General features: G+C 65.2%; 7 protein-coding genes and 1 long non-coding RNA gene across 13 annotated transcripts in view; 5 read left to right on the top strand and 3 right to left on the bottom strand.

Annotated features, from left to right (window-relative positions):
- NCAN (neurocan) overlaps positions 1-3048 on the bottom strand; it is an 11516-nt gene extending 8468 nt beyond the window's left edge. The window contains 1 exon segment of the mRNA XM_090027360.1: positions 2910-3048. The gene's annotated coding sequence lies outside the window, so the exon portion shown is untranslated.
- Positions 3049-16843: 13795 nt separating this feature from the next.
- On the top strand, positions 16844-18260 carry NR2C2AP (nuclear receptor 2C2 associated protein). Of its 2 annotated transcripts, XM_090027131.1 has the most exons (6): positions 16844-16936; positions 17040-17130; positions 17215-17320; positions 17534-17602; positions 17813-17894; positions 18000-18260. In XM_090027131.1, the coding sequence occupies exons 1-6, from the start codon at positions 16896-16898 to the stop codon at positions 18070-18072; spliced, it is 462 nt and encodes a 153-aa protein (XP_089883257.1). In that variant the 5' UTR covers positions 16844-16895; the 3' UTR covers positions 18073-18260. The 2 variants fall into 2 exon arrangements, with proteins under 2 accessions (XP_089883257.1, XP_089883258.1); XM_090027132.1 differs by having other exon boundaries at positions 17813-18260.
- Positions 18261-19845: 1585 nt separating this feature from the next.
- Positions 19846-26559, bottom strand: RFXANK (regulatory factor X associated ankyrin containing protein). 4 transcript variants are annotated; one of them, XM_090027126.1, is made up of 10 exons: positions 25899-26559; positions 25277-25501; positions 24767-24838; positions 24157-24237; positions 23967-24032; positions 23315-23415; positions 21859-21984; positions 21046-21112; positions 20650-20730; positions 19846-20193 (listed from the first exon to the last, which is right to left on the bottom strand). In XM_090027126.1, exons 1-10 carry the CDS (start codon positions 26416-26418, stop codon positions 20135-20137), a joined length of 1398 nt encoding a protein of 465 aa, XP_089883252.1. In that variant the 5' UTR covers positions 26419-26559; the 3' UTR covers positions 19846-20134. The 4 variants fall into 4 exon arrangements, with proteins under 4 accessions (XP_089883252.1, XP_089883253.1, XP_089883255.1 ...); XM_090027127.1 differs by having other exon boundaries at positions 24767-24835; XM_090027129.1 differs by having other exon boundaries at positions 25940-26072.
- Positions 26560-27376: 817 nt separating this feature from the next.
- On the top strand, positions 27377-32994 carry BORCS8 (BLOC-1 related complex subunit 8). Its single transcript, XM_090027133.1, has 4 exons — positions 27377-27550; positions 28541-28653; positions 31891-31955; positions 32712-32994. Exons 1-4 carry the CDS (start codon positions 27514-27516, stop codon positions 32821-32823), a joined length of 327 nt encoding a protein of 108 aa, XP_089883259.1. The 5' UTR covers positions 27377-27513; the 3' UTR covers positions 32824-32994.
- Positions 32995-33467: 473 nt separating this feature from the next.
- On the bottom strand, positions 33468-40679 carry TMEM221 (transmembrane protein 221). Its single transcript, XM_090027130.1, has 3 exons — positions 40338-40679; positions 35630-35715; positions 33468-35352 (listed from the first exon to the last, which is right to left on the bottom strand). The coding sequence occupies exons 1-3, from the start codon at positions 40619-40621 to the stop codon at positions 34835-34837; spliced, it is 888 nt and encodes a 295-aa protein (XP_089883256.1). The 5' UTR covers positions 40622-40679; the 3' UTR covers positions 33468-34834.
- Positions 40680-45527: 4848 nt separating this feature from the next.
- Positions 45528-62432, top strand: MEF2B (myocyte enhancer factor 2B). 2 transcript variants are annotated; one of them, XM_090027293.1, is made up of 9 exons: positions 45528-45582; positions 56512-56574; positions 57565-57768; positions 57946-58074; positions 58221-58401; positions 60007-60152; positions 60506-60617; positions 60804-60912; positions 61656-62432. In XM_090027293.1, the coding sequence occupies exons 2-9, from the start codon at positions 56521-56523 to the stop codon at positions 61966-61968; spliced, it is 1248 nt and encodes a 415-aa protein (XP_089883419.1). In that variant the 5' UTR covers positions 45528-45582; positions 56512-56520; the 3' UTR covers positions 61969-62432. The 2 variants fall into 2 exon arrangements, with proteins under 2 accessions (XP_089883419.1, XP_089883420.1); XM_090027294.1 differs by lacking the exon at positions 45528-45582 and adding an exon at positions 55809-55939.
- Positions 62433-65728: 3296 nt separating this feature from the next.
- Positions 65729-116365, top strand: LOC149853078 (uncharacterized). The gene is made up of 4 exons (XR_016439159.1): positions 65729-65807; positions 71529-71590; positions 91287-91821; positions 115800-116365. It is a non-coding gene; the product is annotated as an uncharacterized LOC149853078 (long non-coding RNA).
- Positions 116366-122281: 5916 nt separating this feature from the next.
- TMEM161A (transmembrane protein 161A) lies at positions 122282-131100 on the top strand. Its single transcript, XM_090027725.1, has 12 exons — positions 122282-124317; positions 124627-124730; positions 124992-125072; positions 125492-125589; positions 125888-126044; positions 127298-127449; positions 127956-128016; positions 128117-128260; positions 128721-128834; positions 129266-129440; positions 129685-129781; positions 130242-131100. The coding sequence occupies exons 1-12, from the start codon at positions 123934-123936 to the stop codon at positions 130526-130528; spliced, it is 1854 nt and encodes a 617-aa protein (XP_089883851.1). The 5' UTR covers positions 122282-123933; the 3' UTR covers positions 130529-131100.
- The last annotated feature ends 1336 nt before the right edge of the window (positions 131101-132436 follow it).

Genomic DNA, 132436 nt, shown 5'->3' with positions numbered 1-132436 from the left:
GCGCCCAGGGCCATTCCCACAGCAGCCCCCGGGGTGGAAGCGCGCACAAAGGAGCCCTCACAGCCCTGCAAGGAGGCTCTCCAACACCGGGCGAAGACCCCACTAGGAAGCTCCTGCTGGAGCAAAAGGAGAGGAGGAGTGAAGAGCGCAAGGCTTTAGGCAGCAGACAAGAGGCTCTAGGCACGGGTCTAGCCGAGGGCGATGTAGAGCCGGGGGGGCAGGGAATAAAGGTCCTAGAGATGGCTCTGCCACGGGGTGGCCTGGGCCAGGGCCCGGCCAACTTCGCGCTGCGCCTTCGGCGGAGCAGCCCCCTTGCTTGTGGCCTCCTCCCCACCCCGCACCCCAGCAGCCCGAGCCCGCAAGGCGGGGGCATGCTGCTGCTGGCAGGGGCAACTCCCCGCGGGGGGCAGCTCCAGTTCCCGCCGGGTCCTACTCGACCCCCCTGGGGAAGCTCGGTGGGCTGCCTTTCATGCGGCGGGGGGGGCACGTGGCTCTCTCGCCAGACTCGCAGCTACTGTGTGCGCGCAGGCAGGAGACAGCTTGCTCCCTGAGCCGGCTGTGGGGCAACCCCATGCCGTGCCCCCACGGGCCCTGTGCTGCAGCCACCCGGGGGGCAGCGGGATGGGGGCCATAGGCAGGGGCAGGCCCTGGGGTCAGCCCGTTCACCCAGACACCCGGGAGCAGCGGGCAGGTCACTGCTGGCGCCTTCCCCTTTGCCACCGCCGTGCCCCGGCGGTGGAATAATAATTCAGCCTGGCAGCGACCGTGGATGGAGCTGGGATCAAGAGCCGCCTCGTTATCCACAGCCAGCGGGTGCAGCAGCTAAAAGGAGCGCAGGGGAAGCGAGGCCCACAGCAGGCTGGCCGTGCCCCTTCCTCTCTGCAGGGCGGCGAGGTCCCCGCAGGGCAGGGCCTGGGGAAGCCCGGCGCCGGAGCCCGGTGCCAGAGACGTGAGGCCCTGGGGTCACAGACAATATTTCACTCCCCCTGCCGCTCCTGGCAATTAGGCAGACATTCGTAGGCTGGTGTTTGGCACCCGCCGCATAAATACATGCCATTATTGTCACTATTTGGGGAAGGCAGCACCGTGCTGCTAAACACCCCCCCCCCCCCGCTGGGCAGCCCCTGCCCAGAGCTGGCCCCCGCCGCAGCCCTGGAGGCCCACGGACCCCGGGGTGCAGCACCAAGTCTATCGAGGGATCCCACAAAGCCGCCCCGCGTGGCCCCCCAGCACTTCCATCTCTGTCGCTGGCTGCCACTTCATGCATAATTCATCCCTCTCATGCATATGCAAAGCTCGGGTTGGTGATTAGCTGCAAATGCAATATAGCTTAATTCCTCATGGGCGATGGGAGGTTGCCATGCTCCTGGGAGGTTTCCCGGTTCTTCCCCTTTCCCACCCCCCCTGACTTCTGTCCTGACCCCAGGCTGGCCCGGCCCGGGCAGGAGGCCGGCTCCTAGTTGGGCCTAGCGCCAGCACCGGAGCTGGGGGCCAGGCAGGCTCCTGTCCCCGGGGAGAAGCGCCACACTTCCCGCACCAGGCCAGAAGCCTGGGGTGCTTCCAGCCCCCGTAACAGCAGGAGCGGGCAGCACCGGCTGGGGAGCCCTGGCTCGACACCATCCTGCCCCGCAGAGCCCCTGCCCCTCCGCTGCCCAGCGTCTCGGGGAGCTGGGGACCAGGAATAGGCTGGAGGGGGTAGTTCAGCTTCCCAAGGTCTGGCAGGGGCACACGTCTGCCCCGGCTGTAGGAACCAGTCACGGGGGGCTGGCTGAATGATGTCCCCCAGAGGCGGGGGGAGCCGGGCCCCTGCTGCGGGCTGGCGCGCGTGACCAGGCACTCACTTCACGGGGAGGACGTGCAGGGTCCCATTCAGGCCGCTCAGCCTAGCGGGTCCCACGGGTTGGACCCTCCCCAAGGGCCTTCCACGCGCTTCTCAGCCCACGGAGCAAGGGGTGAGGGGCAGCTGGGCAGCTTGTCACAGCCCTGCTGGCGCCGCAGTCCCCTTGGCTCGGCAGCCGCTGTGCACCGAAGGGGCCGGGCCGGGCCTGGGGACACTGCCCCCTCCTCACCCGCCCCACGGGGTGGCCTTGACCCAGCCCCTGCCTTGGCTGCGTGGGCCAGGCAGGCGGTGGTGCTGGGTCCGCAGCGCCCGGCGCGGGACAGGCTGCCAACACAGGGAGAGACAAGGTGACCCGTGGGCCGGCCGTGGCCGGGCTGTCACCACTGCGGACAGGGCGCTCTCGGGCGGGGACGATGGCCTGGCAGGCAGAGCCAGGCCGGGCCCAGGGAGGCGGGGGCGGGGGCGGGCGCGGCGCGGCTGGAAGGAGGCGGAGGGCTGAGCCCGAGCCCGGGGCCTGGGCGGCCGGGAGCTGGGGCCGAGGGGCGCGACCCCCACCCCGCAGGGGCGCGCCGGGAGCTGCCCTCGCCCTGCCCTGGCCCCGGGGCCGCCGGGCAGACGGGGGGCACGTGCTCGCCCACGGCCCGGCCCGCCCGCTCCGCGGAGCGTCCCCCGCGCCAGCCGCCGCCGCCGGGAGCCGAGCCCGAGCAGCCGCGTCGTGCGGCACCGCCGCCCCCGGCCGCCGCCCGCGCGCCCGCAACAAAGAGTCGTGCGGGCCGCGCTGCCCTGCCCTGCCCTGCCCTGCCCCACCGGCCGGCCCGCGGCGCCCCGGCACACGCCTCTGCTCACACGCGCCCGTGCACACGCACACGCGCGGCTCCGGGCCCGGGCAGGGACAAAGCCGGGGCCGCTCCCTCGAGCCCCGCGGCGCCCGCCCCCGCCCCCGCCCCGGCCGGCCTCCCTCCGTCCCTCCCGGCGGCGCGACCCCCGCCGCCCGCCCCGCCCGGGGCCCGAGCCGTCGGGGGCGGACAAAGGCGGGCGCGGGGCGCGGGGCGCGGGGCGCGGCACCTACCTGCCGCCCGCCTCAGCGCCGGGCGCGGGGCATCGCGGGAGCAGGAGCCGTCAGCGCCGGCCGGGCAGCGCCGGCATCTCGGCTTTAAAGGGGGCGGCCGGAGGGTCGGGGCTGCCCCCGGCGGGGGGGCGGGTAGCGGGGCGCGGGGGGGCCGCGCCAATCCCGGCGCATCCCCGGCTGCCGCTGGGAACAAAAGGGGCACGAAGCCGAGCCCGGCCCCGCTTCAGCGCGGCCCCCCCGCAGCCACGGCCGCCCCCGCAGCTTGGCGGGCGGGCACCGCGCCCGCACCTGCCCGCAGCCCAGCCGGAGCCGCGGATGCTCCCGCCCGGCGCAGCCACCGCGCTCTGCCGGGGAGGGGGCCGCGGCGCGCATGCGCCCTGCTCCAGCCCCCCGCCCCCGGCAGGGGGTCGGAGCCTTCCCCCTCCGCAGCCCCGGGGAAGGTGCGGCGAGGGATGCCAGGAGCTGCTGCAGGGCAGTCCCTGCTTCCCTTGGGCTGGGCCGCACCCGGTTTCTTGCTGCCCCCGGGGCCTTTGCAGCCCTCCACACGCACTGCGCGCACCCCGCCGGGTGCGGGCGCCTCCCCGCAGCCAGGCGTCATCTCTAGGGGGGCAGGGAAGGATGCGGGGAGAGGAGACCAGCCAAGGCCAGGCTCTGCGGTTCAGGATGGGGCAGCTGACAGCCGGGCAGTGGAGTGACTTGCCCAGGGTCACGGGGGAGATGGTGGCAGAGGCCAGACGGCCATGGCTGGGCTTGGAGGGCTGGAGACCCGGGGAGGTGATGCCGGTGTGTGGGAGGCACTGGCAGGGCTGCAGTGGGAGACACAAAACAAGACCTGGTGGGAAGGGCGATGCGGCCGAGCTCCTGGCACGGCCCCTGCCTTGCCCTGGCCCGGGCGCGGCCCCTGGCACCCTGCAGCACAGGCCTGCATCCCGCTCCTCGGAGCACCCCGGGGCCGACGAGCCCGGGGCAGCGAGCGCCAGGCCTGGGGCCCCCTTCCCTGCCCGTGGGACGCGGTCACTCGGCCTGGCCCTGCCTGGCAGGGCAGGGTTGGCCGCTGAAGGTTAGCCCCCGCCGGGCCCCGAGCTGCTTTGCGGGAGCGTGTGTGAAAGCAGCCTTTGGAGGACAGACCCCGGGCGCCTCGTGGGAAGATCCTGTGGAGATCAATGGGGTGGTTAACCCCAGGGGCCAGCCCCAGGGGAGCAGCCCCGCAGCCCCATGGATGTGAATAGAGAATGGGGCCTTTCTGCGGCCGCTTGGCACCATCCTATACATCCCGCGCAGGCCATTCACGCCTATAGGACGGCCGCGGAAACCCGGGGAAAGGCCTCATTTCCTATTCCACTGTATAGGACGGCTCCATAGGACTTCCTGCCCTTTGTGAGCGGCTGTCACGGGGCGGATGCGACTCAAGCACAGAGCTGCCTCTGTTCCCCTCCATCCCCCGGCGCAGCTGGAAGGGGCTGCTCCCCAGAGGTGCCCAGGCATGGGGGTCTTGACTCCCCGTCCCCCCGCACCAGCCACCCACCTCCCAGCCCTCCCAGAGTCCTCCGTCTCAGCCCCTGCTCCCCTGCTCATCGCTGCACCCCCACACCCACCCCTCAGGCTGCAGACATAGCTCCAAGCCCCACCACATCCCTTGCCCCCACTACTAGACTGCACTGGGCTAGCGGGACCCGGGGAGTCCTGGCCCTTAGGCCCCAGCTGTAAGCCAACCCACCCGTGGGGCAGAAGCAGGGCAGATGGCTGTTCCCCCATGGCTCCAGGATCCATCAGGGGTCTTGGGTGTGAAACAAGGGAGCTGACGCGCTTGGAGCACAGGGCATCCTCCCTGGCAGGAGCCAGGCCCCCCGGACCTGTGGCCTGGCAGCTTCCCTGGCGGAGCCAGGACGGTCTCCCACAGCTGCTCCATGCAGAGCCCCTGCCCTGAGCTGTCACATCCCCGGGGTGGCATGGACCCTGGTGGTCCCCTAGGCCCCATGCCAGGGTCATTCCTCAGTTTCTCTCAACCCTTCAGTTGGACACTTATGAAATCTCTTGAAGAGAATGGAGCTGCAAGAAGGGGTGGGGGCCTGGCGGAGGCTGGGCCAGCCCCTACATGACTGGGGGGCAGCTGGAGACATGCCAGCCTTTACCTGACCCCGGAGCAGAGCCCTGCCTGCCCATCCTGGAGCCAGAGCCCAGCTCCTGCCTCTGACATTTCAAGGGCTTTGCGGAAGGGGAAATTGCCTCTCCATTGACAGCGGTGCTTTCTCTTGGCTCCAGCCGGGGAACAGGGAGGGCAGAGGCAGGCAGGAGAGGTCATCTCTCCGGGTGCGAAGTCTGACTTGCCGCTGGAGCACCCCGACAGGCAGTGGGACGCGGGGAGAGGCAGGCAGACGGACGGGAGGAAGCCTCCTGCTCCTGGCTCCTTCCCTCCTCACCAGCTGTGCGAGTGCTGCGCTCTCCTTTGTTCTTGGCTCTCTGCTCAAACCCGTTCCTTCCCCTCCTCTCTCTTCTGCTCGGGGCCGGATGCAAAGCAGCAGCTGCGAGCTGGGTTCAGAGCCGCCCGGCGCATCGCGCCCCGGCGTGGGGGATCACACCAGAGCCAGGCCCTGGCCGAGAGCCGAGTGCTGGGCGTGTGGGGCCTGTGCTGCTCTTCGACCTCGGGTTGGGGGGGTGTTTCAGTGCAGAAATTGCTTCAGGGAATTACAGCCCCTTGCCCAGCTGGGGCCAGGGAAGGCGGAGAGAGCTGCCCAAGTGGGAATGCTGCTCACGCTGCCCTTAGCAGCCGCAGAGGAAAGTCAGGAGAAACGAGCCATGCCTGTGGGGTGCTGCTGGAGGATCCGCCGTGGCTGGGCAGGCGGGCCCTGTTATGCTGAGTCTCCGGCTCAGGTCTCCACGGCTGGGCACATGGGCCTAGCTCTCCCTGGCAGCTCCTGGGGGTCTGCTGGAGGAGGAAGGAGGGATGCACACACAGGTTTGCATGCCCACACCCTTGTGCAGATGTAGCAGTGACCCTGCCCTGGCCCGTGCTGGCCGTCGTGCGCTAAGCCCGGTGTCCACACGCAGGCCGGAGCTGGGGGCCTTGTCAGGCAGGACAAGGATTCGCCAGAGGCTGAATGGGTGCGTGCGCGGCGGGTGCTGCTCCTGCCCAGGGGACAGGCAGCTCCGGGGGCCCCCTCACACCCACCCTGCCTGTTGCCAGCTCCTGGACAGCCCAGGAGCGACTCGGACTTGGGGCCGTTGGCCTACTGCCCGCAGATTCATCAGCCTACGGCACCCAGCTGACCCCCGCCCCGGACGCTTCCTTAACAAGCACACGTACGCACCTTAATGACCCTGCTCGGGCAGCATCCCCAGCCCACCCCTGGGCCTGCCCTTCTCCCTAATTGCCTCCTTGCCTGCCCCGCGGCCCTTGCTCCCGCCGTATTGCTGCCAGCCGCGGCAGAGACCGGGAGCGTCTGAACATCGCTAATGAGAGGGTGCATTTGAGAAGTGATTAAGCGCCATGGGGGGAGGGAAGGAGCTGCCTCCCGGGCCAGGCAGCCACTGCGCTGGAGGAGTTTATGGGGAGCAATCAACAATCAAGCGATTAATAAAGGCAGAAAGCTGCTCGGCTGGGGTGCGGAGCGCAGTGCCGGCGCGGCTGCTGACGTCCGCTGCAGCAGGTCGGGGGACCAGGCCGAGCCACAATGCTCCGGCCACCCCGGGCTCCCAGCAGGGACGGGCCGCAGTGGGACCCCCGCACGCCGCCCACTAGGATCCCAAAGCGGCGGCTTGCGCTGCCCGCCGGCGGACGGAGGAGGTGGAGGCAAGGAGGCGTGCTGGGCCCCGCGGTCATGGCCATCGCCGCTGGCTGCAGCTGGAAGGCAGCGTTGGGCCTGCAGGCAGAGGCGGGCTCAGCAGCCGCGTGCTGGCTTAGCTGGAGGCCTGGCTGCCTGCAGGCCCATGGGCTACGATGCCTGGCCTGGGACGGCCGCGGGGGCCCAGGGCCCCCTCCTCCCCTGCGTCCCAGGCCAGCCCCATCCCCTCTGCTCCTGCCAGGGCACCCAGCCCCAGCCCCAGCCGTTCCTGGGGGAGCACGCCCGTCCATCAGCCCCCACCCCCGTGGCCGCGCGGCGCACAATGGCTAATCTGCCCGGGGCCATTTGTCTTCATGAGCACGGCCCCGCAGTGAGTTATCTGCGCTCTCCTCTCCAGCCAAGATAAATGTCAGAACAGACACCGGCTTTCATGGCTTACGGATGAGGATATAATAGACCCCCGCAGGCCCCCCCGCAGCTGCTGCGCAACCGGAGGGGAAGCCAGCCGCCCGTGGGAGCCAGGGCCGGGCAGCCCGTGGTAAGCGCTGCTTGTGGGGGGCTACGGGCCCGCGGGGAGCTGCTTCTCCCGCGCTGGGGCCTGGGCCTTGCGGTGACGGTGTGGAAGCCGCAGCCAAAGGCAGAAATGGTCTCCTTTGTGGCGGCAGCTGCGGCGCACGGCTCGGAGCCCGCCGGCGGCCAGCCGTGCTGCACCCAGATCCCCCGCAGCCCAGCTTCCCTGAGCGGCTGCACATGGGCCGGGGGACCCAGTCCCAGCTGTGCGGGAGGGGACCCCCCTGCCCCCTGCCCACTTGGGCTTTGCGCCCCCAGTCCTGCCGACCACGTCGCTGCCGTCTCTGGGGGCCCTCGGGGCGGGTCCGCTCCGCTGGGCAGGGGTCAGCAGCTCCTGGAAGCTGCTCCCCATAATATCACCCCACCCAAAAATACCCCGGAGGCCACCAGGCTTATTAAGCACCCGGCTCCCCACAGGGCATTCCTGGTAAGGGAAGCTACTAAATACCCGCCCTCCCTGTGCGGGGATAGCAGCCACCTGCCGCAGGGCCACGGCCCGCTCCCCCCGAGCCTGGCTCTGCTGCGCCCAGCCCCGGGCCCCGGCGGGGGCGTGCGGGAGGGTCCCGGCAGCCTGGGCAGAGCTGGCTGTGCAGCAGCCGGAGCCAGAGGCCGACGGGAGCAGAGGCGGGACCGGCTGGAAACCGTCCGTTTCCCTGGCATCCAGCCGCAGGGTTGCCGTGGCGACCCCCCCCCGCCCCGCCACGGCTCCCCGCCAGGATGCGGCTCCTTGGGCCGCGGCCCGGGGCAGCGCGTGCCGGAGGCCTGGGGCACCCCGCTGAGCTGCTCGGCCCCGACGGGTTGTTTCGCGGGGGCAGTGGGCAGCGCATGGCACCCCGAGGTCACTGGCCTGAATTTGCCCGTCAAGGGCCAGCTCTGCAGAGGCCGGAGGGCTCCGGGAGCCGCTGGGATCCTGCTCCCGTCCCGGTAGCTGGAAGGAGCCTCAGGGCAGGCGCCGGGGCCCGGGAGAGCCCAGGCCCGGCTCCTGCTCCACTGCAGACCTGGAGACCCCCGCACCGGGTCCAGCTTCCCTGCCGCAGGCGGCCGGCGAGGCCGCTCCCGCCCCGGGCGCACAGGCCTGGGCTCAGCGGGGCGCCCGCGCCGGCGGGGAGAGCCTTGGGGGGCACGAGGCAGAAAGAAGGGGGTGGGGGCAAGCGCGCGGCACCCCGGCACGGCCAGCGCACAGCAGACACCGGGCCAGCCCCCGGTGCAGCACGCGGCCCCGCCCCGGCGCTTGCTATTCCGCTCACGCGCGGCTGCTCAGGATCCCGGGCCAGGAGCACTGCCACATTCATGCGGGGCCGCGCTTATTCATGAGGCCTCCGCCACGCAGCTGGGGCCGCCGGCGCCCCCCGTCCCCCTCCCCAGCACGCAGGAAATGCCGGCGTGGGGGTGAGAGCCCACCTGCCCCGGGGCGGGGGGCACACAGGGCCCCTTGTGGGAGCCCGGGCCCGGGCCGCGGAGCCTGATCTTTCCCCCAGGAAGGCCCCCGGTGGCGGGGGCTGTAGAAACCATGCCCCCTGCCCCCAGCAGCAGGCACCCACGGGAGCACGGCGGAGCCAGGCGGGGGTGCGTCTCTCTCCCCCCTGCGCGGCTCGGGAGGGTCCATCGCGCGGGCCGTCCCTGCCCGGCATCGCTGCCAAGTCCGAGCGGCTCCGGCGCCGCCGTGCCAGCGGCTCTGCTCGGGGCCCGCCAGCGCGCAGCTGCCTCCCGGGGGTCTCGCTGGCCCGCAGCCATGGCCTCCTGGGGGCTCGCAACCCAGCCCGCCTGGCCCCAGCCCAGCCCGGCTCCGTGCCCCGGGGAGAGGGCTCGCGCCGGCGGGTCCGGCACGGCCCGGGTGCACGCGGTGCAGGCGGCCAGGGGCCGGCTCCCCCCCGTCCGCTGGTCCAGGGCCACCCGCCTCCCCGGCAGCAGGTCCAGCACCAGGAGCGGGGGGGGGGGGGTCTGCCCACAGCAGCCCCGCGCTCCTGCAGAGCCTGTCCTTGCTGCTGGCTCTCAGCCCCGGGCTCACGGCGCTGCGGGAAGAGCCCGCCCGGGAGGCCGCGTGCAGGCACCTGGTTTAATTTGCAATAGAATTGGAGGGGGGAGGGGGCAGGATGGGGGAGGGGCCCCCAGCCAGCTGCAGCCAAGGACGGGGGGGGCTCTGGCTTCGGGGGGAGCAGGAAGACACGTGGCGCCGAGCCGGACAGGCCGCGTACGGCCGCTGGGTGCAGGCTGGCTCCCTGGCAGCGCTGCCCCGCGGGGCAGAGGCAGCTGTGCTGCCCCCAACCCTTGGGGGGGCAGAGCCCTGCCCCCCATGCCAGGCCGCTCTGGGCCTGGGCTGCCCCCCGGCAAGGACGCCCATGGGAGAGCACGGAGGAGCACTGGATCCGCTTTGGTCTCCATGGCAACCCCCTCTTTGGGTTTTCTGGCAAAGCCCACACCTCTGGGTGCCCCAGGGGCTGGGGTCTTCACAGACCCCTGAGCCCAGCCTGGGTGCGCTGGGTGCAAGCCCCTACCCCAGAGCAGGCTTGCAGCAGTGTCATGGGCCCCCTACAGCCAGCGGGGGATTCTCCTTATTCAGGCCAGTGGTTTTGGGAGGAAGGGCCACGAGGTGCAGAGGCCAGGGGGTGTCTGCTGAAATGCCCTGATGGGTCACATCCCTCAGCCAGCGATGGTGCTCGGGCATGAGGCCACCTCCGTCCTCCCCTGACTGCTGGCCTGTCTCCAGTGCCCCCAGCCCCACGGCCAAGGGCTCGGTGCTGGGTGCAGCTGGGTGCAAGGGCTCTGAGCAGACAGCCCGTGTCCGAGGGGCTTCTGGCCTGGGCCCCCACTTCCCGAGCCTTACCCAAGTCGCGCTCTGCTCCACCCCTGAAGATGCTCTGGGCTGGAGCTGCTAAGACAGGGGTTTCGCCAGGGCTGAGCCTGCAGCAGGGTGGTGTAGATGCCCGGAGCCAGGGAAACATGGGTGCAGGGAGGCGAACGGCCTGGCCCCAGGCAGCTTTTGGGAGCGGTCTCTGGGCCATGCGCAGGGCCAGGTGCAGCTTGTGGCTGCGGTGCCAAGCCCACGGCCAGGCTGGAGGGGCCTGGGCGCAGCTTTTGGTGGCACAGGCAGGTCACGGCTGCAGCAGCTGCAGTGAGAGCCACATGCAGACCCCTGAGGACTGCCATGAGCTGCTCTCACCTGCCCCTGCTGCCACGGCTCCTACCTGGGGCATCCTGTGTGCCCCCCCGCCTTGCCTGGCAGACCTCGGGGGGCTGCAGCAAGCCATGGGGTCCGGCACGGCCCGGGTGCACGCGGTGCAGGCGGCCAGGGGCCGGCTCCCCCCCGTCCGCTGGTCCAGGGCCACCCGCCTCCCCGGCAGCAGGTCCAGCACCAGGAGCGGGGGGGGGGGGGGTCTGCCCACAGCAGCCCCGCGCTCCTGCAGAGCCTTTCCTTGCTGCTGGCTCTCAGCCCCGGGCTCACGGCGCTGCGGGAAGAGCCCGCCCGGGAGGCCGCGTGCAGGCACCTGGTTTAATTTGCAATAGAATTGGAGGGGGGAGGGGGCAGGATGGGGGAGGGGCCCCAGCCAGCTGCAGCCCAAGGACGGGGGGGGCTCTGGCTTCGGGGGGAGCAGGAAGACACGTGGCGCCGAGCCGGACAGGCCGCGTACGGCCGCTGGGTGCAGGCTGGCTCCCTGGCAGCGCTGCCCCGCGGGGCAGAGGCAGCTGTGCTGCCCCCAACCCTTGGGGGGGCAGAGCCCTGCCCCCCATGCCAGGCCGCTCTGGGCCTGGGCTGCCCCCCGGCAAGGACGCCCATGGGAGAGCACGGAGGAGCACTGGATCCGCTTTGGTCTCCATGGCAACCCCCTCTTTGGGTTTTCTGGCAAAGCCCACACCTCTGGGTGCCCCAGGGGCTGGGGTCTTCACAGACCCCTGAGCCCAGCCTGGGTGCGCTGGGTGCAAGCCCCTACCCCAGAGCAGGCTTGCAGCAGTGTCATGGGCCCCCTACAGCCAGCGGGGGATTCTCCTTATTCAGGCCAGTGGTTTTGGGAGGAAGGGCCACGAGGTGCAGAGGCCAGGGGGTGTCTGCTGAAATGCCCTGATGGGTCACATCCCTCAGCCAGCGATGGTGCTCGGGCATGAGGCCACCTCCGTCCTCCCCTGACTGCTGGCCTGTCTCCAGTGCCCCCAGCCCCACGGCCAAGGGCTCGGTGCTGGGTGCAGCTGGGTGCAAGGGCTCTGAGCAGACAGCCCGTGTCCGAGGGGCTTCTGGCCTGGGCCCCCACTTCCCGAGCCTTACCCAAGGCGCGCTCTGCTCCACCCCTGAAGATGCTCTGGGCTGGAGCTGCTAAGACAGGGGTTTCGCCGGGGCTGAGCCTGCAGCAGGGTGGTGTAGAGGCCCGGAGCCAGGGAAACATGGGTGCAGGGAGGCGAACGGCCTGGCCCCAGGCAGCTTTTGGGAGCGGTCTCTGGGCCATGCGCAGGGCCAGGTGCAGCTTGTGGCTGCAGTGCCAAGCCCATGGCCAGGCTGGAGGGGCCTGGGCGCAGCTTTTGGTGGCACAGGCAGGTCACGGCTGCAGCAGCTGCAGTGAGAGCCACATGCAGACCCCTGAGGACTGCCATGAGCTGCTCTCACCTGCCCCTGCTGCCACGGCTCCTACCTGGGGCATCCTGTGTGCCCCCCCGCCTTGCCTGGCAGACCTCGGGGGGCTGCAGCAAGCCATGGGGAGGGGGCCTCTGCCTCCCTGTCCCCGCCTGAACCAGCAGCGCTGGGTTGTGGCCTCAGCAGCACGCTTCTAATAAGATAATTATAATGATATCCTTTAATCTGTCTCTTTCCAGAGGGAGATATTAGTCCCTGCTCCGGAGAGCTCCTTCCCGGCGTGGAGCGTGGCTGGCGAGATGCCGCCGCATTATTATTATTATCATCATCCTGTTTGGCCAACAGCATGAATTACGGAGCCTGGCTCCGCAGGGGCCCGGGGATGGCAGGTCAGTAGCGGGGGAGGAGGGGGCAAACCTGCCCCTGCTGTGCTCCAGGAGGGGCCCGTGCCCCAGGCCCTGCCTGCCAGCGCCCGGGGGAAGGCGCTCTGGGGCCCCTGCAAGGAGACGCCACCAGCCCTGGCTGCAGGAAGGGGGGAGCGGAGGCAGCCATGTCTCAGGAAGACTGGAGCCCCTCTAAGCATCGCCACCCCACCACCGGAGGGGCCGGCCTGCCCTGGCCAAGGTGGGCTTCTGGCTCGGGCACCGATGGGTCACTGCTGCTACTCCAGGGAGATGCAGCAGCCTCGGGAAATGACCTCTGTCTCCAGGGGCTGCCTCGGGATGGCATCCGAGCTGTGGGAGCCAGGCAGCACGTCGAGGTGTGCAAGGGGGCAAGAGCAAGGCGAGGTTGCCCGCCCCAATGTTTTGGGCTGCAGGATGCAGTCGGCTCCAACCCAGCCACCCTGCCAAGGAGCTGGGGGAGACGCCGGATGAGCTGACGGGCTCCTAGTGTCCGGAGATGGGGGGTCCCGGCCCCAAAACTGGGCTCCCAGCCTGCGCGGCTGCAGAGGGTCAATACAGGGTCCCTCAAACCTGTTCCCCAGGCTACGCCGGCTCTTGCAGCCACAGTCCTGCTGGAGCCGTCCTTGGAGCTCGGCCAGGCGACACAGTCAGGAAGGAGCCCAAAGAAAGGCAGCAGGAAGGTGCAGGACCCCTGCCCAGCCGGGCCCTGCTTGGGGTGCAAGATTGCTCCGCTCCACCCGGGAATCGCCTCTGCTTCGGGGTAGAAAGGGACACCCCAGAGAGGGCAGGGCTGGCTTCCCATCCCCACCCCCTGGAACGAGGATGGTATGATAGAGCCAAGGGGCCTGGGGCTGCCTGCGAGCAGGGAGCTCAGGCTCAGGCCAGGCCGCTCCTGGGGGAATGAGTCCAGCTGGAGACGCCCGGGTCAGGGGCCCTGGGCCCTGCTGGGTGACCGCTCTACCTGGACAAGGCCAGGCCAGGCCAGTTCTGGCCTCTTGCCTGCATCCACCCCTGCTGCCATGGCTGGATGCTCCTCCCAGGCCCGCGAGGAGAGGGGCAGGCGTGCGGAGCTGCCTTGCAAACAGGCAGGGCCCTGTGCCGGCCCGCCTGGGGGGCAGCTGGGCACTGAGCGGCCTCTGTGCTGCGCGGACCCCCTCCCCGGCGCGGAAGCGGCCGTCAGTGGCTGCGGCTGATGAAGTGGCAGGGGCACAACACGGGCTCGTTGTTTGCCAGCGGCCCCCGCGCCAGCCGGGACTGCTCAGCAAAAGGCGCACGGGGCCCGGAGTGCACAAAAGCCCCCGGCGCTCGCTTCCTGTGCAAGCTGCCGCATCAATAGTCACCCTCAGCCGCTCCGGGCTGCCAAGGACTGCCCCCCGGGCCAGCGACGGAGCCACCGCTGCTGGGGGGAGCGAGCAAGATGCCTCCCCAGGCCCGCAGGTGGCCTGAGACCCAGGTGCTGCGCCCCTGCCAGCACCCCACAGGATTCACCCCGCTGCACGGCTGGGCTTGATAACAGGATGCAGAAGCCGAACCCCGATCGGGCGGGTGCCAGAGCCCCCCAGGCAGTCCCACTGCAGGATCAGGGCCTGGGCCCCCAGCCAGCTCCTCCGAAGCACCAGGCTTTCTATCGGCAGCTTTAGAAAGCGCTAACGACCCCCCAGGGGTGCCCAGTGCAGGGCTGGAGCCGGGCCTGGAGTCTCGGCCACAGGGACCCATGTTAGGAGACGGCCGCCTTCGGAGCTGTTCTCCCACTGGCACCGCGGCAGATGCCCCCGTGCCCTGCTCCACGCGGCACCTCCCCTGCCTGGCAGCAGCCCAGGGGTCGCTGCTCACTGCCCTCTCCCCAGGGTGCCGTACAGCCTGGCAGCTCTGGTCTGACCCAGCTCCATCCTGCCTGGGCGATGGGGAGGGACTCACCACCCAGCCCCAGGGACAGAGCTGCAAACGCTGGGAGGTGCCAAGGCAATGCCTGGGCAATGCAGGGCACAGAGGAGCCCTCCTGCCACGCTGCGCCATCACTGCTGGCGCTCTGCCGGGTCAGATCAGCCCCGATGCCTTCCCGCAGTAGTACCCCGCTGGCACGGGTGGAGCAGCGCCTCAGCTGACCACCATGGCAGCTCGCCCGGATCCCCCCCCACCCCGACATCTCTGCTCGCCGCGCTGCCAAACCACCTGCAACAAAGCAGCGTCCCCCCGCCCCCCACTCCCCGCCCAGGGCTGTTTGTCGCCGCTTGTCAGCTCCTCCCCGGCGCATCAGGTGTCAGCTTCTTCCCTCCGTCTCTTTTTATGAGTCCTTTTATTCCCCTCCCTGCTCCTGCTCAGCTCTGCCTCTGCCAGTCCCAGCTCCAGGTGCCAGCCTGGGAGACGTCTATTCATCGCAACCGTGCGGAATAACAGACAATTTGCCTGAAAAGGCTTCCAGGAGAAAGCTGCGGCAGGCAGGGAGGGGGTGGCGCTCCATGAGCACCTCCCCCCCCGCAGCTCCAGCACTTCCAGGAAGCCAGGGACTGGGGGAAGAGCCCACGAAGCCCTGCCACCCCGGAGGGGCAAGTGCATCTGCCAGGGCCAGCCCTGCCATTCCCATCCCTCCTCCCCGGCAGCGAAGCGAGGGGAGATTTTGGTAGAAGGCACCAGTGGGAGGACGCGCAGGCCCATACCCCGATGTGCCACCAGCCCGGCTGCAATTAAAGGATCTTCTGTTTTTGACCCAGTTTCCAAGGCAGAATGGAGGAGCATCACGGCAGCTACACCAGCCCTGGCCGGGGGACGGCCCCCCCGGCCAGGTCTCGGCCCCCAGCTGAGACAGCCTTGGTGCAGCTCCTTCCCTGAGCGGCCTCCAGCCCTGGCCCGTCCCGGCGGGGTCCTGGCTGCGCTGGCGGCGCAGGGAGCTCAGGCCTGGGTGCTGGCTGGGCCTTGGCTGGTGGGACGCAGCCTGCAGCGAAGGGGCTCTTGGGAGCCTGCAGCCCGATGGAGCCGGGCATGCTCTGCGCACCGTCGTCTCCGAGGAGCCTGGGGGCCGAGCTGGGGCACGATGCTCCAGCCACCGGGAGCTGAGCAGGGCCCCCTCCAAGCCAGTTTCCGATCAGGCGCAGCCCTGTGGGCCAAACCGGATGGCAGGGAGAGGGCTCCTAGCTGCCCCCTGCAAACCTCATTCACCCCGGGAAGGGACCGGGGGCCACGCTTGGTGCAGCACTGCTGCCCTGTGTGACCTTGGGGAGGCCCTTGGCTCCCCTGCTCCTGCCTCCAAGGCAGCGAGAGGCCGTTTCTCTGCCAGCGCCGGCAGGACCCTCTCTGGGCGCTGGGCTCAGTCCCCACCTCGCGCTTTGCCTTCTGCAGGGACCACAACCAGGCCCCAGACAGACGAGGCCTCAATTGCCATCGTATTAAGAGCTGGCTCGGAAAGGGGAGCGGGCGGGCAGCTCTCCGGGCTTGTCAGCAGAAAGTGCTCTGACAAAACGCATATCAAACGCAGCTTAATTAGCCGGCTCAGGCTCCCCTCCCCCCACCCCTGCTCCAAGCTGCGCCATGGATAAATAGCCCTGAAAAGTTGCTAATTGAACAGATTTCCAGCATGATTGCCGGCATGGCTGCAGCCGGGCCCTCATTACCATGCACACGCTGCGCGGCAGCAGGGATGGGGCGCAGGGATGAGTCACCGGGGAGAAGGCCGCGGAGCCGTCCCTGGTGCAGGTGCACACGTCTCCGAGGGGGGCAGGGAGCTGCGAACAGTGCCCTGGGGCACGTAAGAGCTGGGGAGCAGGGCCCCGGGGCACTGTGGGGGCTGCTGGCCCCTGCACCCCCTGGGAGAGGAGCCCGCCCTGTGCTACGGCTCCTCTCTGCTTCCCGGCGCAGCTGTAGGGCAGAGCAGCCCTTGGGGGGCCAGGCAGCCGGATCGTGCCCTTACCCCGGCCCCCTGCCCAGGCCGTGGGGGCGCGCTGGGCCCAGGCCCGGCCCCTCCGCCGCCTGCCTGGCGGAGCTCGTTCTACCTAGTAAACTTGATGGCTGCTTCCGCCTCCTCAGCGGGTGTTTTTCTCCTTGCTCCGACGCTCAGCTCCTTCCCGGCCCGCAGCTCTCCCGTGCTGGGCGCCTTCACACGCGCGCCTGGTCCGCCGGCACCCTGCGGCCCACACCTCCACGCCGTTTCCACTGGGTGCAATTTCCCGCTTGATGTCGAGGGCAAATCTGCCCCCAGGTGCCGTGTGCTGCGGGGCTGGCGGGGTAACAGCCCCTGGCACGGGGTACGCGGGCGGGCCGTTCCCCGAGCCCGGGGCCGGGGGCACCGGCCAGGCCGGGAGGCCTCGGGCTGCAGACACCCCGCGGCTTCAGGCCGGCTCTTTGCCCCGGCTGCCCGGGCGCGGCGAGCAGGTGCGCGGGGGCGAGGGAGGTGCCCGGCGCTGGCGGCCTGGCCGCTTGGGGCGGGGCGCAGCCAGGGCGGCCGGCGGAGTTTTGCCCGCTCCACTGCGGCCTCCCCGCCCAGCGCCGGGGCCTGCTCGGGCTCGGGCTCGGGCCCGGCGGCGGCACCGTGGGAAAAAGCCGCGCGCCGCTCCCACGCTCCCGCCGGCGCGGGCGCAGCGCCCCCGCGTGGGCGCAGCCGGCTCCGCAGCGCGGGGGCGGGACCAAGCGCGGCCCCGCCCCCGCGGCCGCGCACTTCCGGGCCGGCGCCGGCGCCATGTCTGAGGCGCCCCTGGTGTGCGGCGGGACCGCGAGCAGGTGAGCGCGGGGGCGGGGGCGGGGGCGGGGGAGGGGGAGGGGCGCCCGCGCCCCGGTCCTTGCTGCCAGCCCCGCGCCGGCCGGCCGGCTGTCCGTCCCGCAGGGTGAGCTCCGTGCTGCACCGCGACGCGAAGCAGTTCGGGAAGAAGCACCTGTTCGACGGGCGCGAGGAGACGTGCTGGGCCTCGGACCAGGTGAGCCCCGCCCCGCCCCGCCCCGCCCCGCGCGGAGCCGGCCGGCCGGCCGCCCCCGCGCACACGGCTCGTCTCCGCTTCCAGGGCCCCTCGCAGTGGGCGGCGCTGGAGTTCCCGCAGACCGTGCGCCTCTCCCGGCTCCAGCTCCAGTTCCAGGCCGGCTTCGCCTCTCGGCTCTGCACGCTGGAAGGTGAGGGCTGCCGCCGCCGGAGCCCGGGCCCTGCATGAGTCCAGCCTGGCCCGGGGTGTAGATGTCTGTCCCCTCTTCCTGCTCGCCGGGTGCGAGCGCCACGCGTCCGAGGGGGCAGGGGCAGCCGCTGCCTTCCTCCGCACCGGCGGGGGCGGGGAGCTGGGCTCGGGCGGCCCCCGCGCAGACGTCCCCTTGCCTCCTCTTGGCATCCAGGCTGCAGGAAGGGTGAGGAGCTGGCGAAGATCCTGGATTTCTACCCCGATGACGTCCACGCCTTGCAGATATCCTTCTGGTCTCGCTGGGGCTGTGCGGGCCCTGTCCCCTGCCCCCAGCCAAACTCTAACGGGGGGAAAATCACAGGGAGGGGCATGGACAGGGCTGTTTTTACCTCCTTCCGTGGTGGCAAAGGAGGGTGGGAGCACCCTTCCCTGGGCAGTGGCTGCATCTGTGCACCCCTCTGTCCCCATTTCTTCCTTAACTGCTCTGCCTACAGCTTCCCGGTGCAGGGAGCCACATTGGACAGGCTGAGAATCACCTTTGCCAGGAGCACGGACTTCTTCGGGAGGATCGTCGTGTATCACCTCGGCGTGCTGGGGGAGAAGCTATAATGTGGGGAAGGGGTCGCGCCGGGTGGGTCTCTCTTACATACTGTTGTGTTTCCAGTTCATTTCGGCCCCAGCGACCCGCCTGGCACAACAGCTTGGAGCAGACCGGGGATGCTCAGCCAGCGCATCTCCCCAAGGAGAGACTGATCAGGGAGGGGGTGCAGGACCTGCTGCACCCCAGCGGGCTAGGGGCACGGGGAGCACCCCGCCATCCCTGGATCCCAGCCTAATGCGGGCCCTTGCTGGTCAAGCTGTGAATTAGGGCATACGCAGTGGAGGCCCCTGCCAGACGCAGCGCCTGTTAACGGTGGAATAAACGCACGTGGCTGCTCTGAGCTCAGGCAAGCGAGAGGTTTTGCGACTAAAAGAATGAGATGCTTTATTTTGAAACTGCTCTCCCTGCCCCTTGCTGAGTGAAGCCTGAGGCCTGCCTTGGACCCAGCTGGTTCTTCCCACTCACCTTTCTGCAGCTGGCTAAGGGTGCTGAGCTCAGGAGCACCAGGTGACCCTGGGCTGGGTTGGGTGGTGGGTTCGATCCTGCCTCTGTTCTGCCGTGAGCTTCCTGGCCTGGTGCCTGGCTGAGCCGAGCCCTGGCTGCTGCTGCCATCCGTCCGGCTCAGGACCCTCTGGTGAAGCCCCCTGGGATTTGCCTGCTCTGGAGAGCCTAGGTCCGTGCTTGGCTACCCAGCCCATCCCTGCCAGGCTCTGGCGCAAGCTGAGCCCTCTGCCTATGTCTGCAGCACCTGAGCTCAGTAGCACGGCCAAAGCAGACCTGCACATTCACCGTGCGAGTGTTGTGGGAAATACAACAGCCCCTGAGTTCACGGCTCTGGAGCCAAAGGCATCTCGGTGCTTTAAGTCCAAGTTGCCCCCTGCGGCTGCTGGCGGACTGGCTGCCTTGGACCCACCGCAAGGGGGAGATCCACTATTCCGGGTTTATCCCATGCTGGGATGACACCCCGTCTCGGCTCCCCCAAGGAAGCCAGGCAGTGTGAGATGCAGGGGCCAGGAACCAGCCGGGCTTGCATCCCTTGGCTGCTGGGGGTTTGGAGCACACAGGTTTGCATGCATGATAGCTGCAGTGGGGCTTGGTCCGGTCCCAGTGCAGATGGTGGGTGCTGGGGCAGGGGCAAGTGCTGGGGGGGGAGGGGTGCTGCAGGGCAACTAGCCCTTTTAAGGTGGGGCCAGCCCCACCTGTTTGGGACACTGATCAACTGGGAGCCAGGGTTCAGATGAAGGCAGCAGGCAGCTCTGGGGTAAGCTCTCACAGGAGCCTGGTCAGAGATGCTTTCTAGGCAGGCAAGGGAGCTTGCTGGACTCCAGGCTGGCAGCTGAGGGGCAGCACAGGATGGATGCGCTGACCTTGCTAGGTTGAAGCAGGAGCTCTGAGCCCCTGGCACGTAGGGTCCAGAGCCCCGGTGCAGGCGCATGCTCCAGTGTATTAGCCCACTAGTGCTGCAGGCACAAGTAGGAGCCGAGCTAGGCTGGCATACTGTGGCCGAAGTGCAGGCTCCCAGGGCAAGGGCTGGGAGCCCTGACTCTGGAGGTGGCCAGAACGCCTTCCTCAGCCACCCTCTGGAAACCTGCCTCACCTCTGTGGCAGTCTTGGTCACGGGCCCCCTTGGCAGGCCCAAGCAGGGGCCTGGCTGTCTGCAAGGTTCTCAGCGGGACTGTGGAACTGCTGTACGAGCTGGTCTCCTGCCGGTGGGGTGGAACCAGGGCACGTGGCTGCGGTCAAGGATGGGACAGGCGTAGCCCCAGCGCAGAGACTGTTCTCGGTCAATGCAGTAGGAGCAACTCTGGGGCTGCTCTAACTTGCTTCTGGGGCTGAACTGGCTCCTAACCTGTGATCTTCCCAAACAAGCCCCAGAGCATGGCTGACGGGAGCCCCCGAGACAGCATGAGGAGATGGGGCCAGGCCAGACTGCTGGAGGATTTACTTCCAAAATGCAACATTAGCACAGGCAGACGGTGTGCCCTGAGCAGGTGAGGGCCCTGCTTGGGGCAGGGGCACAACAGCTAGGGCTGGGGCTGGGTGCCAGTGCAGCTCCTGCCAGACTCCTGAGAGTGTCGATGTGTTCGGCCTCACCAGGGACCTCCCAGCCTTGCATCTGAAACACTTGTCTGCTGCAGGGATCCAGCACAGTTGGCCCCGTCCGATGCACCTGCAGCCCCTTGGAAAGGCGAAGCCAAGGCCTCCGAGTCCTGGTCACTCCAGGCCCTTGTTCTGAAAGAGCTTGAGGATGTGGCTTTCAATCACCTGTTGCACTGATGGGGGCAGAAAGGAAAGACAAGGCAATAAGTCCCAGGAGGGCTTAGCGGGCCAGAAGGCAGCATGTGCTTGCTCCCTAACCCAGCCAGGACAGGCAGAGCCCTGATGGAGTAAAAAGAGCTTCAGCTGCTTCGTGTCTACACTCCTGCAGCGGAAGCTAAACCCGGGGCAGGCGGGCCTGGAACAAGACGACCGTGGTTCAGCCTCCCCCTAACACGGTGCAGCGTTTCATCTGTCTACTCCTTGTGGTCTCTAGCAGCTCTGTGGGGGGTTGGAGTTATTCCTGCTCCATCCTATGGCCCCTACCCACCCCCCAGCCCTCACTGGCTACTGGCTGCCTCTGTTCTGCTTAAAGACGTCTCTGGGAAGTCCCAGGTTAGGGCAGCTGGGAGTGTAGGGGTAGGAGCCTGCTGGGAACTCCTGGCCCCGTCCCTGCGCGGCAGGATACTTGCCCTTCTTGTGTCCCAGGGCGACAGCCAGGTCCATAGGGGTGTAGCCAGAGTCAGCCTCTGTGGTCAGATCTGCTCCACGAGCTGCAGGTAGATGGGCGCACAGGTTCAGGGACCGCCCTCTCGCCTGCACTGATGCCCTGTCCCAGGCTTGGGAGCAGCACATGGTACCCCAGGGGCTCTGCTCGCCCCGCCCCATGCTAGGCAATGGAGCCCACCCAGTACTTGATGCCTGCGACAAGCTGGGGCTCCAGGAGCTCTAGCTTTGTCCTGTCACCCGCTGCTGCCCCAGGAAAGAAAGTCACCACCCTCCCCAAGCCAACTCAGCGCCTTCCCCAGGTCAGACCCACCAGACCCAATCTGCCCCGGCAACCCGCGGCACAAGCAGCGTCTCGTTACCTAGCAAAGCCTCCACGCACTTGACGTGGTTGCCGCGCACCGCGTACAGCAGGGGGGTGCCACCGTTCTGCAAGGGAACACAAGGCAGCTGTCAGCCCCGTGTTCCCCCGCCCCAAACACCTGTGCACCCAGGGGGCCAAGGGCAAGCTTTGCTGGGGCTTCCTGGCAGTTTACTTGGGGCGCTGGCTGCCTGGGTGGCTCAGCTGGGCCTGGCACAGTGAACCTGCAAGGGGACGACAGGCGTGATCACAGGAGGCCACGCTCTGCTGCGCCTGGTCACGCCAAGGAGGGCTGTTCCCTCCTGCCCGCGGGGCAAGGGCTGGGGCTCATCAGGCTTTCCCTTGGCTCTGTCTGTCCAGGCTGCTTGAGGCTCCACAGCCAATTTCAGGGCTTGGAGGGATTTTCGTCTATGAGGCAACAGGGCATTTTTAGTTCCTGGTTCACTTGCTCAGGGTCTGTAGATCACTGCAAGGTCAAGCTCTCTGCAGGCAGCCCCCGGGCTCGCAGGGCCACTTTGTCCTGGGGAGCAAAGAGGGATGTTAACCTGCTTCTTAGAGATCCATCTCCGCCAGGTCAACCACCTGGCCCCTGCAGCAGCCACCAGACTCTGCTACGTGCACTGCTCTTCCTTCTCTGCACGCACAGACCAGCGGCCTTGTGCAGGCCTGCCCTCTCCTTCCTGAATTTGCTGGATTACACCCAGGAAGCAGCTGCTGGATTATTTTTAAAGACGGGTTTTTTAGAGATGTGTTTAGCAGCAGCTGCCGCTGGAGCCCAGGCCGCCTGTTCCACAGCCGGGGCCGTAGCAGTTACCCAGTCGTAGATGTTGATGTCAACGTTCCTCTCCAGCAGCATGATCACGATGTCGGTGTATCCCCCTGTGCTGGCCAGCGACAGCGCGCTCTCCCGCTCCTTGCCCAGGATGTGGGGGTCGGCGCCCTGGGGATGGCACAGGGCCTCAGCCAGCAGGTCACGGGGAGGCAGCTCCCTGCAGCCCTGTGGCTCACTGTTTAAGCTGATTACAACAGAGGCTTGCGGGAACTAATCAGAGGAAAGACTCCAGCCTGCCCCACGCACACACACCAGGTTGCCCTGTTCATTGCCCTGCCAGGCTCAGGACCATTGTTCTGCCTCCAGCCCTATGCAGAGCTCAGGCAGGAAGCTCCAGGCACTGGACCCGTCCCCACAGGGTAGAGGCTTTTTGTCCGCCTCACTTACCCAGCCCTTCCCTCCCAGCCTGAAGCATGTCCTTAGCATCCCTTATTGATGCACTACGCTTCATAACCTCGGCCTCTCCCTTGTCCTTATTGACATAGGCAGCTGTTTTGCTTCTACCTGCTGCCCTCATTTCACCCGTGAGCCAGGCTGGGCTGTTCCACAGCTCCTATTCCTTGGCTTTTTAGCCATATAATCAAACTCTTCCTAAAGAGCTCCCAACTTCCTGCAGCTCTCAGAACCCTAGACCCACAGGGCCTGAGGCCTCTGGGCCAGCAGTTCCCCATGGAAGGAGGCCCCAACAGCAAGGAGCTGTGCCAGGATGCCAGAACCGCATCCCAACAGCGGGCACGTTTGAGGGCCCCAAGGCGCAGCATGAGGCCAGTGCGGCTCAGAGTTCATTACTGGGACAATGCCTTCGCAGCGCACTGAGGGGGGATTACGCAGCCCCGCGATAAGCCTGATCTCAAATTACCAACAAGCAGCTATTTAATTACAAACAGCTCTTTCTGGCCATAAGATAAGGTTCTTAGTGGTCTTGACTTCACCCATGGGCTCTGTGACTGGGAGAATGGCTCAACGCTAGCCCCTAGACCATTTCCTTTGGGGAATTGCGCTTCCATTTTGCTCTGCTCAAAGAAGCCAGTGGCTAAAGCCACTGGCAAGCTCTGGGGGCTGTGGACACCCCTGCCCTGGAGACCTGCAGGCAATCTATTGTTGGGTGGAGGGGGAGAAAAGAGATCTCCAACCCTGTAGGATAGACACAAGGGGCATGCCAGCATTTGGGGACTTGCTGGTGGGGAGGGGACATCCCCAGGACAGGGGCTAATTCAGAACCTCGCTCCAAGGGCAGCAGCTAGCGAGGGAGGTGCTTTCCTTCCAGGACAGGGCAGGCCCCGCCAGCCCAGAGCTGATGAGCCACGTGGGAGGACGCCCTGCACTTGGTTCCCTGGGCGGTCCAGCCAGTCCAGCACTGCAGGTTCAGCTCTGGCAAGGGGGGCAGAGGTCCCAGGCAGGCACCCAGCAAATGCTCACGCTGACACCATCCACTCACCCATTCCAGCAGGTGACGGACAGTCTCAATCTCCCCGAAGGCAGAGGCCCAGATTAGCGGGGTGAAACCTCTTTCATCAGGTTTGTTCACCAGGTTCTTGCCTGTGCAGAAAAAAAAAGCCCCGCGTGAATGAGCCACTCCCAGCACCTGCACTTACATAGCCCCATTTCACAGGTGGGGAAGCCATGGCCCAGGCAGCCACATGACTCTCACCCAGGGCACGGGGAGTTCCTGACTCTCAGCCTGGGCCCCAGCCCTGTGTGCTCCTCTACAGGATGATTCAGATCCCAAGGGACATCTCCCCACTCCCCAAGAGGGAGGCACTCTTCAGCTGCACCCTGCATATCCATCTGCCGTGCCTTGAGGCAGTGGCTCAGGGCAAAGTCCGGGGGAAGGACAAAGCAGGTGAGATGTACAGGAAGGAAACTGGGGAAGAAAAATCCAAAGCAGGAAGACTACAGGAGCCTGGTTCTTCCAAGAGTGCATGCTACGAAGTACCCCTGTGGTCTAGAGCTGGGCCCAGCTCCAGGGATCCCGGCTCCCCCACCCCACAGCTCTCACCCAGAGGTGGGACTGCCTGCTCGGGAGGCAGTGGTGGGGGTGGCTGGGCAGTGTGGGAAAGGCAGTGCTTGTGGGAAGGGGTGGCACTCACCTCTTTGGAAATGCTCCTTCAGCTGGCCGAGCTCCCCCTGTGCCGCCAGCTGATGGATGGACAGAGCTGGGTGGGAAAGGGGACAGTGGGTTAGGACAGTGGCAGGCGGCCGCATGTGGCATGGGGCACACAGCCTTCCCCACAGGCACCATCCATGCCAGCCACCACACCCCCAGGCCCTGTTACTCACTGTCGAGTGTGGCCGGCAGGGCAGAGACCTCATTGCCTCTCTGCCAGTTGGTCAGAGTGGTTAAATGTTTCAAAGAAGAGCCTGCTTGGTTGGAGGGAAGGAGAATTAAAGCACGACTATGTCAGTGGGAACATCCTGGAGAGCAGAAGCTGGGCTGGTCTGGGCTGGGGTAGATGGGCAGGGGCAGGAGATAATGCACTGAATGAACCCAAGCACAATGCTACCCCCTCCTGCCATGGGGAGGAACCAGCCCTATGCACTGAGCTTTAACCTATAATCATCAAGAGCAGCCTCTGGCATTCATCCGCTCAACCTGAGATGCTCCGGGCCCCTTTTCCCCTGATGGGCGGAAGCAAGCTACAGCTACTGCTGGAGCCTCCAGCTCTAGCACAGCACCCCAAAGCCCTGGCCCCAGACCAGGGTACCCAAACCTCTGCCCCTCCAAGCTCCCTGCTGCTGTACAGGGCCCTGCCTGTCATGGGTGCCTCTTGCCTGCCTCATCTCGCTCCATGCTCGACAGTGCAGGGATGTAAGGGCGCAGGCTCCCCGCAGTGCATATCCCACCAGAAGCTACGCTGGGGCCACCACTTTGAAGCCCAGACATACTGACCATCAAAGGCTGAGGCCTCGCTGCCTCGCTGCTGGCTCGCCGGGATCACGGAGGGCGTCAGGGACGAACCTGCTTTGTTTGAAGAAGTGAGCAATGACGTATCCCGGACGAAGATTCCCGGATGATGAGATCGGACCACAACTGTCCCAAACCTAGGCTTGCGTTCTGCCCAGGGATGAGATACCAGCCTTGGGGTCCTGCCCTACCAACCACCCCCTTCTGCTACCCTGCAGACGAGGGGATGCAGGGGCTGCTGGGGCATGTACATAGCCGTGGCTGGGGTGGCAGCTCCGATGCACTCGGCCATGGGAGAGCTAGGGGTGGGTTTATAGCTCAGAGCAGCCTCCTGCCTCACAGTCCCCAGAACCCGCAGGAGGCAGGTGGCAATAACAACATGCCCCTGGGGTACGAGTCCAGCCCCTCTGCCCCGTGCCTTCTGGGCTCTTGGGGGGCCTCTCAGCCACAGCGAACCCAAACTCCCCGCCACATCCCTCCTGGCCAGTTGCTCACCGTTGTGATCAGGGGGGTCCTGGCTGAAGCACAGTGTCACATCCTCCTGCTTGCAGGGATACAGACGCGGAAACACCATGGCCGACTCGTCATCCTCCTGGGCCACAGCCTCGGCCAACTCCTCCACCTCCCAGTCCTCTTCGCATTCGCGCTTCAGGCTTTGGCACCCGCTGGAGCCCTGTGCAGAGGGGCTGGGCGCCGTCCGTCTGCCCTCCATGGGTGCAACTGCAGGTTAACAGGAAAGTCATCAACCAGATGCCTGGCACGGACACCAATCTGTGCGCACACCTCTGCCAGGGAATGGCAGGATGCACATGCCTGCTGGTTAGCTCACGGAGGAGCTGGACAGCACCTTGCAGCGCAAGGGTGGATCTATTCCTGGGGGTGCACGGGGCAGGGCTCCCCATCACCAGGCCCACCCTGAGGGCTGGGGCACAGCATTTTTTTTGCAAAAGCTGGAGGTTTTCCCGCGCTGCACGGGAGACTCGTGACTTCCTTGGTGCCATGCAGAGTTTCCCGCATGGGGTGGGCATGCGCAGCTCTGCTCCCCCCTCACGTCTGCCCTCACCCCTCGCCCCAGCCGCTCCCGCCCGTCTGCGGGGTGATTCTCCCCTGCACCCACCACCGCCGCTTCCCCGCCCTCGCCCCAAAACTGAAACCAACTTGTCGTCCTGCAAGGCAGTGGCCAGGGGTGGCGCCAGCCCGGCCCAGCCCTGCGCGGGGGTCCCGTCGGGGCGCTGCCCAGGCCCGGCTGCTGCTGACGCGGGGGGCCGGGCCAGGCAGCCGGAGCCGGAGCCGGAGCGTGGGAAAGGCGCGGCTCCAGACCCCGCCCGCCCGCCCGCCCCGGGGCTGTGCCGAGCCTGGCGGGGCCACCAGGCGCTCGGCTCCTGCCCAGGCAGGCGGGCGGGGCCAGGCACGGCTATTGTGGAGAAGGCCAGACATGGGAGCAAGGGGGCAGGAGCAGCCAGGAAAGGCTGGCCGGATCCCTGGGACATGCAGGGCAGAGGGGCCGCGGCAGGAAGCAGGGAGACGCAGGCTGGTGACTTTCCAGTGAACCTGCAGAGGCAGATATGCTCGACTCCCAGTGAGACCCCGGCTGGCGACTCTCCTTCCAGTGAACGTGCAGATGCAGATGCAAACATAGATGCAAATGCAGATGTGCTGGATTCCCAGTGAGAGACTGGTTGGTGACTTTCCAGTGAACCTGCAGATACAGATGCAGACGTGATGCAGAGGCAAATGCAGATGCACTGGATTCCCAATGAGACACTGGTTTGTGACTTTCCCTCCAGTGAACCTGCAGATGCAGATGCGCTGGACTCCCTTGGTGCCACCTGCGTTGAAATGCAGCTGCTACTGCCATCGGTTGGTGTTAAGCTCTGGGTGGAGCAGGAAACCAAGGGGGTACAAGGGCACCCCTAGATCCATCCCTGTGCCCACCGCAGAGCCGGCCCAGTGTCTTCCCACAGGCGGCTCAGGGCAGGGGGCCCCCATCTCGCAGGCCCAAGGGTCATCCCCAGCCCTCCAGTGCTGCCAAACAAAGCCGAGCGCCACCAGGCCCTGTGTGGCAGCCACTGCCGCGACGGTTCCCCACGGCCCGCGTTGCAAGGAGGCTGAAATGCTGCCTTGTTCCCAGGTCATTTTCCACAACGTGTCTTTACTCATTGAAAGGTCAGGTCATTAGCAATGGGTGAAATACGGCAGCAGGAATCAAGGCCCAGCTTCAGCCTCACGTCTCTGGAGGCCCGGAGCCCTCAGACGGCAGGCACGCAGCGCGTATCTCTGCACCACGGAGACCCCGGGGCCGCGCCCGCGCAGGATGCAACCAGGGACATAGCGGGCACGGGGTTTCTTTGGAAGAGCTCGACGTTTGCCCGCCCTGCGCAGGAGACTCGTGACTTTCTCGGTGCTGTCACAAGTTTCATGGTGCTGAGGGGCGGCTTTGTTCTTTCCCGGAGAAGGGGGCTGTGCCTCCACTGCGGCCCCCTCCCCAGCTCCAGGACAGCCGACAACGGGGAGAGCGAGGAGGCGGCATCCCCGGGCCCAGGCCGAGGCGCTCAGCAGCTGGGGATGGGGGCACAAAAGGCGGCGGAACGCGAGCGGCGGGACGCGGTTTCCGGAGCGGGGGACTGCTTGGAGCGCTGCACCAAGGCGCCGGAAGCGGCGGCGGGAGGACTTCCGGTCTGGAGCCGGCGTCCGTCTGGCGCCGTCCGGGTTGGTCCGGGGCGGCGGCCGCCATGGAGGAGCCCGAGATGCAGCTCAAAGTGAAGAAAGGTATCGGGGCGCCGCGCCCGGGGCGGGGGAACAGCTTCCGGGTCGGGGTGTCACACTCCCAAGGGTCCGGGTCGGAGGTCAAGGGGGTGTCACACTCCCAGGGGTCGGGGTCAAGAGGTGTCACGCTCCCAGGGGTCACGGGGTGTCTGCCCCCGGGGGTTCGACTCCACGCCCCAGCACAGTCTGCCCCGTGGGCACATGCACACGGTCGGTTCAGCAAAGCTTGGCACTTCCATATGGTGCCGATGCTGCAGCGATGCAGCTGCTACAGCAGTTGAGCTCTCACCAGCGAAATGGGAGCTGGACAACAAAACCACTTCCCTTTTTAAAGGGCCCGGCGAAAACACTTGAATTTCATTACCAAAAGAAAGTGGGCGGCTTGCTTCCAGCTGCGCTGACGACTCGTCGCTTGTAGAAGAACGCTGGAAAAAGTGCCCAGCGCTTATATTTGCATTTGAAACCCAGGAGGAATCCACAGCTGCTGCGGAAGGGCTGCTCCTGGCAGCTGCCTCCGGTCTCTGTGCTGCACGGCACCGTTAGGGAAAAGGGGAAGTGAGGGGGCGCAGGGCTTTTCCAGCTCTCGGGGGAAAGATGAACTGCTCGCAGGCTGCTGGGGCTCGTGCGTCCTCTGTGCGTGGTGCCGGGCGTACCGGCTGGGCTCTGCGCACGGCACGTGTCAGTGAGCGAGGCTGCTGCTAGTCTGCGTGGCAGCCAGCCTGCGGGTCACAGCCAGCCTTGCTGTGCCAGGAGCTGCGGAGGCACATAGTGAGAGCTTCCAGTCCAGAGGGGAAGGGACCTGCTTGGGGCCAGCCAGTATGCCCAGAGCATGGAGAAAACCCTGGAGCTGTCGCAGCCTGGGCACAGGAGAGCTTGGAGGCAGACATCTCCGTGTGCTCTGCTTGTGCTGTGACGCGGCAGCAGGAGGGCTAGTGATTTCAGAAGCCAGGGACTCTGCCTGTGTCCCATAACCAGCTGCTGCCTTCCCCTTAGTTACAGACAAGTTCACCGAGAGCATGTACATCCTGGCCAACGAGCCGTCGGTCGCGCTCTACCGGCTGCAGGAGCACGTGAGGCGGTCGCTGCCTGAGCTGGCCCAGCACAAGGTGAGTCACGCTCTGAGCTGGCAGCCCTGGGCTGGAGGGAGTAGAAAATAGCAGCCTGCAGCTGTGTGCTTGCCCTGGCCGGCTGCACACGGAGAGCACATGCTTCGGTGCCAGCCCTGCCGCCCCCCTCCCCACCAGTCAGAGCTCAGTAGGGGCACTGCTACAGGAGTAGCTTCCTGCCTCAGGCCTATGCTAATGCCCTGTCAGGCCCCATTTCTTACCTTTACTTCATAACCTGGGCATCCAAATGAACCGGAGTTGTGGCACTTTATTAGTCAATTATTTATTGACTTCTCCCAGGCACGCTCGAGCATGTGTCCATGTGGGGAGGGCTGCAGAGATTCCCGTGCCACACTTGCAGGCCTGGCTGGGGTGTGCTGCTGGGAGTGGGGAAACACTCGTAGTGTTGTTCCTGAGCTGTTGCTCACTTTGATTTAATCCACATAGCTCCTGTTGCAGGGAACGTGCCCTGAGCAACAGGGAATGGAGCAAACCATCTGGCCAGCCTGCAGAAGGAAGAGATCGGCTGCCATTGCTGAGGGGGCATAGGCAGGCCAATGGGGAGGACCGCAGCATGAGAGCCAGGTGCAAGGTGGTGTTAGACTGTGGGCCCATCAAGGCAGGGATGCCTCCAAGTCTTGGGTCCCTGGTTTTCTCCCCCTTCCCTGCAGAGCTGGGATGCCTCTCTAGACTCAGCTTGGGCCATGTTCCTGGGTCCTGGTCTCAAGGCCTTGGACTAGAGTAGCTGGTGTTTCTTACCTCCTCTTGACCCGACAGCCAGTGGGGTCAGGCAGCCAAAGCCCCCACCACTGGTCCCTCTCCATGCTAAAGTTGCAGCTGTAGGTGTTGGCACGCAGCATGGACACGTCTGAGCTCAGCCTTGTGGTGTGTCCTGGCAGCCTGACACTGGGGTCACCTCAGACAAGCCATGTGGGGTCCTGAGAGGATCCAGGACAACAGGTAGCCACAGGTGTGTCCCACCCTCCTCAGCTACAGCATATGTCTGCAGTAGTCCTTAGCCTGGACTGCACTTTGCTGGTGTCAGCAGCTCCAGGATGGTGAACCTGGGTCCCAGTCTGTTACCAGCAATCCCATGGGATGGATGGTGGTTTTCCTCACCTGGCTGGATGCTGATGTGCATCTTCATAATGCCCCTGGCTTCCAAGGTGCTGCCAGTAAACCAGGAGTACCTGAGAGCAGAGCAGAGCAGAGCAGGCACCGCAGGCTGAGTCTGTGCTGCATCTGGTCTCTAGAGTAGTTCCCAGGTTTCCTCCCAGCTGTCAGTGATGGAGCAAAGAAGGGGGAAGATGGAGAAAAGAGGATTCATTGCATTGGGGCAGCGACAGCTACACAGACACCTACTGTGACCTGTCGCTGCACCACCTCAGCTTGGCTCGACTCCTGTCCCTGGGGTTCAACAGGGAACAGTTTCTAATAAGCCACACAGTGTCATGTCTGCCATAGTCGCAGGTGCCCCAGCTGCCTGGGATCCATTCCCTGTGAGTCGGGTGTAAGCTGTGTTTAAACTCTTCCCTGCTGACCTACGGATTCGAGGTGCTGAGCATTCCTGCTGGCTCCCCCTAACAAGGTCTCTGCTGGCAGACAGAGCAGAAGAGCCAGTCTCATGCTCACTTTAGTACTCAGTTCTCAAGCGGCTGTTTGAAATGAAGAAGGGCTCAGCCGTCATCACTGCTGGCACCTTTAACAAGATCTGGATGGGTTCTGTCAGCTGCTTTGTCAGGGCCCATCGGCTCCGTGCAGGCCTCACCAGTTTGCACGGGCTGAGGGTGTCAAACCGGTTGTTCTTCAGGCACCCGCTGTCAGGGGTGATTTAGCTCAAATCTGCCTCTGCCTCATGACTTTGCTTCTTGTTACTTCTTAGAAGACTTAAAGCAAAGGGAGCTTTTGCAAGTGCCACGCCTGTGGTGGGAAGGACACTAGATGTCAAGGAATCAGCTTCCCAGTCTAGTGAGGCATGTTCGTAGCAACAGCACTGGGGCTTGGGGGGATGGATCAAAGGAAGTTTTGCTGCAGTGGTGGCCTGAGGTCATTGGTCCATGACAGGACAACCTTTTGTGTCCTCTCAAGAGCTGACTGCCTAGCACCTTAAGCTTTGCTGCGGCACCAGCTCTGGGTGGGGACCCAGGAATAGTCTCCCAAGGAAAGTGTTAGTAGCCCCATTACTTGGACAATTTAAAACTCAAGTGGCCACGATGCAAAGAAACGTGCTGCAAGGGAAAATGTGGCACAGGCTTGGGGCAGATTAGGAAGAGGTAATCCGCTTTCCCTCCCTGTCTGTGGAGATGTGGGCTTAGACATTCCCAGAGGCTTTAAAGATAGGGATAAAGCGGTGTGGGGAAGGCTGGTGCAGGGAGAAGGTGACCTCTGTGCCAGCACAACAAGCAACTTCTCTGATTGATTAAAATCATCTTAATACCTTCCTGCATCTCCAACTCTCCAGGCAGACTTAACACTTAACTCCTTGCTGATAAGATATGGGTGACGTGGGGCCAGGTGCTCCCCGGTGCCAGCACTGGGCTGCTAAGCCCTGCTCCTGCCTTTTCCCTGATCTCACAGGAGCCCAGGACTCCTCATTAATTTGCTGCCGCGCTCCCGTAATTCATTGTTAGCACTTGGCTATATCATTAGCTAGCTTTAGTGATTAACTGCATCTGAGGAGCTGTCCTGGGAGTTCTGAGAGAGGGCATTGAGAAGAGATTAAGAAGTCCGGAGCGGGGGGTAGGGGGGGGAAGACAGGCTCCTATTCCTAATGAAGGGCATGAAAGCCCCAGGAAGCATTGAGAGTGCTGGAAACAGGCATCACAACCTGGCCCCAGACACAAGCAATGTGTGAAACAAGCGGAGACCAAAGGCAGGCTGCTCAGCTTGGCCACCCCTCTGCTGGATCTGCTCTCCCCCCAGCCCCATTTCACTCTGTCCTCCCTGCTGAGCAGAGGGTCAGTACTGAGCCCCTGGGTCAGGGTAGGTGAAGGCCGCTTGCTTCAGGGCAAGGCACACAAATGACTCATTGTGGCCACAGCTGCCCTGGACTTGGGTTGAGCACATCTCCCCGCTGGACCGGCAGCGCTGTCCCTAGGTGTCATGTACGTGTGCACAGAGGACCTGGGAGTGAGCTGTCTGGGTCACGGGGAAGGCGTTTGCCTGGCTAGCAGACACCAGCCCTATTGCTTTTGTGACACAAGGTTCATTCTGCTTTCTCTGTGATTTGCCTTGCAGTCAGACATGCAGAGCTGGGAGGAGCAGAGCCAAGGGGCCATCTACACTGTGGAATACGCCTGCAGGTACCTGACAGGGCTGGCAAGACTTTGGAGACCGCACTTCTCTGGGCAACAGCCCTGCCTTGCGTAAGCAGGAGGAGCTGGTCAAGGCTGAGGCCGAGTCTCTAGCTCAGCCTCCCCAACTCAGGTTGCTGGTGTCTTCACAACTTCAGCACGTGGGTGCTCAAACCCCGCTGACCGACCATGGCTCAGCTCTGTGCTGAGTGTACCCTCCTGGCTGCTAGCAACAGGAATCCTTGTGGGTTACTCCTGAATTGATGAGTAACCTGTTAGGGACGGGTAGGGGAACCAGGCATGTCTCTGTTGAGCCAAGAGCTCCAAAAAAGACACCTCTGCATGCTCCCAGATGGCACAGGCCAACATTGCCATGGGCAACACAAAGCCAAAGCCATTCTCACCAGTGTAGAATGAGCATCGGCACTACAGAAATGGGGCTGGAGGCAGTGTCTGCTTCCTTCAGACTGATGTAGGTGCAAGAGAGGGGTGAGTCAAGCCCCAACTGGCACTAACTGGCCTCACCTCAATAGAGAGAGGAGGGTCAGGAGGGTACTGTCAGCACTGACTGCCTTCAATGCAGCATGGGCCTGTTGGTCCCTCCCAGCAAACCCACCCACTCACTAGCACTGGAAGGTTCAAAGTGCCGCATGAAGCTGGAGCTTCTTGTGAACTATGCCCTCACCTGGGAGCACGTGTTTTCTACTGCAGTGCTGCCCCAAAGCTCTTAACCGTCTCCTCTCCCTCCTGCCCCATCTGTTGCAGTGCCATAAAGAACATGACTGACAGCAGCGTGTACTTCAAGAGCATTGATGGGCTGCTCAAGCAGGCTATCGCCATGAAGGATCAGCTGAACGCAGCGCAGGGCCGCAGGTAGCGCAGAGCACCTGACCCCGAGGCTGCTGACCGCCTGCCCGAGTCTCAACAACATCTGTTTTGCCAGCCAGAGGCTTCTGCGACTATCACGTTGCTGCATGCAAACGGGCTGAGCGGTTCTGGCAGTAACATGACCTCCTGCTAGTATTTAATAGAACGAGTGGCTCATGCAGCAGGGAAGCTGAGATTCTGTTTACTTGGCAAAGAAAACAGCCTGTTTACAAAGGGTTCACTGCAGCATAACACAGCCCCTTGGGACTAAAAAAGGGGGTTGTTTTGCTGGCTGGTAGCATTCCTTCGTGGACGCGCGCTCCATGATGTTGGCATCCTGTACTAACAGTGTTGCTGGGTCGAAGGGAAGAGATGCAGGGTCAAGGGCTGGATTGGGGGCTTGTCACTTGGCGCTTGCGTAGCTGTCGGGTGGGGGGTTGATTGTGGAGCTGGAAGATTTGCTCTGATTGCAGCCTGAACAAAGCTACTAAAGTGTCTGGCACTGGCTGGTCTGAGTCTGGTGTGTTCATTCCCCCAGGTCCTCAAAAGCACAGCTGGCTCCTGGCTGCCCTCGCCACCTTCCTGCTGGCTTTGACTGTCCCGTCCCTGCTTCAGAGCTAAGGCTGGCAGTGCCAGGGGCTGGGCAGGAGGATGGTTGTGGCTGTGGGCTCCCTTGCTTTGCTATGCTGCTGGTTTGCCAGCAGCTGCCCCTCACCTAAACCCCAAGGATTGTTTCCAGCTCTCACATTTCACAGGGAACGTGGCCCTGGAGCTTGTGGTGCCCCCGTCCCTGGGGGCCTGGCTGGCTGACACACCTGCTAGCAAAGGGGGCAGGCCACATCTCTATCTCCATGGGCCGCGCTTGACCTCCGTCACACCCATGCCCTGGTTTAGCAGCAGCGTTGGAAGAAGTCTGGTATGTTTTGCCCGTTCTCCAAGTGCTGATGTCCAAATCGCCTGGTGGGCTGTTTTCTTTGAGCTCTGCTGCCCCACATGCCACAAGTCCTCCTGCCAGCTCCTGACTGCAGACAAGCCTGGCTTTCCTCTGCCTGCAGCTCAGGTCGGTGCTCTCTGGAGCTACTGGTGAGACATCCCCGCCTTCCGCTGAGCCTGCTGCTTGGTCAGCCTGCTCTTGCGTGGGAGCCTCTGGCCTGTGCTCATTTCCAGGCTGATAGCGTTGGGCATCAGTGCTGCATTCTCACCAGCTGTCCCTCCTTCAGTTGATGCAGTTGCTGAGACTTGCATGCTGCAAAGGGAGAGCACGGTTTATTTTGCACTGGCCCTTCCCGGCTCCTCAGCGGTAACAGGCTGCCCTGCAGGGTGTTTCTGGCTGGGTCTCGGCCTCCAAAATGCCTGAGCTCTCAGGTCTCAGCGTTCTGCTGGAAGATTGTCTGGTGCCCTGAGATGGGCACTGGGCAGCCCTCACCCAGGGACAAGGGTGCAGGGTCCTCTTAGAGGCAAACTGTGCAGGGGGGTGCTGCGAGCCTGGCAAGCATTGGGTAACAGCGAGAAGAGGCAAAGGTGGGATGCTGAGGCCCTGATGAAAACTCCTTTCCCTGTAATAGCCCCTTGCTGGTCACTCCAGGGCTCCAAAGGGCCGTCCAGCTGGCCCTGCTCCTGCTCCACTGTGGAGAGGGTTAGAGGCATTGCAGGGTGGCACCAGGCTGTGGCCTTGCAGAGCCAGCACCCCGCCTGTGAGCAGGCAGCCTGTTGCCAAGCTGGCTAGCAGCAAAGGTCCTGGCGGGAGAGGGCTCGGGCAGGAGCTGCCAGCCAGTGATGGGAGGCAGACAGAGCTCTCCGTGCCCCCACAAACCCCTCTGGGTGGGAGGAGGAGGAGGCAGGGAGTGGAGCCAAGTCCCTTCTCATGGCAAGTCAGTTGATTCCCCCACTTCAGGTGGGTTTAGGGAGGCCGGGGATGGGCTGGGCCGGGCCGGGACCAGCTTGGCGTGAGCTCCAGGAGAGATGCCGGCCTGGGCAGCAGGGCGGGTGGCTGACCAGGACCAAATGCTCCTGCTCCGGGCTCACACCAGGGTCGAATCCTTCCCGGTGGCCACCGGCTTACGTGCCAGAACGTTCTTCATCTCCTGCGTGACCCCGTTCCAGGGCTGGCCGTGCGCCTGCAGCAGGCCGGACTCCGCCGACAGCGTCCGGTGGGTCCTGGGCAGGCTGCAGCTCCCTTCGGGCAGGGCCCCAGGGCTCCCTGCCGAGCTGACGGTGCTGCTGGCTGGTGAGGCGAGGGGGGCCTTCCGCTCCAGGAACGGCGGGTAGGAAAACTCCCGGTGGATCTCCGGCCGGGGCCGGGGCCCAGCCACATTCTTGCTGTTGTTGAGGTGGCGGGCGGGAGCCTCGCCGTGCTGGGCAGAGTCGTTCTCGTACAGGGTGTGGGAGAGCTGGGTCTGGCCGCGCCGCGCCACCTGCTTGGCCCGGACCAGGGCATGCGTCACCGTGATGAGCAGGACGAGGATGCCCGAGGACAGGATGCAGGCGCCGGTGATGCCCGTCTCCATCTCAAAGAGCAGCAGCATGTAGATGGCGAGAGCTGGAAGGGAGGGAGAAGGTGTCAGCGCAGAGGCTGCCACAGCCTTCCTGTTCACCCCGTCGGTTGGCCACCAGCTTTCCAGGGTTGGGTGGCAAACTCCTGCCTCTCCAAGGGAATCACCCAGCCCCAGGGAGCCTGGGGACATGCTGCAGAGGGAAAATCCTTTGCTCCTGGTCTGCAGGCAGAGGCTTGGTAAGAGGGGAGGACGCAGCCTGGATCAGACGTGCGTGCTCCCCGGGACCAGGCTGTTGGGGTTTGCGGGGGTGACAGCACTTGCCTGTTAAGTAGATGGAGACTCCACAGCAGAACAAGCCGACAGCCACGTGGCGAACGGTCCGGCTGTCCAGGAGGAACCAGTCGGCCCTGCAAGGAGAACCATCATGGTCTGTGCAGGGCAGGCTCTCTCCCCCTCCCTCAGCCATCGCTGTGTTGGCTGAGGGCAAGCCCAAAATGCAACCCCCTCACGATGACGGACAGCCCTAAAAGGCCTCAGCCCTGAGGGGGCATCAACCCCCTTTGGCCAAGGGGGCCCATGGTGACCAGCGCCTGCCTCCCAGCCACCTCTGCCAGGGCACAGCTGGCTCGGACCTGGCCCCGCTGACAAGGTGCGTCTGCAGAGCTGGCAAGCGGGGCCCTGGGGGGTTTCTGACGGGAGCGCTGGTATTGCTGGGAAAGGGGCCGTCTCCGCCACGGTGGTGGCTAGCACCTTTCTGAGCTGTCATGGTCTTTCCGTCCAACCCCCATCCCGTGTTTGTGCTCCAGCTTCCCAGCTCGAGACGGCTTTGAAATGCGACAAAAGCATTTGGAGCACAGGGAGCCTAGTGGAGACGTCACCAAGCCACAGAAACCAAATGCTTCCATGAAACCGGCCACATTTTTATCTGTGCCTTGGGTTCCCGGCCGGCCTTGCTGCCCGGGGACGCTCTGTCCCCGCCTGGGCCGGGGACCTGTTTTACCGGCTCCGGTTTTCAGAGGCGGGCAAGTTTCAAGGCTTTTGAATGGTGATTTCAAGGAGCGGGGAGGCCATGTGAGGGCACCGGTCTCTCCTTCCTTTAACAAACCCCTGGGGAGGGAAGAGCCTCAGCGAGTTGGGCAAGGTCCTGTGTATTTTCATCCTCTGGGTTCAGTGTCTCTGCCTGGCTCGGAGCCCAGGCCCGGTGTCTCCAGGCCCATCCTGCAAGAGCGCTGCCTCACGTGCGCACGCATCCGAGGCCCTGCTCCTTTCTACGTCTCCATTTGATGCTCAGCACAAGAGCAGCTGAACCCTCCCGCTCTGACCGGTCAGCTCACTCCAGCCGGCGAGGCCACGCCGCTCCTGCCCGCATGCGCCGTCCCTTTCGGTCTCCCCAGCCCACCTCGGCGGACAGCATTCGTTGCTCCAGAGACCAGGACAGCTCGATGAATAGCTGTCCTTGTCCACCGTGCCAGCGCTGCCCGAGACGGTTTGTTTCCTGGCCGTGACCTCGAGGCCCCCCACGCTCCAGTTCTGGCCGCGGAGGCCGCCCGCGCTGACAGGAGCCAGCCTTGCAGCTAGCCGTGCAAGCGGGGCCCGGCTGCTGGGAACAGCACAGCCAGCCTCGCCAGCACGGGGCCAGGGGCTGGGACCATCAGCCACTACTACGAGGTGTGGAGCCAGCGTCCCCTGGGGTGAAGCTCCGGATTCATCCCCAGCACCGCGCGCTTGCCTGGCCTTGACCCCAGGGCCAAAGGGAGCTCAGCTTCCAAAGCCCAGGCAGCCCCTGGCTTCCCGCTGGCAGCATACGGCCAGGTCGTGGCTGCTGCAGGGCGGACGCCTTTGCACGGGGAGCGGGGCCAGCCCCAGCCAGCGCCTCGCACCACGGACCTGCCTTCAGATGGGAGCCTTGCCCTGGGGGGCAGGAAGAGCAGGGCAGGGCAGGGGAGGGGCTGCCCCGGGGGAGCTGGGAACCCCGTCTCCGGGAGAGGAGCAGCTGCCGGGGATGGGGCTGCAGCGCCTCCCTTGCTCTCCTGCCGGGGGGAGCCGGGTGCCCGGGGGGCCAGGCCCCTGCGGGCAGCGGCACCGTTCCCTGTGCACGTGCCCCAGCCTGGGGCCACAGGCAAGGCCGAGCCAACGGAGAGGAGCCCCCAGCCCTGGCCCGGCAGGGAGACGAGGCTGCCCCCCGCTCTCTCCTGGCCCATCTGTTGTTGTCCTTAAACACGGCGCTGCCGGGCGTCAGGAGCCGCTAATAGACCCTGGCTGAGCTCCCGCGCCGCGCGGCTCATTGGGGAAGAGAAGCCACTTTGTGTTATTAATTACATGATCGGGGGATTAGCAGGAGGGGAGGAACGGGCTCCCGGCTGGGGCTATTGAGCACCGAGCTGGGAAGTGAAGCAGTAATTCAGGGTGACAGGCCCAGCGTGGGAAAGAGCCTGGGACGTGAGCAGATCCCTAATGACCCGGAGCTGGCGGCTGGGGCACAATAGGGAGGTGCTGTTCAGGGGGCTCACTGGGGGCAAGCCGCCCCCTTAACTCTTTCCTGCCGAGATGTTTGTACAAGAGCAGCATCAGCCGCTGCAGGGGCTGGCTGCAGTTTGCAAATGGACAGCATCAAAATGGTTGGATGGCTCCCCACATGCGTAGGCACATACACACACATGCATCTCCGTGGCAGGGGGACCCAATTCCCCCCCCACATTGCAAATGGGAGCCAGAGGCACAAACAAAGTTGTCTTGCTCGGGGTCAACTAGTGAAAGCGAGGGCAGACCCGGCCGCCGAGGGACGGGCTGCCTCCCCGGGGCCCATCGTCCTCTGGGCTCACGGGGGACTCTGGTGGAGTCGCGGCAGCCCCCCACGGCCCTGCGGAGCTGGGTGAGGCAGCGGTGCAAACCATTCTGGGAGCAACCTTCTTTGCCCCAAATGGGCCAAGGTGCCCCGTGGGGAGCGGGGACTTGCCCTGCCTCCGTCAGCGGCAGCAGACCGCCCTCTGCCACCAGGAATCGCCAGCTGCCCCCGGCCTCTTGCACTAACCAAGCTTGTGGCACCTCTCTCGGCTCCCCTGGGAAGGCAGGATTCCCACGGCTGAGCCCTTGCCAATGCAACAGCTTTCTCTCTGCAGCTCAGACACGGGATCCAGCCACGGGCTCGCCAACGCTTTGCACGGGGGGCGGGATGCTACTCCACTCCTCCATGCTCCCCTCCGCACGCATCTCAGGGCAGCACGTGCTCTGCACTCAGGCAGCGACCGCCACGGCCCCCCAGCTCTCTACTGAGGCACGGCCCCCCACCCCACACGCAACACCGGCGCCCTCCCTCCTGCATGCACGAGCTTGCAACGAGCCGTCTAATTAGCTGGTTGGCCTGTTTCAGCTCTGCCAGCATCCCGGAGGCGAATGCAGCGCGAGAGCCCAGGTTGGCACCAGGTGTCGAGCTGAGTTTCCAATGGGTCGGGGATATTTCACTCCAACAACCCTGCAGCAGGAAGCTCCGTTCCTGCAAAGTCCAAGGTGTCCACGGGAAGTGTCTGCAGAATCGGACACGTTCACTTGGGAGGACTGAAGTGAGATGCTAGTTCTGGGCGAGTCGGACCCACGCTGGACTGATCTCAGCCGTGCAGTGCCCCGTGTCATAGGTGCCGGAGCTTGGGACCCGCTTGTGATCCCTGTGCTGGGCTCCCCAAGTGGCCCCATCTCCTGTGGGGCTGTGCACCTGCCCCCGACTGAGCTGTGCAGGGCACCGAGTCGCTGAGCCACGGTCCTGGTGCATTTCGGAGCTCCATATTTGCAAAAACCAGTTATTTTTGCCTCCCAAGCCCGGCGAGACCAACTCAGCCCTGCACCAAGGATGCTTTCAACTGCCCCAGGTCTGGGGGGAGACAGGAGGTGTTTCCAGAAGTGCTGGTGCAGCTGTAAACCCGCTGGCAATGATTAAGTCGACATGTGTCGTGGTTAACGGCCCAGGGCCCTGCCTCGGTCGGTTCCCTGCAGGTCACCTTTGAATGCCCCGGGACGCGGGCAGAAGAGGCTGGCGAGGGCCGGGGGGAGGAGTGGGCTCCAGGCTGCGGACCTGGGCCCTCACAGAGGGATCTTGCTTCCGGGTGTTGTGCCGCCTGTTGTCAAAGCTTCCTGCAATCCAGGGGGCTGGTGGCACCCTCGGGGAGGGGAAGGGACAAGGCCTGGCTCCCAGCCAGCTGCTGCTGCAGGTAAGCGGGCTCTCTGCTGACCCCAGAGCCTGCGGGACAGGCTGGAAGTGGGCGCGGAGCCAGGCTGACCGAGGGGCCTGCAGCAGCCGAGGGCAGGGCCAGCCCCAGGACGGGCCAGGGCAGCAGGACTCCTGGGTGCTCTGCCCCGTTGTGTCACCCTGTGACCTGGGGGGCGCGTTGGGCACTTTGCTCCGCCATCACCTGCAGAGGGGCTCTGGTCTCAGGCCCCCCAGGTGCTTGCAGGCAGGTGGCTGGAAACCACCGCCGGAGGCGAAAAAAGCCAACGCTCCACCGCCTCGTCGCATGTCTCAGCCTGTGCGCTGTGAGGGGACCGGGTGCCGTGGTGGTGACCCCCCCAGCCCGGGCTTCTGCTCCAGTAGTTTCTCCCAGGCAGGCGTTGCCACGTGTGAGATGCACCCTGCCATACCAGACCCTCCGCGCGCATCTACCAAGGAGATTAGCAGGTGGCGAGTGCAGGCAGCTGTAAGTCTGCTCGAGTTGCTGGGCACAAGTGCGCACACCTGGCACCAAGTGGCACCCTCCTGGCCCCATGAGTTGCAGCCCAGGCCCCACGGCCAGCGGAGGGGGGAGGTCTCCACGCTCAGAGCGGGGGTAGAAGTGCTGCTAGGGCTCTCCCTCACCCCGGCAATACCCCCGCGCAGCCCCCTGTTCACGGGGGCAGGGAAGCAGCAGCAGCAGCAACAGGCGATGCAGGGATTTGGCCCAGTGCCCTAGTGGGGAGGGGAAGGTGCCCCTGCGGGGGCCCACAGTGCCCGGGAGCCGGCTGCGGGAGGGGGGCCCTTGCTGGACGCCCCCGGCCCGGGTACCTGTGGGGCTCGGCGTCGCCGCGGCAGAGCTCGGCGCTGCAGTAGCCGTGCAGGAGGCAGAGCAGGAGGCAGCTGAGGTTGAGCACGAGGCAGAGCGCGGCCAGCGCGGCGGCGAGCGGCAGGAGCACGGCGGCCGCCCCCTCGGGCACGGCCCCGGCCCGGCCCCGCTCCCGGCCCGCCTGCAGCTGGAAGATGAGGCTGGAGGCGAGCACGGCCATGGCGGCGGCCAGCGCCCCGAACAGCACGAGCGCGGCCAGCGCCCGCGCCGGGTACGCGCCCCGCATGGCCGGCCGCAGGCGCCCCGCGCCGCCCCGCGTCACGTGCGCCGGCTGAGCCACAGGTGCACGCACAGCCCCGGCTCCGCCCGCGCACGTGCGCGCACACGCGTCCCGCCCGCCCGGCTCCGCCCCGGGGCCGGCCCCGAGACCTGCGCCCCCCCCGCACCGGGCGCTTCCGCCGCCGCCCTCGGGGTGACGCGGGCCGGCCCCGCTGCGCTCGCGGCTGCGGGAAGGAGAAGGGGAAGGGGCTTTTCCTGGGCGTCCCCGCCCCGGCAGAGCGGGCTGTGGGGCCCGCGGCCCGGCCGGCGCTGGGGGCTGCCGGGGGGCTGCGGCACGCAGTGCTTCAGGACGGGCCTCGTGAATCGGCGCGCGCCGTTAGGCAAGCGGCCGTGGCAGAAGGGACTAGAGCAAGCTGCAGCCGAGTCCGGCCGGCCCCTACGCGCGTTTTCTCACCAGACGCGGCCAAGGGAGCGGTTCCGATGGCTGCAGCTTTCCGCGGCCTGGACCCGCCCCGGGGTGGTCAGCCGGGCGCCGGCGGCGGGGCAGCGGCATAGGAGGTCTATATTGAGCGGATTCTTTTTGGTATTGGGTGGTGGAACCGAGCGTGCTCCATCCGCTCCATGCATTGACCTGGTATGGCAGTGCTTCCAGGACCGGTGCAAAAAAAGCAGAAAAAAAAAAAAAAAGCCCCCTGGCCCGCCCGGTCTTGCACCGTTGGGCAGGCTCAGAGCCGTGCCTGCCGGGAGCCCCCCAGCCCGCGCCTCACCCGCGCCCAGCCCGCAAGGCGCTGAGGGTGTCAGCTCCTCGTCTCCCATCTGGGGGGGGTGTGCCCCCCCGCCCCAGCCTTCTCTGCTGCCTGGCCCGCGCTCCGCCGTGGAGCAAAGGCCTCCAGAGGGAGCCAGAGCCTTTCCGGCGGGGCTGGTCCCCGGGCGAGGCCCAGGCCAGCCGGGCGCAGCCTTTGCGGGGCTTGAGACCGCGGCGAGAGCGCCAGCCGTGGCCTGCAGAAGTGACGGAGCGACTCTGGCGTCGGGGCCCGCTGGGCGAGCCCACAGCGGGGCAGGGTGCTGCGAGCGCCCCGGACTCCGCTGGAAATGCCTGGGCTTGTCTTGTGACCCGCGTGCACGGTGTTGGCCTTGTGTGGTGCCCTGGGGCACCCTTGAAAGGATCTCAAGGCACCCCAGGGTGCTGCGGCCCCCCTGGCTGGGACTCGCCACCCCAGACACGCTCAGAGAGCGCAGGTGCGGGCTGGAGCCCCCCGCCCCCAGCCCTGCGGGGGCAGATTTCAGTTGGGCCCACCTCCAGGAGGCTCCTCAAGGCACCCCCAGGGGAAGGCGCCCACCTGGGCAGTGGCTACCTCTGGTGCTGGTGGCTGGACTGTTGGCCGAGGCCCCATGTCCACGTCGCTGTCCGGGCAGGGGCATCTCTGTGCAAGCTCTGCCCAGGGCAGGGGTGTTCTTGGGCAGAGCAGGCTTTGAAGACCCCAGGGTGCTGGGTGTCATTGCATAGGCACTAACACAGCCCCTCCCCCACCCCCCAAAGCCCCTCTCCAGGATTAATTAAGATTAGGAGCAATGCTAATTAACAGCCTGCTAATTGCACTCCGCAGCCCTGTGCAAATCCTGGGGTTTGCAGGCAGTGCCAGGTCCCCTTTCCCCGGCGCTGCTGGCAGGGTGGGCTTCCCCCCCTCGCCGCACCCCTGTGATGGGAGAAGCAGCTCCGGGTCTCTCATGTCCTGCCGGGGCTGGGCCTGGGGCCCAGGAGGAGCTGCAGCCACCATGTGCTGGACCCCCAAGCCCCGCTGGCAGGGGGACAGTCTGTCCTTGGACTGGCAGCCTCAAGGCATCCACCTCCCCCGGGCCTGGCCCAGCTGCCCCCCGGCCCACACAGAGCTCCCCAGGCAGGAGCTGGAGCTCAGTCTCCGCCCTGGCAGGGCTGGTTTGGTGCATTTTCCTGGTCGGTCTGCTCTCCGGAGCGGGGCTGGGCACAGAGCCACGGCCGGGTCCCGGGAAGCCGTGCTGGCAGCGCGGCTGTTGGCAGGGGGTGTCCTTACGCACAGGCCCCCCTGGGGCCCTGCGAGCCGGCCGAGCCTGCGCAGGGCAGGGGACGGAGCTGATTTCCTGACAAGCCCTTGCTAATCCCACATCCCACCTGGTGCCAAGGCAGCTCCTCTCACGTAACCAGAGCCCAGAAGTTGCATCAGTTCCACGTAGCTGCTGTAAACAGTTGTGTTCGCCCGGGGACCCTGCTCTCCCCGGGCCCGCGGGGCAGCTCGTTACCGCCCTGCCACGCATGCAGCCGGTGGGCGCTGGGTGGGCAGGGCGGGCGGGCAGCGAGCGGGTCCACGCTCACAAGCCCTCGTGGAGCCCCCAGCGGAGCTGGCCGAGGGGGCGATGCCGAGCTGCCCGGCTGCGTAGACTTGGCAGGGCAGAGGACAGGCTTCTTCTCTTCTCCTCAGGCCCCAGAAGAGCAAAGGCCTGCCCTAGCTGGCAGACCGGAAAGGCCCAGGGACTCAGAGCGAAACTCAGCCAAAAGCCCCATTTCTCACCTAGCCCGGAGCTCAGCTCCACCCACACCTGCAGCCCGGGGCCTGCTCGTGATCAGCGCCTTGTCGGCCAGACCCTGGGGGCCCGCTGGGCCACGCCGGGCACTGGGTCACAGACTGCCCCTGCCACCCAACCCTGTGCAGCACGGGAGGGGACGGGCCGGCTCGGAGCGGGGCACGGGCGTCCTGACGGCCACCCCGCAGGACACAGACCCAACTGGGAGGAGAAGCCAGTCACCCGAGCCCTGGGCCAAGAGCCAGGGCCCATTTCAGGCGCCCCCGTCTAGAAGGGGCTCACTGGTTTCAGACTGGTACGAGGGCCCCGGGGGACCCGGCACTGCTGCTCTGCGCTGGGGTGCAGCTCCCCCGAGCACGCAGCCATGGCACACGCCTGCCTGGGCTCGCTGCTTGCCACACCGCTGGGCCATGCATGCTCCGCCTGTGCCTGCCAGTCCCCATCTCGCCAGCTGGTGGAGGGGGCGCAGAGCCCTCGGCCGCAGCCTGGGAAAGGCTGGGAGGGGACTTCTCCAGGGGCCCGAGCGCTGCGTGCAGTCTGGGCTGGCCTCTGCTAGAGAGCGTCAGGGGATGCCTCGAGCGTGCCTCAGGCGGTGGCCCAGGTGCTGGGCAGAGCTGGCACCAAGCACAGAGCGGGCAGGGCTGCTCAGGCCTGGCCGCCGAGGGCCGGCTCCGGCTATGCCCCTTCTCCTAGGCCTCAGGCCGCGAGCTGGGGCAGGTATCAGTGCTCAGTCTCAGCAGCTCTCTCCCCTGGAGCGTCACCCTGCCCTGCTCCCCTCGGGCGGCAGGTGCGTCACTTGTGGTGGGAGCCGCTGCGGTGACAGATGTTATCGCCTGCTACCCGCCAAGCGAAACCTCATCAGCAGGCTGCTGGGAAACAGCAGTGACGGCTGCGCTGGGTGGGAGGAGGGGAAGGCCTCTGCCCCCCGGTCTCCCCGGAGCCCTTGCAGGGTCTCTGCTCCGTGTGGTCCCAGCAGGCCGGGGCGGGTGCTGGGGAAAGGCAAGGGGGAGCCTGGCACCCGCAGCCTGCGGCGAGCGGGGCTGGGTAGAAGCTGAGGCTCCCTGGGTCTTGCTAGCACCGAGGGTCGGGGCACGCAGGCTCAGCAGAGGCTGTGCGGGGGGTGGGGAAATGGCTGATCCGTCAGAGAGGTAGCACCGAGGGCCTGGCAGAGTGCGAGTGACCCTGGCGTGGTGGGGCGCCCCCAGACAGCCCATCTGACCACCGCACGCGTTCCCGCGGGGAAGGCTCGGGCCCAAGGCTGCTTGCGCTGTGCGGCGGGCGGGGAAGGCAGCAGCATGGCCTTGCCTGGCTGTTCCCCCCTTTGGAGCCGCCCCACGAGCAGACATGGGCGCTGGTGCAGGGCAGGCTCGGGCAGGGCCCCGCGGGTCAGCACTTACCCGCCGCCTTCCCGCTGCCCGCGCTCCAGGGTCGGGGTCGCCCGCCCCGCCCCGCGCCGCCCCGCCGGGGGCTGGAGCCGGGGAGTTGGTTCGGGGCCCCGCAGCTCCGCCCGGCCCAGCAGTGCCCGCCTTATTGCCGTCCTGCTCGCGGGGCTGCGACCGCAGCGGCGAGCGCCGCAACAGCCCGCGGCAGTGACCGATGGGCTCAGGCCGCGCCCTGGCGCGGGGGCCCGGGTCCGCCCCGCCGCAGCCTGGGTGCCCACGCGCCTCAGCCCCGGCGGGGCACGGGCGTCGCCTCAGGCCGGCACGTGTCTCGCTCGGGCTGCCAATGGCAGGGCCCCCGTGCCCGTGCCTTGAGCCTCTCGGGAGCCCGGCGGCGGGGAGGGGCTCGGGCCGCGCCCGGGGGCACGGGCACGGGCGGCGCCGTCGCCGCGCGTGGGCCAGCCTCGGAAGCCGGGCCCGAGCCCCCGTGTCCTCCTCGCGCCAGGGCCGGCCCGTTTCCGTGTGGCGTCCGGCCGGGGCGCTGCGGGGCCCCCCGCGCCCCCGCCCGCCCCCGCGGCTTCCACCTCTGCAGCTACGTGCCGGGGGCAGGGGAGCTGGAGATACACATCCTCTGTCGAAACTTCCCGCCGCGCAGCTCAGCCCACACGAGGACGAGCGCGGCGGCCGGCGCGCGGGGGCCCGGCACGGGCGGGCCACGCGCGGGCCCCGGTGCCCCGGGGGAGCGCGGCCGCGGCACCTGCCCCGGGGCGGGGCGATGCAAAGGGCGCGTGCCGCCGCCTCCAATCGCGGCGCGGCCCGGCAAACTCTGCGCCAATGGGCGGGCTGGGGGCGGCGCCCCGCGCCCGCCGCCGCCGCCGCCGCCGCGCTGACTTTAAAGGGGCTTTTGCCGCGCGGGTCCCGGCGCCTCGCTCCGTCCCTGCAGCGCGGCGGCGGCGGCGGCGGCGGCGGCGGGGGGGGGGGCCGACACGTCTGCGCGGCGCGGCGCGGCGGAGCGGAGCGGAGCCGGCAGGTGGGTGCGGGCGCGGGCGCGACGGCTGCTTCCGCGCCGGGCGCCGCGGGGGCTGCTGGCAGCGGCTCCTGCGCTCGCCACTTCACGCCGGTGTTTCTGCCCGCGCGCCCCGCCCGGCCGGCCCGGCTCTCTGCGGGGCTGGGGAAGCTGGGGCACGGAGCGGCGCTGGGCTCGCGCCCCGCGGGAAGCCGTCTGCCGCGCCGCGCTGCGGGCTCGCGGGGTGCGGCGCCGAGGGCGCTCAGGGCGGGAGCTGAAAGGCCGCCCGCAGGGGCCCCTGGCACCGCGCTGCCGCCTCCCGCCGCGGCCCGCGAGCCCGGGCACAGCGGTGGGCTCTGCAGCCAGGCCGGGCGCTCGCTCCCCGGGGTCAGGGCGGCGGGTCCTCGGGCCCCGGTCCCGGCTGGGCGTCTGCTGCCCTCCCGCACATGCAGCCCCGGGCCGGGGGCACAGGAGGTTGTGCCGTGCCCCCCGGGCGGAGGTGCGTGCATCCGCGGGTGCGCTCGCAGCGCGCCGCCGCCGGCCCTCGGCAGGGCTCCCCGGCGCCTGCGTGAGGCGGCACGGCCGGGGCGGGCGCAGCCCCCTGCCCGGCACGAGCCGCTCTCCTGGCCGTGGCCCTGCCGCGTTCCCTCGCCTCCTCCCTGAGTTCCAGCACGTCCCTGCGCCCGGAGCTTTGCTCGCTCCATGCTGGGCCGCTTCGCAGGGCTGCTAACTTCAGAGGGGGCTTTCGCTGGGAAAGAGTTAATCTGCGCAGCGCCTGGAAGGGAGATCCTCCTGCTCCAGGGCTCCAGCCGTCTCTCACGGCCTGGGGAGGACAGCCCGCCCGTGCCCAGGCCCCCTCCCAAGGTGGTCGGTAGCAGCTTGGGTCCGGGGCAAGACCGGAGAGATCTGCCCCCAGGCCTGACCCTGCCGGGTGGTTCTGGCGTCCTGACCGGTGGATCCGAGCTGCGTGCGGCAAGGCTGGCACTGCCACGGGCTGCCCTGCAACGCGAGGTGGGGAAGATGAGTGGGTCGAGGGCGGTGTTTGAAATCCAGGCTCCCAGCCCCAGGCAGCTCTCAGCCCCGGCCCCAGGGAGATGGTCCAGCCAGGGGCCGTGACAGCTTGCCCTGCGACCCCTGGCATCGACCGTGTCGGTGCTGGGTCCTAGACCCATGCGGTCTCCCCTGAGTGAGCAGGGAGAGACCTCCACAGAGGTGCCCGCCGCCCTTCCCTGGGGGTCTCATCCTCAAGAGCTGAGCGCCGGCAGCATGGGCTGAGGGGGGGGTGCTCAGTCCTCCTCAGAATCGGGCCCTTTTTCAAGCACAGGCCGGGGGAGGAAAACGGGGAGAATATGCCGCCCGCACTGAAAGCGGGCGGGAGTCCTGTCCTGGTAGCAGCATCTCCCTGGGCCCCAGCTCCCTGCCCTCCCCCTGAAGAGGCCTGAGGCGGCCGGAGCCCCAGGCCGTCTGGCAGGGATGAGAGCCCAGGGCTCGGTCCCGGCTCGGGAAACCTGTGGGACCCTGCGCAGGGAGGTAGCGAGGCTGGATACAGAGGCGACGGGCCTGTTAGGAACGGGTACCTGCTGGGAGTGGGCAGCAGGGCAGGCAGGAGTCTGGCTCTGGCTCTGGCTCTGGCCTGGCTGGAAACGGCCCATGCCACGCGCTGGCGCGGGGGAGCAGAGCGGGTGGGGTGTGGCCGGCGGGTGAGGCGCCCCAAGCCTGGGCGCGGGTACGATCATGTGTGACCGCCGATCCGCTGGCGCCGCTTTGCAGGCCTGGCGCTGCACGCTATGGAGGGGGCACTCCGGTGCTGTCCCCGGCAAAGGGCACTAGCGGGAGAGCCACGTGCGCCACGCAGCCCTAGGTGGCTGGCCGTGCTCAGCCCAGCCGCCAGACAGCAGCGCCCTGCCTAGAGCCCGCAAGCAGCTCCCAGGCAAAGCCCAGCACGTCTCCGCCCGGGGGGAAGCCGCCTGTGCGGGTTTCATTATTTATGTCGCTATTGTGGGACCACCTGCAAGCCCCAGAGCCAGCTCCTGCTGTGCCAGGTGCTGTACAGATGTGGAACATGGTTGCGGTCCTGCCCCATTGGCTTGGCATCCCTGTGCGTGTGCGCATGTGTGTTTCCATGTGCTTCTAGTAAAGAAAAATAAAAATAAAAAACATCCTTCTCCTTCTCTGGGACGTCAGATCCCTGCCGTGCCCTGTTGCAGTCATTCCTGTAGCAGCAAATGCTCCACCCTGCCCAGAAGTTTCAGCATCACCGGATTTGCAAGGAGGTAGCTGTGATGAATCGAAATAACGTGGGACTTTCATTCTGTGTCACAGCCATGAGGAGCTGAGCTTGCAGGCATCGCTCTATGGACAGTTCAGCACCAGGCAGCATTTTTGTGGGTGCTGAGTTTGGCGTGAGCGGTGGCCTGGATCCCTAAGGTGGATCTGGATTTTGAGGGCTATGGCGAGTGTTGTATTTGGGCAAGGGGAGCAGGGATGCTTCCTTGGGCTGTGAGGGAGACTGGGTTTCCAGGCCTTTTTTGGATGGAACCGTGAATGCAAATCATGTGCACCCATTTCGCTGGTCTGCTCCCTGGGCGGGGGCGGGCACCAGCGTTTTGTGGCTGCTTGCACTCCCTTGGCCTTTTCCGACATCTTGCTTGCCACGTTGTACCGGGGGCTTCTTCCCTCGGCCCCGTGACCTGCAAAATGGGCCCCTCGTCCTTAAAAAGAAATGGCCTGAAAGGCTTAAAGCACAATGAGGCCGACGCAGCCCCTCGTAGGTGATCTCCCCTGAGCTCCTTCGGTGCAGCAGCCTCATGGTGGTAACCCAGCGCCTCTCCCCTGCAGAGATGCTGTGCAGCATCCCAGAGCACAGCAGCCCTCCCGGTATCTAGGAGATACCGTAATATCTGCAGAAATGAGTTGTACTCCAGGTACACCCGTCCCGGCTGGAGCACGTGGGGCTTTGAGAGAGGCAGGAGGTACCTGCTCCCACCCGGTGTGATGAGGACACCCGGGTGAATGCCCCCGACGCCATCGCACATCTGTGGTGTGCATGCACTCGTGCAGGAGGGTCCTTGCAGGCAGTCACCGAGACAGCCCCTGATCCCACTGGCTGGACTGAAGCTGCTCCTGCACCTGATGCACCTGGCGGGGAGCAGACCGTCGCAAGCGCTGCCCTCTGCAGACGACTCTCAGTCTTTTTCTGCTGCTGGAGTCTCCGCGGGGTGGGCCTCCACCCCTCTGCCTCCGTCCGCAGCTCGCTCTGGTCTGTACTGGTTTGTTGTTTAAACAAGCTATAAAAAGCAGGAAGCCCGCCAAAGCCCAGCAAACATGCTAGTCAACTTTGACTTGTCCCTGAGTCAGAACCGGGATGCTGTTTGCTTTACGAGGCCTAGGAAACAGAGTGCAATGGCCCTGGGGAGGGCGAGGAGCTGTGCCGGGTTATCGCAGCGCGGGGAGAGCGAGGAGCAGCCCGGCAGAGTCTGCGCGGTGCCGGAGCTGGGCGTGGGAGCCGGCTGCTGCTGGCTGCGGCGTGCAGCAGAGTCTGGCGCGGAGGCAGCCTAGGCTACGCGGCCTTGTGGCCTGGTCTTTCCCAGGGTGCCAGGGCTGGGCCAGATCCTGCTTTGTGCCCAGTGCTGCCAGCGCCCCAGAATGAAGTGGGGGAGTTTGGCAAAGCCCTGAGGGTCTGGGGCAGCTCTCGCTGAGCCGGGGCGACGGCTGCAGGGGGATGCCTTTGTTTCCACTAAGAAGGGTTTGAGCGATTATTTTTTTTTTCTTTCTTTTGTTTCTTGTCTATGTACGTCTCAACTGCTTTGGGGGTGTCACATAGGCCAAAGCCCCGACCGCCTGTTCAGACCCACGTGCGGGGGGATTTTGACGGAGCCCAACCTCATCCGTGAGGACAGCGACCCTTGATTTGCAAACGTTTCCATTTCTGCAAAAACATCATTTTTTTCCACCCCGCACCCGAAAAGCCCCGTTTGCATGGAAGCTCTGTCGGAGATGCTGAGCTGACCCGTGCCCTTTGCAGGTGGCACGGAAACGGCTCTTCCCGGCATGGCGTCGCCTGGCGCATTGGGTAGAGCCGGCGTCCCTGGGCAGGGGGCCGCGCGCCGCATCTCCTGCAGCCTCGGTCCTCAGGCAGCTCGTTTGCAAAAGCAGAGCAGCTCCAGGCGAGGTACCTGCAGGCCCGGCTGCGCTCTCGCACCTCGGCCTCGCGGCGCCAGGAGGGAAGCACTTCCGTGGACAGCCGCAGAGCTGAGCGCCGTGCGCGCGTCGAGCCCGCGGCCCCGCCAGCGCGAGGGGCCAGGGACTCCGCAGCCGCGGCCTGGCCGTCCCCGCCGCTCGCGCTGCGGCTCTCGCTGCCGGGCCCCGCCAGGCACTGGCGCCTCCGGTGCTGGGGTCAGGGCTCCCTGCCCTCCTCCGGGCGGTCGCCGAGATCTCATGTTGTGGTTTCCTGCCAGGAGGCTGCCCGTTCGAGCGGCTGTGCTCGCAGCAGATCAGAAGCCTCTGCGGTTTCTCCCTTTGGTTTTTCCTGCCTGGTTCTGATGAAGCCCCAAGATCAGCAGGGGAAAGCCTGCCACCCACGCGGGGCTCGTGATTCAAGAGAAATGGATGCAGGCACGAGGCCCCGGGGGAGAGGAACTGCCCGATTCATGGCTCGCACCATCGGTGTGTGATATCACCCGGTGCCCGCCCCTCCCCAGAGATGTTCAGCGCGTTGGTCCCATTTTACAGGCAGGGAAACTGAGGCCCAGGACAGGGAAAGGATTTTTCCTAGGGCTGCAGGGCAAAGCTGGGAAGAGTCTGCAGGTCTCCCAAGTCCCAGGCACGTGCCGAGTGTGGGGGGATCGCAGGCCCTTGGTCCTTGCGGCTGTCTGTTTCCCTCTCGCGGCCATGCTCCCCATTGGCCTGATCACTTGTCCTGGTGTGACTGGGGCAGCGTGGCCGTGATCCGAGCTCTCCTGGGCTCACAGCTCTGGGTGCCCCACTGGGGCAGTTTGGAGAGGCGAAGCGGCTTCCCCTGGAAAACATTGTCTTGCTTGGCCCCAAATCCATTGGTCCTGGCCTTGGCTTCCTGTAACCGAGGGCTGGGGGCAGTCTTAGGGCCTTGTTTTGCTCCTGAAGCGACTCGTGGCTTTGCTCGGCCTGGCCTGGGAAGCAGGGGAGGGCTGGGGGCTCTGCATGCAGCCTGGAAGAGGCCGAGCCGGGCATCTTGGGCTGCGTTGCTGGGATCCCTTCAGTGGTCTGCCTGTTGGCAGTGTGGGCACATGCCAGGTTCGCACGCTTGCCTTGGGGAAGACTTGGCTCCGTTCCTTGCTGTGTGGGACCTCAGGGCTTTGCTGGAGCACATGGAAAAACATTGGCATCCTCGGGGGGGGGGCTGGGCACATCTCAGAGCACTAATTAGGCCTTCAAATAGGAAGTTTGCACGCTCTGCCCTGATGCAAATGACCTATAAATGCGTACCGGCTCTTCGGAGCTAGGAGGAACCTCCCGGCTGCCGGAGGACCTGGTCCTGCCAGCTCCAGGGCACCTCTGTTGCGTTCCTGCCCGGTGCAGAAGGGTGTCGCGGCAAAGGGCGACAGGCGTTCACCCTGCCAGGTGCCCGTGTGGCCGCAGCCGCGGGACACGTGGTGGAGGGGGCACAGGGCATTCAAGGGGTGGTGGAGCCATAGGCCATGTGTCTGTCCTCTGTGGATCTCGAAAGGAGGGTCTGTCCTGTACTAGACCCTGGGTCCTATGCTGAGGAAGGGGCTGTGGCCCTAGAAGCCGGAGCAGGGGCCAAGGATGCAGGGAGCAGTGGTGCCAGAGTGACTCTGCACTCCCTGCCTCCTCCGTGAGTGTCCTGCCCTGGCCGTGGCCTGGTGCTGTGCCCGCCAGGCCATGGATGAGGGGATGGCAGTCAGGACGGGCCGTGAGGGCCTAGTGGGACTGAAGCCGGCCCCACCCTGCAGCAGCAGGAGCCTGTTGGCTTGTGGAGCTGAGCTGGGCATGGGAGACCAGGGCTTGGGCTGGGGGAGAAGGGGCTTGTCTGTGCCCTCGCTGGCAAGTGAAACTCAGGGCCATCTTGAACCCTCAGGCCAGCACGTGCGATGCCTGCTGAAGGCTTTGGAAGGATCTGAAGCCCCAGGCTGAAAAGTTTGTGTGGAGGATACTTGGCAGTAGTGGGGCCACGTAAAGGTTTTTGAACGCTTCGAAGGATTTGGAACTGATCTGGCTAATTTGACCTGATGCACACAAACTTTTCCAAAATATAACAACCCTCCCCACCCCCACCCCCTGCTAAAAAAAGAAAACAAAACGACTTGCTCTTAAGCACTGCTTTGCCCAGAGCTGGAGCACCGCACCGCTCGGCCCACCCCGCACGAGTCCCTGGCCCCTCTGCACCCAGCCTCCCTCTGCATGGCCTGTGGGGTCGCACTGGGAGATGTCCAAGGAGGCACCAGCCTCGTGGCGGTGGCTGCTGTCATGGTCCCAGGTCGTTATCCTCAGAGATGAGGCCTCGAGAGCACCCGAAGGCAGGGAAAAGGGAAGTGGGAAGGCGGCTAGGAGGAGAAGCATTAGCACAACAGGAGGCTGGACCCATGTCCAGGGTCTGCGCTGGATGGATCTGCCCGATCTATTGTCTCTGAGCCACACGTGGGAAACACCGAGGTGTGCCCAGCCCTGGCACTGCCGGGAGGGTGGGGTTCGTGCCCTGCCTGGCGTGGGCACGGGGCAGGGGGGTGCGCCTGTGTGAGATGAGGCTGGCAGGGGTGCCACGCTGGTCCGTGCCGCGTTGCTGTCCATCTCGCACGAGGGCCGTGCTCTGGGGGTGGTGGCAGCTGATGAAAGCCAAGAGGCACGTGCACAGCTGGTGAGACCAGGTCCCCTCTGCCCTCCTGGGCGCTGGCCGGGCCTGGGTCAGCTGCGGGGGCAGGCTGGCGGCTCCAAGCACAAGACCTGTGCTGGACAGAGCTTGGCCCAAGTGCTGGCAGCCAGGAAACCTCAGGCCTCCCTCCGCTGTGACAGGGGGACGGGGTCTCTAAGGCACAAGGGGCTGGGAGAGCTCCTCGGCCTCTGTCGGCACCTGCAGCTCCAAGGGCCGAAGCCGGCGTGGTGCGACTCCAGCCTCGGGTGTCCCCGTGTGCGGCCAGCTGACGCTGCAAGCTCGGGCTCGGCTCCGGGAGGTGCAGCCCGGCTGCTCCTGCTGCTGTAATGAGCTGCTTGGGGAGGCGGCTGATGAAACCGGTCCACGTGTTGCATGAGCCCTCTCTGCCTGCGTGATTAACCGTATACCCTGTAGAGGCCGGGGGGAGGGAGAGGGCCGTGGCCAGGGCTCTGGGGCAGGAGCTGCACCTGCCTCTCCCCTGGATGAGCTGCAGCCCCAGAGCAGGGCTTTGCTGGGCTGCTCTTGGCTTTTGCTGCCCCTGTCTGCAGATGCCTCGGCCAGACCTGGTCCCCGGGGGCCCTGTTGCCGTCAGCCCATGTGCAGCAAGGCCCGGGCGGGCTGGGGCTGGGGCGGTGAGGCCCCTACTCCGTGCCTGTCCAAACGCGGGGGCTGCTGCAACTTCCCTTTTTCTTTCTTTAAACCCAGCGCTGCCTCCCCCGCCTGCTATTCTCAGCCTCCCGCCAGTGACCACAGCATCTCGGGCTGCGTCACAGCTGCCCCTAGAGCTGCCTGCGGCTGTGGGCACCGGGCTGGCACCGGTGGGAAAGGGGGTGAATCAGGTCGGCCTGCCCTGGGCTTCCTGGCTGGCTGGGGCAGGGACAGGGCCGCTGACCGCTGCCCCGTTCTGCTCCCCCCCTCCCGCAGCCGGGGATGCTTCTTCCACTGAGCCGCCCGGGACCTGCCCCATATTTGCGTCGTTCTGATTGAATAGTAATGCGGTGCTGCTCCCCCGGCCCCTGCCCTCCCGAAGGGCCCTGATGCACTTGGAAAGCGAGAGGCTGGGAGCAGCGGGGAAATGCGGCCATCTCTGGGGAGCGGCAGAGGGAAGGGGAGGGAAATTTCCTGCCCCAGAACAAAGAGGCCGTGGGGCTTGGCCGGCTCGTGGAGAGTCCTGGGCTCAGGGCCGGTGGGGTCCGCCGGAGCCCCTGCATGTCCTTGGACCCTGGGTTTGGGGTGGCCACGTAGCTCAAGGCTGGGGCCTTATCCTTCCACACCAGCCGGGCTCAGAGCTAATGCGAGCCCCAGCCCAGCTCCCCATCACAGAGGCTGTGGGCCGTGCAGGGGGTGGGGGGTGCTGGAAGAGACACAAGTGCAGCAAATAACCTCTTGGCAACTGTGCACCCCTGCAAAACCCCGCAGGGGCCGTTGCGGCGGGGTGCTGGGGCTGGGTGACGCAGGGCAGCCTCTGGGCTGCTGTGACCCTGCCTGGGGCATCGCAGACTGCGTCCGTCCCCTTGCCCCTGGCTGCACCCACGCGTGCAGACCCCTCCTCCCCATGAGCCACGCGCCCTGGCTTTACGGCCCAGCATGGGGGAAGGTAGGTCTGGGATGGAGATGGAAAGGGCTGGGATGGAAAGGGTTAAGCAAGGGGAGAAGGGAACCCCCTGGGGTGACTCGTTAACTGCTGTTGTTCTGGATCCAGCTAATTGCCCAGGCCTCAGGTGCCCTGACAGCGGCGGGGGCCATTCGCTGTCTCTGTGGGTGCCCCCCCACGCCCACCCAGCCAGCGGCCTCTGAGCCCGCGGGACGCCCAGCTGCACGGAGGCCAGCGCGGTGCCTCGGGCCCGCCGCCCGTTTCGGGCAGCACTGGGCACAGCTGGGGCTCGCGTGCTCTGCCCAGGAGCTCGGCATCCACGCAGGGGCTCTGTCTGGCCAAGGAAGGGGCTTGGGCTGCTGCCCAGGCCCTGCCTCCGCCTGCCCCAGGATGAATGTGCACGAGGCCGAGGCCCCGTCCTTGCAGGGATGTGCTGCGCCAGTGGGGTTGCCCTGGGGCAAAGCCTGGCACCGAGCTGAGCCCAGCCCTGCCGCGACCAAGGCTGCAGCCTGCCTAGCTCTGCTTGGGGCTGGGCGCACACCCTGCCCCCGGATCCTTGACGCTCCCAAACAGGGAAGACCTGCCCTCTGAGCCAGCCCTGAATGCCCATCACCCAGCTCCCGGCCACCCGCCCATCTCCGTTGACTGCCTTGCACGCCCGCTTTGCACTAGTGCCCCTGCCAGCCAGGGAGAGGCAGACCGGGCCCTCGGCCAGCAGGCACGGCGCGTTGGGAAAACCTCGGGGAGGGCTCCCCAGGGACCGACGGCTTCTTTCCGGCAAGTCCCTTCCCATCAGAGCGCAGGGCACGCCTGTCCCCTGGGCACACCTTCGCGTCGTGCGTGGGCCGATAACAGGCCGGGGCCGGGGGCCGTGGGAACCCAAGCAGACTTTCCTTCCATCACTTAAAATTAGTTTGGATCGACTAAATTTAGCTGCCAAGGGAGATGGCGAAGGCTGCAGAGAGAGGAGCGGGACGAGAAAGGGCACCGTGCGGGCACAGGGCAGCCTCGGCGTGGGGAGGGGCAGGGCCGGCTCTCGCAGGGCGTCTGGGAGCGGAAGCCGGGGCCGCGGCAGGTCCCCGGGGACCGCAGGCCAGAGAGTGTCCTGAGAGCGCTCCCGGCCGTGCCAGCTTCCCAGATCCACGGCCCGGCTGAGGGGGCTTGGGCCGGACTCCGAACGAGGAGGGAGGCTTGGCCAGGCCCAGAGAGAGGAGTCCGGCCCCTGGGCCCCTCGGTGTCCGCCTGCACCCCACGTGGCAGGGGGGCTGAGCCCAGGAGGCCGTGCTGGGCCCCGACGAGACCCTGCTCAAAGCTGCTGTGAGAAGCCTTGCTTGGGCTGGGTCCCATGAGAAAGCCCTGACCCGAGAGGTTGAGACTGGCCATCCCTGACCGCCATCGGTCGAGCTTCGGCAAGGAGAGGCTGCTGGCGCAGTCGTGTCCCCACCAGCACTGACCCCCATGGGGCTGCGACTGGGGTCCGGTCCCCGCCAGGGTCAGGCTCGCGTGTGGATGCACCATCTCTGTCCCAGCGAGAGCAGGAATGGGCGAGGGAAGACCGAGTCCCGGGAGTGGGGGGCTGGGCTGGGCTGGGCTGGGTGGCAGGGGAAAGAGAGCCCCTCCCACGGGCTCAGGGCAGCAAGGAAATTCGGGGTCTCTCCTGCCTGTGCCGCTGTCACGCACATACAGACGGCAAGAGAGACGTGGGTGGTTTTCATTTCACTCCCTTCTCAGGCAGCCACTTCCTGACCCAGCCGTGTCTGAGGTCAGTGCGAGTCTGCGCGAGGGGAAAAAAAAAGTAGCTTAAAAAAGGATTGAAAAAGGGAGAGAGAGAGAGAAAAAAATATAAAGCCTGAAACCACCCAGCCTCCCTGGGCCTTGCAGAGGGAAGCCCGGCCGGCTCTGCTCGGCACGCCGGCTCGGTGAGGGACCCTGCGGCGGGCCGGCGATTGGGCAGGGGAGGCCTGCTGTCCTCTTGGCATGAGAGGAGAGGTCTGCGGTCCCATCCGCGGCCCCGGGAATGCAGGTGCCCAAACCTGCTGGGTGCTGGCGGGGGGAGCCCTGGAGGTCGGAGCCGCGGGGGACCGGGAGACGGGGCGAGGTCGGCAAAAGGAACCAGGTCTCTTGTGTTCTCCGCAAGCCTTTCCCGGGTGAGCGCCCGCCCTGGCCAGGCCAGGCCTTGCTGGGAGCCTGTGGCCATGGTGCCAGGCTTGGTTTCTGTTTTTTTGCTGAGAAACTGAAACATTGCACTGAAAATGAAACTGCCCCCGGAAATGGCCGTTCTGGGCCAGCTGCCATGACGCAGGAGGTGCAGGCCGGCCCTGCGGGCGACGGAGAGGAGGCCGCGGAGCCGCCCCCGAGGCTCCGTGCTAAACCCGCGAGCTGTGTCGCAGGCGGTCGGGCCAGACTCTGATCCGAGGCCTCCTCAAGGCCGTCCCCTCCCTCGCGCCTCGCCCTGCCGACGGCTCAAGGGCTGCGTCTCCCTTTCTTCCAGGCTTGAGCAATGGGGCGGAAGAAGATACAGATCAGCCGCATCTTGGACCAGCGCAACCGGCAGGTGAGCGAGAGCCGCGGCCCCCGGGAGCTGGTCCGGGGGCAGCGTGCCGTGCATCGGTACCAGGGCATTTGGGATGCTGCAGGGGAAGGCGCGGGGTGGCCAGCCCCCAACAGGCATCCTCCCAACCCGCACAAAGGCCTGCTGTGCCGCAAGGCAAGGCTGGCAGCTCCTGCCCCCTGCCCTGCACCCAGAGCTGCCTCCATCCCCCCTGCCCTGGGGCAGGACCAGGACGACAGGGGCTCTGGTAGCCGCGGTTCTTGCCCCGTGGGGTCCTGGCCTGCCCTGATGAGCATGTGGCGTGTGCATGGCCGACAGTGCTGTGTTTCCTCCTCTCCAAGGTGCCTGGCAGGGACCAGCCAGCCATGCAGTGGCCATGCAGAGCCTGGCAGCTCGCAGCAGCGGGCACCGTGCCACCTGCTGCGAGCGCAGAGCGTGCCTGGGGAGCTTTCTTATCTACCTAATGCGCCTGGGGGCAGAGGATATTTATACCGGTGCTGAGGAGCCGCAGGCTGCGGGAGGCGCTAATTTAGTCCTCGCGGTGAAGTGGCGTGAGGACAGGCCCCTGCACCCAGGCTTTACAGGCCAGGTCTCATGCCGGGGGGGCATCTGTCCTGGGTGCAGGCCGGGAGGAGCCCAGGAGTCTCTGACCGGAGGAAGCCAAGCCCTGGCACCTGGCTGTCGTTGTGGGGGCAGGGCACCAGGGTTGGGCCCTCAAGCGGGGAGCAGGGTGTCCAGGAGGTGGCAGCTCCCGGGTGAGTGCCAGGGGGGTGCCAGAGAGGGCACAGCCGCAGGCTCCTTGCCCCCCTTGCCCCAGGCGAGTGCCCCCGTGAGCATCAGTCACCACCAGGCCCTCTCCCGACAGCTGCCCCGGCACCACTGGGCAGGCCAGACGCATGTGGGGCATCCCAGCCCCAGCCTGGGGGCAAAGCTGGTGGGCCTGGGTGTCCAGGCAGTTGGAGCACCTGCCCAGCGTGCTGTGCCCTGCCCCAGGTGACCTTCACCAAGCGGAAATTCGGGCTGATGAAGAAGGCCTATGAGCTGAGCGTGCTGTGCGACTGCGAGATCGCCCTCATCATCTTCAACAGCACCAACCGCCTCTTCCAGTACGCCAGCACCGACATGGACAAGGTGCTGCTCAAGTACACCGAGTACAGCGAGCCCCACGAGAGCCGCACCAACTCCGACATCCTCGAGGTACCCGCGCAGGCCAGCGGGCGCCTCTGGCACCAGGCCGAGCCCTGCGGGACACGAGTTTGCAGGGGCTCGGGCTGGAAGCGGGGTGCCCGCCTGAGCCCGGTGCGGGTGGAGCCGGGCAGGGGCTGGGTGCCTGCCGCGTGGGTCCCAGTGGCTCATCGCCGCCTTCCCCGCCAGACGCTGAAGCGGAAGGGGCTGGGCCTGGAGAGCCAGGACCTGGAGCTGGACGACGGGCTGGACTCCGTGGAGAAGCTTCGCAAGCTGGACGAGGGCGTGGACCTGACCATGGCGCGGCCGCGGCTCTACGTGAGTAGCCGGCTCCCCCCGGCCGGCCTTGTCCCCCGGGGCCAGAGCCGCAGAGAGTTCGGGCCGCTGGAGAGGTCGTGCCCACGGGGCGTGGGCATGGCACGGGCGCCCCCGAGTCCGGCCGTGACCCCGCTGTCCCCCCGCAGCTGCCGTCCTCCCTGCCCGGCCACGAAGCGGCCTACGCCGGCACGCCGCCCTCCGGCAGCGAGGGGGGCCTCAGCAGCACCGGCAGGTCGCCGCAGCACCAGAGCCGCCCGCCCGCCTTCAAGCCGGCCGTCCCGAAGCACAGCCCGCCCTCGGTGCGGTCCCCAGGGCCTCTCCCGCCAGGTGCGTGATGAGTCGGGCCGGGCCGGGTGCAGCCACGCCACGCAGCCCTGGCCCCTCTCCTCCGTGCCTCGGTTTCCCCGTCCAACCAGGAGCAAAACCCCCACCAGCGTCCCCCCGGTGCCCCAAGGCAGGGGCTGTGGGAGCACTGGAGGGGGGCTTCCCAGCCCTTGGCACTTCCTCAGCACCCCAGCAGGCAGGGCAGGGACCGCGGGGGGAGCAGGCCGCCCCCCCCCCGGCACTGCTGTGATTTGGTGCTGGGGTGGGGGGCAGTGGCTGCGGGCGTGCAACGCACTTGCTGCTGCCGTGTCTGGGCATGCACGGGGGGGGGGGGGCAGCAGGTGTCTCCTCCTGGCTCCCCACAGCTGCTTCCGGCGCCGTGCTGAGTCACGGCTTCTGCGGCTGTGCGCACGGGCACGCGCGCCCATCGGTGCGTGCTCCCCACGCGTGTGCAGGCTGGCGCGGGGCGTGCTGCAGCGCCCTGCAGGGAGGGGGAGGGGGAGGCGGGGGTCCCGCCGCGCCGGGCCTGCGGCCGGGGAGCAGCGGGAGGCGGTGGAAATCTCGGCCCTGCCGGGTGCAGCCTGGCTTGAAAGCACCCGCCAGCTGGAAAAAGTGACTGGGGCTGACCAGTGGAAACTCCCCGGGGGCGCGGGCGGGAGGTGCTGAGGGGCCGGGGGGGCATGCGGCTTCGCTGCGGCCGCACGGCGCCGGAGCCGGCGGCGGGGGGCAGCGCCCACGCCGTGTGTGCAGGCCCGGCGCCCCCGCACCGGAAGGCCCCGGGGAATCAGTGCCGGGGGAGAGCTCGGCTCCCCGTCTGCGCGGGTCTCCCGCTGCCCCGGCCCGGCCGCGCTCTCTGCAGCGAAGCGGATGCGCGTCCTTGGGCCCCCGGGCCCTTCAGACGGAGCCCCGGCAGCCAGGAGAGGCCTGGGGGCTGGGCAGGGGCCGCGAGCCCCCCTCACCCCCCCATCAGCCGCCTTTCTCCCCCCCGGTGCCTCACTTCCCCTCCTCCAAGCAGCGAACGAGGGGGGCTGTCAGCTCGCAGCGCCTGCCGGGCTCGCGCCGGCCCCCCCGCCGGCCCCCGCCAGCTGCGCGCGGGGCGGTCTCCCGTGCACCGCGCCGCGGGGGCCAGGCCGGGCTGGGGGCGTGGGGAAGGGGCACCCTGCTCCCTGCCTTGCCCGGGCGCGCGTGGGGCTGGCCCAGCCACGCCACGGGGGCTGTTAGCAAACGGCTTCCGCTGGCCCCGGCCGCAGCCCAGGTGCGAGGCTGCGCTGCTCGGACGAGCCCCGGGGCCGCCTCGCAGAGGAAGTGGGTTTGCAGGCGCCGGAGCGGGGGAGATTTCCGCCGCGCGCCCTTGCGCGCTGCACGGGGCCGCTCGCTGCTCCCCGCCGGCAGCTCCGGCCCCTCCCGCCCCCCCCGGAGGGCCGGGGTCGCCCCCAACTCCAGGCAAAGGAGCCCCAGATGTGGGCTTCGCCAGGGTCCCCTGCACCCACTGCGGCATTTAAGCCCCCCACCTCCTGCCCTGCGCCCCAGACCAGGGCAGCCACGGCACTGGGGCCCCTTCCCCAGCCCAGCCTGCACTGAGCCTTGCCTGTTCCCTTCTCCGCTCAGGCATCAGCTACCCGCTCTTCTCCCACGGAAACCTGAACCGTGCCCTGGCCACCAGGACCTCTCCCCCGCTCTATCTCGGGGCGGAGGGCCGCAGGGCGGACGTCCACACCAGCTTGTCCAGTGCCAGGAGCAACCTGACGGCAGCGGTGAGTGCTGGGCACGGCCTGGCCGGGGGCCCTGGAGAGCTGGCATGTGGCAGCTGGCACCTCCTGGTGCCATGGCTCATCCATGGAGACATGGGGCTGGGGTGGCCTCGGGGGCCGGGGGAGACCTTGTGCCACACGTGTTCATCGGTGCGGGCATGTGTCCTATGCACACTCGTCCCGGAGTGCCCGTGTGCGACCCTCTGCCAGCACGCATGCCTGCACGCGCGCAGCCCCGTGTCGCTGCCCAGTTGCGTGTGCATGGGTACATTGGGGGCCGGGGAGGGAAAGGAGTGGGGCGGAGGAGCCGCAGTCCTGGGGCAGCCGACTGGAGCAGGCTTGGGTTTTCTTGGCAGCGCTCGCTCTACCCCGGGCTGCAGAGCATGAGCCCCGTGCTCCCCGCGGGCAACACCAGCATGGCAGGCCAAGGGCTCGGGTCCTTCCCCTTCCTCACCTCGGGCCAGTCAGGTAAGCTCCGTCCCGTGTTGGGTGTCACGGTCAAATCAGCCCCCCCGACCCGCCGGGGGAGGCACAGGGGCCACTCCCAGAGCCGGGCTGCCTCCCCACCTCACCTCGCAGGGGCTTTGCCTGCTCCGTGGTGCGGGGGCCCGGTGCCCGCCTCCCCTGAGCAGCCTGTCGCTCTCTCGTTGGCAGAGTACGGCTCCGGGGAGGCCTCCGTGCACCCCGGCTTCCTCCAGCCCAACGCCATCGCCTCCTGGCAGCACCACCGGGACATGGCAGCCCCCGCCCACCCGCCGCTGGGGTAAGATCCGCGCCGGCGCTGTCTGCTGCTGGAGCCCCCCGGCTCTGCCCCGCGCCCGCGCCCCTTCCGCACGGGGTGGGCCGGGGCCCTGCCAGCCGGAGCCCCGCGCCCCGCGGGCCCCTGAGCCTGCGCTGCGCCCCCTCCAGCGGCGCGGGCACGGGCTGCTGCCGGGACCGGGCCGGACCCAGCCCCTGCCGCCTGCTTGGAAGGGACCAGCCCCCGCCTGCCCCCCCGGAGCCGCCAGGGCGGAGCGACGCCTCCTCCGCAGAGGTCCCGGCTCCACCTGGTGGCGGGAGCTGCCCCGGGACGGGGCGGCCGCGGCGAAGAGCGGCCCCGGCCCGGGCCTCGGTCACGGCGCTGTGCCGCGCGGTGCTCGGACGCGAAGCGCAGGGCTCCCCTCGGCCTCGGCCTCGACGCGTGGGAAGGGAGCGCCTCCCAAGCCAGCCCGTGCCAGCAGCGCAGCGCAGCGCAGCGCAGGCCCAGGGCCCGGGGTGGCCGGCGCGGGAGCGGGGGGAAGCCCAGGGCGGTGCCCCGGCTTCCCGCAAGACCGGCTCCTGGGACCGAGCCCGGTGCCTTGTCCCGGGCTGCGGGCTGCGGGCTGCTTGCCGAGCCTGTTTAGAAGTGGACGTGTCCAGGGCAACGCCTCCCCCCTCCTCCGTCACCCCGGGAGCCTGAGTCTCAGCCCTGCGCCGAGGGCCTTGGCAGCCCCCGCATGGCTCACGCCGCCTTCTTTCCATCCCCAGGACCCCTGGCAGGATCCTCCCCACCGACGAGGCGGCCCCAGTCCCCAGCTCTTCTCCCCAGCAGCAGCCCATCAACATCAAGTCCGAACGGGTCTCCCCGGGGGTGAGCTGCAGCTCGGCCACCCCGCAGCCCCCCGCCAGCGGCCTGGGCCCCCTCGGCGATGCCCCCCGGGGGCCTGGGGACCTCCACCCGCGGGAGGAGTATGGCAAGGGGTACCCCTACTCTCTCGTCCTGCCCCGGCCCCTGGCGGAGGAGCAGCGCGGCGGCATCCCCATGCGGCGCCTGCAAGTGACGGACATGTGGCAGAGATAGTGGTGGCCGGGGGGGCTGCCCCAGGTGGGCAGCAGGGCACACGCGGGCACCGCTCGGGGCCAAGTCCTCGCACCCTGCCCTGTGCATGCCCGCGGGCCCCTCTCCCTCTCCCTCTCCCTGAACCACCCCCGGCCCCCTTGCCCCTGTTCCCGGCCTCCGCGGCGTGGAGACCAGGGCCGTTCCCTGGAGCGGGGCTGGGCTCCCTGCCCGGGAGGGGCGCCCGTCCGGCTTCTTACCCTCTCCGCTCCCCACGCCAGCCAAGCCCGCAGAGACGTCTTCCCCCGCCTGCCTCCGTGCCAGGGGCGGCAGCTGCATGCCCGGGCATCGCCGTGGTCAGGATGCTGGTGTGCCGCAACCAGGAGCAGGCCCAGCCCCAGGCCAGGCCGGTGCGGGGTTCACAGTGTTCAGGTGCTGCCTGGGATCCTTTTCTATTTATTATGCTCCATCCATGGGTTCGACCAATAAAATCCTGGTGCATCCAGCCCCCTCCCCCGTGCCCCTTCTTTTGCAGCATGGGTTGCTGCCCCCAGAGCCCATCCCTGGCAGAGCTGCACTGGGTCCCAGAGGCTGAGCCATGCTAGGGTGGGAGGGATGTGAGCAGTGGCTCTTCTCCGAGCCCAGGGGCTGGCAGAGGCTTTCCGCAGCAGGCGGCCAACCTACTCCTGCTGCCGCTGGTGGACAGGTCACTGCTGCCATCCTGGCCCTCTGGGGAGCTCTCGTGTGCCACGGGGTAGGAGCAGGGCACGGGCAGTTCCCAGGCAGCACCCTCCCCCTTCAGTAAGGGCACATGGCGGATGTGCCGTCCTAGAGAGCACCTTGGCTTGGGTCCCAGAGCAGGGGGCAGTCAGGGTGCTCCAGGGGCAAGGAAGGGAGGAGAAAGATGCTTGGCGCCACGATGGAGGGCAGGTGTGTATGTGTGTTGCCACCCTCTCGCCACCCACCCCGATCGGCTGCAGCGTGGGCAGGCCCGGCTCTGCCTGCTTCTCGACCGGGGCCGAGGGGGAGGTGAGCTGGGGTCCCTGCTGAGCCTTGCAGCTGCCGCTTGTGGGTGCTCCTGTCCGCGGTGCAGCCCCATCTGGTAGGGGAGCAGCGGGTACTGCCTAGGGCATCGAGCAACGAGCTGGGAGCAACATCCCCAGGGTGAGGGTGGTCCAGGCCTCGTGTCCCCTGTTCCCAGCCTGCGGCAGGCTCAGGCAGTGGAGAGCCAGGGCTGCCTCTCCACAGGGCCCGGGGGTGGCTGAAGGCCTAGTGAGGGGCCTGGCAGAGGGCTGGGGAGTCCCTGGTCCTTGGCACCCTGCCTACAGGGCCAGGCAGCTGGGCCAGCGCGGGCCCCGGGAGCAGCACGGTGAGTTTGCCCACTAAAGCAAGGGCAGGGATGGGAGGGAAGCCGGGGGCCTGGGCGCCCAGCCCTTCCTGTGCTGGCTGCTTGCACCCCGCTCCCCCCTTGGAGCTGGGCCTGGAGCCCAGGCGTGCCGCCCCCCAGCCTCCTCCTGCCCTGGCTGCTCTGAGCCTCTTCACAAGGTGTCTGCGGGCTATTGCAAAGGGCTGCAGCCTCAGGCGCTGGGGCAATGGGGCTGAGCAGTCAGCCCCCCAGAAGTCTCCCCGGGCGGGCTGGCTGGGCAGGGGGGGCCTGGTCCGCCCACCGCTGGTCAGGCGGCGGCAGAGCCCCTGCGCGGTCAGCAGTGAGCACAGGCGGGGCGGGGGGGGGGGGTGCATAGCACAGCCCCGGCCGCAGTCTGGGATTAATGAAAATGAGCCTGTTCCCATTGTCCGGCTGGGTGTCTGGAGCTGAACGGGACGTCTGGAGCCGTGACCTCGCCAGCTCAATGGGGGCTTGTTTGGGGGGGGGGGGCTTCAGTACCACACGATGCCCCCTAGATGTCGCCCTCTGCCGCGGCTTAACCCCAAATTCCCCAGTTCCCTGGTACCCCCCCCCACACACACGTGTACGTGCACACACGGGCTTGGGGGTCTTTCTGGGGTATGTCAGGGTGCGGCTTCTCCGTGGGGGATGTGGACCCGTGCGGGGGGCCCGGGGGGAGGATGCCATGCCCTTGCCTTGCCTTGCCTGCCCCACAGCCCTGAGCCCTTGCCCCACTTCTCCCAACGTTTCAGCCCAGCTTCCTTTGGCCTCCGCCCCTCGTTTCTTTCTCAACCCGAAGTCACGGCTGGAAAACCCGCAGGCGTGTAAACGTGTCCCCCCCCGCACACCTGGGACCGTTGCCGTTGCTCCGGTGAAGCGAGGTGTTTGGGCTCCGGAGGCGTGTCCACACTCGGGCTGAGCTGAGCCTGCTCCCGCACCTCTGCGGGCCCCCGAGGCACCATCGAGCTCCCCGGCTCGCGCCCCGGGGCGGATGGGGAGTGGGGCTGTCGCACGCGCCTGTCGTCGCCTGGCTGGGGTCTGGCGGGGCCCAGGGGGAGCAGGGTCTGCCCGTCCTCTCCTCCAGCTGCTGGGCAATGTTTTGTGGGGCTGGAGCTGGGCAGCGAGTCTTTCCCGCTGCGGGGGCGTGACACCGGCGGGAGCATGGTGCTGGGCGGGTCGGGCCTCCAGGGAAGCTCCCCCGTCTGTTCCCGGCAGCTGTGAGCGGGGCAGAGAGGCTGCCCCAGGTAGGGAAGGGAGCTGGGAGTGTGGGGCGGAGGCGGGATGAGAACCAGCCGCAAAGGATGCCCGGGGACGAGGCTGGGGCGGGCGAGGATACGGTGCCCAGTAGATGGGGGTGTCCCATGCCAGGACCTTGCCAGCCCGGCCTAGGCCTAGGGCCTGCTTCCCCAGGGGAGTGCCTGATGGGGAGGGGCACGGGTGCCCGAGGCTGCGGCTTCAGACGTCTCCGGGGCAGCCGGGAGGTGGGGTGTGCCTTGGCCACGCCAATGAGCAGCCGTGGGGCCCGGCCCAGGGAGAGCAGGGGCGGGAGCTCAGGGGCTCAGACCCCACGTACCCGGAGACGAGGCTGCGCCTGAAGGGCCTGTGCAGGTTAGGCGGGGCGGGCAGGAGGCTGGGGAGGTCCCAGCTCGGGGCCCTGCTCTGTCTGGGGCCTAAGCAAGCTGGGCAGCTGCGAGGCCATCTCTCTGCCTGGCCCCGTCGGGACCTGCCGCGCTGCAGGCTGTGCCAGCGGCGGAGGCTGGACGGAGGCCTGTGGCGGGCTCCAGGTCCTCGGCGCGGCTTCCCCGGCTGTCAGTGACCCCCGATGTCCTGCTGAAGAGCAGGGCCAAGGGAGCCCTCGGCGCGAGGGGGGTGGACTGGCTGGAGGTGAAGCCCGCAGGGGTGCAAGAGCACCCGGGCTCTTCGCAGGTGGCGGAGGCGGTTGGAGCCCCAGCCCGGCGGAGAAGAGCAGCCGGGCCCGATGGAGCAGGAGCCCCGGGGCTGCGGCGGCGCCCGCGAGAGCTGCTCCCCGCAGCGGCAGGTGTAGGAGGGCGAGCAGGCAGGCTGAGGTGCCCAGGGAACGCGTGGGGGCTGGGGAAAGGAGGAGGGGGAATTGTGCGACGCTGATTGAATAGCAATGACTGCATGATTTATGGTTTGCATTATTGCATGGCTCATTTGAATATATGCTAATAAGGCTTTTCTCCTCGTTTTGTTTGTGAGATTTAAATTTGCTATGGCAACCTGCTGGCATGGAATGAATGCCAGGAAATGTCAGAAAGAGGTGAACGTGGACGGGGGGCGCCTGGGGGGAGGGCGCCGGGGTGGGGGGTGGTCCAGATAAAATGGGTGGAATAGGAATGGTGGGTTTCAGAGACAGGGTGCTGAGTGGGGGGCTGCCGCAGGGCCACAGCCCCTCCTGGGCTTCTCTTCCTGCATGAATATTCAGCTCCGGGAGACGGATCCTGGTTGCAAAAAGGTGCGTAATCCGAGGGGGAGGGGAGCAGCCGCACCGCGCAGCAAGGATGCGTCAGCTGCGGGGGCCTGGCAGGCGCCGCTTCCAGGGGCGGCCTTGGCTCCTGGCCCCCTCGTGCGTGGCGGGTTTGCCCCGGCGCTGGGAGGCGGGAGCCAGCCGCGGGCTCGGCAGGCAGCAGGGCCACCATCCCGCACCCTTAGGAGGGCTTCATCACGGCTCTCGTGGGAGCTGGAGGTGAGCTCCAATGTGCCCTTAGCAAGGGGGTGCCGGAGGCCCGCGGGCCCGATCCTGTGCCAAGGGTGTTGCGCGGGGGCATGGCGTGAGAGGAGAAGGGACCCGGCTGAGGGCCCCTGGCACAGCGTCACCCCCACCCCATCCCTTGCGGTCACCTCGAGGCCCTAGGACACGCTTCCTCTGAAGGAGCGCGCAGGGAGAAAGGGTGCGCGCTTCCCGCAGCGGCGAGCGTGCGGGGGCGCCCAGCGAGGCGGACGCACTGGCTCCCCCGCACCCGGCTCCTGCGGGGCAAGGCTCGAGGGGCGAGTGCTAGGCTCAGCAGAGCCTTTGCTGCCCAGGGCACAACGGTGGCCACGAAGCCTTGGAGACCGGTGGGCTCGGCACCGCGCTGGTGGGAAGCTGCGCGAGGCCTCTCTGCCCCTCCTCGCGCGGGGCACACGCACGCAGCAGGTCTGTGCCCCCCCGCGCTGCGGCTAGGCAGCCGGATGTGTGCACCCAGGCTTGTGCTGCCAGGGCCAGGAGCTTCTCCCAGCTGGAGTGCGGTGGGGACAAGGGTTTTCCACGCAGGCCCAGCTTGGGCGGTGCTCAGCTCCAGGCACCGGTGCGGGACCTGCCGGGGCCCTGGGCACCCCTCCCCAAACACGTCTGGGGGGGCCAGCGCGGCGAGGGGCTGTGGGGTCACGCGGGGCCCGGGTGGCTCGGCCCTGCGCGTGCCTGGCGGCAAGAAGCCAAACGGCCAAACCAGCCGGGGGGGCGGGGGGGCTGGCAGCCCTGCCGGCTCCTCCTGCAACGGGACAGCGGGCGGGAGGCCCCTGGCCCCCAGCAGCAGCGGCGTGGGTGCCGCTGCTGCGGTCCCGGTCCCGCCGCTGCCTGCAGCTCGCCCCGGGGGCTCCGCGGGCCCCGCACGACGGACCCGCCCCCCCCCGGCGGCCTCGTGCCCGGGCGCGCTGGGCAGAGCCGCCCTGGCCGCGCCGCAGGAGGGGCCCGGGCCCGCGCCCGCGGGGGGCAGGTGCTCGGTGCGGGCGGGCAGCCCGGGCGCGGTGGCAGGGGCACAGCCCCTTGTCCCCCGTGGGGAGCAACTAGCCCGGGCCGCTGCCCTGCCCGGCTGCCGGGGGAGGCCGGCTCCAGCTCCGCGGGGTAGCGGGCCGGGATGTGCTCGGCGCCCCCTTCCCGCGTGGGACGGGCCACGGCGCTTCTCCCGGGCTCTGCACCCAGGCGCCTGCCCGCACGGCCCCGCGTGGGCGCCGCCAGCCGGGCCAGGCCCCCGAGCCTCCCGGGCCGGGACCGCTGGGGCGGGCGCGAGCGGCTCTTGCGGGGCCCCGGGGGCGGCGGGGCCCGGGCGGCCGGGGCAGCCGCTCGCCGCCCCGGAGCAGGACGCGGGCGCTCCCCGCCGGCTCCGAGAGGACCCCGCTCTCCGGGGGCTCCGGCCCGGGCCCCTGGCCTGCGGCTCTGGGCCACGCTCGTTGCCGAGCCCCCGCGGCCCGCCCGGGGCCCCGAGCCGCCCGCTGCGGGGTGGGGGCCAGGAGCTGGGCGAAGCCACGGCCCACGGGCGCGGCCGTGGGGTGCGGATCCTCGGGGAGGCTCTGCCCCGGGGCTGGCGCGCTAGGCCCACGTCGCGCGGGGCCCCGGGACGGCGCAGTCCGTGCCGGGCGAACGGCCCCGGGGATCCCCGCCACCCGAGAGGGTCCGGGCGGGGCCGCGCGTGGGGCCGGCGGGGCTCGGCGCTGCGAGGGCCCGGGGGAGCTGCAACCCGGCGGGGGCGCCGGCCGCACGGGGCGGGGAAGGAGCCGCCCGGCGCGCTGCGGTGGTTGGAGCCGGGCAGGGGCAGGGGCGGGTGGGCGGGAATTGCCCCGCGCGCCGGAGCGGACGTGCGGGCTGGGGGCAGCGGCGGGGTCACGGCGCGTGGGAATGCGTGTGCATGTGTGCACGTGTCTGCATCCATCGTGCTTCTGCAAACACACCCGCGATTTATATTATATTATATTATATTATATTATATTATATTATATTATATTATATTATATTATACATAGTGCATATGCATTATATTCCTACGTATACACTATGTACACACCCAAACATACACACTACTTGTGTGTGTGTATGAATATAAAATATATGAATGTACACAGATAAGGCGTGTGTATATTATAATAAATATATACCTCATGTATCCGTATTGTGTGTGTGAATAAAACGTGGATCTCTGGACATATATATGTAGTGTGTGTATAAATATAGACGTGTACATGTATGTGTTATAGATGTGTGTGTTTGTGTGCAGACTCTACACACACACACACATATACATACACATATACACACGTCTATATTTATATGCACATTACATTCATACGCATCTAGAGATCCACGTGTTATTCAGACACACACACAATGGATACATTATACACACACACGCGCATTATATGATCTATATAAGCCCGTAAATGGTAGATTGATACAGCTATATAACGTGTGTGTGTGTGAATATATATATGTATGTGTGTATACATTGCACTCACACATACAGGTTATGTAACGGTTTATGTAATACCCTACATGATAGATAGATAGACGGACAAATAGATAGATAGCTATAGTTATATTACATGTATGTGTGTAAATATATATATATGTGTGTGTGTGTGTATTACACAGACACACATATCTATATTCACGTTATACAATCTATATAATTCCGTATATGATAGACAGCTGGAGAGCGCCAGATAGATACAGGTGTACGTGTGTGTAAATACGCAGCCCCCGTGCACGTAGGTGTGCACAGACACTTGCGGTGGTGCAAGGCAGGGTGTGTGTAGCACAATCACTAGACTCACACCAGGCGCCGGCCATGCTCTCCGGGGTGTCAGGACGCGCCAGCCCGCGGCAGCACGGCCGGGTGCGAGCACGACTCACGAGAGAAACCCGGAGGACACACGTGCACACGTCTTCGCACACACGCTGTAGTGGCCGGCCCCTTCCGCCCGCGGTACACCCAGGGCAGGCACACACGCCCTGTGTCGGCGGCGCCCTCCTGTTTCCACCTGTCCGCTCCACCCCCGCGTGGACACCCCGCGCGCGCGGCCCCGCAGCAACGCCCAGGCCCGGCCAGAGGGCAGGAGCGCCCCGGCGGCGGTGAAGCCCCCCGGCTCGAGGGGCGCCCACGGGGCAGCTCCTCCCGCTGCGCGGCCCCGCCCCCGCTGGCGCTCCCACGCGCGGCGCCCCCGCGCTCGGGCACACGCGTGCGTGGCCGGGGCCGCACCGGCGCTGCCCGAGCCCGCGGCGCGCGTGGGGCGGCCGCTGTGTGCGGAGCTCGCTGCTGGCGAGCCGCGCAGCGGGAGGAGGGAGCGGGCGGCGGCGGGCAGCCCCGCGGTTCAAACCAGAACAAAATCTCCATTTTCCCCCTCGAGTTTCCCCGGGCCGGAGCAGCCCCGCGCCCCCGCCCGCCCCGCCCCCCGCCGGGCCATTAGACCGGGGCGGCGCGGACCTATCCTGCTCCCCAACGTCAGGACGTCATGCTTTACGTAGTAAAATATGGAGAAAGCAAAAAAAAAAAAAAAAAAGAAAGCAATTTTCCCTCCCGGCTCCAGCTCCATTTCCAAAATGGCCAAAATGGATGTAAGCGCCCGGCGCTGCCCAGGTGCCCGCGGCGGCCGGGCGGGCGGGGCGGGGGCGGGGGCGCGGGCGCGGGCGCGGGCCGGGGGCGGCAGCAGACGTCTCTGTTTAACCCCGCGTAAAGGCAACGTGATCAGCAGCGCCCTGCTCTCGCCGCCCGCTCCCGGGCAGAGGCAGCTCCCGCACCTGCCGCCGCCCGCCCGCTGCCCCGGCCCCCGCGCGGGCGCAGCCCCGGGGTGCGGGGCGGGGCGGGGGCGCCGGGCTCGCCTCGCCTCGGCCGCCGCGACCCGGCGTGAGCCTCGCAGGGGCGGGGACGCGGACGCGGACACGCGCGGAGCCCAGCGCCAGCCCAGCTCGCACGTGGAAGCAGCGGGCGGCGGCCGGCACGGAGAGACCCCGGCCCTCCCGCAACTTGGGTCCCAAGTTCCGGCAAGTGCGGCCGGGCCCCCGCGCCCGCCCCGCGCCGGCGTTGCCCTCCCTGCCCCCGCGCCCGGCTCGCAACAATGGAGCTCGGCGACGCCCGCCCGGGCCGGCACGCAACGGGGCGGCGGGGAGCGACCCCCGCCGGGGCCGCCCGGGCCGCGGGGCATGAAGGGGCTGAAGACGGCGCCGCCGGGGAGGGAGCCCCCGCCTGCCCCCGGCGCTGCCCGGCGCTTGCTCGGCACCGGCGGGAAGCAACAAGTCGGCGGCGGTCCCGCGCCGGTGCGCGCGAGCGGCGGGTGCGGCGGAACAGGTGCGTGCGCGCGCGGGCCGTGCCGCGGGCCGGGCCCCGCTCCGCGCCGCGCCGCGCCGCCGGCCGGCCGGCCGGGCACGGCGGCGGGGCGGGCGCTGCGGGCGAGCCCCTGCCCGCGCAGACGGCATTGTCATGCTAATGGCCTGCCCGCCGCTCTTGAACTTGATGTTGACGCCGGGGCTCCGGGGCTGCGGGGCCTCCCGGCCGCCGGCTGGCGGGAAGTGCTCGCGGGGCCGCAGCGGGAGGTGCGTGACCCCGCGCGTGTGGCGCCCGGGGCGGCGGGCGCACGACGCGGGGCTCCGGGCGGCAGCGGGGAGCACGGCGGTGGCGGCTCTCGGGGGTCGCGCGGGGTCGCCTCCCGCCCCGCGTTGCCCGCACCCGGCGCCCGAGAAACTTTCCCCCGGGCCGCGCGGGATCCTGCCCCGAGGCCCCGCGGCGGGCGGCTCCGGGGGGCTGCAAATGCTTGCGGGGCCGGCAGCTCGCTGCCGCTCGCCCGTTGTGCCCGCGCCTTGTTTCCAGGCCCCGGGGCAGCACAGGCCGCTCTCCCGACATCTGCCCCGCGCAGCTCGGAGGGGGCGGCACGGAGGCCCCCCCGGACACGCACCTTGACACCGAATAATGCTCTTCCGCCCCAAACCGGCCGCCCCGGCAGCGCCCGGCCACCGCGCCTTTCCCCGCAGCGGAGCCGCGGCGCCGGCGGCCCGGGAGCGGGGAGCTGCGGGCCGGTGCGCGGGGTCTGGGCGGAGCGTGGGCCCGCCACAATGGGGGCGGTCCGCGGGCACCGGCCGTGGGGGCCCCTCGGCCCGCCTCCGCCTCCGCGCGTCTCCCCGAGCCCGGCGCCCGTTGGCGGGGAAGTGCGGGCCCCGGCCGGCCCGCAGGCCCAGGCCGCTCCCGCAGCGCTCGGGCTTTTTCCACGCTGCTCGGGGCAGGGCTGCTCTCGCCGGGGACAGGCGCCGGCTCCCGGCTCCCGGCTCCCGGCTCCGTGGCGGGCGGGGAAGGCGTCCAGGCGGTGCCAGCCGGGCCGGGGCCGGCGAGCGGCAGCCAGCCGCCCGGGCAGTGCCACTCCCGCCGCCGCGGGAGCCCGCAGCCGCCGGCCCGGCTTCAGGGGTGTCATGCCCTCTCTCTCTCGCCCGTTGCAGGCCCAGGCCCGGCCCGACCGGGGGAAGGAGCCGCTCGCGGCGCTGGCAGCTCGGGCGAGAAGGTAATTTCCAAGCGCGGTGTCTCCCCGGGGGTCGGTGCTGCCCGCGGAGGGGGAGCGGAGCGGTGTGGGCACCTCGCGGGGGACTGCGAGTGTGGAGATTCGCGTGTCTGGTTGCACCCACGTGCAAAGCCGGCGGCCACGGAGCCCGCGGTCCCGGGGCAGGCGGGCACGGGCTGTCTGCGCGCGATGTGGCGGGAGAAGGGGTCTCCGCCGGGGCTCGGAGCCGGGTCCGCGCGCGTGACCTGGCGGCGTGGGCCCGCGGACGCGCCCCGCACGCGTGCCCGCGCCGCCCCGCGCGGGGGGCTCGCTGCCCGGCGGCCCCGGGCCCGGGCCCGGCTGCGGCTACGCCACCCCAACATGGCTGCCGTGGCCGTGGCCGTGGCCGAGCGCTCGGAGCCACGCAAGGCGGACTCGGGCCCGCGGGACGGAGCTGGGGCTGGGGCTGGGGCAGCGCCGCGGCGGGTGCCCGGGGTGCGGACACAGACAACCCCGGGGTCGGCTTCCTCTCCTGCCTCTCGCCCCCGGCGCCGGCGGCGCGCAGCGGGGCGAAGGGGCCCGCCAGCCCCCGGGACGCGGGGCCGCAGCCCAGACGCCCCGTGGGCGGCTCGCCCGCGCCTGCCGTCCGGGCGCCAGGCCCCGGGGCCGGCCCGGCTGCTGCAGGCCCGGCGGGCCTAGCCCGACGGCGCCCGCTCGGCCGGCAGCGTGACCCGGGGAGCCGGCGCCCCTGCCCCGCTGCGCGGGCGGCTCCGCGGCCCCGGGACGAGCGGCCCCTCCGGCGGGAGACCACCGCGCTCGCCCTGCCCCCAGCCCCGGCCCGGCGCGGGGTGGAAGCCGGGTGACACGGGACCGCACCCGGCCGGCCCGCACCGAGACCGGGAAGTGCGCTGGAAGGGGCACAAGAAACGAATGCAGGACAAATCCGGGCGTGGGAGCTGCGGGGGGTTGCGGGAGGCCTCCCGGCCCCCGCCCTCCCGGCAGTGGTGGGCTCGGGTCGCGTCCCCTTGGCACGCACGGATGTTGCGCGCGGGGCCCGCAGCGGCGGGGTGCACGCCCGGGGCGGGCCGTGCGCGTGCCGGGTGCGCGTGGCGCCGGGATCTCGCTGCGGAGGCGTCTGCAGGGCGGCGGGCCCGTGGACGGCGTGGACACAGGCGGGGACAAATACACGCGAGCCTCCCGTGTGCTCCAGGCGCGGGTCTCGGAGGCGGGAGCCGGGCCGGGCGCAGCGCGCCGTCTTGGAGGGGGCGAATCCACGTCCAGGCGCGGAGCTGCGTCCCACGCGCGATCCAGGGAAGGGAGCCGGGTGCCCCGGAGCCGTGGGCGGGAGCTGGGCCGAGCCAGGGGACGCGGGAAGCACATTTCGATGCCGGCGCAGAGCGGGATCGCGTGCGGGGCCTCGTCCTGGGCGGCGGGTGCGGCCCCGCCGCGGTGGGAGTGCGGGGCGCGGGGCGGGGGGCGGCCCGGGCGCCTGGCTGAGCCCTGCTCGCTTCTCGGGCCGCGGCCGGGACTGGCTTTGCCCAAGCTCGGGACCAGGAAGGACGCGTGGGGGCCCATTCGCCTCGCACGCGGGGAGACTTGACCTGGTACCTCGCGGGGGGGGGGGGCGGGGCCAGCTAATTAGCTCCTTCGTTACCTGGGCAACAGTCGCGCACCTGAGGCGCAGTTGCGATGACAATGGGGGGCGGAGGGGAGTAAAACCCACTCGAGACGCCCCTTCCCCAGCCGGAGGAAGCCAGGGCACGTCCGCGCCAGGCCAGGCCGCGCCGGGGCGGGACCCGCCGCCCCTGTCCCCCGGGGTGGTGCACGGGAGGCCGCTGGGTGCGTGAGCAGGGCGTGTAGGGCGCGGTGCGTGTGCACGGTGTGTCGTTACAGGGCGTGTGCACGTGCGTGTGGACAACGTGTGGACAGTGTGTACCGTGTGTGTCTGTGTGTGCAGTGTGGATAGGCATACAGTGCGCGGTTACAGTGTGCGTGCGCGGACATGTACACGCTGTGTTGGTACAGGATGTGTGTACAGTGTGTGTGTACGTGGGTGTATGTGTATATGTAATGAACGTGTGGACACACGATGTTGGGCTCGTGCGTGTCTATAATGTGCACGTGGGTACAGTGCGTGTGTGCATGTGTCCACTGTGTGTGTGGGCAAGTGTGCGCGTGCAGCGTCGGCACGCGTGTGCGCAGCACGTGCCCCCCCCCGCGCACGCGTGCCCGTGCCCGCCCCGCGGCCGGGCCCGCCCGTGCGTTCAGCACCGCGGACAGAGGCCGCCCCCGCCCCCGCCGCGCTGCGGGGCCCGGACGTGCGGGGAGGCGCTGCCGGGGGCACCTTCACTCCCGCCGTCTCCCGCGCTGCTTCCAGGTGGGGCTGCCTGCCCGGGGCGACGCCCACCCGCGAGGGCTGGGCCGGGGCATCCACGCGTGCCGGCCCGGGGAGACCTGCGGGGCTGCGGGCCCACGGCCGGCGGTGGCGGAAGGCGACCCCGTTCCCCCCCGGCTCCGGCCGAGCTGTGCCAGAGCCCGCATCGGAGCGGGCGGGGCCGGGCCGAGTCCCGGCTTCGCACCTCCCGGCCCCGTGGGAGCCCGGCCGCGGGTGGGGGTCGTTCCCGGGGCCCCAGACCCCGCAGCGAAGGCTGGGCGGGGCCCGGGTCTCACGGGAGGGCGCGGGGGGCGGGCAACGCCGCACCCGGGCCGGAGCCTCCTGCCCCCAGCCGCAGACGGGCCAGGCCTCCCTCCTCTTCCCGTGTCCAGGCCCCGCGTGGACGGGGCCTCCTCTGCTTGCCGCCGCCAGCGACAGGCTCCGAGGTGGCGGGGGCGACCGCTCTGTCGGGTCGGTGCCCGGTGCCCCCGGCCCTGCCCTCCCCGCCTGCCTTTGGGCTGCGGGCTGCGGAGCGGGGGGCCGGCCTGTGCCCCGCAGGAGGCTGTGGCACCCGTGGGGCGGCGTCTGCTCTGCCGGGGGCACCCGGCACCCCCGGGGGGGCTGGGCCTCTCCTGCCTGCCTCGCCAGTCCCTGCCGGCCCGGCCCGCGAGCTCCGCAAGGTGCTGTGCTGGGGCGTGCGGGGCTGACGCCGGGGGCCTGCTCGCGTGTGCTGAAGGGATGCCCCTCGCCCTCCGCCACGGCGGGGCTCTCCGCGCAGCGCGCAGCGCGCGGCTCCGGCCGAGAAAGCTGGGCAGAGATGGAGCCGGGGCTGGCCCCGCGGCCCGGCGCGGGAGCCTGCGGCCCGGGCGGGAGTGCCGAGCCCGGGCTGGGGGCTCTCGGGGCCCAGGGCGGCGGCAGCGCAGGGACCCGTCTGCCCCGCAGAGGCGGGGAGCGGGGCGGGGCGGGGGGCGGCCTGGCCGAGCGGGCAGCTCCGGCCGGACCGGGGGCTGCGCGGGGCGCTCCGGGGCACCGGCGACGCGGAGCAGGGAGCCGTGTTGCGCCGCCCGTCCCCCCGCACCGGCGCCCGGTTCTCGGCCCCGACTCGGCGCGGGGGCCGCGGCCTGCGGCTCTCCGGCCGCCCGAGGGGTAGGCCTGCTTGCGGGCCGACGTGCTGCCCCGCGGCCCGGCCCGGCCTGCCCGGCGTCTCCCGCAGCCCAGCCGCGGCTCCTGCCGGGTGGGCGCTGACACGCGCGGGCCGCGCCGCCGCGGGCTGGGAAAGGGCCGGCCGCCGGCGGCTCTTTCTCGCGGGGCACTTCCCTTCCCTCTTGCCGCGTGTTTCCTCTCGTCCAGGAGGCCGCGCGGGCGCCGCTCCCGCCGCAGACACCCGCAGCGGAGCCGCGGCCCCGGGCAGCCCCGCGCGCACGTGGCTCGACCGCTCGGTGTAGACGAATGAGCCAGCGGCGCCAGGGCCGAGGGACGGAGGCCGCGGGGCACAGCCCGCGGGTCCCGGCCCACGCGCGAGCGGGGCAAGGCGCGTCTGCAGTCGCCGCCTTCGCGGCGGGGCCGTCCCACGCGGGACTGGGGCCGCGTCACGCATGCTGCCGCGCACTGCTGGGGCTCGCCACTCGCTCCCAGGGCACAGGCGCTCGGGGCCCGCGTGGGGGGCGCGGCGCCGGGCCGGCTGCACGTGGGCTGTGCGCCCCGGGCCGGGGAAGGGCGCTGACCTCCGCCCCGGGTCGGGTCGTCCCGCTCGCCCCGCGGGGCCGCCTCGCCCCCTCCCCCAGCCCGGCCGCGCCCCGCCCCGCCCCCGGCGGCCGCGGCCCGCGGAGCAAGTTGCGGGCAGAGCTGCGCGTCCCGGCGGCGCTGCGGGCGCAGGAGCGGCGGCGCCCGGCAGGTACGGGGGGCTCCCTCGCTCCGGGGCCGGGAGCCGAGCGGCCGGCCCGGGCTGCCCCGCGCGGGACAGCGGCGGGCCGCGGCGCCGGAGCGGCCGTGGAGCAGGCGGCTGGCCCGGTGCTCCGCTCCCGGGGCGGGGGCGCCGGGGGCCCGGCGGACCCGGGGAGGCGCCTTTAAGAGGAATACTTTCCCCATCCTGGAGTCTCATGACTCAGCTTTTCTGGCGCCAGGAATTTCCAGGCAGGCGGGGGCGGGGGCGGGGGGGCCCGCAGATCTGGGCTGCGGAGGGGAGAAGGGGCGCCGCGCCGCGCTGCCCCTCTCCGGTGCCAGCCCCCCCGCGGCACACTCCTGGTGTGCACCCGCGTGTCGTGTGTCCTGCCCCGCGCCGGCGACTATTGCACTGGGATGCGGGGAGCCGTGACGCTTCGGTGCCGGCCTCTGTCGCCCTGGGGGGCAGAGCGGATGCCCGCGCTCTCCCTTCACCTGCTGCGGCTTCTGAGTTGTCTAGCCCAAGCCCGGGGAGGCAGGGAGCCCGGGGGTCATGCTGCTCCGGGCGGGCTTGGTGGAGGGGGAGAGGCTAAGCAGAGGCAAGCAGGGCAGGAGGGCGCTTGCTGCGGGGTGGCCGAGGCCTGTTTCCAAAGACCTGGGTGGGTTTTTGTCTTTGGTTATCTAGCTGTATGAGTGTATGTGATATCATAAAGCTAGACAACCGAATGTAAAAACCGGCTCGCTCCTCTCCGCGACTCCCCATCGGCAGAGAGCTCTCCTGGCGCCCCGGGGGAGAGCAGATGTCTGCCCACCACCCACCTCTCCGAATCACTGACCGCTCTGCAGAGGACCTGCCTGCATCCTCACAAAGGCAGGGGTATTTAAAGCGAAGCGCGCCGGGCCTGTGGAGCAGGCATTTCGGGGTGGGGGGGCGTCTGGCCTTGAGTCGGCCTTTCCGGAGGCCCGAAGCCGGTGCCTGTGCCTAGGTGCTCATTTGCCTCCAGCTCCCTGGGCCAGCTACCGACCCAGACACTTGTTATTTGTCCTCCTTGGCTTTCATTTTCATGTCCGGTATTAAATGCTGCCGCGTGTCTTTGGGGAGCAGGACGATGCTCGTCCGCTGGAAAAGACCCCTCGGGTTTGTGGCCAGGTAGAAAGTGGCTTCGCGGCGTCACGGTGTGGGAGTTGCAGTCTGGAGGCCGTCTGCACAGAGAGGTGGCCAAAGCGGTGGGGGAGAAGCACAAGTCAGCTCCTTCAGTCACTCGCGCGTGTGTCGTGGGGTATACAAGCATTGCTCGCAGCAGGGCTAGACCTGAAGGGTGAAAAAGGCTCCTCGTCTCCGGGTCTGACCTCCGCCTTTATCTACCTGTCTGTCTGGTCCCTCCCCTGCCTGCTACCACTCTGGCTTGAGCACAGCTAGAGCTTCGGCTGTCCGGGATGCTCTCTGCACGCCATGCACCGTGCTGGGGTTAGTGTTTCCGAGCCTAATCCGCAGTCCCCAGTGCAGGGAAAACTCCAGCAACCTCAGTGGGACCCTCACTCATGCAGGGACTGCGGGTCTTGCAAAGCCCCCTGTGCTGAATCTGGCTGGCTGAAGCTGGAGCTCCCCTGGCAGAAAGCGTGCAGGACCAGGGCCAGCTTGCTGACACTTGAAGCGGGGAAGGGGTCCTGAGCAGCAGCTGCAAATGCAGTATGGTCACTGGTGACTTCTGGAAATCTTGCAGGGGGAAGGAAGGGGACACGGGCAAATCTGCGCTTGGGCTCTGGGCCTCCTCTTGTCTGCCACAGTGCATAGGACATGGTCTGGGAGCGGAGGCCAGGGAGGGCTTCCAGGCCCTGAAGCCATGTGGTTGTAGAGACCCTGGCATCACGTACGCCTCTGTGCCATGCCAGCTTCCCCAGGAGAAGTAGGCCTGGGCATAATGGGTACTGTCTGCAGGCGGTGCTCCAGGATCAGGGCCTAGTAAGGTGGCTTAAAGTGCTGGTGTGAGCTGGGTACCAAGGGGCCCGGGTGGGTGCTTTCTCAGTGCAATTTTTAACCAAGCAGTAATGAGGAGGCAAATATTTAAATAAAAATTAAGAATCCCACTAGAAACCGCTGTCCTTCCAAGCCCAGCCGGTACCTTTCTCCGCTGCTGCTGCTGGAACAGGGAAGCTCTGTCTCCCCCTTTTCAAGCCCACCTTGCTGGAGCCTGCAAAGCCTGGGTGCAAGCTGGCGGGTTCTGGGGAGAGGTGGAGGAGGGACCCTCCCCATCCGTCTGTGGGGCTGGGGGTGTGGGCAGCTGTGGGCCTGCGAGCATCTCTCGCACAGAGACGAGACCTGCTTGTGTGGCTGTGCTGGGGGCAGGTAACACACGTGCCCAGCGCCGGGACGTGGCTGGGTAGCGAGCAGTGCCGTCACCCCTGCGCCTCTGCGGTGTGTTGGTGGGGCGGCGCGTCTGAGCTCGGAGCAGCTCGTTGGACCGGCCGTGCTCGGGGCTTCGGGACCCCTGCATGTCCCGGGGAGCAGCGGGGCTCTGCATGAGCAGCGCTGGGTGAGCGAGGAGCCCAGCGAGGCGTTTTTACTGGGGTTAGGCTCTGTGCTCCTGTCCGTGGCCGTGGCCGTGGCCATGACCACCCCCCTCTTGTGCCTGTGTTGCTGTGCGCGGTCCTGTTGAAGTCATGAGCAACGCGCTACTCTAAGGAGCGAGGGGGGCAGGCTTGGGCCCAGGTTGTCATTTTTTGGGGGGTTTGTGCCTCTTCTTTTCTGCTTCCTTCAAAGTTGCTCCCCCTCTCCAGGCCTTGGCCGAAAACCTCCCTGCTCTGGGTTTGCCTCTCCCTGAGATGGTGCCTCTTGTGCGCCAGGGGCTGAAATCTCACCCTCCAGGGTGTTGCCCTGCCAAAGGCTTTGCTAGCAGCTGGGGGTGGTGCGGTGCGTTTGGGGCCTTGGCAGATGGAGAGCCCACGGTGCGGGGGGCATGGAGGGACCTCGGCATTCACGGAGGGGCAGGGCTGGGGGCGAGTGGGGCTGGGGGACAGCGGGGCTTTTCTTCAGCGACCCGGCAGCACGGGATTCTGGGGGAAATTCTTTAAAGCCGAGCTGAAAGCGCTGGCCCTGGAGCCGTCGTATCGTGCGGCCCTTTGTCCAGCTGGGACTCAAATGGAAGGCAGGCAACTTATGTCATTAGTTGGCCTTTCATCCACAGGTACTCGGGGAGGAAAAGCGCCCCATTGATCCGCCGCGAGCGCGTGGCCTTCACCTCGCGCTCCGCTTTCACAGCCGGCTGAATTGACCACACTTGGACGCGGAGGTCTTCAAGGACCCCGCAGAGAACGAACTCCAGGGGTGAGGGAGTGGGGTGCCGGGCTCCGCTCGGGGAAGCAGGCGTGGCAGCACCTTTCCCGGGGAGAATATGCCTTCGCGTTTGTTCTTGGCAAGTCAGGCGGGGCCCTGTACCGAACGTGTTTCCAGGTGTGCCTCTGAGAAGCAGCCTGTGCCAGGTGGTTTTTCCCTCGCTGTGCTGAGCTGGTGTCAGAGCCCCCCAAATCAGCAGCCATTCGTTCCCGTGGGCTGAGCCCTGGAGCCCTTGGCAGGGGTGAATCTTCCACCGACTTCCCAGGGAGCTGAGGCTGCGACTCTCACAGGAGGGCTAGAGGCTCACCTCTGCTCAAACAGCAAGGGGACCAAGGTGCCTGATCCTCTTGGGTCACTGCAAGCCTTTCTGGCCGCTACAGGGTCAGCTCCCCGGGTGCTGCGCCCCTCTCCTGGGCCTCAGCAAATCTCGTGGAAGAGATCCACCCGGTGCATCTCTCGCTACCTTAGTGTACGGCGCAGCACCCGGTCTGCTGCAATGTGCCCAGGACCCGTGCGCGGAGACATGGCTGTACGCGGGGTCGCTCCTGAGAGCCACTCACTTCTGCGCGCGGGGCTAACTGGGCACTGCTCCACGCCTAGACAAGTGCTAACGACGCGCCGGGAGGCTCAGAGCAGTGGAAGCCGGGCCGTGTTTGCGCTGCCGGCGAGGCGGACCCGTGCTTGGCCCGGCTTCGAAGCACTGCCGCAGCCCAGCAGATGCTTCCATTTAAAACCCTGCCGCTGTGCTGCGGGCACCTGGGCCCACGCTGGACCGCGGCAGGGCGTCTTTTCCCCGCGATGCTCGTCCGTGGCTTGCAGGGAGGGGACAGGCTGAGGCCCACCAGGGAGTGCGCGGGTTCCTCGGGGCTTTCTCTTTCCTTCAGACGACTTGTAAACCAGTCAGAAAGAATTTCTTAAAATAGGTTCCACTTTAAGGACTTATCTGCTGAATGCCATTAATTTTCTGGGGTTTGTTAAAAGCAAACTTGGTATCATAGCAACTGAATCTATTCCAGGAAATCAGCCAATGGGAGTGCGCGCTGTGTGCAACCGAAGGCAAGAGCAAGGAGCTGTGCGGGTTTATTCCGGGCGTGTGTCACAGCAAGCGAAGTTTGAATCTTGAGGATCTCGCTCCCTTGCCCGCTGTTCCCCCCGGCGCAGGGGTGGGTGGTCCCCCTCCTCTGCAGGGCCCCCTCGCTCTGGGTCTGCCCAGGCCCCGGCTCTCGCTGCCGCCCGAATCCGGGTTCAGTGCAGACGGAATAAATCACGGGAGCAGGAATTCATGTGGAAGCCACTTGATCATCCGTCTTCGCAGGGGGTGCAAGGCCGGGTCCGGCCATCTGCTTCAGGGTCCTGTCTCCAGCCAGGGCTGGGACCACCTGCTTCCCGGGAGGAAACGCTGTGGCAATGGGGGGGGGCTGTCTCGGACCCCCGTCTCTCCCAGCCTGGCTCTGAGAGCTAGAGCTTGGCTCATGTGAGCAAGTGTGGGGGCCGTGGGCAGGTGACCTCCCGCAGTCTCCCATGGGCCACGAATACCAGCATCCTGCGCACAGGCCGCTCAACCCCTCCTCTGCAGCCCAGGCAAGTTCGCCCGCCCTGCCAGGGCCCTCTTCCCCGCTGCGCCCGCGGGGCTGGCGGCTTCCCCTCGCCAGGTGCCTCCGTCTCCTGGGGTTTGAGCTGCCGCGAGGCTCGTTGCCAGCCACGAGTCCCGTCTGCGCCAGGGCTGGTGCTTGCGCAGGGGCAGCATCCCCAGCTCTGGGCCGTTCCCACGCAGCCTGCTCTGTTCCTCCCAGCAGGGTCTGGCTGGTCCTCGGGGGCAGGAAATGCAGGGCCAGCCAGCTGCTGTCAGCTCAGCCCCACGGCCCCCCGGCACCAGGCAAGGGCCTGAAAGGGCCTTCCTGTCCCCTGGCTTCGCCGCCTATTGTGCAAGGCGTCCTGGCACCGACCGGCAGGAAGGAAGCGGGGAAAGGGGCCGTGCCACCCGCGGCTCAGCTCCAGGCCCTTTCACCGCAAATAGAGGCTGCTGGGTCCCGTCCCAGGGCTGCGGGTGGGACGTTCAGCGTGGCCCAAGGTGCAGGCTCGGGCTTTCTGGCGTCCGAGCGTGTTCGGCTGGCGGCTGTGGGGCAGAGCAGGTGCTGGCACGTCAGGGCAGAACCTGATGCTGCTTTCGAAAAAATAGTTGTTCCCCGAACTGTCGCTTTCTGCCCTACTTTTAAAATAGAAACAAGGCCATGCCTGGCTGTACGGAGGGGTCCGTGGGTGGGCTGGAGCGGCCCAGGACAGGCCCCAACCCCCGGCGTGCCCAGAGGAGGAGGAAGGCTCCCTCCCTGACCTTGCAGGCTGGTACCTGCTCTGGCTGGTGAGCTGGGGGGACGCAGATGATTTCCCAGCCCTGCCTCACACTCGATTAAAAAGGGAAAGTCGCTCATGATGAAAGGCATCACTTAAAGAGGCAGAACGGGAGAAGCCCCAGACATCAACGTGTCCCCGAGCAGGAGAAAATGAACCACATGGATGCGTTTAACTTTGGGCCATTTAAGAATAACCACGGAGCAGGCCCCAGTAAATTACCTCTTCTTCTAATGAGCGATGTGTCGCCGCAGCTGCCAGCTCCTGCTCAGCCCCCCCAGCCGGCACCGGCAGCCCTGGCAAGCTCCTGAGCTGCTAATTTTTATAGATGTCAGGCTCAAGTCTCCAACCTGGATAAATCAGCGGCCGGAGGGGGAGGAAGCATTGCGAGCATCACTCAGCTGTCCTTCATTACCAGGGAGACGCCTCTCCCCTGGCAGCCGGGGCTGCGCACGGCTTCGGGCATGCACGCTTACACGTGTGCCACCGTGCACGTGCCTTGGCACAGCAGGCGTGTGGGTGAACACAGAGGACCACGTGGACCTGCATGCTGCTTCCCAAGCACACATGCACATGGGTCCACAGTCATGTGGACTTGGGGCACACCACGCACGCCCATGGAGGTGTGCCCATGAAGTCCTGAGGAGACACGCTTGCCCAGGAACGTGCACATGTGCACATACCTGGAGATGCCCCTGTGGGAGGTGCTAGCTAAGGGCAGAGGGCAGCAGGGGTGACTTAGCTTTAAATGCCGGAGCACTGAACAGCCTTGGCCCCGATCGGGCTCCTGGCCGCGGGTCCGTGCGGGGCTCAGGCCTGCTACCAAGTGCTGGTGCCCCAGGTAGCCAGCTCTAGGGGCTGCACTGTGCAGAGCCGGGAGCTGGCTCTGTGACTCTGGCTGTATCTCAGCCCCTGGGCCCAAGTCCCCGCGGCCAGGGGGCCGTGCGTGGAGCTGCACAAGAGGGGCTGGATATCACGGGGCTGTCAGCCTGGGCAGACAAGGGGAGGCAGCAGCACTCCCAGCCCCAGCCCTGGCATGTGGAGAGAGGGGAAGGGCAGGGGTGTGTGGGCATAGCAGGGCTGGTGACTTGAAAGCCTGGCAGCAAAGCATGATGTGCAGGAGCCTTTTTTATGGAGAAATTATTATTTACAGTTTAATATCTTCATGTTTCTATGGAAACTCGGGCCTGCACTGGGTGGAAACATCCCCACCAGCTGGGGAAATGGCGGCGTATGACAGAGGGGGAGCGGTGGGGGGCGGGGGATCTGCCTGGTGGAAATCGGGGGCCCGGTGCGATCTGCCCACCCCATGGCCGGGCCGAGCCAGCTCGCAGCTGGTGTGCGAGGAAAGCGCCGCGGGGCTGAGGAGGGGCAAGCGGAGCTGGCGGTTGGTGTGTCTTGCTTCTGGGTGTGCAGATGCATGTGGCCGTGTCCTTTGTTGGAGCAGTGTGAGATGCATCCAGGTACTCGCACTGAGCTTGGTCCTGAGTCTTGGGAGAGACCCCCAAAGGCCCAGCCCCAGGTTTGCCGTAAACTCAACCCAGAACCCACGGAAATGTTAAAGACCAGGCTGCAGAGTCAGGCCTTGAAAGCCTGGAGGCACCAGCACAAGGCTGGCCTGCGGCACCTTCCTCCCGCCCTTCCCTGCAGGACCCTGCCTCATTCAGCACGTGGGGCGGGGTGGGGTGAAGGCAAGGGCTCTTCCCCCGGCCACCTCACCTGGTCTGGTGCAGGACTGGCAGGGGGCATGGGCAACGAGGCACTCAGTGGGGCAATGCGGTCTGGTCAGCCCAGGGGCTGGGAGGGGAGGGAAGGTGCTTGGTGCAGAGGGGCTCTCCGGGGAGCTCAGCTGCTGAATGCTAACAAGCATCTCCAGGGCACGTGCATGCGATTTGCACCAGGGCTTGGCTGTGATTTACCTCCAGATAAAAGCCGAGGGGAAGGGGAAGTGTGGCGTTCGCTGCTCTGCAGTAACTGCCTGTGGGCACGCTGGCTCCCCGACTACCTGGCTGCCTGCAGGAGCTCCCCACTGGTTTGCTTTCATTGTCCGTGGGTGAGAGCAGCACAGCACGGCCAGACATGTGCTGGTCTCTGCTCCCGTTCTGGACAAAGACTGACCTGGTCGTGCTGCATCTCCTTCCCCTTGCCTGGCTCAGGCCCCCGCTTGTACCTTGGCCACTCCAAGGAGCAACAGGGAGTGGCCAAGGTACAAGCCACAGCAAAGAAAAGCACTGGGCCCCCTTTGCAGCAAATGGCATGGCCCGCTCTGCTGGGTGTGTGCCTGTACATGCATGTATGTGTGTACGCGTATGTATATATGTGCATGTGGGTGCATGTGTGCGTGCATGCTGAGGTATATGTGCATGTGCCATGTGTGTGCACGCCGTGTATTTAAGCCTGTTGAGAACGCAGAGCCATACACGTAAGCCGAGGGTGCAGACACGCACGTGAGATATTGTACGTGTGCCCTGGCTTCAAGGGGCAGAGGCAGCAGAGGAGCACAGGGAAGCCCGTCGGGTTTTAGTGGTGGCGGGGGCTCAGCGTCCTTCCCTGCCCCAAGCCCAAGAGGCAGCGAGCGAGGGCCGTCGGGGTCGCGCTGAGGAGGGGGCAATCGGGCTCCGTGCCGTGCCGGCCGAGTGCTGCGTGCACAGACAGCATCAGGGCAAGGGGCAGAGATGGGCAGTGATGTGCGTTGGGGGGTCTCGACCCGGTGCGTGCCAGAAGTGTCCCCCTGGGAGCCGTGTGTGGCCCCCGCCCCTTGTGGAGGCTGAGGGCCGCAGGGCTGGGGGTGGGGAGGCGGGAGTGTGCTCTGCTCGCAGGAAGTGCTCATGCGGAAGGAGCATCGTGCTGGCAAAGACCTTCTCCCCCTAATGCCCAGTGACAGCCTCTCGCCAGCGGCTACGTCCCCGCATTAGCCACAGACCAGAGGAGCGAAGGTGTGCGGCGGCCCCGCTTTTGTCAGAAAGTATCTATCACCGCAGCGGGGAAAGGTCAGGGGGAAAAGCAGGCAGCAGCGGCCGGGGGCAGCACAGCACGGCCTCCCCTAGCCGCTGAGCAGCTTCCTCCTGCGTGGGAACGAGGCCGTGGCTGGCTCTTCCCGGGCCAGCGGGTCCCTCTTGCTGCTCCCATCCCCCGGGACGGGTGGAGCTGGTGGCATTCGCTCCCCGGACCGACCTGGCATGGGGGTGTGCACAGGAGGGCCCTCTCCTCCTGCCTTGCCCCCTGCTTCAGGGAAGGGCCTCTCCCTTTACGTCCCCTCTGGGCCTCCACTGACACCCTGGGGGCTGGGCTGACTGCCCGTAGCAGGGGTCCGGCTGCGATGGCGAGAGGAGGGCAAAGACTTCCAGCGCATCAACCCAGGCTAGCTCTCCCCAGCCCCAGCAAGGGCTCAGCAGGCCAAGGCAGGGACCCACGTGGCGCTCGGCTTCGCGTCGGCAATGCCACGGCTGGGGCACGTGCCTAGCGAGCTGCTGCCAGGTCTGGGATTGCTCCCCCAGCCTCTGGGGAGGCTGTGCTGGAAGGGAGCCTCTCGGGGACAGGGGTCTGGAGGGGGCTGCTCGAATTTGGAGTTTGCAAGGCACTGCCAGCGAGTGGGGAGATGGGTCTCATGGAGGGGAGGGGAGGGGAGGGGAGAGCAGGGGGGATCTGAGACTTTGCCTCCCTGCGGGAGCGTGGATATGCTGTTCCCTGCATTGGAGCTGATTTGAGCCGAGGTGGCCGACTGAGCACAGGCAGGGAGGCCGGGCCTTGCCTGACCCAGACAGGCTTGGCCAAGTCTGTCTGTTGGGTCTCAGCATCCAGCCTCCCGCCCGTGCCAGGGGTCGGGGGACTGGCCTGGTCTGGGCCCCTGCCCCGCGCCGATATGGACCCGCTCGCTGTCCCGAGTGCCGTCTGCAGCGGGGCTGGCTTCCCTGTGGGGCTTGCAGGGAGGGAGACAGCGCCATGTGCCGAACCGGGGGCAGGGGGTACGCATGTACAGGGCAGAGGAAGGGGCTCCCTCGTGGCCCTGCTCTGCAGTCTCTCGTCTGATGCTGCACCCCTGGCTGCTGGGCTTCGGGGCTACAGGCCGGGTAGGGAGGTGGGGGGCTCCTTGCCTTACGCCCTGCTCCATCAGCCCGTGCGTGTGGGGCTGAGACCCTGAACCAGGCTCATGCTCTGTGGGGAGCAGCAGGCTGGACCTGCCCCTCGCTGGGGGCGGCCGTGTGTCCAAAACTGCCCCTTGTCCGTCCAAAGTGCTGCACCCTGCCATAGGGCTGGTGTCTCCCGCCGCCGCCCAGGGTGCAGGGGTGGGGAGAGCCGTGGGTGTAATCCCCGCCGACCGGTCCCTGGCTGGAGCACCGGCTCCTCTGTCTGGAGATTGATTGGAGCAAGGGCCTGGCCGAGAGCGAGCGGGCGGCTTCTCTAGGAGACGGGGCTGGTGGCATTTCAATGCAAACCAGGCGGGAACAATGAGGTGTGTTTTTTAAGGGGCTGTGAAAGGGGGGCTTGGGGATGGCTGAAAAGCAGCCGGGGGGAGAGGGAGCCGGAGCAGGCCCTCCATGAGTTCAGCACGGCCGCGAGAACAGCTGTGAAAGGAGCCCAGGCCTTTTTCCCACGCCCAGAGGAGCGGAGCGAGCGAGGGAGCCCTCCCCGCGGGGTCAGCTCCCGTCACATACACACTGGGCGCCGACACGGCCACCCTGCCCGCCCATGCGCGCGGCTGCAACGCGCGCCCTGCCACGGAGCACGCCTGGGCTCGCCCCCTCCCTGCCCCGGGCTCTGGGTGCCCAAAGGGCCCATGCAGCCCCCGCGGCAGGCATCCATGCACGCAGGGGCCTGCGGAGGCAGGGTCTGGCAGGGACTCTTGGGAGACTGAATCTGGCTCTGCAGAGAGCACCCCTTTCTCCTCGCGCCTGGGCAGGCTGCTGCAGCTCAGCCCCTCCGTGGTGTTGGATCCCGAGTACCCAGAGCTGGTCTTGGCGGGGGAGGGAGGAGGTTGGCGTGTCTGGGAGCCACAGACTTGGAATTCGTGAGCGCTGATGTGGGGTCCCGCGAGTCCCCCGGGCTCCCGGTGCCCTGCCCTGGCACAGACACTCGCTGCAAGATGCCTTGGTCCCCTTGGCACCCCGATGTGCGGGGCGGTGTGAGCAGGGCCCTGGGGGAGCAGCAGCCAGTACGGCCTACCCCGGGGCCGCGTTCGGCTCTGGGAGCCTCAGACGCGGGCAGCGCTCGAACGGGCCGTTTACGGCAGTGCCCGGCCGGGGGCGAGGGCTCATTGTTAACCCCCCCGGCTAGTAAATCAGTGCCCGTGCAGACGCTGGTCGGCGGGAGCAGCCTGCTCCGAGCACTGAGGTGGGCTCCGTGCCCCTCGGCCCACATGCAGGACGAGGGATCGGGTCCCTGGCAAGCGGCCCGCAAGCAGGCGCTATCCCACCAGGGACGTGCGTGTGCGTGTGCATGTGCGAGTGCGTGGGCAGGCATGGCCGAGCGTGCCCGCAGGCACGGACACGCAGAGGCAGCCAGCCGTGGGATGTCAGGGCTGATCCCGGCTCGCCAGGCTCCTTGTGTACATTGTTTTCCACTAGATTTCCCCTCAAAAGGGAGACGGCTGGGGCTGCTCTTTAGTCCCTGTCCCTCCCCGCCCCGAGCGCCTGCTCTGGCCTAGGAGCCCTTTTGTCTCCCCCGTGGCAGTCTGGGCCCCTCCTGGATGGGCCTGGCCCTGCTTGAGCCAATTACTGCTCCCTGCCTGCCTCTCCCGGCTCACCCCTCTGCCCCAGCCCCCGGCCACCCACCTCTTTATGGGCTGCCTTAAGCAAACATCCCTTTGCTATGCTAAACTGGGCTCCTCCTTAGACCTGTCTGCTTTAACCAGCCCAGCCTGGCCCTCAAAGCCTGGCCCTGTTCTCCGTGCCCTGCACCTTGCACAGTCGTTACCCAACGTAAGGGGACCAAGCGGTGCCAGACAGCGTCTCCCACCTGCTTCTGCCCTGGCCTGGTGCCCTCCCGAGGGCCCAGGCATTACGTCCCCACTCCCCAGAGCCAAAGGCTTGGAGCTCCTGTTGCCAGCTTGACTCCTCGTGGGCCGTGTGACGTGCCTTCCCCATGCCTCAGTTGGCCCCTCTGTAGAATAGGGCCGTCCCTACGCTGCAACCTGCAATGAGACTGGGTGGCGAAGCTCAGGACACGGCCAGAACAGGAAGAGGGCTCATGCCTGCGATGTAGCCCTCTGGACAGGCGCCACGTGACCTCGCAGCCAGTGCCGGGAGCCTCGAGGCGGCCGCCCCACCCCTGCGCCGGACCCACCCGGGTCATGTGCATGCAGCGGCCGAAGCCGCCTCTCCTGGGTTTTTGCATCTGAGCTGGTTTTCCACCCCCCCGCCCCCGTTCTTCCCTCCCCCGTGTCTCTTGCCAAGCCCTGACACTTGATGGCAGCCCATTCAAAATGCATGGCAGCCCCTTCCGGGCGCCCGGTCCTTTTGAACTAAAAGGATTTTCTCAGAGGCTAAGTTCAAATGTGCGGCCGTGATTTATTTATCACCCTGCCATGTATTATTCATTTATTTAAAAATGTATGGCAGCTGCGCGCCCAGGCTCTGCCGCCGCTTGAAGGGGAGGGGGCAGGGGGACGGCGACTGCCCTGCGGAGAGACCCTGCTGCTGGGAGCCGTGCTCGCCGGCGACTCGGCCAGACCCTGCTCCCCAGCCCCACGGCAACCGCGAAACCCCCGGAGTGAAACGGGTCCAGCGTGGTGGGTCACGAGGCAGGGAGGTGTCGTGGGCAAAGCACCGGCCTAAGGCTTGGTGAATGGTGGCATGGCCCCTGCTCCCCCACAGACGACCCGTGTGACCTTGGGCAAGTCCCATGTTCTCCCCGTGCCTTGGCTCCTCCACGCACCGGAGATGCAGCCCTGCCCCGCGGTGGAGGGCCCAGCTCCCAGGCCTTGGACTTGAGAGGGTCGGGGTGGGCACAGCGGGCTCAGACAAGTGCCCGGCACTCTTGAGTCGGGAGCTGTGCCAGACGCTGCTGAAGATTTGGGGGTGGGCACGGCACGTAGGGGTGAATCTCCCAAAGCAGCCCCGGGCGGTGGGGGCCCCGATTCCCATGTGGATGGAGATGTAGTTCACTGCGCTCCTCTGAAGTCAAGGAGAAGAGGGAACAGATTTGCACCTTAGAGATTAACCAAAGCAGATATATAGCATGAGCTTTCCTGGGCTGAAGCTCGCTTCATCACATGCAGATGAGGAAATGAGCTTTGGTCCACCAGCGCTTGTGCCATGCCCATGTCCATATATAGCTGCTTTGGTTAGTCTCTAAGGTGCAAATCTACCCTGGGCTCAGGCCTGTAAAGGAGCTGGCTCCTGCCTTCTCCCAAAGGGACTGCCAAGCTGGGGTCTCTCAGCTGCCGGCATCTCCCCCGGGGTTTACCCAAGGGGCAGCCTTAGCGGCCTGAGCGTCAAGTCTCAAGCAATGGTCTCTGGTTGCAGCAGGGGAAGCTGAGGCTGGATATTAGGAAAGACTTTGTCACTTCAAGCACTGGAACAGGCTGCCGAGGGGCTGTGGACTCTCCATCCCTGGAGGTTTTGAAGACCTAGACAAAGCCTTGGCTGGGATGATGTAGTTGGGGCTGGCCCTGCTTGGAGCAGGGGGGTGGACTGGATGACACCACCTCCAGTCCCTCCAGCCCTCATGTCCGGTGATTTGTGATTCACGCGTGGTGCTCGCGGGCACACGTGTGTGCTGCTGCCCACAGATGATGATGCTTTCCCTCTCCCACGTGCTGGCGTCTGGGGAACCCTGCCTGCGATCTGGGTGTTGTAGGGACTTCGCGTGGGCCTGCTCCTGGCTTTCTAGGGTCACCAGCGGGGTGGTGGCATTTGTCCCTGAGATGGACCCGGTGCTGGCACAGCCTGCAGCCCTGTTCCCCTGCGGAAACGGTGCAAAGGGCACATGGCAGCATTTCCCCCTCCACCTTCGCACCGGTGCAGCTGCTGGCAGCGAGGAGCGGGGCAGACATCCAGGCGCGCCTCCCAACCCGTGCTCCCAGTGGTGCCTTCTGGCCTCCCATTTGCATGGGGCGGGCGGGGGTCGCCCCGAGGCGAAGGGGAGTTCAGGTCAGCCCGGCGGCTTTTTGTGGCCCTGCGGTTTGACTTATGGGGCACGTCTCCCCCGCGCCCGCGGAACAAACGGGGCTGACAAAGCGGGGGAAGGTTCCCAGGGAGGAGTTTCTCTCCGCGGGGCTTTGAATATTTATGGCGGCGTCGGGGCCATAGAAGGCCAATGCTGGGGGGCGGGGGAAGCCGGCCCAGCCCCAGCCCCTCCTTCTGCCTTTCTTGCCCCATCTCTGCTGACAGACAAACACAGTTTCTTTCTCCAAAACAAAGTCCCTGTCCGGGCAAGCGCACAATGCAGAGCCATTATCCAATGGGGACAGAAAGGACCGGGGGGGACGGCTGTCTCCGGACAATGCACACAAGTGGCGAGCGGAGAAGCCCCTATTGTGTCTGGTCAGGAAGGGCTGAGACCCATGTCTAGGCCCTGTGAATGGGATCATTGTGTCTGAGCCCTCCATCTTCCCGGGCACCCACCTTCCCGCCTGCTCCCTCCCCCCCGGCCCCAGCCCCAGCCCGCCACAGCCGTGCAGGGCTGCCGTGGCCGCTGCGACGGCCTGCTCGGGGCCAACTGCTCCCAGCCTTCGCGTCGGGAGAAGGGCGACCTTTCCTGTCCCAGCCCGTGGGGCTCCGGGGCGTGCCGGCGCCTCTGGCCAAGGGGACCAGAAGGGGATGGGGCACGAAGTGGGAGGGATGTTGCATCTTGGTAGCTAAGGGAGGAGCCCGGGGCCACAGGACTCCTGGGCGCCCTGTGTCATGGGAGATAATCTCTTCCTTGCCCTGTGCCTCAGTTTCTCTGTCTGTAGAACAAGACTGGCAACATGGAGCAGCTGGAGGCTGCCAGGCTCGGAGGCCCGTGGCCTCATGTTTGGGGAGTGTTTGAGGCAGTGACTAGAGAAGGGCAAAGCTCCTGGCCTCTTCCCCAGTCTTGCGACACCCAGGAAAGGGTCTGAGGGGCAAAGGCAGGCCCTGTTCCCAGCTGCCTGGACACCAGCCTGCCTCTCCCTGAGGAGCAGAGGCATCTGTACACACCACGGCGTTCGATCCTCGCTAATTTAAAAGGCCTGGAAAAGCCAAGTGCTGACACGGTGCAATGTGCTAGGAAGCTGTGGCTCGCGAGAGGCAGGACGCGGGGCTGGGGATCGGGGTGTCTCGGTTACGATTTTGCCTCTTGCCTGCTCTGTGACCCCGGGCTCATCGCTGCTTTCAGCGTGGTCCAGCTGTATCCCATTAGCCCCGTGTCCTGGCCGGTCTCCGGCGCTTGGTCCCTGCGTGGCATCAGCTGGACCCGGCACTCATTCTTTTTCAAGCTGGTGCCTTGAAGGCTCTTGACCAGCTGCCTCGTTTCCCAGCCCAGGGGTGGTGTGTGCAGCCCGGACCCTTAGCTAAGGCTGCCAAGCACTGGGGGGCCATTTTGCAGGTAAACCTACAGCAATTTTCTTGCACCTGGCGAGGAAGGACAGATTCATGGCCAAGCTGGAAGAGCTGGGATCGGTTTTCGGCTTTGCCCATGTTTCATTTTTGATGTCACTTAATCTAGCCCTGCCGTGCCATGGGGCATAGTGATCCATCACGTGCATAGCCCCTCTCTGTACAGCGCTGGGCAGCAGGGGCCCTTGGGTGCTGGGGGAATGTGGGCCGCACGCTCTCTTTCAGGACGCTGCTTTACAGTCTCTCTTTTTTCTTTTCCTTTAGTCTTTTGCAGAAAAAGGAAAAACCCTCCTCCCAATCCATGCATCGCAGCCACTGCTACTGCCCGGGAAGCGGGATGGAAAGACACATGCCTTGCTAAGGGGGACAAGAGCGAGCCCGGGAATGCACAGGCTTTGAAGGGCACGTATCTGGGAAGATTGTGCTCCTCCGGGAGGAGATGTGACCTCCAGCGCCCTGCACGCGCATCAGAGCTGGCTACACGCCTGAGTGCAGGCAGCAAGATGCCCGATCCAGCCTTCCCCAGGAATCAAGGGGGCGCGGGGACAGACACCAGCCTACTGGTTTCCTTGCAGAGACGAGTCATGCCTCCCCGGGCCTGGGGCAGGCTGAACGATTCTCACCCTGGGGCAACGGCCTGGTCAGGAAGAGGCTGTCTTCTGCCTGCAAGGCTTGGACTGCCCGGCTTGGCTGCACGGCTCTGAGGCAAGGACGAAAGGCTGAGGGAGCCCGGGGTGGAGGATGCTCCCAGTCGTGTCCACATGGATGCTCGAGGCCCTGGGAGCCTCCCGCAGAAGAGGTAAGCACTGGCTTTTCTTACTTCCACTGATGACGTGCTGCTCACGTGCCCCCACCACCAAAGGCTGAGTCCGAAGCCGGGGGAGTCGCTGAACAAACCCCCCTCGGGCTGCTTCCTGGGGACAAGGACTGCTGCAGGACAGCGCGGGCCAGGGATGGGGGCGAGGGGTTTGCAGGAGTGACCTGGGCTCGGACTGGAGCACGGGACCGAACGTCGCCTTTGGGAAGCCAAGGATGCTGGGAGTCCCGGCCCTGGCTGCAAGCGGGACTTAATTCAGAGGGGCCCGAGCCTTGCTGCAGCACCTGGCCAGGAGCGCGGGTCCGCACGGAGGACTCGTGTGCATTGTCCGAGGGCCTGGAGGCTCCGGTCTTGGGCGGAGGCCCCGCGGTGCTAGGGGCTGTTCAGAGGCAGCGCAGAGAGAAAGTCCCTGCCCTGAAGGGCTGGCAGGCTGAGCACAGGGCAGCAGGCGATGGCTGCAGATGGGTAGCGAGGTGTCTGAGCACACCGGGTGGGTTTCCTGCCCCCCTGGCATCTGGAGCTCTGTGAGCAGTGCAGCCAGAGCGGTTTGGGGCTTGGCCGTGGTTTGCAGGGGGCGAAGGAGCCCGCGCCAAAATTTGGCTTCCTGGAGTTGCCCGGGTCGGCCTTTTGTGAGTGGCATCACTTGCTTCCCAGGGGGTCGGGGCAGGCCTGAGGTCGAGGCCAAGTTTTGGGGCTTGATCCTGGGCTTGTCTGAACTGGGCACTGCTCAAACCAGAGTAGGGGGGCGGTGAGGTGCCCGTTCCTTATGCGTTTCAAAGGGAGGTGGGCACTGATATTGCTTAGGGCCCTTTGGCATCCTGGAGGTGGAGGAAGAGTGGGGAAAAGCCCCCCGGGCACAAGTGCTTCAGCGACAGCTCCACCTGGCTTCCCCTGCCCGGCTAGTGCTTGCCCTCGTGGCGGCCAAGAGGCGAGTGGGCTGTGTGAGGTGGACACAGACCACGCCGTGGCTGTCAGGTGGTGATAGCCACGTCAAACCTCTCGGGGGTCCCGGCTTTGCACCTCAGGAGCAACCGGGCACCCTTTTACCCTCCGCCCTGGAGGAAGGCCCTGCAGCTCCGGTCAGTGCTGTCACTGCCACCGGGCGAGACCTTCCTGTCTGCGTCGTGGGTCCGTGTCCTTGGGCAAGAGTGTCTGGGCAGGGCTGAGGTTTGATGGTGGGCGTGTGGCGAGGATCCAGCATCTGCAGCTGTGAAGAAGAGAGACCCGATCGGCGCGGGCTTTGCTGCACGGCACAGGACGTTGCTCCTGCAGCTGAGGGCCGGGGCCCCCGCTCGGAAGGGGCAGGGGACGGGGCTGCACAAACGCCGGCTCGCAGCAGGTCCCCACCTCTTCTCAGCTTCGGGCCCTCGGAGCCAGTACAGAGCAGCCTCGCACGCCTCCAGTTATGGCACCCAGGTGTGGGTTCGCCTGCGTGTTCAGGGGAAAGGTCCTGCTGCCCCCTCCTCTCCTGCAGACTTGCCCGACCCTGCTTTAAAGGGGGGTTTCCCCCAGGACCCGGCCCCCCGGGGCAAGGGGGTCCCAGGACGCAGCCCGGCCCTGCAGTCGGTCTGCAGAGCATCACGCTACCGCACCCGCACCGTGCCAGGAGGGCAGCCAGCCAGCCCGGGGGAGGTCACGTGGGCAGGTCTCGTGGAAGCCTGCCATATGGCAGCTGTGCCCCCCGCCCCCACGTGTCTGCTGTGCCCTAGCCCACCGCCCCTCCTCGCCTGCAGCCACTAATCCCGCGTCCGCTCGCAACCTCTGCTCCTCTGGACGCTGGGCTGGGGAGGGGGCACTGCTGCCCGCAGGACAGGGCCAGGTGTGGGCGCCAGCACCGGGGGCTGTCGTGCCACCGACTTAAAAGCACGGCCCTGTTGGCTTTGCTTTGCTGCATCCATTTCCAGCGACGGGCCTGCCCAGTGCAATCTTCTTTCTCGGCGCGAAGAGGGGGCTGGTTTCTCCCCCCCGTTCTCCCGTGCGGCCGGGGCGGGGGGGCTGGAGTGAGCTGGGCGTGCTCCCGGCTGCCCAGCAAGTAGGGCGCCCGCAACAGATGCTCGTTGGCTGCACGAGATGGGCGAAGCCATCTTGTGCCTCCCCGGCAAGCTGTAAAATGGCCGCCTGCCCCACCCCGGTGTGGAGCGCGGGCGCGAGACGCCATCTGCAACGCTGGCCCCCCATCCCGCTTGGCCTTTTTATGCAAAACGGAATTAATTAGATTTGAATATGGTAATTAAGCCAGCCAGCTCTCCAAGACGATGAGTTTTGTTCTTTTCTTTTCGCTCCGGTCCCCCCTCCCCCCCGGCCCGCTCTCCCGCCCCACGTACCCTCCCTGCATCCTAATTACACGACTCGCTGGGGAGGGCCGGCGTCTCCTCCCGCCTCGTGGCTGGGCTCCGTCCTGTCTCAGGGACCCCCACGCCACGCCGTTCCCGTGGGCAGACTTCTCTCGGAAATGCCACGTCTTGCCCGTCTCCCCCATTGCCCCTGCCCTACGTGCCATGTTCACAGCCCCGCCCGGCTTGTTTCAAACCATTTGGTGAGCGGGTTCATCTGCTGGATTAATCATTGTCCTGAACGGCCTGTCTTGGAGGAGCTGGAGCTGGTGGGATTCTCTCGGCCTCGGTGCTTGCACGCTCGTTGACGGCCGCTGAGGTCCGAGCTGGGGTCCCCAAACGCCCAAGTGCTCAATGTCCTTTGGCTGCCCCTTGGGCTGCTCTGGGTGCACGTGCGCTCAGAGCCAGCAGCTGCAAGCAGAAGGAGGCCGGCGTGGGCAGCAACACGGGTGTTGGGTGCCGTATGGCTGGAGTGGGACAACTATTTCCCCCAGTTCAAAGCAACGTCCGCGGTTGTGGAGATCTCTCCCTTGAGCCCCCAACAGCCCCATTTTCCTTGGGTTTTCTCCCAGGTTAGTTCCAGCGTAGGGGATGGAGCTGTCCCTAGCTCTGGGGGCGCTTGTACACATGACGAAACGTGCCTTTTGCGTGGCTTAATGGCGTGAGCAGGGCAGCAGTAGGGTGCGATGGGCCGGGAGCCGGGGTGATACCTGGGGAAATCCCGCCCCACGTTGGAGGGCAGTCTGTTTTTCCCTGGACTTCAGCCAGGACAGGGTTGTTGTCGGCAGGCAAAGGCGGGAAGCCCTCTCAGGATGTTTTATAATCAGGGGAGGGACGATTCAAACCCTTCCTCTCCCCGCCTTTCCTAATATCGTCTCGATCCAACTCTCCTCGACCCGGCGTCGCTGCAGTTTGTGGGTGCACAAGGGAGGACACAGCCGGGCACTGCAGCTCCGCGCCCCTTGGGGCGTGAAGCTTTTAGGACAAAGTTGTCAACGGAAACAAGCTTTTCTTCCCGAATTCCCCCTGCCACCTCCCAGGGTTGTTTTGAGGTCGGGACAGGTCATTTGCCCTAGTTCAGGGACTCATGCTTGGGCACCGCTGGGAGCACAGCCTGTGCCTCGGGCCTCAGTCTCCCCCATGGTCAGTGCAGCACTTTTGAGCCTCTCAGCGCTCAAGGAGAGGTGGGGAAGGAAACGCCAACATTTGTCATATGAGGGGAGGGACAGGCCCCTCCTGTGGCTGAAAGGCGGTGCGCGCACCGCACGGACGAGGAGGCAGGTCCCCATCGCCTCTCTCCCTTCCACCTTGGCACCAGGCTGGGCGCGGCTACCCGGGACTTCCCACCTCTCGGGCACAGCCGCTTCCACTCAGGGCCTGCAAAGGTTGTCTCTGGGGGCTGCAATCAGGGCACGCCCCCAGGACAGGCAGGAAGCCCCAGGAGAGCCAGCGCTGCCCTTCCCCTTGGGCTGCCCATGGTGCGGGGCAGGCAGTGCTGTCAGCCCTTTGCGAGGGCGGTCGCGAGCCGGGTGGTGCCGGCCGCCTGTGCTTAGGCAGCTATTTTGGGACGTGCCAGGATGACGCTCCATCATGCTCTCGCTTTGTCGGAGGCGGCTGCAGCGGGTGGCAGAGGAGGAGAGGTTGAGTCACTTGTTTTCCCTCCGCCGGGGAGGTGCCGTGCCTGGTGGCGGGACGTGGGAGGAAGCCAGGCAGGCAGGACCCAGCCGCGCCGCCTGGGAACGTGCTTGCCACAGGGAACGGGGCTGGCCACCGAGGGCCCAGAGCCTTGCTGGCGTCATCAGACGCTTGGGCGGGTTAGAGAGGTCTAAGCCCAGCGCTGGAGAGTTCGGCCCAGCCTTGCAGTGGGCCCCTGGGCCCCTGTTGCACCCGCACCGAAAGCCCCTGCCCGCTCCCCACCGGAGGGGACGTCCCCTGGCAGTTGGGGAGCGCTGGCTGCCTGCCGAGAGCCGGCCAGAGGCACTGGGCTGGATCCGTGCTCTCATTCCTGCCTGGGAAATGGTAGCAGAGGAGGTGGAAAGTGCCCCAAACCCCGCCCTCCAGCTCCCTCTCTTGCTTGCTGTGGCTGGAGATGTGCCCAGGGAGGTCCTAGGGGGCCAGGGCTTGGACCCCCCAGCTTCTCCTGGGTGCGCGCAGGCAGAGCATTTGCTGTAGAGGGGCACCCACCCCCAGGGAGCTGGGCGGTGACGGGGGAGCAGACAAGGAGATGGCCTGGTGCTGACCAGAGCACTGTCCTGGGGCCCAGGAGACCTGGGGTTTATTCCTAGCTGTGCCACAGACCCCCTGATCTTTTCCCAGCCTGTGCCTCAGTTTCCCCCTCTAAATACTCACTGGTCTTTCAGCCATCTACTTTCAGGGCTGCTGCATCCACCTGCTGCCAAGACCTCCACTGTCACTCCTGGGCCACGTTGGCATCTGTGACTGTGTCGGTAACAGGCAAAGCAAGGCCTGTTTGTGGCTTTGTTTGAGCACCTGCAAGTGGCTTGGCCCAAAAGCCCCTGCCCTGGAGAGCCTGCGACTGGGGCTGGGCTCTGTGCTTCGCTGCAGGGCACAGGGGCTGGGGCGAGCCCCTGCTGGCATCTGTGCCTCATCCGGGCGGGCGTCCCGGCCAGAGTTCAGGGGTGTTTAGATGCAGATGCAGGACTGAAATTGGGTGGTGGTGAAACAAGGAGAGCTCCCCCTGGGAACCCAGGAGGGTAACGGTGCACACATCCACTTGCACGTGCACATGCGTGTGCCTGTGTCAGTGCCCTCCGGCGGAGGGAAGCCAAAGGGAAGAGGTGTGTGTCATAGACCATAGAGTGCTCCCCTCCGATAGGGATTTTCCTGGCGCGCGGCTGCGAGAGGCCCGTGCTATGGAGCTCGAGTCCTGCGGCTGCTCTGCAGCCTGGCGCCGGCTGGCAAGTGCTCAGCGACTGCAGCTGGTTTCTATATTTGTGCCGCACCCCAGGGAGCAAACCCGCGGAGAGCCGTGGCTGCAGCAGGAAGCCTGGCGGGGGGGAGGGCTCCCCCCGAGTGCCGAGGCTCAGCCGACCGCTTGTGTGCGCCACGTGCCAGGGTCACAGGGCAGAGGTGGCTGTCCACCTGGTTCCTTCATGTAGCAGCCCAGAGGTGTGCACCCCCTTCCCTACCCGGGGGTCTGGAGAGCCCAGTGGGGAGGAGCTGGAAGGGGCTTCCCCGTCCTTCCTTCCTTCCTTCCCGGCTGGCTGCAGCCCGGCTCGGAGCGGCCCTGCGCTGCAGAGGCGTGCGCGGGCTCTGGCCTCGAGAGATGTCCAGCCCTCTAATGCAAGCTGGCACCGGCCCCGAGGGAGGGGTTATCTCCTGACTAATCTCAGGGGATGAAAGCCCCCGACTTTCCAGCTGAGTGCTGGATGTGACCTACATAGCCGGGCTCCGGCTAAGACCCCCTGAGCTGCCGCCGACACCCGCTTAAGGAGACAACCCTGGCCTGGCTCGCTGACGTGCGCTAGGATCGCTGGGCACGTCTGAAGGATGGCAGCCGGGCTGACCTGCTGGGCTGTCAGTCCCCAGGGCTGGTGCAGGCGCCCAGGGAGGGGAAGGTCCCCGGGAGCTGGGATTCACAGAGCCACGGAGATCCTGAGGGGCCCAGCGCGGAAGAGGGAACGAGATGCAGCTGTGGCAGAGTCCATCAGTGACTGGTGGGAGCAGGGGCGAGTGCCTGGCTGCCTCCTCCTGCACCCTCCTGTGCCCTGCCCCTGGGGGCACAGGACTGATGCCAGCCACGCTGGGCACCTGGAGAGCTGCTGCAGGCTCGCTGCATGCCCAGAGCGGCCCAATTTGGTCCTGCTCCACAGGTGATTTATATGCAAATGATGCAATTAGCTTTGAGGACTATTTGCAAGTGATCTACCTGTGGTCAGAGCTCCGGTGGGAGCCTCTCAAGCGGAGGTGAGGGACAGAGCGGTTCGGGGTGGAAGGGCGTGTTCCCGGGTGTCGTGGGAAGGGGAAAGTGGGTGTTTAGAGTCCACTGGAGAGGGTGGGCTCAATCCTGCCGGGTGCTGAGCCTCCCATGCTGGGGGTGGTGGGTGGGGACTAAGGACCGAACCGTAGCCTGTGACTGCAGGGCGGGGGTCCTGTTACTTGAAGATTGGGACGCGCTGTGCCCGGTGCTGCACAGAGGGAGCCCTTGACCCGGGGAGTCCCTGGTCCACCGAAGGGAGAGAGGAACAGGGCACGAGAGCCTTGTTCCAGAGGCAAAGGGTGCAGGTGATGTCCCGTGCAGGCCCCAAAGCAAGCCGTCAGGTTTGGCCCATAGGGGCTTGCGCGGGGCTAAGCCCCGTGACGACACAGAGACCCGTCGTGCATTTGCACGTGGGCGCCGGAGAGCGAGGAGGGGGGAAATGAAAGCTGAACGGAGGAGGCTGCACGGAAAACTGCCCTCCCCCGCCCGCCGGCTCTCCCGACAAATGTCATTTCCTTTTACTGATTCATGAGCCAGTCCCGAGGCCCCAGCAAGCCTGCGCTGACCCTTGTGCCGAAATGGGAAGCGGCCTTCGCTCAAAGAGAGCATCTCCCGCGCAGGCAAGAAAGCAGAATTGGGCAGGGTCGGGGGTTCAACACTCGGGTAGCTGCATGAGGCAGCCGGAGTCTGCCCTGGCTTTGCATTATTAGCATCTCTGTTGATCTCTCCCTAGACCCAGCGGTATCTATCTACCCACCCACCCACCTCTGGATCCTTTTCTGTGTGTCCAGCTATGTACAGTCATAGATTTCATAGATTATAGAGTCGGAAGAGACCCAGTGGCTCATCGTGCCCGACCCGCTGCCCCGGCAGGAAAGAGGGCCGAGGTCAGGCGACCCCAGCCAGGTGTAGGTGGTGGCAATCTTGCCTTGCCTTGAAAATGTTCCAGACGACCCAGATATAACACCCCTCACCTGCACGTGACTGTCACCACAACGGGTGTATTCCTGCGGCTAATTTGCTAACAACACTGTATTTGAACATTTTATTACACGACTGGATTGTGGTAGAAGGCTGAAATTTTGCCAGGCAGATGGACACAGATGTGTCTAACCACAGCCCGTGGTATCTACGTACTGCGCCGTCCTGAGCGTCGGTGGCTCTTGCTGCCATGTTGCCCCTGGATGCGCGTGTGTAGATGTGCAGTACCGTGGGTGTAAAATGGACCGTCTGAAAGAGTAGGTGCCTTTTGTATGGGCTGTACACTGCACGTGAGTGCAAGGTGCTGCACGTGTGTGCGTATCTGCATGGGCGGATGTGCCTTGTCTTGTGTGTGTGTGCGCGGCCTACAACTCCGTGAGCATGCAGGGATGTGCACGCGCATATTTCCTCTAGCCACACAAACACACCCGGGTCCAAGCGCACGTGCAATCAGCCTCCCAGCCGCCTGGCGTCAGGCGCTTTCGTGCATCTGGGTGGAGGGGATATTTGGTATAATGGGCGGGGGCTGCATGTCGCTAGGGTCCCTAATTAACTGGCACAATGCGCATTCGTGCAGCTCCAGATGCCAGCGACAATTACCGGATGCTCTTTGTGCCCATGCCTGCTGCTCAGGATCTCTTTGTTAGCGAAATGGCGGCCAGGTTTCTTCCCCCGCCCCCGCCTGCCCATAGGCCATGGACCTGTCTCAGACAGTCCGGGGGAAAAGCAAATCAGCCGTCGTTTGCATATTCGGAGCAGGTGGGGGCCCATATGCCTAGGATGCACCAGACAAAATTAGCCCCTATAATCATAATCAAATGTGCATTTATGCTGGGGGGAAGGGAAAGGCTGGCAGACAAGCTTGATAATTATGAAGCTCAGCATGTGCACAGCGGTTTTGCGACAATTATGCCTAGCTCAGCAAGCCGGGAAGGATGCTTGTTACAACAACCCTCCATCTCCAACCCACCCCCCGGTAGCTCATCCCCGGAGGGATGTGCTAGATAGAAGGTGCCATCTTATTTCCTCCGTGCAATCCTCCCTTCGCAAGAGAGCGTGCAAGGAGGGAGTGCGGCTCGTGGGGGGGGGTCGCGGGGCTTGCACTCGCCCCCGGCGCGATGCCAGCTGCAGCGTGCCATGCGCCAGTTTATCACCCACCACCTTTCACCTCCCCCATGTGAACTCCACCGCAGTCCCGCCGTAGCCCCTTCCCACCTCGCTGCCCACTCGGCCTGTCGGGAGCTTGCACGAGGGTTTGCTCATTGCTCGTCCTGCCACATCTTCCCTGTCCTCAAGGCCTCGAGTCCTTTCGCTCCCGGATTTGCCCGTGCTATGGGTGCAGAAACAATTTGGGAGGTGAGGTCAAAGTGGGCATTCACCTCGCCCCACCAACGGCCATGGTGCCGGCGGCATCTCTGCAGAGCATCATCCCCCTATCCAGGGGCTGGAGCCTTTGCATGAGGGATTTTAGTCTTGCCGCACTGGGTACAGAGCCAGGCTTGTGTTCCCTTGCCCAGGCCATCCCCAGCGCCTTCCCCCCTTTCTGTGCGGCTGTATGATTTCCTTGTGTCTCTTCGGGGGACTTGGGGTGGGGGTAGGACTGGCCTCGCTCTCTCTTCAGTCCTTGCAATGACTGCTGCGTCTGTCTTCTGCTGTGGGGGTGGGAGGAGATGACAGTCCAAATATATCTCCAGACGCCAGCGCTCGGGGGTCCGTGTCATGCAGCATTTCTCTGAATGAGCCCTCCGGACGGGGAACGATCACAGAGCTGCATCTCTGCAGCAGTGTGCGTGGGCAGCGGTGTGTGCGGGCACACGGGAGCTGTGCAGCAAGCACGTGCCCGTGCCGTCCTCGCGTCTCGGGGAGCGGCACAAGTCTCGCTCTCTGCTGTGCCGGTTGGGCTGGATGGGTGGATTGCATTTCCCTTTTTGGGAGCTACCCTTCTGCCCTTCCCACGCTGGGAGGAGCAGGACTTCCCCCCGATGCTCAGCCCTGTGCTTTCGGGCCTGAGTGCCACGAGGATGCGGCTGTGCCTTGTATGCAAGGTGCTGGATAACGGAGGGGGGGATCAACTGGGAGACAGGTGGGATGTGGAAGTACCAAAGTTCTTGCTCTCGATCGAAGCGCCAGGGGATGTAGGTGTCAACGCACCAGGTCCTTTCGGGGACTGGCTTGCTCCCTGCAGTTGGGTGTCGGCGCGAGCAGCACCTCTGGTTTTCAAGTCCTCCCTCCATCACGTTCCCACGTGTAGCCAAGATGCTCCTGCTTTCCCCTTTGTTCGCGCCGTTCCCGCTTGGCCATGAACCAGTAGGTCGCCCTGTACAATCCACGATGCACTTGGCTTTCCAGCTATCGGTTGATTATTTGATTAGCCTTTGTGCTGTGTCATTAGCCTGCAGTTCCTGTCACATTGCCTAACGGCAGCAAGAGCAAGTCAACTCACGGGAAGCCTAGCATGTATGCAGAAGTCATGGCAATGCCCGCCAGTCCTGCACTGCATTGGGCAACTATGCTGTAATCTGAACAGGCAATGGCTGTGCCCCCTTCAGTGAAGCCATCCAGCCTTCCGAAGCCAACGGGCAGCTGCTTTGGGAAAACCCGCGCTCTAGGACAGAGACACACTTGACCAGGGCATCGCATAGGTCAAACGGGCCTTTCCTTTCCTTGGCAGCGCTGCGGCAGGACGCACGCGAATGTGCAGAGTGACCGAATGCCTCTGCCCTTTTCACCTTCATATTTTGACCTGCTGAGAGGGGGAAAATCCCAGCTGGTGTGTCTGAGGAATATTGCTTGGTGCACATCAGCGGTTGCGTTTTGCAAGATGCAGAATAAAAGCCAAGTGGCAGAAGCGTTGGCGAGGTCCTGCCTGCTGTATCCCACGGCCCGTGCGGAAAGCTGGTGCGAGGTCCCTTTTGATTTAACCCAGTGGGTTTCAACCTGTGGTCTGCGGAGGTGCTGCATAACAGCCCCTCCATGGGGGTCTGCACGCTATGTCTAAGGGGTTTGCAAAAGATGACTGCGATCAGTCGAAAATGCGTGAATACCTACACTTACAATTCAAAGGGGTCCATACCTGCACTCGAATTTCCAAAGGGGTCTGCAAATGAAAAAAGGTTTAACCAAAGCAGCAGGGTTTCCATCTCCTCATCAACACCATGTGCCTCTGACACGGGGGTGCGAAGATCCTAGCGCAGCTCCACTGTCTAACGTGGGCCTGTGCTGATTTGCACCATCCAAGGCTGTACATCTACTCCTGGCTGAATTGTGCAGTGCCAGGCCTTCCCCCCACAAAGATCCCTTTGAAATGCTTGGCTGGATCCTGCTGGGGCGGGTTTGCTTCCCAACAATAGCCAAGCCCATTATTTCCTTTTTTTTTTCAATAGGGGAAAAAAAATTGTTGCCAAATAGTGGACTCTGTCCTGACAATCTAGCTCCTTGGGTTTGCATGCAAGTGTTCAGACAGAAAGCACCTACCCCTTCCTCCGGTAGGGAACAGAACCACCGCTGCCTCAACCAGCCGAGCAGCTGCCAGTTCAAACCACATTGAAATTGGACTATTCTCCACTGGTAGTTTCGGTAAAAAAAATTTAAAAAACTAAAATAAAACAGAAGAAGGAGAAATCTAGTAAATAAATCAATCGGATGAAACAGCCAGGAAGGAGAGAAGCAGGGAATCAAGGCTAGAATTGCTGAAATAAAAAGGATTCAGTGCAGAATTTTTTCTTGGCTTGAATAACAGTGGTACGGAGCTGAATGATGCATCCCGAATGGCTCTTTAGGTGGGCCAAATCCAAATGCCTCTGGAGTCGGTGGAAGTGCTTCAGGTCATTTAAAAATGGAGAAAAAGCAGGAGACGCTGCCTGGAAGCCTCTTTGTGGGGCTCTTGGGCTGTCTTCCCTCTGCTCATTTAGCTAACCAGTGAATCTCAACTGTTTCAGACTCCGGGCATCCCCTGTCTGACCCTTGGAAAATGCCAACTTTTTGGTTTTGCTGCTGCTTCTTTTTTTTTTTTTTTTAAATCTCCCCTTGGTGAGGGCCTGGGTCTTTCTGCTGAGCCCCCGCCTGCTTTCCTTTATTCCTCTAACAAAACTTTAAACAATAAGCGTCCGGGAGGGGTTTCCTTAAAGAGATAAAATGCCTTTTCAATTTAGATAACAGCGATTTGTCCCAGGGGCATCCCAGTAGTAAACTGCCCGTCTGCCTGGGACCAGACCTGAGCGCCCTGCCAAGCCCATGGCTGCATTCATTTCAGCGAACTGAGGCCTGATTTTTCTCTTAAACCCTTCTGAAATTTTCTCTTAACATTTTGGTCATGTTATTCCTGATTTAAATCAGGATCTGTTAAAAGAGACTCATGCCCCAAAACATAGCCTGACTCCTACACCGATTCCCATTGCTAATCCCAGCGATGTGTCTTTTAGACAGCATCATTTAATTGGGGATTTTCATTGAACTGCAAATGATGCATTGATAGAAAGACTATGCTGGGCAATGAAAGTATGAGAGGGGGGCAAGACAGAACGCGACACTCCACTGTCCTGGGCAGTGATAATAGGACGTAAAACCGGCAGAGCTGTTTCAAGCCACTTCTTATGGGAGGGCCCAGCTGAAATGATCTGTGCGCCGTGTTGTTGTGCCACCGGTTGTAGACTCACGCTCCGGTCTGTCTTGGCTGTTTTCCCTGGTCAGAGTAAAGCTGGTTATTGGAGGGTTGAAAGAAACCATTGAATTCAGATCGTATCCCAAATGCCCCCTGGTTTCCAGGCCAGGAGTCCTTCGCAAGTTCCCTCCCTGCCCCAAGCCGCCCGCGGCATCGGAGAGGTCCATTCGAGGTGCCGTGTGCCTACGTTGTACGCACCGAGTCTCGCATTCGGCCTCCGCGGGTTGCCCTTCACCGAATGCGGGTGCCCTCACCAGGGTTTATTGTCTTGCTTTGTACCTCCTGATTACTCTGGTGAAAGGCAACATCTAGCTGCGTGGTCTTCTCCAAACCCTCCTGGTTAGGGGCAGCCTGGACCTCAGTCTCGCTTCCAGCAGTTGTTCCCAATTAAGAAGCCGGCGCTGAATTTTCCTCTTCCTTCCCTGGGTTGCGTTTCCATTGACTGTCTTGCCCGCGCGGGGAGAATTCCAGCTAGCGGATTTTGGGGGTGGGGGATTTCGGGTTTTGTTGTCGCCTGTGCCTTTAAAATTCTCCCCCTATTTTATTTTATTTTTTTAAATGTTAAATTCTCCTAGATGGCCTCATTCTGAATGAATGACTCTCCGGCATAAAGAGTCTGAGCCAGTGTCCGCTGGAGTCAATGGGCGTCTTTCCACCGACGTCAATGGGCTTTGGAACAGACCTCAGATTCCCACGTCTGAAAAGGAATCCGGCCAGCAGATTTCACACATCCCCATTCTCTGGTGCAGAATAATCTTAAAATGGTCCTTGTTGCTGCCTGGCTGGGGAGCGGAGCTTTCCTTCCCCTTTATTTTTTGTTTTAATTGATGGGGGAATTATGCAGGGAGTGGAAACGCAATAAAATAAATCAGGAGCATCCCCTTGTAAGCAGAATGTCATTGTTGCGGGTTGCCTTGGAAGGAGCTTGCAGTATTTAGGGGATGCAAGAGAAACCTGCCCGGGTATATCTGCCATTGCTTTTTTCAAAGCGTGCCTTTCTTACGGAGCAAGCTCGCGCTGTCACTGGTGGGTGACGCTCAACGGAGGCACGTTCTTCGCCCAAGCGAATGCTATCAGAGGGGTTTCCACTGAAATTAAGTCTTGGCCGCAGCGGGTCAACGGGCTAAAGAGCAGCAAGTCTTCGAACGATAAATTTGTGAATTCAGGCGATCTCGCCAGGGGTGCTGGGCAAATTCTGCTTTTCTTCCAGGGCGAGAGGCGGGGGACGGGGAGACGAGACAGAGGCGGGGGGAAGGTGACAGTGCGCTCCATAAATATTATAGTGTAACTTCTCTGCATTTTTGGCTGGGCCGGGTGATGGTGGGACCAGACAATGCCCGCATTGAGCTGTCAGGCGGTGGCTAGACAGCCCAGCTGTTGTGAATGGGCTGCGCAGCGGGTGAGAGAGGACCCATGGGTTCAAGGTCAGAGGTAACCCCTCATGTATTATTCAGCCGAGCGCCTTCACTTTTGTCCATAAAACTAATAAAGTTAACTCGCTGTTCCCTGCTGAACGTACCGACTGGCTGCCTGTGCTGATCCAGAGGCCCGAGAGCCCGGGGGGAGATGCTGGGGCTGACAAAAGCGCAGGTTTCCTCCCCGTGTGCGCGGGCACGCATGCTCGCAGGCACGTGGGCTGCTGGTCCAGGGAAGCAGCTCGCCTGTCACATCCGCCAGGCGCCGAGGCCAAGGCCGAGGCCAAGGCCAGCCCTTGCTCCCACCTGGGGCTGCTCGTCAGGAGAAGGCAGATGACTAAGGGCTGGGTGTCATTGGCCCCATTTCACAGACGGGGAAATTGAGGCATGGAGCATGAGGCGACTCCCCCGAGGTTGACCAAGCCCAGATCCTATTCCTCTGTCCACTGGGTCATGCTACCTTGCCACAAATGCAAAGAGCTGCACGTCCTTGGGCTGAAGGCAAGAGCCCGGGGAGCAGAGGATGAGCAGTGTGAACAGGCTCAGGGCCAGGCATGGAGGCGATTTGTGAGGTCTGGCTTTTCCCAGGTGCCCAAATCCCACAGATTCCCCTTGCCCAAGGGAAAGGGGAAAGCCCCTTCCTCCCACGGTGTAGAGGCCTCTTCCTCTTGGACTCGCAAACTCTGCAGCCCGCAGCCCAGGGACCGGTGCTGCCCCAGGCCCGGCGGGAAGGTGGGTCTACATTTACAATCCCTTTGCCCGAAGAAGGGCGTTTGTGCCCAAAAGCTTGCAAAGAACAGTATTTCCAACTATTCAGTTGGTCTAATAAAAGAGACCGCACCTACCCCGGGAGCCTTGCCTGTCGTCCCCGAGGGGAACTGCAGTAGCCTCAGAGGCGTGAGAAGAGGGTGAGGTGGAGAGGGCTGGACTGCCAGCCAGCAGGCAGAGACCCCAGCAAGGGCCTTTCTCGTGGCCGGCTCACGGCCGTGCAGAGGTGGCGGTGGCGTGGCTGACCCCAAGCGTTCAGAAGTCTGCAGACACGTGCGGTCGGCTGGAGAACGAGCCCACGGGCTGCGTTTCGGACATCCTGCCTGGGTTTGCAGCCTTTGGGGGCCCCTTTCCAAAGCTTCTCCCCACCACAGGGCCAGGGCCCTTTCCCAGTGGAAGCTGAGAGGCTTACGGACCCATGTGAACATCGCCCCAGGGCGTTTGAAAGCCCCCCGCAGCGTAGAACGGGGGGGCCTGTCTGCAAATCCACGAGGGTCTTTGGGGAGAGCTGGGTTTGCTCCGCAGGCTGTGGGGAGGGCTGAGCTGTCTCTGTGCGGGCTGGAACGGCCTCCCCTGTGCTACCGGTGGTGTGAGGGTGTCTGGACCCTTGGCCAGGGGGTCTCTCGAAGTAAGATCCATACAAAGGGATCTAAAAAAGTCGAATGAATACAGGATAGGATCTACAAGGGGCCAGCGTCAAGATCTGCAGTGGCGGGGGGCACGTGTGTGCTGCTGAAGCCAAGTCTCGGTGCTCAGAGCCTATTGCACACATGCTTGTGCACGCTCATACACCCCGCACACCTGCCCCAACACTGTCCCCCAGCCTGGCGTGCGAGTGCTCTGCTCCCCGGCTGTGCACGAAGGCCGTGACCTTGTTGGGAGGTGAACAGCTCGGGTCCATCCCCAAGCAGCTCATGGTTTCTGCACCTCCTTGCCCTACCGATGCCCCGTTGGGATGACATGGGTGAGGTGCTGGCAGCACAGGCGTGAGTTCCTCCCAAGGTGCAATTTGCCCGCGGAGATTAAAAATCTTCCTTGCATGGAGAAGCAAAGGAGGTATTCTCTGCCTGCTCCCTCGCTGCTGCCTCTCTATCAGCAATGTCTCTCTGGTTCACAAGCTGTAGCACCAGAGATTGTGCCCCGTCAGGCAGACCATGGGCAAAGGGCTGCAGTGTGCCAAAAACAAACTCAGCCTTACCGACCAGCGTGGAGCTGCGGCTGGGTTAGGAAAGTGTGGGTAGCCCCATTCTTCGGATGGGTAAAGCGAGGCACAGCACCGTGGTGCAGCATGAAGGACACTCGGAAAGCCAGGGGCAGAGCTGAGGCTTGAGCCCAAGTGCCCTTGTACTCCACGGACCCAGTCCCTTAGCTGTCCTGATTACAGGGACAACTAAGGCAGTCTCGGGGCCTCTCTTGGTGACCATCAAGGCGAGCAGGACTCGGGGGGAAATAGTCCCCATGGCTTCTCTCTTCTGATTCCCTTCTGGCTGCTGTCAGAGCTGGGAGATGCCAGGAGCGCATTGTCATCTGCTCTTGGAGAGGGGCCAGCGGTCTGGTGTCCCTCTATGCCTTGGCTTGCCTGTCTGTACAATGGGGTCATACGATTTACAGGGCAGGGGCTGACCACGGATCCGCTGATGTTTACGAAACCTTCTGGGATCCCGGGCGGGATGAGCTGCAGGGTGCAGTTACTGGTTCCTCCCTCCGGTAGCAGGTCCTTGGGCTTGGCAGTGGGTTTATGGGTAAGGATGTTGGGGGGTGGGGGGACTGTGCACTCCGGCAGGGTCTGGGGGCTGCTGCTCTCAGCTCCGTTACTGTGCAGGCACGTGGGCAGCCCAGCGCCCTCGCAGCCAGGAGAGCCGTGCCCCGGCCCAGCGCTGTGTGAGACCCCGTGCTTCAAGCGCTTGCTTCAGTCAACGGGACATAATCATATGCTTAAAGCTGAGCGCACGCTCAAGGGCTCACCTGTACTGGGGCATTAATGTTCCAGAGTCAGCGCTGGAAACTGCTGGGAGAGTGACAAGGAGCAGAATTGCAGCCGACAAGCCACTATCCAGTCCTTTGGTTTGACTTCCCCCGTGCTGGAAGCACTAGGGCTGGATTCTCAGTACCCCTCGTTAAGCTCCAGGTGCCCCTCCTTAGACTCCAGACACCCTTCATTAGACTCAGGCTCCCCTCGTTAGACTCCAGGCACCCCTTGGAAAATGCCAGCTCATCATTTTCACCTGCTTTTTGACAACGGAAAAATACTAGAGCAATTCTTCTATTGCAAAGACCCCAGAAAGCCCACAGCAGGTCAGCGTGTTTTTAACACTCTGGATTCCTATGTGGAATCTCTCAGTTTATCTCGTTAATCCTGTTTGCACACCTAGCCGTGCTAACATGTCACAATACCCTGGAAAGGATCTCAAGGCACCCTGGCCAAGAATCACTGCAGTAGTTGCTAAACCAGCCCCTCACCTGGCTTGGATTGCACCAGCCCCTCCGTAAAAACCACTTCCCTATTGCTCAGCTGAGAAAGGCTTTGGCATGTGCTTAGTTTCAAGTGTGCTGCGAGCTGTCCCACTGAAGCCCGCGGGGCTGCTCCTGTCTCTGAGTGTTGTGTGACCTGGTTCTGGTTTGCATTAGCATGCTTTTATGCTGTGGCAGCACCCCCAGGCTGCAAGCAGGTTGGACCCGTTGCATCAGGTGCTGCACAAACGGATGGAGAAGGCAGCAAAAAAATGTGAACGTGCAAACGGGGCAGCCCGTGGAGATGCTCCATCCAGCACTCACAGAGATGCAGTAATTCAGCATATTTCTCACAGGCAGTTTTTCCTCTCAGATAACAGGGTCTCATCCAGTTGGGAACAGCCAGCAGGGAAGTGCCAGCTCAGGAAGATTTTTTTCATGTTGTTTTTTTTTTTTACCCAAAAAACTCCAAGCAAATTCTGGAGCTTCTCAGAAACTGGATTTTTTCTTTTTCCTTTTATATTTATTTTTATTTTAACATATGCGGCGCCGCTCTGGAGGTTTCTTGTCTGTGGCCAACGAACCCGAGGGGAAGCCTGTGTCGGCGAGCTGCCATGGGGACTCAGAGGCTGTGAGACTTAATGCAGTGTTATTCTTAAATGCACCTTCGCCACCCATAAAATGCAATTAAAAGAAAGAGACCGAGAAAGCGATTGCCTGTCCCCTTCCTTGTGTTCAAGGACAGGCAGAATTCAATGTGATTTCAGCTCCTTCCCTGCCACCACCCCTGCACTTGGCTTAAAAGCAAGGAGGGGGAGCAGGGGGGTGGGAATGGCGCTTTCTTTCAGTTCATAATCAAAATATTTGCCGTCCTGCGGAATTCGCCTTCACATCTCGTAGAAAAAGAGCCTCGAGCTGCTCTAAAAGGAGCCTTGTCCTTCATCTGGGCGTTGAATGGGAGCCTCTGGTCACAGGTTTCATAATGAGGCGCTGGCAGCACAGAACTGAGGGGCCGTTCTTCCAGCCCTTTGCTTTTCTTCTTCCGAAAGCAAGAATGCAAAATAAATCCCCCTCCCCGGCTCCTTCCCCCGACGGGCACGGCGCTATTGTTGGCGTGCGAGCGCGCAGGGACTCTGCTGTGCTGACGCCTGGGCCGGGGCAGCTGGTCTGGGCAGGGATAACCCGCGGGGAGCAATCTGCACTTGCCCCTCTCCATCTCACCCCACGAGGAAGAGGAGGGAGCAGGACCATCCTCTCCTGGGCCCGTGTAGCCAAGGCCCGCGGCACTTCTTCCCCCGAAAGCCTTTTTCAAATGTGGGGGGAACCGCACTTTGTATGGTTTCTACTTGTTTTCGCCTTTTCATTCAACCTTTTCTGGCGCCCTGGGCACTTTGAACCCACGCGCTGAAGCCGGCTGGGTTAGAAGATGCTGTAGGGTTTGAACTTGCTGCCAGGGGCTTGTTCACGGGCTGACCTGTCCTGTGCTGGCAGGTGTCCTCGGTGCCCCGTGACGAGGGAAGCTGGCTCTGGCCTGCCCTGCCCTCGCTGCCTCTTCTCACCTAGCGCCAGTCTCCAGAAACCGCCGCTGAAGTTGGTGCGGCAGGTGACCGAGATGAAACGGGCAGGGGCAGATGCTGTGTGCGGGCATGGCTGCAGGTGGGAGGGGGACGGGGATTTCTGTGCAGAGCATCGGTCCCTGACACTGGTCCCCAATGTCCTTCATGTTGTTTTTGAAGGCTCTTACCCCGGGACTTCTTTTTCTAGCTCAACCGGAGGCTAATGATGGTTAAACGAGCCCCCAAAGGTGTCCAGCCTGGGCACCCGCTGGCCCCGCACCCTTGGCCCTGCAGCCTGGCGGCAAAGCAAAACCAGCCCTGCCTCCCGACACTGGCCAGTGACGATGTTTGAACAGAAAATTAGCAGGGCTGTCGCTTTAAGATGTGGCGTTCATCCCACTCGGTGGACTAAATTACTCAGCAATGATGGAGCATTTAGCGGTGAAAGGACCTGATTATATCCCTGTGGGCCCCGTGTTCTTACCTCGGCTTGATGGCGTTATTCATCTGTGTGTGAGCTTCATTGGCTCCAGTGAAAAGCTCCCCCGCGCTCCTCCTCATACGTATTTAGGCAGAGACCCTCGGAGGGCTTTTTGGTGGAGGCCCCGCGTGCTGCTTGGGCCGTGGCGACTCACGGCTCAGCAACGCCGCCGCGGCGCGAGCGTGGAAACCCCTCACAATGCCAACAAAATAGCTGCAAACCAGCCCCCGGTGCCCTGGCACATACATGTGCACATGCTAAGGACGCGGGATGGCGAGGTGTGTCGCTGCCTGTCACATTCACGCTCCCTGGAAGACACTAGTGAAAAAGGGGAGGGAAAAGGACCCTGGGCGAATGTGGAGGGAGGGTGACACAAGACCCATTTGTCCAGGGAACTGGGCCCTTCTACCACCTCAGGAGCACCCTGGAAGAAGCTGGGAAGTGGGCTGGGTCGTGGCCTGCTTGGGCTCAGCTCTGCCACGCACCCTCTTTGTGACCTTGGGTGAGGCTGTTAACCTCGCTGGGCCTCCATTCCTCACCTGTGAAATGGGGTCATGATGCCCAGCCGCCACGGGGCCGCATTATCGGAGGGCCCAGCCAGCTCCTCCTCACGCTGCCCGTCGGCCACCCTCTGCTTTCTGCAATGGCACTGCGGGACTTTTAAAAACTTTTTTGTGCTGAAAATGGCAGCTCTTGCTGGGATGGAGGATGCTTGCCTGGGGGCATTCAGACCCCAAGATCTCCAGGCTTGGGCTCGCAAGGAGGATGCCCGCCAATGGATCTGGGAGCATCTGAAGCCCTTGGGTGATGGGACTGAGCTGGAGGACGCTCGCCGGTTGTAGTGCTCCACGCGGTGCTTGGAACGATTGACTTTCTGCCTGCTCCATCGATAGGATTTTCGGAATGATTGAGTTCTGCTCAGATCGATATGATTTGGCTAATTTGACTGGGATATGAAATCTATTTAATAAATATATATATATTTCCTCCGCTGGTGCCAGCCTGCCCAGACCCGCATGGGCCCAGCTCCATGTGCTGGCACTGCCCGGCGTTGCTGGATGCTGATGGTTGCAGTCAGGGTGGAAGTGGCTCGACTGCTCCTCCCAGCACGCTGGTGGCATGGGCTCGCCAGGCCTTAAGCCTACAGGGACTTTGTCACCTCGCAGCAGACCTGTTCTCCTGCCACCCGCTCGCAGCAGCTCGGTTGTGCGCGCCGCCCTGCCAAGACCGCTCTGGCCACGGGAGCTAAAGCCGCGAGCAAAGGGCCCTGAGCACAGAGCCTGGAAGGAAAGCATCCTCCGCCCAGGAGCGCTCTGGGGGTGCTTGCGGGGCTGGAGACGGGGGGTGAAAGAACCCCCAGGGCAGAGTAGGGCACCAAGCCCTGGCCACGGAGGGACGTGTCCTCACGGCCTCGCACCTGGGAACCCACTCCAGCTGCTTCACATGAAGGCAGGCTCCAGGTAAAGGAGGGGGATGGGGTCAGAGTAAGGTGCAACTGCTGGTGACTAGTTTGGGACCGGGGTTCAGTTCCCTGCTCACTCCTTCGCAGCCTTTGGGATCTTGAATGGCATTTGGGTGCCAGAGGTGCGGGTGGGTGGCTAGCAGGGTCTTTGGGACCCCCCAGTTGCTGGGCGTGGGTGTGCGGGCACTTTGGCGCTGGGGACACACCTCGCAGCCCCCGGGGCAGCGCCTTGCAGGGAGACCGGGCGCCCCGAGCTCTCGCCAGGCCGGGCGCAGTGAAGTGAGGTGACTTGGCTGCGGTCGCGCCGCTGGGCAAGCAGCAGAGGCAGAAAGGAGAAGCCCAGATCCAGACTCCAGGCATCCTTTGCCCTGGGCTCTGCATCACCCGGCTCCCCGGAGCTGGGGCTGGGACCCCGAGCAGCCTGCCTCCCCTTGATATAAGCATTCGAGTGCCCGGCCTCGCGCCAGCCTTGCAGCACCCAGCAGGCGGAGGGTATCGGCCCTTTATCCCCTTCCCCGTCTCCCAAAACAGCTCCTCTCCCCGCCCGGCCTGGTAGAAAAGGTCCCACGTCTCCATTCTCACTTGCTCAAGTGCTGGGCCACCTCCCAAGCTTTTGGGGCTCTTTTCCTGATGCAACAAAACAGCAAGGAGCACGTCCTGTCAGTAGGTATCGACAAGTAGGGACGGCAGCCTTGTCACCAAGTCCCCAACTCAGGTAGCTGGTGCCGGGGATGGAAGATGCCAATCCCAATCCTAGTCCCAATCCAGACTGCCCACATGCCCCCTGTCTTTATAACGGGTCGTGCCAAGAGCCTGAATCCAGGTCGTGGAAGTCCAGAAGTGGGATTAGGGATGCAGGCTTGGGCCATCTGGGGCAGTGACCCCAGTCCGAGCAGCACGGGAAGGGGAGCGGAGTTCAGGATCTGGCCTGCCGCTGCAGGCCCCCGCCCTCACCTTCCCTTGGGCCTGCAAGGGGATAGACCCGGCCAATCTCTCCCCCCTTGGAAGTAAGAGATGAATGCAGCAGGGGCCAAGACCTGGGCCCCCCCTCGTCCAGTCTCAGCCCCCCAGCAAAACACATTCATCCTTTCTCATGCAAAACACTGAACCCAGACACATCGCCCACCCCCTCCCTCCTCCGGCGAGCCACCTTCTCTAAGGGCTCCGGCCATTTATCTCGGCTCCCTCCCACCCCGCAGGTTCTTCCCATTGCCGTGCCACACGCATGTGCACGCACGCGCACGCACACCCGTGCTCACGCGGTAACCCACAGCCTTGGTAACAGACTCCGGTTCCCACCGCCGAGCGGGGAGGGGGAGCAGGGAGGAGAAATTAATCTGCATGGAAATGTATTTAAATGAATTCCCTGGCTGGACTCTCAAGCTGTTTCTGCATCCCAGCGCGCCCTGGAGAGGGGCGGGGGCCGGGGAGGTGGCAAAGGGGGGCCCAGAGCAAGGGAGAAGGGAGCGTGGAGGAGGCAGCGCTGCCCCGAGATTTTGCCACCATGGCAGTTGATTCCCATGTGGAGGAGTCGTCGCCATCGGCATCGTCGGACCTGGCTGGGAATTTGTCAATGGGCCGCGTTTCCATAGGCCCCACCCAAAGCTTGGCCCGTGAAAGAGTGGCTTCCCCTAAATGTTGGACAACCTTGGAAATGGCCCAGATGTTTGGCTTGGACGTTTCCAGAACGACAGATCCCACCGCCCCTGCTCCAAGCAGCCTTTTGTTTAAGGATGGCCAGGTTCTGAAAGCAGTCGTGGTTTCAGAATTCCCCACTTTGGGACGGGGGAAATTTCCCCGAACACAAAAGATCACGGACGGAGAGGTCTCGAGCCCCCAGCGCGGGGTGCCAGGAGGAGCCAGAACAAGCCCCTCGATGCGTAACTCGATGATGGCCGTGGTGCCAGGGCAGGCGGGCACAGGCACGGGGCAGTGCTGAGGTGTCCTGCCCGGGCAAGGTGCAGGACATGCACCTGCTCTGCTCCGGCGAGAAAGCAAACTCCCCCTCGGGGCCCACATCCAGGCCAGACGCTCACCGGCCGCGTGAGCACCGGCACCGGGTCCTGGCCTGGCCGGCTGTTAGCTCTGCCTGTACAGCCCCAGGCGCAGTGGCCCCGCTGGACAGGGCCATAATAGATAGAGCAACCAGTCCACCTCCCACCTCAGCAGTTCAGTCCTCCCCGGCGCCCCCATGAAATCGTCCCTGTCTCCTCCACACAAGGCTCCTTTGAGGGTCTCTCGAAGCACGGCCTCCGAGCGGTTTTTGTCAGGTGGGAGAGTGAATGGCGCGGAAGAGCCGGAGGGAAACTCAGCCGGGACTTGAGGAGAGGAAGGGAGCCCGGGGTGGCTTGGCTCCCGAGCTGCGTTGATGCAGAGGCTGGGTCCTGTTCCTGCCCCGGGCAGGCTGAGCAGGCAACAGGTCCAGAAACAAAATATTCCCGCAGTTCTGGTGTGTCCCCCTACTCACACACACACACACACACAGGGCACATGCATGTGCATGCTCACGTGTGCACACATGCTCCCTTCCCTTGCAGTGTCAGCAATGTTGGCCATTTCGCTGCATGCTCCTCTGCACAGCCCTTGCTCGGACCATGCGTCCTGCCCAAAGGCAGCACATCTGCAGTACCTGCTAGACAGATGCTGCCCTGCACCGAAGGGGCCAGAGCCACATCCTGCAGGGAAACCTGCCCCAGCGCAGGCTGGGCTCTGGATCCGGCCCTTGCCATCCTGCGGTGACGCCCCCACAAGCAGAATAAGACCTTGTGCCATTGCCAGGGCTGCAGCACGCTGCTCGCGTCCTCTGCCAGGCGTGTGCGTCCGCCGGGGAGATCTGTCAGCAGCCAAGCAGTTAACACCCTCGCGGCAGAATCTCTTTTAATGCATTGACTCTTCCCACTCGCTGCCGACACCTGACCCGCGGCCACCTGCACCGGGTGAACGGTGCATTTGTAAATGACGATTTCCCATCAGTTGAATTAATAAAAGGGGGATTTCCGTCACCGGCCCACAAGTTCAAGGTAAAGCATAAAATCCATTATGAGCAGCTCCTTCTCCTCTGCCTGGCTCCGAGGAGGAGCGCCTGATTGCACCAGCCACTTGCTGCAGCGCGGCAGGGCTGCGCTCATGCCTCTGCTCTTTAGGCTGGGCAGCGGGGGGAGGAGGATGAGTCTTCGCAGGGCTTTTGCCGTGGGAGGGGGCAGAGAGACCTGAGATGTCTGAAGGGAGCCGTGAACGGCAGCACGCCAGGCCGCTGACCCAGCATTTCTTGGGGCTGCGTCTGCGTGAGCTCACCTGTGCCAGCAGCATCTCTAAGACGGGGGGCAAGAGCACGGCACCACAGGCATCGACCCTGCCCGGGGGGCAAAGCAGCCCACAAGGTGCCCTGAGAGGAGCCAGACAACCCCAGGGCACGTGGCTTGAGGCAGACAGCCATGGGACGCCCCCGCTGAGACCCTGAGCCTGTTCCTTGTACCATGCTTGCAAAGAGCAATTTTTCCCAACTATTTATTGCATCCAATAAAAGTTCTCCCATTTACCCAAAGGACCTTGTCTGGGCCTCGTGCAGGCATTTCCTGGGGCAGGCTCTGCCCCGACGAGCCGGCAGTCAGAGCGGGCCAGACAGCCGGAGCCTGTGGCATCGAGCTGGCTAGAGTGACGGCTCCAGCTCTGGCTCCGGCTGTCAGACCGGGCAGCTGGCTCCGAAGGGCCTTAAACTGCGTTAGGAAGGGGCCAGCTTCCCCAGGGGCTGAGCACCTCGGGCTCCTGGGTCCATGCAGGGATGCAACAGCCACGTTTAGGCTGCTCTGGGCAGCGGAGGCCAGGATTTGCCCCACAGCCGACAGGGCTGCTTGCCTGTGAATGCACGTGCGTGCCAGGCCGGTTCACTGAACTCTCTCCTTCTGCTTGGCAGGTGGTGCGACCTGAAGCTGTGGAGCTGGCTACCCTGGGAAGCTGAGCGGACAATCCCGGGCTGAGACCCGCCAGCCGCTGCCCAAATAAAACCAGGAGCATGTGAAGCGGTGGCGGGGAAGGGGGAAAAGCCGCGCCAGCAGCAGGCAGATCGGTGGTACAGCGCCCCGAGCGGAGCGCCCTGTGCACAGAGCTTCGGCGGCTGCATTGGGAGAGCGGGAGTCCTCCCTGCTGGATATGGGGCTGTCCATCACTTGCCCGGCTGCTGGCAGGATTCGAATCCGCTGCCTCCCGGGGGGAACAGCCCGAGCCTCTGCTGTGTAAGCGACAGCCAGGGCTCCAGTGACAGCGACGGGCTCGTTGACCTTTCCTGGGGGCCAGACAAAAGCCCCGGCCTCCAAGCGGGGTGTACGGCACAGAGGCAGAGCGGGGAGGAAGCAAGTTCCCCTTCCCCCCCGGTCCTCGCTGGTTGGAGCAAGTGAAGCGAACGGCTGCACGGGTTCTGGCAGTCCCGGCGGCCAAGGGGTGGGAGGAGGTGACATTTAGCTGTGCATTAAAAGCAGAAGTTTGCCAGCGAGACCGGACTCCTTTGTTGATTTATTTGGCCGAAGCTTCTCGCACGGATCTTGCCGCCTTCCCTCGGTGCGTAAAACAGGGCTTGCTTGGTCTGGAAGATGCGGAGAGAGACTAGAGACAGCACCTGTACACACGCACGTCCATATTCCCCCACCCCACGCGCACGCATACCCCAAAGCGGGGGCTCTCGGGAAGCAGTCGGCCTCCACAGTTGGGCCCAGACCGTGTCCCCATCCCAGGACACCCAGCCCACAGGCACGGAGCAGCCTCCAGGCTGTGCCACTTTGCACCTTTGCCACCTCGAGCGGCTTGCTCCCTGTGAAGAGCGGGTGCCACGGGCTCTTTGGGGCAGAGCTGGGGGCCCCATTTCAAGGTGCGTCCCCCCCCACTGCGTGGTCCTGGCAGCCTTCCCCTGCCCTGGCTGAGGGGTCCCCAGCACGGGGGGCTCCCCGCTCCTCCTGCCCCCAGGGCAACGCGCACGTGAGAAAAACAAAGGGGGGCAGCAGGACACGTCTTGAGCAGGGAAGGCTCCAGCCCCAGAGGAAAACTCTTCCCCTTCCCTTTCTTTTTTTGGCTGGCTGGAGACGTAAAGAGCATGACCATCCCCAGAGCTAATCCAGCTTTAGCCCGCAGCCCGCAGACCACCCACCGAGGGAGCACTCAGCCATGATATATCCTTGATATAGTATAAAACGCATAGAGAGTTTACAAGAGACTTAGGGCTTAGCGGGGCTTCAGCCGGGTGGTGCGGGGACAACGGCTCATCCCTCGCGCCTCTCCTCTCTCTCCCCAACCTTAGATTAGGTTTCTCCCCAGGTTGCTTGAGCAGAGCCGCTGGGTCCCAGCAGTGGGATGGGACCTGCAGCTGCCTCCAAAAGGGGTCCTGCTCAGGACGTGCAGCGAGGGGTGGAGGAAGGGCAGACGGTCACCCCAACGTCACACCAGGTCTAAGCCGCTGGCACTGGGGTCCCCGGGATCCCATAGGAGCCTTGGCCACTTGCTCAGGCTCCGTTAAAGCCTTCGTGGTTGCAGAGAAATGCCCCAAACAAAACACCCTGTCCAGGGCTGAGACCCTGGCAGCAAAGACGAGGGCGCATCAGGCTGTTGTTTGGAGGCAGGACTGACCCTGCACCTCTGGGGCTGCTAATCCCGTCTGTGCTGGGCAGCAACCCTGGAGCGGGTCAGGGGCTTCACCTGTGTGCAGCGCCAGCAGCTGCTGGCGGTCTGGGCCCAGCCTTCACTGCTAAGTGCCTAATTGGCAATCAGTTAAATCAATTACCCGAGGGCAGGGGGGGCAGGCAGCTCCCCCAGGAGGGCCTTGTTTATCACTAGGGCAGGGTGAAGGTCACGGCATGACCCCAGCTCTAATGTGCCCTCTGCTCCTCTGTGCCTCGGACGGGATCTGCTCTGGCTTGGGGACCAGCCCGGCACTCAGGTGAGGGGCTTTGCAAGGCCGTGAGCCAGGAGGCTGCTTTCTCTTGGCATCTCAGGCTTGGAGGTGAGCGTGCCCGAGGTCTCCAGGCCCTGCGGCGAGGATTTGTCTGGGTCCGGGCTGGGAGAGACCACCAGCCCCCTGCCCCAGGAAGTCTCCTTGCCTGTTGGCTTTCTGCCCTGGGCAGGTTTGCAAGCTTTCGCTTGTCCCTTGTTTGTAGCAGTGCTGGGGGAGGGGGGCAGGAGCTAGGGAGAACTACCCTAAATTTTCCCCCACCCATTGCTACCCCCCGACCTTTCTAGCCCCGGCCCTGCTGCTGCTCTTGCCCAAGCGTGAGTGCGAATAGGTGGGGGATAACCCTGCCTGCTCGCTCTGGCCTGTGGCCTGAAAAGGAACAAATCCCAAAATGTTGGGGTGCCTCTTCCCCACTCCTGCCCCCCAGAAAGCCCCCTTGGGCTCGCAGCTCTGTGGCACCGGCTGCCTTTTCCTCTGGCATTGAGGTACAGGGCCTTGCTGGCCTCCAGTCGGCCCAGCCCCCCTCTACCAGGAGGGGGGTCTCTGTGTGGCAGGTTTTATCAGCATAGCTGTGTCCCCTTGTACGGGTGGGGGGTGCCTCAGTGCCACCAGCAAACACCTTCACCGTGGGCTACACTCGGTGTCTGCAGCCAGGCAGGCCCTCTGCCACTTGCAGCTTCATAGGGGAGCACCCGACGCCCCAAACTGCCCCTTGGAGAGGCTGAGGGAAGGGTGCAAGCCTGCTGGCAAGGAAAGGAGCTTGCATGGGGGGCTGTGTTCAATGCCCAGCTCTGCTACAGCGTTCCCGAATGGCCTTGAGCAAACCCCTTCATAGCATCACAGGATGTGAGGGTTGGAAGGTCACATCTAGTCCATCCCCCTGCTGAAAGCAGAACCAGCCCCAACAACATCCTCCAAGCCAAGGCTTTGTGTACCCGGGTCTTAAACACCTCCAAGACTGCGCCACCTCTCTGGGTAACCTGTTCCTGTGCTTCCCCACCCTCCTGATGAGAGAGTTTTTCCTAATATCCAACCTCAACTTCCCTTGCTGCAGCTTGAGCCCATTGCTCCTTGTCCTGTCATCTGCCCCCACTGACACCAGCCCAGCCCCATCCTCTTTGCAGCCCCCCTGCAGGGAGGTGAAGGCTGCTATCAAATCCCCCTCGGTCTTCTCTTCTGCAGACTGAACCAGCCCAGGTCCCTCAGCCTCTCACAAGTCCTGTCCCCCAGCCAATTTCATTGCCCTTCGCTGGACTCTCTCCAACGTGCCCACACCCTTTCTGTAATGGGGGGACCCACAACTGGACACAGGACTCCAGATGTGGTCTCCCCACCTTCACCAATCTGTGCCTCGGTTCCCCTGTTTGCACGATGGGGGTCACCGCACTTCTGTGCCTCGCACGCAGCTGGAGGGTGAGCGGCAGGCCAGAGAGCTCCCTTGTGCCCCCGGGGAGGCAGGCGGAGGGTTCCCCTTGCCTTGAGTCCCAGCAGCCTGGCCCCGAAATGCTCGGCCCCGCTGGCCTTGGTGGCATCCGCTGTCCACCGCGTGCTCCCGCGCCCGGCCCTGTCTGAGAGCTCCAGGCTGGGACGGGGGGCGGTAAAGGGGGAACCGTCCAGACGCCCAAATATTGAGCTATATATTAAATGCCACTGATTGCGGGTTGGGAGGGAGTTCAAGCATGGCTTTGGCGGAGCGTGTCAGTTTGTTATGCTAACCGAGGGGGGTTCCATTCAGGGGACATGTTGGAGAGGTCTGAAGAGCAAGGAGTTCACAGGCCCTCTCCCTTTGTCATGCTAAAAGTGCAACACAGAAAATATATACAGCCAGCTGCTCGACGGAGCGTGAAACACAAACGATTTCTTCGGGAGCCCTGGGTAATGTAATGCAGCGCGGAACAATGCCAGGCGCAGCCCCGGCCGGCCTTTGTGCAAAATGGGAAACTTATTTTGGGTGAATGGGCCAGGGGGACAGGCTGGCTCAGCCCGCCAGGTGCAGGGGCTTGGGGACGGAGCCGGGTGCAGGAGGGGAGGGGCCGGCAGCCCAGGATGCCCCTGCAAAGGGCCGTGGCAGAGCCAACCGGGTGCTCCAGCCCGCACCTCCCCAGGCTTGCTTCCCTGTGGGGTGCAGGGTCAGTCCTTGGTACCTCTGCTGTGGCCGCCCCCGGGGATGCTGGCTGGAGAGGCACCGAGCTCTGGTCATGCTAGACACGTCTGTCCAAGCATGGCACCGCTACCTGGGGGGTCTCTGGCCCTGCAGTGGGGGCAAGAGGCTTTGTGCCCCGCTGTTGCCTCCTGCATCTGGTCCCTGAGCTGCAAAGGCCGTGTGAGGGCCCGGGTGCACGGGTGACACGTGAATGCCAGGAGGGCGTCTCTTGGCAGGGAGCCCAGGGGAGTGAGACACCTTTTGGGATCATGGGGCTGCTAGTGTTGCACTTGTCCCAGGGAGCTCCTGGCCGTGCCCTGGGCTTGGAGGCCAAAGGCAGGAGCTGAGGGTTACCAGAAAAGGCCACATCAGTGCCCTCCACACCAGGTGGGCACAGAGGGGCCCCAGCCACCCCGGCACGGACACCTGGCTGCATGCGCCCTCGGGGACAGGGATGGGGATGGGGACCCCCTCGGCGGCTGGATAAGTTACGAGAGCGCCGACAAGGGGCCATTGTGGCGACTCCCTTGGCCGCGGCTAATTCCCGAGCGTGGCGGGAGGGGGCTGCGCACAATCCGCTCTCAAAGGGGCTTTTGTGCGGTGGGGGGAGGGGAGCCGTGGTACGGGGGGGAGCCGCATCCATCTTTTTTTTTGTCTGTATGAAATGAAATCTGACACCGTCTCGGAGCCGCCAGTTCTCAAGGCCCTTGAATTAGTTCCAGGGACACACAACTAACCTTTTGTGTATATTGTGTACTTAGAGCCGCAGCCCCATTGAAGCCTGGGAGGGAGGGAGGGTGGGAAGGGGCCGCGGCAGCCCCCGGCTCTGCCTTGCGTGAGGACGATGGCAGCCACCGGCCGCAGGTGCTGGGGGTCTGGCCAGTTAGCCAGGGCTGGAGAGAGCCAGGAGAAGCCGCGCTGGGATCCCCGGAGAGCGAGGGCCTGCGTGATGACCTCCTGGGCGTGAACTTCTTGCGTCTTCACCGCTGGTGTCCCCAGTCCAGGCAAAGCCCTGCTGGGGCGGCTCCATGAGTGTAAGCTCTGGGAGCAGAAGGGCTGGCTGGGTCCCGGGTCTCCCAGGGGTGCCTGGATGGCTCGAGCCCTTTGGGGAGGGGTATTGGGAAGTCTCTGGGGGTCTTCCCAGCAGTTGCAGGCAGATGCTCTGAGCAGGCTGAGCTCTTCCACCACATCCCGTCTGCTCGGGAGCAGGCCGTGCCTCGGGGCCCACCACATGGATGTGCCAAGAGCTTCCTGCTGCCGCCAGGTTGTAGGGAAGTCTCCTGCAAGGTGCAGGAACCTGGGCCCTGGCGCTGGATGCACGCCCCAGGGGGTCAGGGCTACCGAAACTGCTGCTCCGTGTAAGTTCACTGTGTGCTGCAGCCCGTACAGGGGCCCTGGCATGGAGAAGAGAAGTGAGAAGGTGCCATTCGGTGCCTTGCGCCAACCCTCGGTGACAGTGCACAGAGCCAGGCAGGTTGAAACCCATCCTCTGTCCTGTGCTGGGAGCCCCGAGGCTGCAGCTGGTGCCAATGCATGGAAACCGTGCAGCCAACGTGGCTGGCTCCCCCAGCAGCGATGGGCATAGGAAGCCAGAGCATACAGGTACCATGCTGAGCTGTGGCAGCCAGCATTTCCCAGCCCCATCAGTGCTGCTCCCAGCTACCAAGTGTAGATGCTAACCTTAAGGCAATGGGTCCTGATCCTGAGCTGGTGCAAAGCTGTGTCCTACGCCATTGAAAGCAGGGCACCTTCTGCGCTGGGCACCAGCAAGGGTCTGACCAAGGCCTTGATAGCACTGGTGCCCCTTTGGCCCAACATAGTCCACAGTGGTGACCTCCTGCCCCTGGGATGGAGGTGGAGGGGGGTGGCATCCTGGGCGAGGCAGGAGCAGAGTTTTGCAGGTGCCCGGCTGGGTTCCCACTGCAGCGATTGTGCTCTCGGTGCTGAGACGTCCCTGGGCCCGCAGCAGGCATCTTGGTTGCTATTTAGATAATGATCCTGACACGGATCTGACTCAAGCCATGGAGAGGGACGGAGGGTGGCCATGGGCGGGCAGGAGCAATGACAGGGGATACCCCGTGTCGCAGGGCCTGCGCGGGGTGGGAGCAGAGCGCGGCTGGGCTCCTAACGTGAGGGCGGTTCCTCCAGCCGCTCGGCGAGGCTCCTGTCCCCCTTGGAGCAGTGTGTGAAGCGGGCTCCCCTCCCTCCTCATCTGCACCCCACCCAGACATGGCCTGCACAGCAGCTGGACATAAAGGCAGACAGATGTGCTGCACATGTGGATGCCAGGGCAGCAAGTTCCCCAGCAGCCAGGACTGCGCCGCCAGGTCCTGACAGCTACAGCCAAAGGCTTTGGGAGAGGTCTGGAGGTTTAACCCTCATGCTGCTGGCCCTCGCTGCTCTTATTCCATTGCAGCAAGACACGAGGGGTGCCTCCGTGTCCCAGGAGGGGCCTATTTCCCTCAGCAGCAGGGAGATGGCGAGGCCTGTGTGCATTTGGTGCCCTCTGCCACGCCCGTTCTGCCTAGGTAAGCATGCAGCAGGTCGAGCAGCGTGCTGGGCCCAGCTGCACCCAGGGCCCTGCGTGGTGGCCTCCACCTGGACTGCTCTGCAGCGGCTGGGAAGCAAAGGAGCCCGAGAGGCAGGAGGAACGGTCCAGGAGCGCTCGCGGGCTGCCCAGCCCCTGGACAGCTCCTGCATCCCCTTGCCCGGCCCAGGCTCCCCACTCATCCCAGCCTTGGCATGTCCCGCCGGGCTGTAGGGAAGGTTTGAAGCGACACCCAGCGGAGAAGGAGCATCTCGTCGTGGTGGTATATCCACGACAACCCTGCTGCCAGCCTATGGGGCACTCGCCCAAATAACCATCGCGTTGCCTCCCTGCACCCCTGGGAACCAATGGCAAGAGCCTGGCCATGCCCATGCAGCATCCCAGGGCTGTCCCCGCAGCCTAAGACAGCCCCAGCTCCTGGAGCTCTGCCCTGCGCCCTCTGCTCCTGTGGGTTTTTGGGGAGCCAAAGATGAGCTTTTTTCCTCACCCAGGAGGACGGGAATGGGTTGAGCTGCGAAGGCTGGGAGTCTCGTCTAACACCTGGAAGTGGGACATTGGGGAAAAACTCATGATCAACTTGTGAGCACTGGGCACCCTGCAGAGCCGGTCACGCCAGCTTTCCACGGACTGCCTCCAGCTCCCTGCACCCCACAGGGGCCTCGGACTGCAGCCCCGCTCTGGCGTCATAGCTGGGGAGGCGCTGGGCCTCTTCCCGCGGGCTGACTCCGCCTGCGGAGGGTGTGTGCATCCGCAGGCAAGGTCGCCCAGAGAGAGAGATGAGCCGGTGCCGCGACTTTGTCCACCCAGGACTATGCCAGCCCCTTGGCAAAGGCAATAACCCCAACGTGCGCTGAAGGGCCCTCCTGGCAAGCCCTCCTCCTGTCAGAAGGGCGCGCGCACCCGCCGGCCGAGTGAACCCGGGTATCCAGCACCTGAAGCACCAACCCAGCCTCTCTCAGGTGCCCGGATGAAGTCCTGTGCGTGGAGCAGAGCTGCTCGTGCAGGACCCTCCACGGGCAGGTGGGGGTGGGCTTGTGGTGAACCTCCTGGAGCCGAGGGCTCGGCCGGGCGCTCTGCTCCCCCGGCCTCCTGCGGCCTCCTTCCTGCTCCTCCTCCTCCTTGGAGGCGTGGCGCTGCCAGGCTGTAGCGGAGGGGGATAAATCCCAGCCGGAGACCAACTTATCTTGTGAGGAAGACTTGGGCGAAAGGACGTGGCACGGCCGTCTCCCCCTTACCCCCTCGGCGTCCCCGTGCGGGGCACGCGCTTGTCCCCTGAGCTTCAAGCAGCGCGGGCGAGGGGCGCGGGGCTCACTTCCTCTCCAGGGGCAAGGCGGAGCGGGTGCAGCGAGGCCAGGAGCCCTGGGGTCCCGGTCTGCTCCCTCGGGGTGCAGCCAGAGACCGCTTGCGTGGGGTTACTCCGCATGCAGGCAGCGGGCACCGGCGTGTGCTCCTTGCAGAGAAAGTGGAAGCAGCCCGGGGCTGGGCGTGTGCGCAGGTGTGCGCGGACGTGCTTGGGTGCATCCACCCCGACACCTGCCCCGTGCACCGGCCGCTGGGCGGGGCCCGGCCCAGGGCTGCGGCCCGCGGGCGTCGCGCGAGCCCGGGCAGCGGCGCGGGGAACTGCAGCTCCCAGCGTGCCACGCGCCGGCGCCCGGAAGCAGGCGGGCGCTTTTCCCGCCGCCTCCTCCCACGTCGCTCTGCTATTGGCTGAGAAGGTGGGCGTCAAGAGCAGCGATTGGCTTGAGGAGGCGGGGCCTGCTCAGGACGGGCTTCCGACAGCTGTCTTCGCTCCGACCCCCGCGATGGTGAGTCCCGGGCGCGCGTGGCTGTGGGGCCGGCGGGGCTGGGCCCGGGACCCGCGGGGGGCCGCCCACGTGGGGGGATCCGTGCGCGTGGGCCGGTGCCCGTGGGGGTGGCGCACGTGGGCAGCGGGCGCGGCACTGCAGGCGGTTCGGTGCCCGTGGGGGTGGCGCACGTGGGTGCCCCTGGGTTGCGCGTGGGGGTGGCACAGGGTGGGCGGTGCACGCGGGCAGCGGGCTGACAGGCGCCCCTCGCCGGGGTCGTTAGGCCGGCGCTGGGGGCACCGCGTCCTGAGCCGTTTCCCTGCTTGCCAGGCCGTGATGGGGGTGCAGCTGGTGGTGAGCCTGCTCACGGCGAGCGTCATGCAGAAGATGTCCCCGCACTGCTCCTTCGCCCGCTGGCTGCTCTGCAACGGCAGGTACCGCGGCCCTCGCGCCCGCTCCAGCTCTTGCCTCCTGGCCTCGAGCGAGCGCTGATCCCGCCCCGCCGTCCCCACGGCTCTGCCCGGGGCCCTGACACCTGCCCCACGGCCCCTGCTGTCCCCATCCCGGGGTCCAGGCAGCCCTGCCCGCGTACCGCAGCCCCTTCCCCAAGTGGCTGCTTGCTGGCGCGCAGACCCCGCCAAGCCCCTCGCCAGCCGTTTGTCATGCCTGTAGCACCTGCCCGTGTGTCCCTCCAGCCTGCGCCGCTACAAGCACCCGTCGGAGGAGGAGCTGTGCACCCTGGCCGGGAAGCAGAAGCCCAAGGGCAAGCGCGAAAGGTGAGTGAATGCCCTGAGCCCCCGCCTGCCTGGGAGCCTGGGGGGTTTCTTGGCCTCTGGGGAGCAGCTCTCCTTCCCAGGCCTGGCTGTTCCTGTCTACGTGCCTCCCGTGGGGGTGGGTGCCAGGGGTTGGGGCTCTGTGAACTGTTTCGCCGAGCATCCGTGCCCTGCTCCGTGTGTCTGGGGTTGGGGCTCAGATCTGGCTGGTGGGTGCCGGGGGCAGCTTGGGGCTCCACTGGAGAAGGACGGGAGGGAGCGACAGCTCGTGGCTGCTCCCCCCGAGCGGGGTTGTGTTGCCCTGTGCGCTCCTCGGCCCGGAGCGTCCCCAGTGGCCTGGCCTGTGCTGCGAGCTCCGGCCTTGCCTGGCGCTCGGTGGGCTCTGGCTCCACAGCTCGAGCCTGTCTCTCCCTCTCTCACAGGAGGGTGAACGGGGTCTCCGACGACAAGCCCCTGTCCGTGCCCCGGGACATCAACCTGCGCCTGGAGACCAGCCCCATCACCGCGGTGGATGCTCTTGGTAATTCCCCTGGACGAGCCTGCGGCCCTTAATTCCTGCGCTGTGGCAGGGCTGGGGCTAGGACCCAGGAGTCCTGGCTTGCTCCCCACCTTCCCTGCCCCGCTGCACCCAACCCCTTTGCAGAGCCAGCCCAGCACCCGGGAGTCCTGAATCCCAATCTGCCAAAGGAGTCCAATAAGGAGAGCCTGCTCCGCTGCCCTCCCGCTCCTCCCTTCCCACCCCCAGCCCCACAGCAGGGAGCCCCCTTCATGCCTGCAGGCTGGGGGTGACAGTCCTCGCTCTCTATGCCCTCCCCCAGTGCTGCGCTACTTCCTGGAGTACCAGTGGTTCGTGGATTTTGCCGTCTACTCCACGCTGGTCTACCTCTTCACCGAGGGCTACTACTGCTTCGTAGACCCCCAGAAGGAGGTCAACATCGGCATCCTGTGGTGTTTGCTCACCATCTTCTTCTCCATGTATCCTTCCCCTCCTGCCTGGGCAGTGGAGCCCGGAGCAGCGCATGCCAGGCCCAGGAGGGAAGGGACACAAGGCCCAGTGGGTTCCTTTCCCTTCGGGGCTGTGATGCCCCAGCATGGCCATGGACACGTCACCTCTGCAGAAAGGGGGCCGTGCACGCACAAATCCACAGGTGCCAGCCAGGGGCTCGGGCCCTCCACGACAGAGGCCAGGGCAGGACTGAAGGGGAGGCAGGGGCGAGTCTCCCAGAGGCCGTGGTGGAGGGTGCGTGTCCCAGCCTGGCTGGTGCGGACCAGGCCGCTGGGGCCAGTGCAGCTGCCAGGAGAGAGAAGGAACCTACAGCACTTTTCAATTAGAAGCTGGCTGAGGCTGAACAGCCTAATTTATGGACTTATAAACAGCTCCCTGACAAGTTATAAAGCTGCATAATGAGCGGCTTCCCCTGCGAGCCGGCTGCGCGGACCTAATGAAGTGGATGCTTTACGATGTGCTAATGCTGCGCAGGCTGTAATCTATGTGGGTGGAAGGGCACCTGGACACTTTTACAGGCGGCTGTAAAGCTGAGCCGAGCTGGCAGGCCGTTTGTCCCCATTGTAAGGACGTCCGCGCCCTCAGCAGCCTGTCTCCTGGCTCGCGTTGGGAGCTCTGCGCCGGCGGCCAGGTGCCCGGGCCTCTCCTCACCACGTGGGGGGCTGGGCATGCTGCGCTGGGGGGGCTGGCAATAGGGGACCTCTGCCACGGCCCGAGTCGGGGGACTTCTCAGGGCAGAGGGGCCTGCCCGGGGGCGACAGGGACCAGAACTGGACTCAGGCCTGAGTGGCCATTCCCGTGGGCTCCCGCAGTCCCGGCTAGCAGCGATGCCCATGCACCTCTACCCGCTCTGGGCCTGTCCCAGGGGGACCAGTTCAACTCTGACCAGGCCCCGTGCTTGCAGGTCTGCATAGCCTCCGTGCTAACCCAGCAGGTCCGGCACTCGCAGCCCTTCCCTGCCAGGCTCTGGGCCGTGGTAGAGGGCCTGGATGGTTTCCCTAACCCACGGCAGCTTTGCAGCCCCACAGCTGGGGCAAAGCAGCACGGACCTGCTCCCAAGGTGGATCTGAGGCTGGAGCTGTGCTGGTGCAGCGACTGGACCACCCTGCCCCATAGCGCGTCCTCTCCCAGGGGCAGGGTCTTCCTGGGCCGCTGTGCTGAGGGGTTGGGGCTCTGGGGCTGGGCTCAGAGGACCTAGTTTCCTTAACCCTGCTGTGCACAGCAAAGTGTTTTTCATGGTGATGCGCCATTACTTCCGGTCGGAGGAGGGGGGCGAGCGCTCCGTCTGCCTCACCTTCGCCTTCTTCTTCCTCCTCGTCGCCATGGTGGTGTTGGTCGTCCGCGAGGACTACCTGGAATTCGGCCTGGACTCGGGTCAGTGAACGGCAGGGGCAGGGCTGGGGCCTGCAGACGGGAGGGCAGGCGTGGGTGGCCCCCAGGGCAGCGAGTCCCTGGGCTGGCAGGCTGCTGTGGTGTGGGAGCTGTCTGCAGCCTGGCAGGGGCTGCATGTCCCAGACCTGCGGGAGCTCTGGGCACCTTCCTTTTGCGTCCGGCAGCAGGGGCTGGGGCCTGCAGAAACACATGAAGGACGGGGCAGAGCTCCCAGCTGCTGTGGAGACAGGGCATGGGCCTGGTGTGGTGCTGGCTGGTGCCCGAGGGGCTGATGTAGCTAAGTGGGACGTGACAGGTATTTTCTTTGCTGCTGGCTTTTATTGCCCCAGACGCACCGCTTTGCAGCCATAAAAGCCCAAGGGCAGATCATCAGGCATCTCCTGATGCCTCTGGGCCTGGAGCCTCCACGCCCAACCCAGGCAGCCCTGAGTTGCACCAATCTCAGTCACCCAGTGCCCCCAGCTCAGCAGCCCCTCTGCTCCCTGCAGGACTCACCAACGTCAGCGATAACCTGGAGGCTTTCCTAAAGCACCAAGGATGGGAGTGGACGTAAGTGTCTGGCCAAGCCCGTGGTGGGAGGGAGGGGGCGACGTTCTGGTCCCACCACAGAGAGGCAGCAGCTTGGACCCACATGCATTTCCCTCTGCAGCGTCCCTGTCACCAAGCTGACCTTCAAGCTGGGGCTGGTGGCGCTGTGCTCCTTCCTGGGTGCTTGCCTGACATTCCCAGGGCTGCGGCTGGCTCAGACCCACCTGGACGCACTCAAGATGGCAGCAGACAGACCCCTGACTCAGTTGCGTGGCCCAGGGCTGGCTGGGCTGGGAGGAGGTGGGCAGGGGGCTGCTGCCCTGGTTTATGCATGCAGCAGTGTGGTGGGGGGGGTGTCTTCCTCGCTACCCCCACCCCAGAGATGGCTGCCACATAGCAGCACTAGTCCATTGGCACAGGAGGGGCCGGGCCACCACAGAGCAGCGGGGAGATTTAACTGGGTCACTCAAACATGCAGCTGGAGGGGGTCAAGGTGGGGGCCTTCAGCTGGGGGCAGGGGGTAGGGCTGGGTGGCACTGACCTTATGGGCTTTGTCCCTGGAATGCCTCCTCCCTTCCCCAAAATGCCTGGGCATGGGCATGGGCATGGGCATGGGTGGAGGATGGTGGCTTCTGCCTTCAGAGGGGAGAAAGTTTGGAGCTCACAGAGCAGAAGGGGGAAGCAGGGCTCTGATGGTCTGGTCCTCCCCTCCCCTCCCCCGGCAGGATCCTGCTGCATGCCAGCTTCCTGGCACCGCTGATCGTGATCATCCTGTGGGTCAAGCCCATCTCCCGGGACTTCCTGCTGCACGCGCCCATGGGGAAGCAGACCGTCCAGCTGTAAGTGCCTGCGCAGGCAGGTCTTTTCCAGCTGCACGTGCTCCAGCCCTTCATCATGGCTGTGCGCAGTGGCCTCGTCCTTGCCCCAGTGGTCCCAGGGCTCTGTGATTTCACCCTCTCGCTCCCCTGCAAAGTTGCACCACCAGCCAGTGGTCAAGAAAGCAGAACCCAGGAGTCCTGGTGTTCCCCCTGTGTGACAGCACCCGCAGTCCTGATCCCTGACCCTTGGCTCTCAGTAGCTTAGGCTCAGTCTCTGCTCTGCCAGCAGTAGCATCCCTTCCTCTCTGGAAGCAATAATGGTGCCCACACGAGCCTGCCTGATGTGCCCCTCCCCATGCAGCCAGCCCTATCTCACCCATGCCCCTCAAGGGCTGGTCCTCCCCCCAAGAGTGGTTTCCAGCCTGCTGACAGTGTCCTGTCTTCCTGCCCAGCATGTCGGACACAGCCTACAACTCAGCACGGCTCTGGACCATTGTGTGCCTGTGCCTGCTGCGTCTGGCCGTGGCCCGGCACCATCTGCAAGCCTACCTCGGCCTGGCTGAGCGCTGGGTGGAGCAGATGAAGCGGGAGGCAGGGCGTATCTCTGTCCTAGAGATCCAGCGCAAGGTACGGGGCAGGGACAGGCGGGCGCGTGGCATGGACAGGTGGGTCCCACGTGCTTGCCCATCTCCAGGCCCATTGGGAACCACCCAGCCGCCCTGTCTTCTGTTAGGGGAGCACATCCCTGGGCACTGGATGCAGCATGCAGGGCGAGAAGTGGAGCTTGGCCCCTGCATCCCATCTGTGCTGTAGCTACTAGGCTGTGCCCTGTTGGCCCTGGCCTCTGCCCCAACGTGCTCTCTGCCCCCAGATTACGCGGATCTACTGCTACGTGACCGTGGTGAGCCTGCAGTACCTGGGCCCCATCATCCTCACGCTGCACTGCACTCTGCTCCTCAAGACTCTAGGTAGGTGGTGCCGGAGGGGCCTGGGCACTGCCCACTCAGGCTGGGGGTTTGGCCCATGGACTGGAGGGGCTCCAGAACTGCAGGGTTCAGTGTGATGCCCACAGACTGAATTTGCAGCAGGCCCCAGGGCTGCATCAACATCCAGGACCTCTTTCTGCTGGTCTGTTGTGGATGCAGTGAGTTTGTCAAGGCTCGGCCTGCTGCCTAGTGGCTCCGACCCTGGAGGGAAGGAGCTGTGAGCTCCAGCTTGAGTCCAGGACATGCCCAGTGCTGGGGCCCTCCCTATGGGACCACTAGGCTGGGCAGGTGTAAAGGGGGCAGAGAAGGGACCGTGCTCCTGCCGGGACTGGCTGCAGCATGGGCAGCACAGGCTGGTGCCAGGGAGGGGTGCAAAGGGCATGGGCTGAGCCCGACCCTCCCCCCGGCTCATCAGTGACGATTCTGTCCCCTCTGCCTGCAGGAAACTACTCGTGGGGCCTGTACCCTGAGCCCCTGCCGGTCTCCCCTGCAGTGGACGCAGCACCGGTCCTGTCCCTCGTGCCCCCAGAGGAGGAGGAGGAGGAGGCCGGGGAGAATGTCCAGGCCACGGTAGAACAGATCACGGGTGCGCTGGGAGCCCTGGGCAGTGTCCTCACCCCACTCTTCTACCGCGGCCTCTTTGCCTTCCTCACCTGGTGGGTGGCTGCCTGTCAGGTTATCACCAGCCTCTTCGGGCTCTACTTCCACCAGTACCTGGCGGCCTCCTAACCCGGCTGCAGCAGGGCAGGTCGTTCGGGGGGCCTGGGGAGACAGCGGGCTGGTGCTGTCTCCCAGTACCTCTGGTCTGAGCTGCCTCTGCCCGCACCCATCTATCACCGTGGTGCCTGCTTAGCCTCCCTCAGGGCATCCGTCCTTCCGCCTTACACTCTTCTGCAAAGCCCCACCAGCTGCACGGCCTGGGGACTGAAAAGGCACCTTGCTTTCTGCCCCTGACATTCCCCTGCACCCTGCCCCATGCCCTGCAGCCATGCCATAGGCTCCTGTCTGATCTGGGAGCACTTCATGCTGGCTTGCACCAGTGCAAACACTCATGCAAGGAGCAAGGGTGCAGGGTTGGGACTGCAAATTGCCTCAGGGATGCCTAACGCATGGACTGGGAGCTGCAGCCCTGCCTCCAGCAGCTTTTGGATGGCATTTTTTCTGTGTCAGCACTGCCCCCACAGGGGCCGGGGGCTCCTGCCTCTGCTCCCCCTGTGAGGCTACCCTCAGGAGTGTGTGTCTGGCCCCCAAGACAACTGCATATGGGGACCTGGGGGTTGAATAAATGTGTGACTCTGACACGCTGCTGGTTCGGGTCTTGCTTCTTCGTGGTCCCCTGCCCACCCTGATGCCGTCCTGTTCTCAGCCAGGCACGGGGCAGGGGGGCAGTGGTGTCCTCCCTGTGAGCAGAGCAGCATTGCTGGGCACTGGCAAAGCTGTTTCATGCCCTAGAGGCAGCTGCACAAGTGCCATAGGGAAAAAGTGCAACCCCTTGGCCCAGCCTGCCAGCATGGGAGTCACTGCTGGCTGCAGTGGGGGGGAAGGAGGGCAGGGACAGTGGAGGTGTCCTTGAAGCAGGGGTAAGGATGGGGGGGTGACACTGTACCTCTCCCCCAGCCAGGACCCTGTTCATTGGCTGAGCTGAACCCAAAGCCAAGGTACCCTTGAGCCACCCTGTGGCAAAGGGGGACTTCAGCCTAGCTGAAAGGTCTGGAGACCTGCACTGTATAGCCTGTTAGCCTAGGGACAGGGCTCCCAGTCCTTTTCCCCAGATGGGATCTGAACTCCGAGCTCTCTGTCTGCAGCCCTGTGCACTCCCCTCCCTGCTGTGCAAGGGGAGGATAAGGCAGCTCAGGAGCAAGACAGCAGGCCGGCCAGCCTGGCCGAGGGCTCAGTGCCAAAGGCCCCATGGTGTGGGGAAGGGGCTGAGAAGTCTGCTCCTGCTGCTCAGGCCCAGGAGGCAAGGTCCTGGGCACTGAGGAGGCTGGGGACGAATCAAGCTCCTCTCTGCTCCTGCTTCATGCACTGACTTTGTGTATGGAGAAGCTTGTGCTTCTGTGCCCTGGAAAGTGAGCCAGCAGCAGCCTCTGGTGGCCACTGGTTTAACTTCACACGCAGCAAGAGGCAGCTGGGGCTGTAACCGCCTGCACCAGGTGAGGTGGTCACCCCGTGACCCCGCGCTGAGCTTGGCCCCACCACCCTGGCCCAGCTCCATCTATGCCCCGGTTTCACATCCTGATTGGGGGGGTACAGCTGGAGGAGCATAGGAGGACGGGCTGTCTGCCCCAAGGGCAGGTTCCCACACGCACGTAGCAGCAGCCCATGGCTGCTCTGGCCCAAGCAAACGCTGTGCTGGTCCCTGTCCTGGGGCAGCTGCACTGGAAACCCCCTTTGCAAGGCTACTGGGCGAGTGATGCCCAGGGGGCGTGGGGCAGCTTGAGCCCCATAGGTTTCCCAGCATAAGCAGGGACCCACAACCATCCACTGCTCAGCTGCCTACCCTTCCTCCAGAGATGCAGTCCAGGGAACACCCCAGATGCCAGAAGTTTACGGCCTTACCACGTGTTTCACTGTTTTCTTGCAAGTAAAAGCTCCTATTGATAAGGAGCCTTCCAAACCCAGCCCTCAGCAGCTTCC

This window comes from Crocodylus siamensis, chromosome 14, assembly GCF_052110815.1.
Source record: "Crocodylus siamensis isolate JL-2025a chromosome 14, ASM5211081v1, whole genome shotgun sequence".
NCBI classification, from domain to species: Eukaryota; Metazoa; Chordata; order Crocodylia; family Crocodylidae; genus Crocodylus; species Crocodylus siamensis.
Note: the sequence above shows the minus strand (reverse complement) of the source record. Positions and strands in the feature narration are given on the sequence as shown.

Bases quoted from the DNA above. Each gene is read 5' to 3' on its own strand.
- RFXANK (XM_090027126.1), bottom strand. From the start codon at position 26,418: ATGTTTGCATCTGCATCTGCACGTTCACTGGAAGGAGAGTCGCCAGCC. The intron at 24,839-25,276 runs GTGAGCAACTGG...CTTCAAACAAAG, and splicing joins GGACCCCCCTGATCACAACG to CAGGTTCGTCCCTGACGCCC. The intron at 24,033-24,156 runs GTGAGTAACAGG...TTTCCCACCCAG, and splicing joins CCTGCCGGCCACACTCGACA to CTCTGTCCATCCATCAGCTG.
- TMEM221 (XM_090027130.1), bottom strand. From the start codon at position 40,621: ATGCGGGGCGCGTACCCGGCGCGGGCGCTGGCCGCGCTCGTGCTGTTC. The intron at 35,716-40,337 runs GTACCCGGGCCG...TTCTCCTTGCAG, and splicing joins GGCGACGCCGAGCCCCACAG to GGCCGACTGGTTCCTCCTGG. The intron at 35,353-35,629 runs GCAAGTGCTGTC...CCTCCCTTCCAG, and splicing joins AGTCTCCATCTACTTAACAG to CTCTCGCCATCTACATGCTG.
- TMEM161A (XM_090027725.1), top strand. From the start codon at position 123,934: ATGCAGGCAGCGGGCACCGGCGTGTGCTCCTTGCAGAGAAAGTGGAAG. The intron at 125,073-125,491 runs GTGAGTGAATGC...CCTCTCTCACAG, and splicing joins CCCAAGGGCAAGCGCGAAAG to GAGGGTGAACGGGGTCTCCG. The intron at 128,017-128,116 runs GTAAGTGTCTGG...TTCCCTCTGCAG, and splicing joins CACCAAGGATGGGAGTGGAC to CGTCCCTGTCACCAAGCTGA.
- NR2C2AP (XM_090027131.1), top strand. From the start codon at position 16,896: ATGTCTGAGGCGCCCCTGGTGTGCGGCGGGACCGCGAGCAG. The intron at 17,603-17,812 runs TATCCTTCTGGT...GCTCTGCCTACA, and splicing joins TGACGTCCACGCCTTGCAGA to GCTTCCCGGTGCAGGGAGCC. The intron at 17,895-17,999 runs GTATCACCTCGG...TTTCGGCCCCAG, and splicing joins TTCTTCGGGAGGATCGTCGT to CGACCCGCCTGGCACAACAG.
- MEF2B (XM_090027293.1), top strand. From the start codon at position 56,521: ATGGGGCGGAAGAAGATACAGATCAGCCGCATCTTGGACCAGCGCAAC. The intron at 56,575-57,564 runs GTGAGCGAGAGC...GCCCTGCCCCAG, and splicing joins TGGACCAGCGCAACCGGCAG to GTGACCTTCACCAAGCGGAA. The intron at 58,075-58,220 runs GTGAGTAGCCGG...GTCCCCCCGCAG, and splicing joins TGGCGCGGCCGCGGCTCTAC to CTGCCGTCCTCCCTGCCCGG.
- BORCS8 (XM_090027133.1), top strand. From the start codon at position 27,514: ATGGAGGAGCCCGAGATGCAGCTCAAAGTGAAGAAAG. The intron at 28,654-31,890 runs GTGAGTCACGCT...TTTGCCTTGCAG, and splicing joins CTGAGCTGGCCCAGCACAAG to TCAGACATGCAGAGCTGGGA. The intron at 31,956-32,711 runs GTACCTGACAGG...CATCTGTTGCAG, and splicing joins ACTGTGGAATACGCCTGCAG to TGCCATAAAGAACATGACTG.